Consider the following 144,179-nt stretch of genomic DNA (forward strand, 5'->3'; position numbering starts at 1 on the left):
CACTTCTGTCTGTCAATTATACTTGATTTACAAGGTGTCTAAGGGACAGCGAATGTGAAGCAGCAATGTGTGAGTGGGTGATTGCACTAGAGAGAGAGGAGATGGCAGGATATATCATTCATTAACATGGCAGCATGTCCTTCAATTATCCCTTGTCGAATTGGAGTGAGCCATTTCAGTGATTACTCCTGTGAGGAATGACCTTTCCCAGGTATACAGTGAGAGTCTGCATGTGACTTCTATGAAAAGGTACAAACTGTAGAAGGCTTTTGCTAAAGTATTGTGCTATATACAGGTGGGACTCATCGCTCACCATGCCAGCTTGTCAGAAGTCTGTTTACACAGATGGTTTGTATTCACTCAGAGCCCTTTATGAATGCTGTAAAGCTAGCAGAATACGAGGCAGTGTCTGCATAGAGTAAAGAATAGAGTGAATGACAGTTTTTGTGTTCAGGGTTACATGACACGGGGTCTCATAAAAAGTAAAAAGGGGACAGACATGAACCACTTCCAGGAGACAGACTGGGGCACAAAGGTTGTCTAAAGTTCCCAAAGGTTGCGTTATGAGCCCTGATACAACTGAACTGATAATATTGTGCTAATGGATCCGGGAGAGGGCTCTGAAAATAAATAAATAAAAGAAGGTAATTACGTTGTTACAAATGGGGGTCGTCACTGTTTAGGAGTGAGGTCTTTTATCTGGAGTTAAAACAGGCTTAAGTAATGAGAGGTGATGAAGTTTGGTGCCAGTCGAGCCGCGTATCCGCGATGAGTTTTCTTCTCCTGATAAAACACAGAAATGTTTTCTCTTGGCGTGAAAGTGTTAGCCTGTTCACACAGCTGGGGCAGATCACGGTGCAGAAATATGTGGCGGCCGAGTCGCCCACATGCCACAACACATCTACTATATTAAAAAAGTAGACATACACAAACCAGACTAAAATACATTTACTTTCAGATAGCTTTCTCTGGGATCATATGGTAGTGATCAATGTTTGGTTGCCTACCCAGAAATATATTGTTCTCATTCATCATTTCAGTTGGAATATTATCACTCTACTTATTACTCCCTGGAAGCAGTGATTTACCATATGCAACATTTTTGATGTACGCCATAAATTTCCCTCTACTTCTTCGCTACTACTAAAAATGAGGACAAATAAGTTACATCTCCTCCTTTTCCAGAAATAAAAATGAAATGCAATAGTGTAGAAACCCAATATCGCATTTATTCTACAATAAAAGCAGTAGAAATAGCTTCACAATGAGAAAGAAGTAAAGCATCCCTGTTCTTACTCAGCGATACACATACAGTATGTGAGGGGGAAGCAGGTACAAATAATGTGGAGTATGTTGTGTCCTGATTTTGTTAAATTAATAATCATACATATATATTTTAAAGCGTGATATTTATCATGACTAACTTAACAAAATTAGGTGTAAATGTGATGTTATTGCTGGAAATAAAATACTCATGTGTTATGTTCTTCAAATAATAGATGGTTGAGTAATTTATTAATTCCCAACCCTAAAATTAATCCGCTGAGTCATAGACATTGCATTATGAATTACGGTTCTGTTTAAGAATTTAAAAAGGCACTCATGATGATAGCATAGACACTGGAGCAGCCCCAATAACTACTCTGCAAATAATCAAAGCAGTCCGATATATGAAATTAAATACGTTTTAATGAAAGACATAGGTACATTTAGTCGTAGGTATTTGTACCCATTTGTCTATCTGTCTGTCTCTCTGCCTCTCCATATTTAACATGCATATTCTTGGAAGTGAATGTGATCCGTATTAAATGTGACTCCTCTGCCGGAGCAGTAATGCGAGCGCCGGCGGTTAGTTTTATATGTTTCACAAGCGTGTAAATATTTAATAGAAGAGCGGGACGGAGTGCTGTGTCACTGTTCCTGCTCTGTCAGCCGTACAGAGAGGAATACTGGGAGAATTTCCTCATGACAGGAGAAATGTATGGAGCAGCCAGAAGATTCATACACTGTACAAGTCCTATTCCGTCGCACTCAGACTCTCGTGTGACACAGACATGGATATACAAGCTGTTTATGGTTGCAGACGATGTTAGTTGGTATAGATTTTGATACCCCACCTGATATGTATGAAACATGACTTGCAGGATTCCAAACTTGGGATGTGTGTTTGGTCTGTTTGGTGTGTTGTTACTGCATACTGTATGCTTACAGAGGCCGGTCTGTCTCATAACATTTTCCATTCACAGTTTTGAAGTCTTGCACACATTCCATTTTTAATGTGCAGCTTGAATTCTTATCCTTTGATGAACTGAAGAAAACTGAGACGTTGATTTTAATTAAATACATCATGTCAACCAATGTCACGTAACTGGATTAGGTTAGTTGGAAGCAACTATAATAAGTAGAACCTAGTCTTTTTTATTTAAACTTAATATTATTGCTTTCAATTAACCTAATACAGTTATGTCAAAGTTGTCAGAGTTGTTAAATTGTAAAATATATGTTTGTTTCCTTAATTTTACAGAAAACTATTACAATCTTTATTATGAAATGCAAGAAAACAAGTTGCAATGAGAGTTTGAGGCTGACAGAAATCTAGAAGACCACTTAATCTTTAGAGTAAAAATGCTTGGTTTGTCCAGCCACACTCATGAAATAAACAAGGTGTTGACCCAATGCTTTTAGGCGGTGTTTACACGAGAACGAAACGGGTTGTATCTGATACTTTTCTCTCTTTCGTATAGCCCGTTCGTTCACACGAGGCCATAACGGAACCGCGGAAACGGACCCCGCAAACGATAACGGGTCCCAAGGTGGATAGATCTGCAAACGGAACGCTCTGGGGGGCCAAACGGCTCCGTGTGTACGTCCTATACGATCATTTTCCTGATAACGATGAAGCCATAGCCCCGCCTCTCCCCACCTCTGCTGCTCACTGCTGTAGCATGGTCAGTAGCTACTGCTACTGACCATGCTACAGATGTTAGTGCAAAATCTACAGCTCCTCTACCACAACCATCAGCAACAAGTGGACATGGAGAACTACATGAACTACTAAAACTTGCTAAATTCACCGCGGGGCATAAACAGAGGGGCAACCATGCTCGGGGGTCTTCTTCGCTGCTTTTGGTGTATTTTGTGGCAGAAGTACAGCGCCACTTACAGGCCCGGCATTTGTACTACAGCGTCTCCAGCGCTTACGAGCGGTCTCGTGCGGGAGTACAGCGCCACTTACAGGCCCGGCATATGTACTACAGCGTTTCCAGTGGACTCGTGTGAACGGACGCGTTAAATGAGCCGAATGCATGTGAACGGAAGACTTTTTGATAACGAATTCGGTCCGTTTGCGTTTGCACTCCCGTGTAAATGGGGTCTTAGTCTCATCATCTCCACCTTAGCAAACCCTTAACACGCAATTAGGTTACACTTTAATTTCAGCGACTCGGCAGAGAAGCTAATTCTTTTTGAGGGATCTCAGAAGCTGTATTCTCTTTAACTGTGTGTGTAGATGGGTGCAGGGGTAAGGAAACCACATTTCTGAAAGGCCTATAAGCTCCTGATTTTGGCCATATAAAGGGAATAATGAGCTTCATCACTGTTGTGCCAGCCCAACCTCAAATGTAAAGCCTCCCCCAACAAGGCTCCATTCAAAAATGGTGTGTTTTGCATTTACATATACATACCATTTAAAGAAATCCTTCAGGTCATGGATTAGTCCACGCCCCCCTCACTTCACCATTTCTATTGGTCCTTTCCGCATCAGTGGGGCCTCATGATGAGCTTCCTTTAGACTCAAAATAGTTGAGAAGTCTTTCATCTCCGGGTTGGAAGTCGCTTAGAAATCATTTGAAACATCCGACTTGATTTGCAGCTGCTCTGAATTAAAAAGCCTGTTAGTTTAAATGTAGTCTCCACTGAAAAAACTGAAATGTTGACTTTAATTGAATGTATTATATCAACAGGTTTCAGATAACTATGAGGTTAATTAAAATCAATAATTTTAAGTTCAAATACAAATATTAGTTTCAACTTGATATTATTGCTTTCAACTAACCTAATGGTAATGTGAAATTCTTTGATAATGTGATAATACATTTATTTCAAGTCAACGTTAGAGTTCTTTCAGAGTATATCACTATCATTGACTTCAGGAGAGGAGACAGCTCAGGAGTGTTGTTGCTCAACAAGTGCACAGCAGCTGATGTCATACAAAACAACTCCTCCGTCCTCCTCCCCCACACCAACGTCAGCGGCAGAAGATCACATTTTATGAATCAGTGTTGCGTTTCAGTCCGATTTCCTCGCTTCCTGTAAGCGGTTCCTGATCCGCCGTCACCGTATGAGTGGAGCGGACACATCTGTGTGAGGCAGAGCTCCACAGGAGACTTCCGTCACCAGAAGATGGATGGAAATGTATCAGCGATGAATAAATACGCCCAACTACTTCCCCCTTCATCCCTCCCTTATTGCAACACATGTTACAGCTCCGTAGTGTTCTCTCCCATGGTGCAATGTGGTTCCACTTGTGTTTATTTATCCTCTCGTTCCCGTACTTGTACTTGAGTGGATGCGGAAACTGGATGTGCACGCATGGAGCTGCGTGGAAAGGCACTTGCTAAAAGAGATTACCCAAGCTCCGTCATGCACACGATGGGGTTGCGTGACCCCATTGTAAACCCGGGGTTTGACCTATGACCTTTTGAGAAGCGATGAAATGGAGGGAAACCTCCCATTTCCCTCCGCCGGGGTTTTTCGAAGTGGAAGCATTGTTAATGAGCTCTAGAATGGATTTTTAATGAAACCACCACTTGGTTTGAAGAGTTATACTAGGCTAAAAGAGCATGCAAGAGCAGAAACAGGTGTCAGCACTTGACTGGACACATGATGAAATAGGGAGAAGATTTCATGTTTTTTGTGACTTTACTTATAGGTCGAAGTATGTCATGTACCTGCCAGACCTTGTTCCCATCAAGCTCCAGCTGTCCTTTCTGTTTAAATTATCTCTTTGTCTCTATGTTAGAAATATTAGAAACCCTGAAAAGACACTTTCACATGCAATTTGAGAGTTACCTTCAGGCCTCATATAGTGTGATATATAGCTCATTGTACAGCCCTTTATTAGGCAGACAGGATTACAGAGTTACAATACTGATGGACAACACAGATGTGTTTTCCTTTTCTTTCTTTTTCTTCCTTCCTTTCCCATGCCTTCACATTCAGGTAAATGTTTAATTGTGACGTAACGCATGGGCAACTGGTGATATATTAGGTGATTTTCCTTTTTTACAACCAAATGTGTGTGATGAAAAGTCCAGAGTTGCACAGTTATCTCCTTAACTCATGTGCCTCATCTTATCCTCCCTTTTGCAGTAAACGTTGTCAGTAAAACTCCCCAATGTGCGGACGTTTTACAGTTTCACTTTCCTTATTTCTGATCTGTTGCTGCCTCTTTTATGGAGTCATATGATCAGCCCCATTGAAAGTATACATACTGAAAAAACTGAAAAGTTGACTTTAATTGAATGTATTATGTCAACAAATTTCACATATCTTCATTAGGTTAGTTGAAAGCAATAATATTAAGTTGAACCTACTAGTCTTTATTTATACTTAATAGTATTGCTTTCAGCTAACCTCATACAGTTATGTGAAATCTGTTGACATAATACATTCAATTAAAGTACATTTGTCAGTTTTTGTGTGCAAATAAAACACAATCAAGCCTTGTTGCCTTTCCATTTGTCTGGCCTTGGATAGCAGTTCACCTCCTCTCAAACGGAAATGCAGCTTTGTAATATCACACACTCCTTGCTACTGTTCTTCCTCTGTCCCTCCGCCCTTAGTTCCTGACTATCTCCCACCTTTTCCTCATCCTGAACATGTCATGCGCTGAGTAAGGGCTTTGTGTGTGACCTCCTGTAACATGGAGCAGGGATTTGGTGTGGAATAGGAAGAGGAATCCTCTGGGGCAAAGGAAAAGTGATGGCAGTTAATACCTTGAACTTCATAAGTCATTCATCGAAGCAGCAATTATTTATTCCATGCTAGCAGTGGCAATGGCCTCTGGGACATTGGGTCAGTTAGGATGTGAGCGGGCAGACTTGTAGGCGTGTGCTTGAGAACGGGAGAGGTCGAAGGGCAGTGTGTGTACAGGGTGGGACATTTCCGATGTTCTCTGTAAAACAGACATCTGGGGTCACGTTACCGTAATCATTTTCTTTGCACAAAACATTAACGGCGCTTCCCATTCCACCGGATGAAGATACACCAGCGTATCAGTGACAGCACATTGACACCCGCCACACACACACGGACCTGTTTGACGCCCTATCCGCTGTGTCCTCATAAGCACGGTGTCTCGTGTCCTCTTCTATTTTTACCGGCAGGCGCTGAAAGCCTCTGGAAGCTCCTTGTCAATGGGCATCTCATTCCACCGCCAACAGCGTGTCACCATTTATTAAGTCGTCATTACTCAGGGCCACTCCGGCTGTGGTGCCGTTAGGGGGGGGGGGTTGTTGCGTGGTCGCAAATAGATCGGCGAGGATAGGTCGGACTGTTGCTGCACTCCCTAAAGGGCAAGCCATAAAGGCGTGTTGCTGCACATCTCACCCCCCCCCCCGGTGAAGATCGATGCAAGTAGCCGGGCTGCCATTAGTTGGGCTAATGCAGACAAATGGGAGAAAGGTGGCTGATCGGGGCAGAGGAGAGAGGCTGGGGTCGATGGAGCGATGCTAAGAGCGAGAAGAGAGTACTTTTCATGTGTCTGTCCACACGTCTTTTTGTTTTGGGTAAACAGGTAAAAAGGCTGTTTAGACTAAAGGGGCGCTGAGAGACGAGGACGTGGGCGCCATGGTTGTGCAAGTGAATGCACAATGGAGGATGCATGTAGGCACACGGATCCATTCAGAACAACAGATAAAGAGTGACTTGTCGAGTTCCTGGGTATTAAAACGTGGGTGTTACTTTAAGAGACGTATTCAGTTTCTTTAGGTTGTAAGAACAACATACACAAGTCATTTCCCTACGAACATCATGACGTGGCAAGAAAAGACTCACAAAGCAAAAAAAACACTCTACTTAGACCAGGGGACTCCAACACGTCGATCGCGAGCTACCGGTAGCTCGCAAGCCCTCAATAAGTAGCTCGCCAAGCAAATCCAAAATGTAAAAAATACTCACAAAAAAAATAGGAAATGTAATTAAAAGAATCTACCCTATGCATAAACGAAATCTCAATCATAGCGAACTCTATCTACTTACTACAACTCTATATCTATCTAACACCCCTCCTCCCCCCACCCCCCACAATGAATATCGACCAATCACGTTCTTGCTTGATTTGCAGGACCAGCGTTACAGTCGGGAAGAAAAGCAATGTGGAGCGGCAGTTCACCGCTTCATGAGGAGTGTGACCGTGATTTTCCTTCTGGCAGAATCTACAACACATCAGCCCCATTGAACAGCCTAGTCATGCCAGCCTATACAGCACATGAGGGCCAGAGTTTTACTGTGTGTGTGATGCAACTTGCATATATATTTATTGCACTTGACGCACACATACGCATGGCGTAATTTCCACTGGGGACAGGGGGGACATGTCCCCCCCACTTTTCGAAATCCCGTTTGTGTCCCCCCACTTTAAAATATGTTTATTATTTTTTAACGCAAGCCTTCATCGCCACGGAGGAGCACACAGCCTCTGTGAGCGAGCGAGACAGAGAGAGAGAGCGAGAGAGAGCACACCTTTATCTATTTAATATAGTTGTAACAAATAAAGTAAGAAATCATTCCAATGTGTACTATAGGACAGTAAAAAAAAAAAAGTTTAAAAGGGGAGTGATTAGTAAAATATGCATAAATACAAAGAAAGAAGCTAACTAGGTAACATAAGATAAGAATAAACAAGTTTAAATGATTTGTTATTTGTGATCATATTCTAAAGATGTTTGGATTATTGAAAAGTATACAGCTCCCTTTCATCTGAGTGTTGAGAGCTGTATCCAGAAATTCATGTTGTGCTCAAAGTGCTCCAGATTGATGCTTTTCACTTCAACATTTAAACAAAAATCTTCCCGGGGGTGCATTCCCCCGGACCCCCCTAGAGGAGGTGAGGACCCCCCTAGAGGAGGTGAGGTCCACCCCCAAATAAAGCAGGTTCAAATAATTAAATTGAATACATGTTCTTTTAGTAAACACTGAAAACGGGTCCCACAGACCCAAACAGCACACAAAGGTTAAAGGTAAGCATATCATAATGTTAGCATGTGACTTAGACAATCTTATAAGTTCTAAACAATTCAACTTTTGAGCCAGACTTTCACTTTACTTAGAGTTTAACCTGAAATACAATGCACCCTGTTAAATCAGCTAATTCATTTAGTTTAATTATTCGACAAATCATGTCTTTAGTTAAGGAGAGCCCTAAATATAAATATCATTTTTCATTTACTCATTTACATTTACATAACTGGATGCCCACAAGTACGGTCAGTATAAACAGGTCAATCAACTGTGATGGATATGAAAAAGGACAGTTTGGATGATTATGTTAACGTTTGCCTTTATTTTCTCTTAGCAACGTTCGCTAATACTTTTTAGCAACAATAGAGTGTTTCCAGATCTCAGCACTTCTCTTTTTTACCTAAAGGAGCAATGGTCTAAAAACAAGATTGGAGTTCTTTAGAGGAAACAATCGGCGCTTCTTTCAAACTTTTCCAGAAATGATTTAGTACACAAACAACCCAATACATAATTACTTGCTGCTATTTTATAGAAAACACAAACATACACAAAACCCTGACCTTTTTACAATGCAGCAACAATAATTACTTTCCCCAAAGCACAGTAGGAGTCTTTAAAGGGTACTCTTATTTCACAAACACACTCACTGTGCTAATTCAGCCCAATTCTCAGGTTGTTTTCCTTAAGGGTCTTTAGGTGTGTGAGTTGACACATCAGCACTCCTGTTTATCAAAGCTTTTATCACCTCTCCGCTGATATGTCACCCTCTGAGAGGAAGCAGGAGGTGCCCACACACACACACACACACACACACACACACACACACACACACACACACACACACACACACACACACACACACACACACACACACACACACACACACACACACACACACACACACACACCTGCGGGGGCTAGTGGGGGTTAAGAAGAGGGGTGGGAGGGGGGGTTGTTGTTGACCTGCCCTGCTGATGTGAATGACTTAACCAGATACAGGATCTGTCCCAGACTACACAGGTTAACTACCAGCATGTGTTCCCCTCAACCGCCAGATTTCATCCGGATAAGTCCAGCACACACACTCAAAGGCTAAACTCTCTGTGGGAAAATTGTGATCTGTAATTGATGTACAGTACTCCTCGTAACTCTGTGAAAAAATATGTAAATTCGGAACTCAAAAGCCTTTTCTAACTTTTCCTTATAATCTACTTTTTTGAAGCGGGGCTTAGAGTGTACATGATACGGCTTTTATAGAAATTAGACCCTCTTGTTTTGTCTTGATTTATTCCTCCTAACTTTTCCCAGGACTGTGACTGCTTTTCTTCATCCATGTCACCCAGGCCCATTATTACTAACCCCCACACTCACTTCAAACCCAAGGTTCAAGCCGGAGGGGAAATAAGTTCATAAATAAGATCTGCAATACATTTAAAATGTAAAGAGATAAGGTGGAGGATCATTCACAGGCCTTTCTTATATTTAGTGATCTAACTACTCTTTGTGAAATCTGTTTACTTACAAAAAATACGTTACTTGTAAATATCATACAAAAAATCACAGAGTGTGCTTTTACCCTTAAATAGTGTTTTTTCCAATAAGATGTCAGTTTGGTTTCTTTGACAAAATCCAACAAATCAGTCCCAACATTTAATCCAACATGAATGTCTTAATTACAATTTTAAACAAATCTACAGTTTCATGATAATTGGCCAAACAAGGAAGACTGAGTGTGTGTTTTTTATTTTGTCAATTAATTGTTTGCAACGTCGAGAGAGCACTTTCAATCTGAACAATGTACACTCTCTGCTGTTCTTACTATACAAAATGTAAACTAGAACTCCTGTAACTGTAATAGATGTATTCAGTTTCTATTGGTTGTACAACAACAACAACAACAACATACTCAACAAGTAATTTCCTGAGATCTGGAGCATCATGACATGGTGAAAAAAGTCTGACAAAGCAAAATAAATCTTACAATTAGATAATAATAATAATAAACCACTTTATTTTGAGTTGATTCTGAAATACCTGCAAGACCTTTCAAATGTTAAGAGATAAGATGACAAATATTGTTTCCAACGTCAAGAGTGCGTTTTCAATCTGAACTAACACTTCATGCCGTTCTTACCATACTAAATGTTAACCAGAAAATGTAACTTTATTGAGATAAAATACAGGATTTGGACAAAAAAAATACATTCACATCTCGTTAAGTTCTAATTCTGCTTAATACAAATATGATTTATTAGGAGCCATCACTTCAGTATGTCAATCTTTGTCAGACGTTAGCCTTAGGACATACAGGTGACCTGCAAATCATCTGACAGCAGCAATAAAACCCAGCCTTGGTTTGAGGTTTTCCAAAGAAAGGCTTGGCTGTGAGATATTAAAGGAAATGGAAAATTGATGACTAACTAAATAGGAAATCATTGCGGAAGCGAGGACACTATAAAACCCTCAGTATCCAGCACACTTCCTCTCCACCGTACTGGTTGCATCGGCGCTCTCCAGTCCTCCTGCCCCCCCCCTCTCTCTCTCTCTCACCAGCACTCCCCTTCTCTCTCCCTCAGCTGCTCTCCCTCCCCTCTCTTCTTGTGGATGGTGTGGCTCTCGCTCTCGTCCTCTCTCTCCCTCGCAGTCTGGTGGAGCCGCACACAAGGATTAGAGGGTTGCTGTGAGTGTCTGCTCAGAGAGAAGAAGCCAGAAGACAGAGAGAGAGATAACATAAGAAATACTCCAGAAAAAAGGATAGCCTGACTGTTGTGGATCTGCTTTACCTTTCATCTCCAGCTGAAGCCTTCACCTGGGGAGGGGGGGAACAGATAGGGACTATTAAGCCTGGACCTCCACACAGGGAGCCATGTGAGCGGCACCCCTCCACCCACTTCACACCACAGAACAGTCCCCCCTACAGTCTGCTCTCTGAGCTGGGGAGCACCACCAGGATTTTTTCCCCTTTTCCCTGGAAGCTCCACTTTCTGTTCTCGCTTGGAGGGACTCTCCAGGCTTCGGCGTACCCCAGAGGGAGACACTCATCTCTGGGCACTGGTCGGGGGTGTGAGTGCCCCCTGGTCTGGAGGCCAGCCAGCAGTGCTCCAGCATCATGGATTACCTGTTTGGGATTGTAGTGCTGCTGTGTGGGGCGGTGCAGCCTGGAAGAGGTGGAGAGCCCAAGCACAACGTACCCAGGCTAAGGCTGTCATACAAGGGTAAGCCCATTCTCTGCTCCCCCCCCCCCCCACCCCCCCCCCCCCCCCCCCCCGTCTCCAGGATACATGGTTGCTGGTGCTTTTAACGTAGCTTGTTTAGTCTGATTCCCTCGCCCCTGGCTGCTCTTTCAAGATTTCCTTTTCATGCATTCTTTCTCATGTTGAGTATTCCTTTTTTTCTATTTCTGTGAGTCTATTTCTGTGTCTCTTTCATTCACTCTTGGTCAGAACACTGAAAAACTGAAACGTTGCCTTTAATTAAATGTGTTATGTCAACAGATTTCACATAGCTGTATTAGGTTAGTTGAAAGCAAATTTAAATACAAAATATGTAGGTTCAACTTAATAGTATTGCTTTCAACTAATCTAATACAGCCATGAGTAATTTGGGGACATTATACATGTAAATAAAGTCAACGGTTCAGTTTTTTGAGTGCGCACAGCATCTAACTTACCCTTCTCTCTCCCATTTACTCACTCCTTCCTTCCCTGCCTGTCCCTCAGAGTCCACTATTCTTCTTACGAACAGTCAGATTGGTTCCATATGCTGAGGAAGGCCTGGAGTCAAATGTATATATTGGCCCCTGTACCAATGTTCCCCTTGTGCTGTCCCCTTTCTGCTAGCACTGTACAGCCCTGTTAAGTGCTCCGAACAGGCAATGGAGCCTCCGTTTTAATGGCTTCTGTCCCAAAAACTTCGGTCATGACACAGAGCCTTTCTTTAAGGGGCCGTGCAGGTTTCCACACTTTTCATTACTCAATCCTAAATTGATCCAACAGTTGTAGAGTTTGGTTTGAATGGAAAACTATACAGGCGTGTTGATTTTACGTGTGCATTAAATAATGTGCTGCAGAATATATTGGGGGAGAATAAGAGGGAGTTTTTTTATAACGTGCACGTGTAAGCTTTTGACGTATACAGCAAACATGTTATTCCCTCTGCTTGTGTGTTATTTTGAGGGGAGACTGCGGAGCGCCGGTTCTTCCTCTCCTCCTCCTCCTCCCTCTCTCTCTCTCCCTCTCTGTCTGGTCTCCTCTCTCACACCCTACACTAAATCAGGCTCTTTGTAATAGCAGACTTTTCATCTCAGCTAGAAATAACTGGCAACATTTTTGACATATTTTGGGAAGGTCTTTTTGTGCATTTTAATTTCAGTGAGGGAGGCTATCGTGGTTCTTTGTCCCAAAACATGACCGAAAGTATATGGCTGCGAGTGTGGTCTCTCCATTCTTTATTTTAGTCCAGTTTCTCTCGTAAAACAAGCCCTCTGAAAACGTACGAACGTGCTGATTTGCCGTTGTTTAGCGGCATCCCGTTGTGCGTTTGACTGTCACCCAAAGCCTCGGTCACTCAGATCATTTCAATCTTGGGAAAACATTCAGTCATAAATGTGATGTTTGTCACTCTAATTCATTTTCTATCTTCAGCCCAGACGTTTGCTACAGTATAACTTGTGTTTAGAGGCCTGCTATATGACATGCTTTATTCTTTAGATAGAGCGCACGTTGTAATTTTGGTAGAGTATATTTTCCTTCATCACCCTTTAAACTTCCAAGCGTGTGTGCCGATGCTCGGTGTTGCATGTGACTTTTGTATTTCAGCATTTAATGAGCTTCTTCAGCATGTTGTTGGCACAGCATTTTAAAAGGGTGATGACATGCAATCACCACATGGACTCTGGAAAGAATCATCGTTGAACTTACCTGCTACAAGTCATACATCCCCTGGGCTCCATTATGTCAGTTCACACGGAGCCTCTAGGCATGATGGGAAAATGTCATCTCTTCTACACAGCCATCTGCTTTCAAAGAATGTGAATATAGTTCCCCTCAGCCCCTTTTTTGTGATCCTCCTTGGTGTTCGGTCTGACAAGCGAACATGTTGCTGACAACAATACTAGACAAGAGATATGTCATCGAGCATCAAAGTCTGCATTGCCTCACTGTACGAGTGATGGATGAGCGTCCTGAAACCAAGAAGGCAGGTCTGCAGGGAACGAGTCATGACAGATGCACTTTAGTGGATGTACGATTATTTTGTACTAAAAGTACATCAAAGCCCTGGTGTGTGTGTGTGTGTGTGTGTGTGTGTGTGTGTGTGTGTGTGTGTGTGTGTGTGTGTGTGTGTGTGTGTGTGTGTGTGTGTGTGTGTGTGGGTGTGTGTGTGTGTGTGTGTGTGTGTGTGTGTGTGTGTGTGTGTGTGTGTGTGTGTGTGTGTGTGTGTGTTCATGCAACATCTTGGTGCGAGGACTCGACACCCTCTCTTGTGATGCCCTCCCTTTTTTAGACTGTAAGTGGTGAGTTTGCGTGTGTTTTAGCGAGGCAGAAAAATGTGTCGGGTCTGTCATGTGCCCTTATAATTAGACACCTGGTTCTGTGCGTGTGCCCGTGCACATGAGCTGACAAATCGGTGTTTTATTGTGCCGTAAAATCGCTGTTTCTGTAATTATTTGTGATTTCAAACTGCTATTGGTTTCCACCATTGTGTATATGCATTATCATTGGGGTGTAAAGGCATCGGCGTCTTTGTGAGGTTCCGCTCGGCAGTGTCTCGGGCCCACAGGTGTTTGATGGCTCTCTCGATGCCTGTCAGGGGGGACCATTCTCCGTTAACACCCACTGTGCAGCGGGCGGTGGGAGTGAGCGAGAGGGATGGGGGTGACGGTGGGAGGAGAGATTTGCTTTTAATGAAGGATAAGCTGGCAGACATACAGCAGACGACGCAGGAGGAAGGGAGGCTGGTTGTTAAGTGAAGTGTCACTCATCCCCTCTCCCTCCACCAAGCCCGCATAGTAATTAAGTCAAATAAACGACAAGGAGGAATCCTCCTGGGAAGGACAGTCAAACGAGCGCCGAGCAAAAGAGTGTGCCGGGACGATCACACGAGCGGAAGAGAGACTCAGGCCCCGGAGTGGGACAGTCGCAAGAACAAGGAGGGTCTGTGATTTTGGGCAGTCAAATAAACACAGAGCATGCGAGCAGAGTCCCGTGAAATTATTCTCAAACGAGCGCTGATGACACGCCTCCAGGGACCGATAGTCGTCTGCTGGAAAGGACACACGAACGACTGCAGTGTGAGCACTTTGAGACGTAGAACGACTGAGAAATGCAGGCAGGTAGATAAAATTACCTCTCCTGGGACGGCTGGCGCAGCAAGTGCAGAGTAAATGATTTCCCGGTGGGGTCAGTTAGCCATCTCTCTCAGCTAAAAGGATCTGGCTTCACGGGGACAGAAGTATGATCACAAGAGTTAATGATTTTCTCTTCTCCTTGAGATCAGAATAGCTTTTTTACTTCCCCTGCCTTGACCTAGGAACATAAGGAGAAGGAGACATTAGTTGAAACTCAAGTCCAAGTTAAAACTAATCTTAGTGTTGTAATATTTTAAGGCAACAAATGGCAGCCCAATTCCTTTGAAAAAAGTGAGTCATCATAACCTGGAAGAGGTGGGGAAATCGCAACTATCAAAATATTTGAATTATTTAAGAATAAAAGCACTTTATTGTTGCACATGTAATATAAACAATGCTGCTGCTGCACTACTGCAATACAGCAACCTCATACGTTAAAAGGATGAAACAATGACACACTCCCTTGGATCAATGCATAGCTGCACACAATCACATTCCTGAACACAATCTATCTCCCACCCCCTCCCACGCTGTAGAAAGGCCATCAGGAGGAACACTGACCCCTAAAGGTCAAGCGATGCACATACAGCACCCAGATACACACAGTATGAGGGGAGATCCATGAAACTGCAAAACTCCACAAGAGCTCAAACAATAAGTCAATTCATTGAATAGTGAATCGACAGAAAATAAATGGCAACAATTTAGAATATATAAATGGATTGGTTTAGTCACTTTTAGAGCAACAATTACAAATATTTTCTAAAACGATGCTCTCATAGAATTGTAAAGTTAATAATAATAATTTTTTTTTTTTTTATAAATCGACATTTTGATTGCCATTTAACCTTTTTTGAACCTTTTAATAAACAAAACGATTAATAGAGTAATCATGCTGATTCATTGAAAGTGAAAATAAACATATATTGCGGCTCTAAACTTGACCCGATGGTGATCCGTAAAAAGGAGCCAGCGGGCGGCACTTTAACACTTAAAAGGCCTCGTCAAACAACCTGATAATTACCCTCGGCGTGGGTAATTATGGAGCCTACTGCCTGACCTCGTAGTGCCATGCCCCACGCTGGCTGCATGGGAGGAACTGAGGAGGAAAGACGGAGCGAGACGGAGAAAGAGACAGGGAATCTGGAATTGGCTTACAACCCTTCAAAATAGACACTTGGTGTGGAACCGCACTCAACGCAGTCTGGACTCAGCCCCATAATAAGCCTGTGTCCGTGTGTGTTTGGTGTGTGGGCGTGCCTGCCTATAAAAAATATGAACTGTTTGTGGGTGTTTGTATGGTTGATCAGTGTGTCTATTCCTTCTTTGATATGTGAATGAGATTCTCTCTCTTGCTCTCTTTGTTGTATCTGTCCATTCTGCGGGCTGGGGCTCACAGAGCGGATGTAGATAATTATAAGGTGTTCTCCCAACGCGCCAACTTTGGAGATGTCTGCCTCCCTTTTCTCTTTATTTCTCATCGTTCTTCTCTTCCTACCCCCTCCTCCCTCCCCTCGCTTCTCAAAGAACCACAACACCGCAGACCCTAAGTACAATCTTCTAGTAGGCTGTGTGTTTTTTTTATTTTGTGTATGCTGGTCTCCTCTTCCTGTCTCTTTGATTGCAGCTTGGTTGATACATATATTTGGCTATCCTTCATTTCAACTCTATTTGGACACACACACACACACACACACACCCACACACACACACACACACACACACACACACACACACACACACACACACACACACACACACACTGAACTACCCTCATGGCTGCTCCCACACGGCCACATTCCGATACTATAAACCAATGTTTTGCTGTGGCTTGCTTTTTCAATCATGCCCCTATGTTACATCCAAATATATGACATTTCCTTGCACTGACTCACATACCTGACCACAAGTTGAAAGATGGCATAATTGAGTCACAGAGAGAATGTGTGTCGACACTCATTGCCCCACAGATAATTGTGCAATGACACCAATGCACTTGCAAAACAAAAAGCCCCTTAATGTCTGTCAATTGTTTTTGTTGCCATTTTACACTAGCATAAACTGATAAAACTGCAAAGGTTGACTTTAATTAAATGTATTATGTCAACAAAAAATAACATAGCTGTATTAGGTTGGTTGAAAGCAATAATGTTAAGTTAAACCTAATTTTTTATTTCAACTTAATATTATTGGTTTCAACTTACCTAATACAGTTATGTGAAATATGTTGACTTAATACATTTAATTAAAGTCAACATTTGAGTTTTTACGTGTACTATTGCAGTGAGTGTGGTGTTGTTTTGATACCATATCTAGCTTGTCTTATTATAGGTATTTTAGACGAATACATGAAAGCGGCACGAGTGATTTGTTTCATTACCCCATGCTGCAACACACTCTGGAGTAATTGCTGAGTTTTATGACCTTTCCGATTGCATGTGTTTGCTTTCCAAGTTGGTGTGTGCGTTGGAATGTCAAGCACGGCCCCAGTGTTCCTTAAATGTTCCCTAATTACAGTGCTTTTTAATTAAAACCGAAATCCTTACTTAAAACAATCCTGATGTGTGCTCATAAAAGCCACAACAGGAGTTAATGTCATCGCCGTGCGCGTTCGCGAAGAGATTAATGAGCGTACACAGCAAGCAATTGTGCGTGTTCAGTGTACATTTCCGTCTGTGTGTACATAAGCAGTGTATGGACACGCATGCGGGAAAAATACCCTGCGTCTTTGCATCTGTGTTTGGGATGAAGGCTTGGGTTACAGCGTGTTGCAGATTGCTGAACTGCGGGTATGAATGGGTCCCGCCACCTGCTAAGTTTTGTCAGTCATATGGAGAAAGGGTGAACCATTCAATCTCAACAGGGTCGAGTTACAAATGAGGGGGACATCTCTGCAGAAAGACTGGGGGACTGATGGACAACAGACGGACACGCAGAGGAAGAATGGGGAGTGGCGGTGGAAACAAAAATGTTTAAAAAAAGTAGAGTGTGTGATGAAGTTTTGTACACGATTGATACTTCTTTCACTGATACGTTGACTTTAATGTGAATGGTCACAACATTTCACATAATTAGGAAATCAATGACATTAAGTTTAAATACAAGATACTAGGTTCAACCTAATATTATTGCTTTCTACTAACCTAATACACTTATGTGAAATTAGAGTCAACGGTTCAGTTTTTTCAGTGCCCTGATTTATAGACTTATAGCCACTGTTAGCGATATAATCATCCCTCCAAATTTGCAGTTATATATCTTTTCCCTTGGATGTATTTCTGTCATAAATACCAGAATTTGGATGAGACATAATTACGACGTTGGGAAGATTACAATCATAAATCTTGACTTTATAATTTTCAAGATTGAGGATTTTGTGGATTATCATTTCCCACTGCTATTGCGTTACGTTAAAAGCACACGCTGCATACTTTTATTTCCCAAAACCTCATTTTGTTGCACCTTTTATTAATAGAGAGCAGAGCAGAAATGTGCCTGTGGATTGTATCTGTGTCTGTGTCGCATCAACGTGTTTGCTGTCACAGTTTGCCTCGGACACATCGGGATCTGTAGCCCTGCCTCATTAATTTCTAATAAAATGTCAGGGCTGACATTGGGCTACACGGTACAGCTGACAGGCTGCACTAACAGGCAGTGGCTCCAGACATGACCACGCTAACCACAGCCTGGTTCCTCTCAAAGTCCATCCATCAAACTGACTCACACTAGCACCGTCTCCCTCTCGCTGCACAGATTTGCAGAGGAGTGATAATGTGATTGGCCGCGTGGATACACATGGCACATTTGTCCATGTTAAAAAATGCCGACGATTGTATTTGCATTCAAAAGTTTATATTTGCAAGTGTGTCTGTGTGTGTGTGTGTTTTCCTTCAAAGTAATAGGAACCAGAGAGTCTGAGCAGCCTGGTTGTACAGCGAGCATTTAGTGGTGTGTGAGTGGGCTTTCTGCGGTGCACATGGCCAGGCCTCGAGCCGTCTGTGGCCACAGCGCTGGTTGGAAACCGCTCTCTGTGGTCCAGCCGTCCATTGACAGGAGGAGACACACACTAATGAAACGGATCCATATTCAACCGCTTTTGTCTTGTGTCCTTTTTTTTTTTTGTTCTAATCTGTGCTCATGTTTCTGCCTTACTTTGCTTCCATTACTCTGGTCTCTATTATGCTGCTCATGTCCACTCTCAGATTAGTGTGTGTTCAGTATCCGTCCTCACTCTCTCTCTCTCTTCCTCCCTCGATGTCGTGCGGTGACGAGGAGGTCTAGCTTTTTTGGTTGAGAAAGATGAATGATGCTGTATGGTGAAATTCAACACATACTTAGACTACTCATATAGATTCTTGTGGTTTGGGATGTGGTCGTATTTTCCGTGTTAGTCCCTATGATACATATCCTATGGTTGAACTTGATCTCAGTCATATTCACTAGACAGTGTGGTATTTAAATGTCCCATAAGATACACTACTTGACTTTGAATTATAGCTGTGCGTCATTTCGGTTGAAAATTTAAAAAAAATAAGTTTCTATTTCAACAGTGTTTTGCAGAGCTGAATTTCTAGAAAGCCAACCAATCGTTTCTGGAAAGTAGTACAGTATGGCTGCAACAGCAAAAATATATTCAGTGTGTTTTCTAATGAATAATTACTCCACACACACTTTCATGCGCACCTTTGTATTAAAACACATGTGGAAGCTCTTCTGAATGATAGAGTTCACGGCGCCGTGTGCGAGGTAGCACATTTCCTGTCACTCTGCTGAACCTGAATGAGAAATCCACCGACCCAGGTTGTGTTATACTCACCGTCACCATGGAAACCAACCCACACCTGCTTCCGTGCTTAGAAAGAGAGAGAAAGGGAGGGAGCGGGGAGGTGAACTTTTGAGGCATGTGCGGATATCCTTGAGCTTAGGATAATATTTGAACACTTTGTTAAGCAAAGCTCTCCGCACATTTCCATGAGGCCGCCGTCTCGTCTTTTTTCTCCCCGACACCTGTGTTTTGTGGCAGAGGCCATCGTGAGAGCGGGAAAACGCACACCGCACCACACACGGAGAAAAAAGAAAGCATTCAGAGGCAGAGTTGGGACAGACAGAAGGATTGACATGCCAAACCTAAACCACTGCAGATATTACAGAACTGTGTGTCTTAGCTTTTCTGAAGCCAGCCGTGTATTATGAAGAAAAACACGTGTAATTCTCAGTTCCTTTTGAGCTGCCATTTTCTTTTCGAACTGTCTTTCTTTTCCCTGCCTGTCAGCTTTTTAGTAAAATAGACTTACACACTCTGACAGACCACAGAAACACACCTTTTGGGTGTAAGTCAGGAACCTCTTGCCAAAAGCAGAAGAAAAAGAAAGCTTTGTCAACCAAATGAATAGTAAAAAAGTGAAATGTCCCACTTGTCGAAAACCCCCTCTCCTCTTGTTGTGCCGTACTGTATGCACAGGAGGAACACTTGAACAGTGCTGCATTAGTTTAATGGAATATTATCCATCTGTTGAATCGCAGTCAAGTGTTTTCCTCTGTCAGGCTTTTATACTTAATGTCACTCAAACACACTCGCTCAGCAGCGCACACGCACAGTCAGATAAACATAATTTAATACCCCGTCGCCTTTCTTTCACGCAGTTTCATTATTCCGCTATTGCGTGGCATGTGGGCGTGTAAAGCGTCTGCCTGTTCCGAGGATGGGGGAGTGAAGAGTACTCCACAGACAATTGCACTTGAATTTTAAATGTAGTCCTTTTTTTTCCCCGGGGCTTTTTAAGACAAGAGCCATGTTATTTTCCATAATGGAGTGTGACAGAGCGACAAATGATAATTAATTTGAATGAATTGCTTGTATTTGCCAGTTTGAAGTGGGGTTCTTGAATATATAGTGTTTGTGTTTGTGTTGTATGGAAGGCATTCAAGCCCCACCTAGATAGGACATACATATATATATATATATCTAGATTAATAACTTGTGATTAAACTTTCATCTTCCAACCATATTTTAACTAGGGTTGGGGGTACATTTGTACAGAATAGAATTTCAAATGTCTTTCTTTTGCAAAGTTGTCATTATACTGTACACATACTCATCATCTTAACTATTATTATTGCAATTTCTGGTAACAATTGCTTTTACAGTCAACTCACTTGATGGTATTATTTATTTTTTATTTTGATGTCATAGGTGAAATCAGCAGGATTGGCAGGAAGTTGTTAAATTGCATAATTTGCTGTTGAAAAAAAGCGAATAAATGTAATACTCAGCATATTGCAAAATGCTTGTTTGTTGATGTAAGAATCTTGAATTAGGTATGATGATAATACTGTATAGTTATTTTTGGATTAGATTCCCACTTTTAATATTAACATTAAACAACTAATTTGCCCAGACTTCAATTTCACCATATCTTTGCAGATGTGCCTCCATATTCACATCTGTGTGTGTGTGTGTGTGTGTGTGTGTGTGTGTGTGTGTGTGTGTGTGTGTGTGTGTGTGTGTGTGTGTGTGTGTGTGTGTGTGTGTGTGTGTGTGTGTGTGTGTGTGTGTGTGTGTGTGTGTGTGTGTGTGTGTGTGTGTGTGTGTGTGTGATTGTATGTCAGTGGCTGTTTGCACAGGCCTGAATGTGTGCTTTTCAATATGTATGAAACAGAATGTGTGAGTGAAAAAGAGCAGACAGAGGATGCATGTAACAGGAGAAAGTGCGATGAAAGTGGACTGAACAGAGTGTGTGTGTCGCCATGTGTGTGTGAAGTGAGTGGAATCCATATTCATGCACTAGTATATGTTTAAATGTGTATCCAGTGGTGAGTGTAAGCAGACTGTGTGTGGTGAGGGGGGGGCGCGTGTGGCATGTGTGTGTGTTAGACGGTGTGTTTTAATGTGTGTGTGTTGAAGGGTCCGGGGCCAGGGAGTGTGTTGGAGGTGGAAGCTGCTGAGTGTGCGCACTGTTCCACTAGTTCATGCTGCATAGGCAGAAAAAACGATTGGATTACAACTTAGTCTGGGAAGAATGTGTGTGTTCAGGGAGAATTGATGCGCTGTAAACATTTAGGTCAATATGATATATTATATATTGTATATGCATGTCAGTTGAGGGGGGTCTACTTGCATTTTAAAAGCCGAGCGCATACAGACATGTTGAACCTGCTCCTCCTCCCAGTGTGTGTTATTCTAGGGTTCTTGTCTTTGCTTGGTTACTGTATTTTGTATGAGCCGTGCTGCGCGCCCTGAATCTGCCCGTGCTCCATTTCCAAACGAGCGTGTCTGTGTTTAGGTTAGAGGTCCTTACGCCCAGTTCCTCCAATTCTCCAAACCGCAGCAGATCCCAGCTCAGATAAAGCCTCTCTGTGTGTGTTTGTGTGTGCAGGCTGAGGCCACCGTGTCTTTGTCGGGCATCGCCACGTGTTGAAATATGCGTGTGTGTTTTTCCTTCTTTGGCCCATCTGGGGGAAACCTTTCGTGACAGACCGGTTTGCCCTACATTGCCTCTTACTTTCAGAAGATACTGTCTGTCACGTAGATGGAAGTTAGGAGGAGATGTCCCGTCTTTTTTCATTCACTATTGAGCGTTTGGCCTTATGTCTCCATATCCTCATTCTTAACTTCCCTTTTCTGTTATCTTAATCTTCTGTAAGCCTTAAACTATTTTCCATTCAATTCCCATTTTTACACCTTGACTTTCTGCCACACACATTATTTTTCCCTTACTTAATGTTTGAAACATAATAGGACCTCCGTTGGCGTTCTGTGGACTGGAAATCACATTTGCTTACTTCTCTCCTTCAACTCATTTCCTGACCCTGCGATTTCAAATCTGATTGGTAAACTGAGAATAACAGGCTACTATCTGATTGGCTACCACCTGATAACAAAATGGCTTAGACTTCTTCTTATCTGCAGTATTTAATGTCTCGTCATCGTTATTTCAGGATTATAGGACGTTGATGTCCATAGAATGGCCACTGTAGAAAAATATACCTACAGTAAAACCCACACACATACGCTCAACCCATCTGCGGTTCACTACAAATTCTCACACACACACACACACATCCACAGACCTCCATTCATGCCCACCCACTCCATTTCCTCCAAACTGAAATCCAAATGACGCAGATGAGCTGCAACCGTCTTTATGAGGTGACGACCACTCCCTCTCATCCACCCCACTGCTACTTCACACACACACACACACACACACACACACACACACACACACACACACACACACACACACACACACACACACACACACACACACACACACACACACACACACACACACACACACACACACACACGGGGGGCGACACACCACTACCTCCATCTCCCCGACCATCAATCCCTTCTTTTATGTAGACACAGATGTCCGAGATCTTACACAGTGTGAGGGGGCGCAGATGGCTCCTATAGCAGCCCGTCAATCAGAGCGCTGCAGTGAGATCACAATGCTTCGACCGGACCGTGTGTGTGTGTGAATGTGTGTGTTTATGCTATATATACACTACAGTATTGTGTGTGTGTGTGTGTGTGTGTGTGTGTGTGTGTGTGCTGGTTTTATATATTGTGTGCCTGCGTGTGTCCGTGCTGTATGGTGACACTGATGATGATGGATGATAGTGTGATGGTGAGGCTGATGTATTGGAAGGCTGTACCTGGAGTGAAAATATGAAGCACATGGTGTGTATCAAATGGACCAAGTGGAGGCTGATGCTGAAGGGGTTCATTTTGTTTATTTATTTTGTCTGCATTTTAAGAAATTATTAAGGCATACATAACAAAATAAAAACTGAGATACATAAAAAGAACTACATGACAATCGAAAAATCAGGAAAAGAGAAGAAAGAAAGAGAAAAAAAACACACATTGATACCAATTTATAAGATATAGCGTTTTAATACTCATAATTGTCAGATTATGGACCTGGACATTATAAATGTTTTGTGTTTTATAATTTACCAATTTTTCCTCTCTTTCATCAAAGATATGTACTTGGCTTCTGATTCTCGTGGTTATTTTCTCCATTCCATAATTGTATAAATTGTGGTAATTTAAATACGTATTTTAATTGGGCTAACATTATTTCGATGAATCTTTCATTATTGGCTTATTTTTCTATTAATGAATAATTTGCTTAGTCTAGAAAATGTCGCAACATGTTAAAAAAAAAAGGGGATGTTATCAATGTCAGGACCCCACTCAGATATACATATATTAGATTTATAATCACATTACATTTGCAGTGCCATAAAACAGAGAAACAGCAGAATCTTTCATTTTAAAAAGTGAATTTCTGTTACTTTTACTTGTTAATTATTAAAGGTATTAACCAATCATCGAAATGGTTTTCTGTCATTTTAAAAACTAAAATCGACGATGCAGCTTGATTGTTCAATACAATCAAATAAAGAGGTAGATGGACATTCCGTATGTTTCATGTATTACTGATTAATATCCAAGTGGGAACTGATCTCTGGTGGTTATAAATTAACTTGACTGTCTGAGGTCTGGCTGGACATTGACCCACATGTAAAAAAGCTGGTTTCCATTTATCTTGGCTGCACATTGTTAGTCTCTACTTTACGACGTTGTACACTTGAAAGGAACTCCGCAGAAATCCATGTGCAGTGACAAACTCTTGAACGCTGATTTACATAATAACCCATTTACAGCTACATGCCACACATACTTACTTACAAACAGTGTCTCCCCTGGCCCTGACTCCATATGAATTATTCAACCAATCACACGGCTGAGCAGTCTGAACCGCGTCCCTGATTGGAGCATGCTGTGTTCACTTCAAATGTCTCACGCTATACCTGACTGACGTGTGTCTGTGTGTGCAAATGCGTGGGTGGAAAAGCAATTAAGGAAACATGAAAAAGTAACAGATTTCCTACAACAGGGCATCTTGATTGGCAGAATTATTTTTGTATTTTGGGCAAAGACAAGCACACTTTTCCAACACTCGACCATCTAATCATTTGTATTGCAAATATATTTTTGTGTGACTAATAAGTACTCAACATGGGTCATACTGATATTTGAAGTTTGAATAGTTACGCTATTATAGTCCACATTTTTGCTGCAGATGTATTTCCGTAGTCAACACTTATAATGTATTAACTTGCTGTAGTGAACTGTATAAAAGTGGAACTGATTTCATTTTCAAACCGTTCATTTATCAATATTTTCGTCTTCTGCTAGTTATTCCCAATTCATGATCGGCACTAACTCTTTCTCCTCTCTCTCTGCAGAGATGTTAGAGTCCAGTAACCTCGTCACCTTCAATGGCTTGGCCAACAGCTCGAGCTACGACGCTTTCCTATTGGACGAGGAGCGAGGGAGACTACTGGTTGGAGCAGAGGACCACATCTTCTCATTCGACCTCGTTAACATCAACAGAGACCACAAAATGGTAAAACTCCTTACACTTTAGGGTTATTTTATAGGTTTGTGTGAGAGTTCAACGCATGAGGTTCTTTTGGTCCAGTTAGCAAGGAGTTATTTGAGCTCTTTTTATTTTTTTCTCTCCTCTCTTCTCCCTCTGGAGTCCATTACACCACATTTCTCTCCCCTCCCTCTATCCCTCCCACTGTCTGTCTCGGTCCAGACAGGGCTGTCCATAATTCCATTACTCCACCTGGACTAGGTTAACAGTCTTTTTATCCGATTGGGGTTGCCATCATAGACACAGACTTGCCTGCAGGCTGCAGAGAGCTGAGCAGGGGAATGGAAGTGCTGAAAAATACAGAGTCAATGCAGAGACAGAGAGTGTTACTTCATTATTTTTGCCCTTGGCTCGGATGTGCATTTTTCCCCGCTCTTTTGTTCTGATCTTTGCATCATTATCAGATAAAGGCCAAAAAGAGGTGATTAAGCTAATCTAATGTAATTACCCTAAAATGTGCAGAGCTGCAGAGAACTCAGCTGATCCAGAGAGCAGATAAAGTCTAGGAATAGAATGAGGAATGTGTGTGTATTGTATAAAAATACAAATGCATGAACGTGCATGTGCATACATTGCCTTTGTCTATCCACATCTGAAGGGCCAACAAAAAGAACGTTTGCTCAATCGCATTCTTAGTATATAATTATTCCCTTCCACTTGTACACTCTGGCCATGTGTGTTTATAATTCATGTGAGGGCCACAGATAGATGTCTTCTAACAGCACAAGCCTTTATTTATTTCACAATAAGTCCTATCTTTTCCAAAACAATGACGCAAAAGCCTGTTAACTCAATGTTTTTTAGAAAAAGTACAACCACATGCTCAAGATTTGAAAAGTAGAAAGGAGTTTTAATACCATCATTTGAACCAGAACTCATATTTAGACATTATTAAATGTCTACATCAACACAGCAAGTTTGGAGGGTAATAATCCTACGTGTTCCTACACATGTATGTTATCCAATTTCACATAAACACAGAACATGTTTTGTTTACGAGTCACCTTAACCCCTTTCCATCTCTACTTTCATGCACCCTATCATTATACTGTTTAAAAAGCAATCCCCTTATGCATCATAATATGATGCATAAGTACACACAACACGTATGGTATGACCAGGAATGCAGAGGGAAATAAGGAAGTGAGTTAACTAGGAGCTGTCAATATACATCAGGCCAATTTCTCATTCCCCTGGAATTATCCAAATGTGGCCTTCCCCCTGATTCACTGCATTGACTCACTGCATTGACTCACTGCCTTCATGTTTCATGGACCAACATGTACATCTGTGCTCTGCACCTCCAGCCCAGTATGACTTTGTCTCTTCTTGTTTGCACAGATTGCGTGGCCTGCCACTCCCTCGAAGAGGGATGAATGCAAGTGGGCAGGAAAAGACCTTGGGGTAAGTCCACATTCATGATGGCATCATTGTTTGAACTCTTCTCTATAATTATTGCCATCATTGTTACACAAATTATACGTCTGTCCTGCATCCATTCTTCAATTTACTCTTAAACGCATTGTCGCAGAAATTCACTATAAGAGAAGTTTGGAGCATCAGAAATTAGCCAGTGCCCATTATCCATCTCTCCTCAGTACTCTCTATAGGCCGTCCCCCACTGGCACCTTTAACAAAACAAACTGTACGACAGATGTTCGGTCACAGTGAGGTGTACATAGTGTCCCTCTAGGACAATGACGCATTACCTCAGAGGTTATAAGCAGCCGGGACAAACACTTTAAAGTCGGGAGTATGTTTATGTTTGTGCCTCGGATTGTGCGCATGTGTGCATATTTATGTGGGAGTGTAATGTTTGACTTCCCGTTATCTGGCGCAGCACGTTAGCTCACATGTGCAGGAGTTTGCTGAACACATACTACAGTATATGCCACCAGCATTGTTTGCGTGCGTGATGGTGTTAGTGTGTGTTATCTCTGTGTTGCTGTTTGGATAGGCTCTCTGTGTGCTTGTATCTGATCTTAATTTCATGGCTGGATGAGTCCGGAGTGCAGCGGCTGCAGGGATTTTTGGATAATCCAGAATTACATACTCATTTCAAATCACAGAGGTTTTTCTCGGGTCCAACACGCCGCCAGCTTTGTGGGATTCTCGCCCAAACACACAGTCGCAACTACACAAGCAACGCTACACCTTCGCTCGCTCTGTGGAAAAAATACTTTTTTTTCTGGCAGCACAAAATCACACAAAGCACAATGATGAGGTATTTGCATGCTGTGAAAATGTTTACCCTTGAAAATGAGGCGGTGAGAGCAGAGAAGTAGTGCAGAATGGAGAGGCCTTGATTAGGACATTACTAAAGCATTCAGAGCTCCCCAAAGTGATGCATTTCTTCTAACCACAATTTATAGCCGCTTAACAAATGTAACAGCTGCCCCCCTCCAAAATGCCTGATGGCTGTATCATTCTCTCTGGCAGGATGAGTGTGTAACATGGCCCAGGTTGTTGCATTTGATTCAACTAATAAAGTGTTCACATCCTGGAGTGTGGATCACATATTTGTAGAAGTGCCTGATGTCATTTCCAAAATCATTTCCAGCTATTACACATATTAAAGGACAAACACAAATGCTTCCAATGCATTTACAATATTAACTTTGGGACCTAATCTCAAAATCCACTTAATTTATCCAAATAAATACAAACCACACACAAATGTGTCCACCCTTCTCTCCCATGGAAAATCAGCATCAATACACTGTCAAGAAAGAGTCATTGGTTTCATCCAATTATGACTAATTTATCCTCTGTGGGTATTGTGGTTTTCACATAATGACATGGTTTGTGATCAGGGAAACTATTTTTCACCTGGGGGGCAGGACAGAGCGGCATGTTTGAGTGACTTGCATAACTTACGTACGTCAGTGTTTATGCGCAACCTACCTACCACATAGCTAATGAGGCAAAGTTGCAGACAGCCATGTCAAATCCTCAACAGAGCTGACATTGGGTGAGGGGGGGGGGTATCATATGAGTTGGTGAAATGCATATAATAGGGTCGTGAGAAGGATGTGGGGGCACATGTGCTCCCTCTGTTCCACCGTAGAACTTGCAGAGGGTAAAGTCATTAAGTCACACAGTCGCAGAGACGTACACAGTTGAGGTCAGCCACAAGAAAAGTTTAGTCTTCCTCTGAGAACTTGGCAAAGGTCCTGTGGATAAATTGTGGAAATGTTGTGAGGGGTAGTGGGTTAATGATCTAAAGGTGTCGAATGCTCGAATAAACCCTAAAGTCAGTTGTAAACCACTAGCATGCTACAGTTTTGTATTACAACATGTTAATATTTAGACTTTACATTCAAATCAAATTTCATATTCAACAAACAGTTTTGAGACATAAAGACATTTTGGAAAATATGCTTATTTGAAAGTTGGACACTAAGATTAACACCACTCTCATGTCTTTAGGTTCAATTTGAGGCTGTACTGTTTCTGGCAACCTGTTAGCATAGCTCGCTATATAGACATGGGAAAAACTGCTAGCTTAGCTTTGACCAAATGTATAGCAGTCTGTCTATAGCTCCTATAACTTTCCTATAGGAATAGTGAAAAAAACTGATTGTGTTTTTACTGTGGGTTTTTGTGTGGGATTCTTTCTTGTGTTGTTTCCCTGTCATGTCATCCTATGCATGGGTAAGCTAACAGGCTGCTAGCTATGCAGTGACTATGAATTTGACTAAGCCAGTTACCAAGGAAGCGGTGCAGTGTGTGATTCAAGTTAATTTGGTGTTTGAAATCATTTTCATTCCAACCTGATCTCAGTGCAGCTTCAGATCCATTTATGTCTCATAAGAGAGACATCAGCGAAAATGAAATGTCGGTGAGATTTAGTAGCCTGAAGCATGCATGTGTTAAAAGGTCATTTATCTGTCTGCATGCGATGTGATGTGTGCTGCGTTTCCAAATCCCCGAGCCAATGTCTACTTATGTGTTAGGTGGACATTCAGCATGTATATAATAAGGAAAACCCCAGACTAATCTCCTAAACACATGTGCCCAAATCAACTCCTCGAGGCTGCTAATAACCTTCCTACATTAACCAATCCCGTTGATTAGCACTCTAATAAACAGTCTCACACCACTGGGACTATCAACATGTGCTGGAGAGCCAACCCAAACCCCCTAGGTAAATTCAAACATATGGATCATTAAAGATCTGAGCTACATTTTGCCTGATTTGAGATACAGGTGGGATTTCCTTGAAGGAGACTCAGTTTCTCATTTCAAATCCAACTGGAAATTCCCCGCTTTAAAGGGAGTTCCAACAGAGCTTTTCTCTTCTCTCCATTATTCTCTGCTTCCTATTACTCTCCATTTTCAAGTCAATCACGCCTTTCTCTATTAAAAGTGTCAACGCTATTTTCATAAAGGATCAAACTTAATTCAAACTTTATGACATGTAGGAGGCTTTTTGGAGGTTAATGCTTATAATCTCTTAGTTTCACATGCTTTGTGAGGCCATAAATATATAATACTGGTTACATTTCTACATAAACAGAGACTGGTCACATCATGTATTTAAAATTTCTTTGCCAGATGTATATTTCACTTCATGAAATTTGTGGTTTTGATCTGCCACGTCTCCTTTCTTTTCCAGAAGGAGTGTTCTAACTTCATCCGGGTCCTCCAGCCCTTCAACCAGACCCACCTGTACATCTGCGGTACAGGAGCCTTCCACCCCATCTGTTCTTTTCTGGAAATGGGCAAGAGGGCTGAGGTAATCCAATGGGTGCATTGATGTGGTTTCACCATATGCTATTGGTGTTTCAAATGTAATATCAATGCTTATGTCATTTAGTTCTCAATTGGGTGTTAGGGTTAATCTGTCGTGAAATGTGACAGAAAAGCTACAATAAACTACACTGAAATAACTGAAACGTTGATTTTAATTAAATATATTGTATCAACAGATTTCACATATCTGTTTTAGTTGAAAGCAATAATAGTAGGTTTAAATAAAGAATATTAGGTTCAACCTAATATTATTGCTTTTGACTAACTTAATACAGTTATGTGAAATGTTTTGACATAATACACTTCATTAGTCAACGTTTCAGTTTTTTCAGTGTAATGACAGAAAGTATTTTCCCTTAAAAGAATGTAAGCAAGCAACCACACTGGCTGGACACACAAACACACAAACAGACACACACCATTTTCTGTCAAGCACAGCAGTAGCCATTCCCTTCATTGATTATCTTCTCGTCAATGTTTTCTTTTATGTAGAAGTGGAAAGAAAAAGTGGTCACTACATGGTTCGACTTCAGCTGGTGGAAATGAAACAACCTCTCCCCTATAAAAGTTTAATCAGTCATCTTGATAAAGGCCTCCGGGTTAATCAATGTACCGGCATGGGTTCTGCAGCCCCACAATAGTGAGGTGAAAGACTGCCTGCACCATGCAGGTTTTGAGTATAGAAGACCCGGCGTGAGTTCACTTGAGTTTATAGAACTGTTGTCAGTTATTGATTTGTAGAAACATGAGATATTGGGTCTTTCTTTTGTGACTATTCAAAGACACTGCTGCATGATCCTACTTTATTCCTCATCATTCTTTGTGGTTGCACAACTGTGGTGTAAAATAACATATTATTGACCAAGCCTGGCAAAAACCCAATCCCAAACAGAGTGTTCTAAAATGAGATGTTGCTGTAATTTGAAACACAGGCTATAAATGTACTTTCTTAACCAGGGTCAATGCGACTTTCACTGGCCTCATTTTGAACTTTGACCCTTTCCTCCACAGGATAACCTCTTTCGACTGTCCTCGCATTTCGAGAATGGCCGCGGGAAAAGCCCCTATGACCCCAAAATGCTGTCAGCCTCGCTTTTGATCGGTGAGTTGGGTTTCAGCCTAGATTAGTTCCAGGAAGTACATGTTCACATCAGACCCTTTATTCATAACTGCATTTTCTTCACTGGCAGATGGAGAGCTGTACTCTGGCACATCTGCAGATTTCATGGGAAGGGACTTCGCTATTTTCCGTACTCTTGGAGATCAACATCCAATCAGAACAGAGCAGCATGATTCAAGATGGCTGAATGGTAAAAATGTTTTTTATTAGCAAGTGAAATGGTCACAAATAACTAAGTTATACTCCCGAGTCCCGAGAAAACCTGTTTTTTGTGCAACTTAATTTGATCAAGTTGCACAAAAAACAGGGTCTACTCAAATATGTTGCATTTCCTGGGTTTTAAGAGGCTATTTCTATCTATAAGCTTACAGATGAAGCTTATACTGGTCAGACAAAAAGATGGATAAAACACATTTTGGAAACTCACATACTCATATAGTAAAATTGGACACATTGCTGTCCAAATAAACCTCAATGTTTTGATACATGGTTGAAGTAAACCCTTGTCATTGGTCAGTTTTGGATAAAGAAGTCCATTGAGCCTTTCAATGGACATTGGAGCATTAAATGATCACGTCTCCAGCCATTCCCATTCTTGTGCAGAAATCTGATATCAGAGCCCATTCACAGAGTCACTGGATGTGCCTGTGCTGGTAAGATTAGCGCGGCAGTGAGGGTCATTGACCGTTCAGTCTATCTTTCGGCACCGCAGAGGACTTAGGGAGCCACAAAAGGTCAGTTTGAACTTTCCCCTCAAGCTGTGCCATCCTTTTTTTCCGCCTCTTTCCCACAGAACTAATCCGCTCTCAGCTGTTTTCCTGTAGTGGAGTCGAATTCCACTCCGTTCCCTTCAACCCTCACCCCCCCACCCCCCTCCCCCACCACCATCGAAAAAATCACAAACACCGTTCTTTCCAGTGCTGATTGCGGTGACATATTCATAAAGAGCGATTTAAAAAGGAGAAGCCGTTGTTGGAGCGTTAATCCCCATCGATCTTTCACCGTGTTCAAACAAATACTCGGGGGATTGTATCCATTCGACTCGGCAAAACTCCTTCCCCACAAAGGGGGGATTGTAATTGCATGGATTACCGGGTTGGGGATATTCTATTAAGCCTTTATCAACATGGTTACATGGTACTCAAATGTAACTAGAAATAAAATTGGGAATTAATCCTCAACAGCAGCTATATCTGGAAAGGATTCAGGGTTAAATGGTAGCTTTGGCTTTGTTAGTCTTTATTCAGGCAATTTATTTACACATCTCATTCAACATTCAGGTTGGATTGAAGCGCGACTGAATACAGTGGCCTTTTGTTGGGAATTAAATGTAATAAATGTTATGACCTCAATGGTTCAGCCTGTTTTTGTATGCGAGGGCACGTAAGATTGGATTTATGAATGTGTAGATTTAATAGCACATATTCACAAAACAGCAATGAGGTTTGTGTGGTGGTACGCATGATTCATACAGAGGTCTCGCAGCCGCACGGCGCTTATAAATCTGCTTCCCACTTTGGCCACACTGGTCTTTTTCACAGTTACTTTATATCCTAAACGGCCATGCAGGCGAAACATGGCACTGCTTGTTTCTTAACAGCTAACCCCCCCGAGCTTTCAGACACAGGCTCGTTTTACGCGTGACGACGCCTCAGTGACTGCGGCCACTTTCTCCCCGTCCCTCTGTCAGAAGATGTCCCGGCCCTAAGGCCTCGGCTGGCCACTTTAGCTTTGATTTCCTCTCGTGCTTAAAGTCGAGATACATTTATTCAAGTGTTACCGGGGACAATCAGAGCCATGTGTGTTTTGGAGGATGTGGCCCAGAGAAAGGGGTTATGTGGGATTTGGGCTTGGAGCACTCACTTGGGGTAAAGTCAGATACTGTAACACCAGGGTGTAAAGTGAATGGCTGTTATTACTGAGCCGTGACTGGAGAATATCACGGGGGATTTGGTTTCGGAGGTGTAAAATAGGGGTGAAGGGATTGTCATCGGGGCGGAGGTTGGATCGTAAAACATTAGTTTGTGTACGTTTTTGTATGCTTCAAAGTGTGAATGAACACATGTATGCACTTTTGACTGCCTGCAGTGTTGTTTCTGGGCTTTATTCATTTCCCCTTTTCCCCTCCAGACCCCAGGTTTGTAGGTGTTCACTTGATCCCAGAGAGTGACAACCCTGAAGACGACAAGGTCTTCCTGTTTTTCAAAGAGAACGCCATGGACGGAGAGCACACGGGCAAAGCTACCATGGCCAGGATAGGACAACTGTGTAAGGTAACAACACACACATACAAAACCCTAATCACAGTTGAATCCGAAACAATGGAAATATATTTTAACATAACTGCATGGTTGAAGAGAAAATCACTACATGTGTGTATCAGATTTAGCAAAAATGTATTTAGTTCTTTGTATTTGTGCCCTACAGAATGACATGGGGGGCCACAGGAGTCTTGTTAACAAGTGGACCACTTTCCTTAAAGCCCGGCTAATGTGTTCAGTGCCGGGGGTCAACGGCATCGATACACACTTTGATGAGCTACGTAAGTGTGTATTCTTTATTTTTTGAAAGTAAGCTTGACACACTCTCTTTTAAATGCTGCTAATAAACATCACCTTCACTCATTCTTGCTTTGTATTTTCAGAGGACGTGTTTCTAATGAGCTCCAAGGACCCGAAGAATCCGGTTATCTACGCCGTATTCACCACATCCAGGTACAGATCTTTTGTTGTCTGACTTCAAAATGTGCGTGCAAAGACTCACATTCTCAAACAGCTTGAAAGACGCTCGTAGTATCATATTTGTTTTGTTGATTAGTTGCTAGGAGATCACAAGGAGCTGATACAAATTCAACGGGCAACCGTTCTTGACAGGTTATTTCCAGGGTATTCGGAAAGTACACAAGCTTCATATTTCCTTTCAGGGATTATTCCTTTTCAAATATTTTATTCCGTCCTTTTATCTGTAATTTCCTAACCATCCAAATGACATGGCAGGATGCGAGCGGCCAGGCGTGCCTGCGTCAAATTCCCAGACAGCGCTCCCCGTCTCGTAATCCACTTACAGGTGTCTTATGGTAGCTTGCCCCTCACATGGTTCCCCTCCCCACATCTCAGAATGGATATTACTTTAAGCCGATTCCCCCTGTTCCTCCCTACCTGTCCCCCTGTTTCACTGAAACCTTGGCAGAGGCTTGTAGGGAAATCAGATTATAGAGCAGGAGGGAGCGAGAGAAACATGATATTCACTCAGCAGGAACGCACGTCTCTCGCCCCAGCATTCAATGGGGTTTTTCTCCAAGGCCGGGTGGGGCTCTATTGAAGCATACGGAGAGGTAAAGGCATGGGGCGACGCAGATAAGTGAGTTGAAATGGCACAGATGGCAGCACTTATCATGATGATGATGAATTTGCATTTGGGAAGGAGGAGGGGGGGGGGGATTTTGTGTCCGGTAGTGTCTCCAAACTGCTTTGAAAAGAGGACAAACACTTCACCATCAATCACTGCTAATGATAAGACGCATACCGACGGGCGCCTTGCATCACCAGCCCCGTATGGCTTCTCAGAAATGTATTCGAGGCAAAAGGTCTCTGGTGGGTGCACACCTTCTCACCCAAATGTGTGCCTGTACTCACACACACACACACACACACACATACACGCTTTAAAATTCAATTATAGGGCATTGAGGAATTAGAGTGGTTTGATTGGTTTTCTAAGTGGCCGCTTTTCAGAGATGAATAGGGCAGAGATTCCGAGGGACCGGCTTTTAATATCACTGCTTAATGAGGCACAAAGAAGCTGCCACTGACAGATTTGTGTGTGTGTGTGTGTGTGTGTGTGTGTGTGTGTGTGTGTGTGTGTGTGTGTGTGTGTGTGTGTGTGTGTGTGTGTGTGTGTGTGTGTGTGTGTGTGTGTGTGTGTGTGTGTGTGTGTGTGTGTGTGTGTGTGTGTGTGTGTGTGTGCGTGTGCATTCTTGTGGGGTTAACTGAATTTCCTCTGTCTCAAACTGTGGGTATCTGCACAAACACATGTTCGCTCTTCTTCTAAAAGCATGGGTATTGGAGTGGTTTTTATTTTGCCCCTGGACTTAATTGAATTTCGCTGTAATTAACATTTTCAAATGCTAATCCATTCATCTTCCGTGCTTTGGTGAGTACTGTGGGCTGCGTGTATGCCAGCCACATCCCTAATTAGTCTGATACAACTTCCCATTGCAGTCAGAAAGACAAAGGACGTCCCGAATCTTATTGAAGAATTTGGTTTCTCGCTCATGCAAGAGACTGGCTGTCCAAATTCAAATCTGCCATCTGTAAAAAGTGACAAAAAGCTGATTAATGAACTTAATTTTTCCACATGTAACCTACAAGCAAAAAATGACAAGTCTTTAAAAATGTGAAACCAATCTGGTTACATGTGGTCAGAGGTTAATGGACTTCATGGTGCGCAAAAAAACAGCTCCAGGAATATTCAAATGACTCTTTTACGAAATATCTCTTGGAATATTCCAGTAAAACGCCCAACACTTTGATGAATCACGGCTCAGATTGCTGTCTTCTGGATGACCCGGGACATTGTTTCAATTGAAATCAAATGTCGTCCTTTTTGCGTGAATGATTGACATTGCCTGCTTTGGACCTTGTCTGGCAAGTGAAAGTAAAATCCGACCATCTGGCTGAAGCGAGAGCTAAATATCGGAGAGGATTTCAAGTATGCTGTGAACCAGGTCTCCTGCTTTGTTGGTGGTGTGCCCACATTCCTGTCTGTTCTCAAGAGGCTAGAAGCAATCAGGGAGAAGTTCCAGTCTGTCGTTCGTATACTTAGGTAATGACAACCCTGCTCTGCTCTGTCTTTGTGCGATGAAGGGTCATTTTGTTGTCTTTCTTCAGTATTTCACAAGCTCCTAATCCCTGTCTTGTGACCGATCATTTATGTCTCTGTCATCTTTCACCGCCCTCTCCCTCTCTTCATCCTTGAACTCTTTTTTTTGGTCTCATCCCTTCTACGTTTCTCTCCCTTTCTCCACAGTAACATCTTTAAGGGCTCAGCAGTGTGCATGTACAACATGGCCGACATCAGGAGGGTTTTCCTAGGATCCTACGCACACAGAGATGGACCCAACTACCAGTGGGTGCCTTTCCAAGGGAGGGTGCCTTACCCCCGCCCTGGCACTGTGAGTCTCCACATTAACAATAGTCCTCAAATAAAGTGATTTCTTCAGTGCCATCATTTAAACTAACCTTCTGGTCATACCCTCAGTGCCCCAGCAAGACATTTGGAGGGTTCGACTCCACCAAGGACCTCCCTGATGATGTCATCACCTTCGCCAGGGGACACCCGGCCATGTACAACCCGGTGCACCCGATAGGCGGGCGTCCCATCATGGTGCGGACAGACGTGGACTACCAGTTCTCCCAGCTGGTGGTGGACAGAGTGGAGGCCGAGGACGGACAGTACGACGTCATGTTCATCGGGACAGGTACACAATTTCACAGTTTGTCCTATGATGTCCGCTTTCATTTGCATTTTTCACAACGTGCTCAAAGTGATCTACTCTAGTAGTTCTATTATTTTCATACTACACTATTTGATTTAAGTTGTGAAGGGGTTCAGCTCCACTTATAGATATTGTATTGCTATTTTCAATAAATGGCAGTATACTGTAATTCAACTTGGAGCACACTGAGAGAGACTTGTTATTCAATGTAATAATGGTTTACTGATACGCCTGTTAATATGTAAATAAAAGTGTATTGGCACTTTTTTCTCCCACTTCAAGCAGTGATTTTACCGCTGTTCATGTGAAGGCCGGTTTAAATGTCGATTTTTGACAAATGATTATAATAATATGAATGGTATATCTTTTTCAGACATGGGCACAGTGCTGAAGGTGGTGACAATCCCCAGAGAGAGCTGGCACGACCTGGAAGAGGTGGTTCTGGAGGAGATGACTGTCTTTAGGGTAAGACCATAAATATGAAGTGTTAACAGCAGTTTATGACGCTGATGCCTTACAGTATAGAAACACACACCGTGTCCATAGATGTGGTACTAAAGCAGCTGTGCTATGTTTGTTTTGAGCAGGAGCCGACTCCCATTACTGCCATGGAGCTGTCGACCAAGCAGGTAAAGACTTTTTTCCAGCACATAATAATTTATCCAGAAGCTGTTGACAGGGCTAGAAGTGAGAGCTTCTGGGCCTTTAGGCAAACACTGAGATATGAGAATAAATGTGCCTACTGAGGGCCAAACCCTCAACCTACTTCCTTTTACAAACCTTTTCCAACTGAGCCTCACAGGAATACTTCATTTTTACATCGTCGCTCTGTCTTTCTCTCCCACAGCAACAGCTGTACCTCGGCTCTGGCCTGGGTGTATCACAGATGTCTTTACACCGTTGCGAGGTGTATGGGAAAGCTTGTGCCGAGTGCTGCCTGGCCAGAGACCCTTACTGCGCCTGGGACGGCAGCGAGTGCTCCAGATACTTTCCGACCGCCAAGAGGTAGGAGCACGCACGCACATCTTTGACCTCTATTTATCCTCCGAGGGGTTTGCTGAGCCTGCATGCTTTTCAGCCACATCCTGCCTTTGTAATAATTCCGTCATGCACCTGGGAGTTATCAGTGCACCTGCAGTCCGCTGTTGTAAATGGCTTTAAATGCGTTGCTCAAGGGCATATCAGTATACAACCTTGTTTCTGTAGACCGCGACCGACACCGGCCTATTTGCAAGTGATGTGATTCAAAAAAAAAAAAAGTACACAGTAAGTGCCAAAACATCTAAACATGGAAGTAATCTGCAGTCGGAATAATACACGGGCACAAAATACAGTGATTAAATACTCAGTGTGCATTCCAAGAGGTACAATCCAACATCCTGGGTTGTAACTTCTGCCAGTAACAGTTGTTCTGAGCTGTGATCCCTCGCCCTACAGCCGAGATGTACACACACACACACACACACTGACGAATATACATCCACCCAAGCTGACACACACACACTAAATTATAGCCAACAGGAGCTGTCTGACCGCTTCACCCTGAAGCCAGGAGGTATGAACACACACACCCTCAAATTACCCTTTGCCGTAGCCAGTGGGATTAGGCTGACCACCACAGCCCTCACACACACACACACACACACACACACACACACACACACACACACACACACACACACACACACACACACACACACACACACACACACACACACACACACACACACACACACACACACACACACACACACACACACACACACACACACACACACACACACACACACACACACACACACACACACACACACACGCACCACTGCACCACTGCATCTCATTCATCCAGAACTTCTCACACCAGCAGAAGTAGGCCAGTGGGTATACTCCAGCTTGGCAGGGTTACAGAAGAGGTGGCACACCCCGTGGTTAAGGCCAGGATCGGCTCCTCTCCTCCACGCTGCAAATATTTTCCCTCGCAGAATGAGAACCAGACGAAAAAGACAGGATTGTTATCTGGGACACAGAAGGATGTTAGTGGGCATATTTGATGAATTCAAACACGTGCTGACCGTTCTGCATCTGTTTCTTTGTCACATCTTCCTCTGCTTTATTTTCTTCTTTCAATCCCTTCCCCTCACCTTTGGCTTACCCCACCTCACCTCACTTTGATTTTTACAGGGCCTGTCAGAGATTTTAAACATGACCATGACAATTAGGAACAGGAACATTCGCAGTTACTCTGCAAAGCCAGGCTATGAAAACTCCTCGCTGTCAGGTAGTAAAAAAAAGCCGAATGACACGGTGGACTTTAATATCGAGGGGACAGAGAGTGGGTCTGCTTTTACGAGGCTTTTCAAGGGCGAAACAATGTGTTATGTGTTTCATAATAACGGCTCATCGGAACGCAATGAGGCACGCTGTTTCATTGCTCGGCAGGTTTATGTTTCGTAAAATTCTGCCAGGCTTTACTTTTTTCCACTCGTGTGATTTAACAGTGGGGTAAAGGTTCAACGAATACCCAGTCTCCAGTGAAGCTGAAAAAGTATTGTGTAACATTGCCCCCTAGTGGTTGAAATTAAACAGTACAGAGAACAGAACATGCATTTCTGGTCTATTCTGTTGAACATGTGTTGCTTAAATTACCAGTACACCCTCTACAGCAGGGGGGCCCAACTCATTTAGTTCAGGGCCACATACAGCCAGATTTCATCTCAAGTGGGCCTGACCAGTAAAATCCTAGCATAATAACAAATAAATAACAACAAATGTTCACATTTAATGAACTATCTTTTTACAAACTATTATGAACAACCTGACATATCTAGAAAAAAATAAGTGCAATTATTGCAATTTATTGCCCCACGTTATCATTTACACATGTGCATTACAACTTACAGATCACAGTGTATCTACAAAGGCAGACAAATGTTGTCACCGGTATCTGGAACTAAACAATATAGTTTTATATAATTTTACTTCATGATCAAAACAACTTTTCAATATCTAAAAATTATTTTACAGTCATTTCTACATCTGTGTAGTAATCCTGACCACCACCACAAAGTGGAAACCATTAAGGAAGAGGATTAAGTTATCCCCCCGCCTTGTAAATGTAGAAAATGTATACATACAAAATGCAGTTAATGTCATTTTTACACTTTGCAAAGTCACCCCATCTGTTTGACACCCCTGCTCTACAGCCATTAACTTTCTCTGTGGTTTCCCCCAGGCGAACCAGACGACAGGACATCAGAAACGGAGACCCTCTCTCGCAGTGCTCGGATCTCCAGCATCATGGTAATGACTCCACACGAACACATATAGTACGCTCTCTCCTCTTCTTGCTACACACGTTCCCCTAACCTGTGTGTGTTTGTTTGAGCAGAAGACACAGCCGGCTTAGGCGGCATGGAGGACAGGAGTGTGTACGGTGTGGAGAACAGCAGCATGTTCCTGGAGTGCAGCCCCAAGTCTCAGAGAGCGCTCATCTACTGGCAGCTGCAGAAGCCCAACGACGAGCGCAAGCACGAGGTGTGTTCACGTTATCGCTGATTCAAATGCAGCTGGATGATTGCAAAAGTCACACATTTGAACTCTAACTTAATTGAATTAGTGGGATAATTCAATTGCTGCAAACAAAACATCATCTCTCTGCAAAAATCAGTTCCCTGTGTTATCTTGTAAGGATCTCTGAACTCTTTGACCTTTAAACTTAGTGATCTAGAAAAGGTGATAACCTAGGGGTGTGGATGTTTAGATTTACTTTTGACCCCATGCTTTATCCATTTAATTTGGCCTGAGTTTCTGCTGTGGCTGTTTTTGTTTAACGGGGCATTCGTTCCGTGGGTTATTGGGTGCAGGGTTGAATTTAAATCCAGGAAGTCCAGTTTGAGTAATAGATCCATGATTATTTTAGGCTTATCAGACACAGACCACAGTTTAATAGGTTATTATTTCATTAGAAAAACACTTTACTTCCATGGCTTTGGCCAGTGGTGTCAAGTAACTAAGTAGATGTACTCAAGTACTGAAGTTACGTACAATTTTGTACTTCTACCCCACTACATTTCAGAGGTGAATTGTGTACTTTCACTCCACTACATGTATGTAATACCTTTAGTTACTTCACAGATGTGGATTAATGATGTGAAATATAATCAAGTGTTAAATCAGACTTTAGTTCCACCTGGAGTAAATTCACAAGCTACCCTGCAGTATACAAAGTCATTCAAACTAGCTGCACCTTTACCAGCTTTGATAACACTTTCATGATCAATCATTATAAAACATATCATATATATTATTCTGAAATGGACCAATCTGCAGAATGAATACTACTTGGTACTTTAAGTAGATTTAGATTATATTTTGAATGCAAATTTGACTAAATTAAGTACAAGATCTGAGTACTTCTTTCACCTCTGGCTTCAGCAATCATTTGATCTTTTATCAAAATCAAAGAAAAATGTATGACCCCTGTTTACTCACACTCAGATCAAGGACTTTTGTGCTTTGCTGTTGTCTGTTTGTTCTAATTTCTCCCTATTAATTCATTCCTCTGGCTTATTCTCTCTTTTTCCAGATCAAGCTCGATGACCGGGTTCTCCATACAGACCAGGGTTTGCTCATACGCAGCCTGACCCAGTCGGACTCAGGTATCTACCACTGCCAGGCTGTGGAACACGGCTTCATCCAGCCCCTGCTGCGCCTCAACCTCCAGGTCATCCCCGCTCAGAAACTGGGTGACATCCTGCCCGGGCTTTCCAGCGCGGGAGACGGGGGAGGTCACTCTCCCAAGCACAGGCTGTGGTATCGAGATTTCCTGTCTCTCTTGGACCACCCAGACCTCAACAGCGTGGAGGAGTTTTGTGATCGAGTCTGGAAGAAAGAGCGCAAACAGAAGAGGGTGAAGACGCCAAACGGCAACACTAAGGGTAAAACCGACAGCACAGGCGCCTCTAACCCGGCGGCACGGCCTAAAGCTTTGGCGCCAAATGCCCAGAAGCAGCAAGCCAGTCCCCCACAGAGGGGGCCATGGCCTAAGGGTGATGATCCAACTGTCGACGTGCCAACACAAGGTCAGCCTACCCAGAAAACTCAACCAAATCTGGGTACGTTGATTGGCCAGGCACCAAAGAACAATTCGAGGACGCAAAATGGACAGAAGGGGACCCCGGCTTCGGGGGGGTCTCGGGCGGGCAGCCATCAAACGGCCAAGTGGAGAAGGATGCAGGAAAATAAGAAGGGACGCAACAGGAGGACCCACGAGCTTCAAAGACCCCCACGTAGCGTCTGAGGGGAAAAAAGCACAGAGATGCACACATGCAACCAGATCTACACACACAAGCACAAACCCATGCATCCACACATAACACACACACACACACACATTCTATAGATTGTGTGTCCAATGTATGATTCAGTGACCTCGCCATGACAGCAAAACCAATAAGAAAACAGCAGCTCACACTCTTAGAAAAGTAGAAATACAAGAGCTGCCATCATGTTACAACAACACACTCCAATTTAAAGACACAAATGAAATGGACAAAGACTAACAGAGGACTGAAAACTGGAATGCATACTGTAAATGTGTGAAGATATGGCTGGTTGCCTGGGATACTGCCTGGCAGACACTTCAACCTCCTGTACATAAGCTACTAAAATAAGACTGGGACAAAAATGTTTAGTGAGGTGTTTGTTCATACGCAGAGGGACTTACTATGCTGAGAGGACAGTTGTGGAGACATTTATAGATACACAGACTTTTATGGAAGCAGAAATGATCCACTGTCCTCACTGCCAGAGCATGTGACCTGCAAGATGAGTGTTCATGGAATGGATTAAAAACTCTTATTTTGGAAAACTGTTTGAGGAGAAAGAGCCTTCCATCTTTGGAGTGAAGACATGCAACAGCACCCTTAAAGGAGAAAAGGGAAAGGGTTGCACCAGTGGTCCCTTATGTTGTTTAAAAACCAATAGAAGCATTAATACAAGCAAAAACTGCAAAGTCATGCTGCGGTGTAGAGAAAGTGCTTCATCATTTCTCCACCGAGGCTGGGAAAGCATTGTGCATGTTGTCGTCAATCAATGTTTTAATAAGCTAGTTATTTTATGGAATTCTAGAGGCTTTTTTTTTTTTTTACACCCTCCCTAAAAAGTTTTTCTTTTATATTGTCTTTCCTTTCCAGACCAGTGATTCTATTTTGGGGGCAAACAGTTACAAGCAACATAGTAGTCTCATTGTGCATTATCCCTACTGCTCTCCAGGATTCGGTGTAAGTTATGATGTTGTTGCTTTTTCTGGGATTTAAAGAATCTGGGCACGGATTCCAGTTGTAGGCTATGCTAAAAACCCAGTCTGAAATAGACTGCCAGTTGTTTTGTGTACATATATACAACAAACTTAACTCTGTGTATATACAGTACATATACAGTACAAGAACACCACTTGATTATTATTTATTGCTCATTGTTTTGTGAAAGGGGTTGCATTTATTTTTGATATTATGGTATTTTTGGCTCATCAATATATTGGGAGAAACAATGGCAGAGGGAACTAAGGAAGCTTTGATGGACCAACTGGCTGAAATTGTGTCAAGGAATCCCTTTTTGGGGATAAAAGGGTTGATATGAGTACAGGGGTTTGTGTCATTACTACATATTTGACAGAGATCCGACCAATGATAAGCACAATTTTGTCTCTTTTGACTTTCATAGCAGATTATTTCATTTTATTTTATTTTATCCTAAATCCATTCAACATGTCTTTGTTCATCCGGTATCCATTATGTGTAAGATAATTCCCCAAACTGAAAAACTTTAGCTGTGAATCTCTGTAAGAAATAGTGGAGAAAAATGTTAAACCTAGTCTGAAGGAGAAGACACGTTATACTGCATGTGAATGCTACCTACAGTAAGTGCATCTTTTTTATCGTCTCTTTACGTGTTTTGTGTGAGAGGTAAAGTTCCCTTAAAGCAAGGTGTGAATTACTTTTGTCCTTTTGCCAAAACAGTGATAAAACAACCTACAATACTCTGGCCAAAGCTGGTGAAGATCCAAACTCCTTTAACTAGAACTCAACTATGGTACCTCCTGTCTCCCCTGTCCCCTATGACAGGAGTAATGTGTCAATGCAATAAATTAGTCAAGATAGTGTCCTCTACTAAAAGTCCAAAGTTGGTTGTGTCCCTGATTCAGGTCCCTCCCTCAGAGTTAGAAAAGTGAGAGAGCTGAAGTTACCGCTGCTGTAACAAAGGTTCTTTCTGGCATGCATTCAGTTGTCTAAATAAACATCTCCGTTACAAAAGAAAAGTCTCTTTGTTCTCATTTCAGTTAAAAACGTTCTGCACATAGTGTCCTCAGCTGCACTACATTGTATCCAAGGTAACACAAAGGACTCAAATTAAATAAAAAGACTACAGACATGCTAGGCCCTGTGAGGCTAAAAGTGGAGCTAACTGCTAACATGAGAATGCTAACATGCCCAGAATGACGATGCATGTCCACTATCTTAGTGTTAGCATGCTAATATGTGCTAATTAGTACTAAACACAAAGTAAGCTAATAGGAATGTCAATCGTTTTGCAGACAATGTTTGTTTGTTATAAACCAATGTTGCCTCACCGTAAAGGGATATTCCATTTTTGAAAACTTTGAACTACTGATGCCATAGACAGAAACATGGCTGAAATTCAGGACCAATTTATTGTTTTAAAAAGTTTAGAAAGAACATTAGGGTGAGCTTGTTAGCTACCATGATGCTAGCTCACTGTGATTAGTTACTAGGACACTTGATGGAACTGAGACATAATTAACCTCATTTGTTTCACCTGGGCTTTTCCTACTGTGAGGTCAAATGACTGCTGTGAAAACAAGTCTTCAATATAAGAAGAAAAATAAGTCTTCAATATAAGAAGAAGAAAAATAAGTCTTCAATATTCTTAACCCTTGTGTTATGTTCACATTTCGCACCTTTTGGTAATGTTCGGGTGAAATTGACCCGGGACATATTTCAGGGTTTAAAAAAAATACAGAATTAAATTCAACATGCACAATTCCTTATATATATTGTCTATCATTCCCCAACAATATAAATGAAATATACGTTTAGTTTTTGAAAATAGTCTTTGCTAGATCAAATTTAACAATGGAAGTGTCCATCGTTTTTTGTGATAAAAATGTAATTTATGTTAAAAAAAAATACACTGTAATAAAAACTAGGTTTACATTTTGCTCATGCTTTTCTAGGACAAATGTAAATGAAACATTTTTTCATTAATGTTTATTATTTTTAATCTGTCATATAATAATCAAAGCCCTGAAGGAAATAAAGCAATTTAACAGCAATTGAAACACAAGAACCACACATCCAAAAGTATTTGGCTGTGAAATATACAGAGCTGATGAAACATCCATATAAATGACATAGAACAGATATAAACACAAAGCAAATAAAAACAATTAACAGTCACTATTCATAAAATACAGTATATCCGAAAAAGATATTGATGAAGTGACGCTGCAGAACATCATGTGAGTCAATGGGCAAGTCCGTTTAGGAAACACATGATGTACAGAACTTCTTCGTGTGTATAGCACAGATGTACTTGTTGCAGTTGCTGCATGTAGTCTGTGTCTTGGAGTCCTTTGAGGGTCCACAGACCTCACAGCGCTTCCTTTTGCCGGCACAGGGTGCAATCTAGAACAGTAAAATATGTATTAGTTCAGAAATTGTTTTCACCACATCTCCTAACACTGGAAAAAACGCACACACACACACACACACACACACACACACACACACACACACACACACACACACACACACACACACACACACACACACACACACTACTTACTTCAGGCACTGCAGGTTGTGGTTGTGTTGGCCGTGCAGGTGTAGCAGCAGGAGTTGCCACCATCTTCCTCAATATAGCAACAGAGGCTGGGTTCCTGGGCATGTGTTGTCTTCGCTGCATGTGAGGTGTCACCAGTGCCTTGCCAAGCTCCTCCAGAAAAATGCGTCTTCTTTGGAGCTTCTTTTGGTTCCATTCTGGGTTTATTGCCATCCAAAGTGCAAAGGCATTGTAAGCAGAGACATCCAGCATGTTGTAGAATATCACAAGTGGCCACCTCAAGGTCCTTCTTTGGCAGCTGTAGCAGGACAGCAGCTTGTCCAAGTTATCTACTCCTCCTTTGGTGGCATTGTAATCAAGTATTATATCTGGCTTACGGTCCTCACGGCCACTGATCTTTGCATCTCTGTGTAACGTGCTCATGAGAATGACATTTCTGCCCTTTTTTTGTATGTAGGATACCAGGGCAGTGTTGTCTGTGAACACAAAGTCGGAGGAATGAACTGGCCTTTTCTTCACCGTTAGAAGATGAGGGGGAAGCTCTGTCTTGTTTTTTCGTACTGTTCCAATCATTGTGACTTTTCTTCTGAGAAGTTCTTGTCCCAGGCTGTGCGATGTGAAAAAATTAGCGCAGGTGACATTGTGGCCACTGAGGCCCTGCACCATGTCAAGCACCACTCTTGCCCCCTGGTTTTTCTCAGGCACTCCTCCCTCTGGCTTCCCTGTACACATTTGCATATTCCATGCATAGGATGATACAGCATCGCAGGCAGCCCAGATTTTTATTCCATACCTTGCTGGCTTGGAGGGAATATACTGCCTGAAAGGGCAGCGGCCTCTAAACCCCACAAGCCGTTCATCCACAGTAACATTTGGCCCAGGGTTGTAGAGGGATGGAAGCCGCTGCACCCACTTGTCCCACACTGTGCGGATTGCTGCCAACTTGTCCCTCCGTTGTCTAGCAGGTCTGGTCTCCATGTCATCAAACCTGACGATCCTTGAAAGAATATGAAAAGTCTCAAGAGACATTGTTGCCCTGAAAATGGCTCTCCCTGTTTCAGCATCCCACAGACTCTCAGTGGACTCCCCTCTTGACCTATACACACCTGCAAGAATAAGGATGCCAAAGTATGCATGCACATGTGTAATATCCAACTCTTTCCATTCCTTCCCAAAAACCCGTCTCCCCTCAAGATTGGTCATGTCCAATATGATGTTTTGTATTGAGTCTGGCATCAAAAGCTCGAATGATGACTTGATGTCATGAACATGCGTCACTGCCATTCGTGTCGGCCCGGGTACCATCCTTATTATATTTGCAGACAAGCGAGTGGGCTCACTTATTGGGGATGAACACCATTCAATCCTGCCGTCCTTTGACATGTATGTCTTCACCTCTTCTCCTGGCTGTGGGGGTCTTCCAGCAGCTGGCTGTGGGGGTCTTCTTGCGGCTGGCTGTGGGGGTCCTTCAGCGGCTGGCTGTGGGGGTCTTCCAGCAGCTGGCTCTGAGTCAAGTTCATCTTCCAATTCGGTGTCAAATGCTGAGTTTACCTCCATATTATCCTCATCTTCAGAAATGTCTTCCTGTTCCACTTCACCGTGTTCCTCTAATGCATTCCACTCACTCTCATCCATTATTAGCTCCAAGGCTCTCTGAGCAGAATATCTTTTGGCCATTTTGCTGGTAGATAATTCTAGTTCTGCACTATACACTGTAATGTGAAGTTATGTCTCTGTTTAGTCCCTCCTCCGGTGTGTGTGTGTGTGTGTGTGTGTGTGTGTGTGTGTGTGTGTGTGTGTGTGTGTGTGTGTGTGTGTGTGTGTGTGTGTGTGTGTGTGTGTGTGTGTGTGTGTGTGTGTGTGTGTGTGTGTGTGTGTGTGTGTGTGTGTGTGTGTGTTTTTCTCTGTCTGTCTGTCCTGGTATTGTATCCGGGTCAGATTGACCTGAACCTCTTATGAAGGACATAAATGCGGGTGGGCATTTTTTCATAAGTGGAACAAAATAAAAACAATTCCACATGTCCTTCACAATAAATAAGCCCCGGCCATTGAGTTTCAGGTTGAACGAAAATATCCTGATATTTTTTTTTATTCATTGAAAATGGAAATCGGGTCAATTTGACCCGAACACCACACAAGGGAGCTAGTTAGTTAGTTGTTCTCTATATCGCTGCAATAATTATTTCATTAAAGGTCCCATTTCATGCTTTTCTGGTTATTACCCGTCCCCTTGTGTGTTATGTAGCTTTTTCTGCATGTAAACGGTCTGTAAAGTCACAAACCCTCAAAGTACACCCTGTAGCGAGTAAAACTCTAACACAGAAAATACCTGTCTATGCTGCCCCAGAACGCCTCGTTGGAGATTTTTCTTTTTCCAGTTTTCTCTTCTTGGCCATAGTGACGTAACGGCTCCGAGCTCCTCACACACACACACTCACTCAGCCTTATCTTTTCTCAGTCGCGGTACTCCGCGGATCTCCGCACACACACACACTCACAGCCTGGCTGTGTGTGTGCTCAGGCTGAGTTCCGCGGTGTCTCGTTGTCTCGCTGTCTCGCAGACCCCACGCAGCAACCAGGAAACGACACCAGTAATCTAGCTCACACTGTCCGCTCCTCGAGCCTCAAAGGGCGGAGCAGCGAGCCCCGCAACGTCCCGCCAACACGGCACCCAGACCCCACGCAGCATTCTCATCTGTTTGTCATTACTGGTGTCATTTTCTGGTTGCTAACAAACGCCATTGTAACACATAATCACTGATGTTCCGCTGTAACGGTGGTGGACTCATCAGAACAGAGTCGGCATGCTGACCAATCAGAGCACAGTGGGCTCATAGGGAGGGGGGGGGGGGGGGGCAGGAGCTCCAACAAGCCCTTTAGGACAGAGAGTGAATACACATACTATACAGAGATGCTGTATGAGAAACCAATGTGAGTTTGGAACATTGAACAATGTAAATCTATTCTAGTAGACCTCAACAATGGAATTATGATCAGTAGAAATGGCCATGTCATGGGACCTTTAAGGCAGAACTAGATGGATGACTCACAAGCGGGTAACATTATAATGTAGCTATCTGAACGGCTATAGTGGTAAGTGAGATTGTTGTTATATAACCTTTTACTGCTAGCAAAGAAAGCTCCTACACTTAATGAGAACAAATAACGAACAAAACGTTTGTGCACTCAGCTGATAATTAAGTAATTTAAATGTGTTCACATTCTAACTTTTTATGCAAAGCACAGGTGTTACCATAGGGTGTTACCAATAAAATGTTTGATGGCACTCTTCTATAAGTGTCCCAGTAAGCCATGAATGTGTGACAGTGAGCCAGCATGCACAAAATGAGGAAATCAACTAAATACAATTCATAATATAGTTTTAGTCTAGTGTGGCCAATATATCTTCCAGGCCTGAACTTGCACAGGGGAATGAATGTGGCCTGTAGATAATGTTAATTATCACGAACAACCACCAGAGGTCGCTGTTACCTTTCAGAGTCTTGTGCTGATTGTCTAAGTGGAGGCTATATCATCTTACGTTGTCGTATTTTTAGACAAATTCCTTTCTTACACTGAATCCAAAAATCAACCTTTCTCAGACACCATGCGTGCACGTGCACGTCAGCTGAAGCGATTAGATGCTGCAATCATGTCCACTTTCCTCAAGTTTCACACACAAGTGTTAGGAATGTGCTGCTACTGTTACCATGGAGACTGTCCTTGAATGTCATGTCATGTCTTAAAAATACACATTTCCAGCTGTACACAGGAGTAGTCTTGACCGTTCTGTTGGAAGCTTTTGGTTATGTGTCCTCTGCTTCAGGGGAGCGTCTTCCCTGTCTGATCTGCTTCCTCTTTCTGTCTCATGTCCTCTCCTCACACAGCCACACTTCTGCTCCGGAGAACATTTCGTTTTTTCTCAGCCAGGGAACATGTACATTCAGCCTTCTGGAGACATTATTAATGGCAGCAAATTGATCATTAATTTCTAAAATACATTTATTTTATGAGAATAAAGACAATAAAGTAATGAAAAACAAAAGAAAACAACTCTATAGCTTATTAGGTTTTCAATATATGATGTTAAAATATCATATAAAAACTAGTTAACTTATTCTCGTAACATTAGATTTTTTTCTCAAAATATTGAGCCTTAATTTTTAAACTCTCAGATTGTTTTGCTTCCCCAAATACTACCCTAAAGTACTGAATTATACATGTGCTATTTTTAGTATGATGTATTTGTGGAAGTGAATTCTCATGGTTGACAAAGAAGAAACGTCAACAAAGAAAATAGACTTTCATTTGAGGTTTGAGGGATGATGTTTTACCTAATCTCAAAATGAAATAAAAACAGAGCAATCATTTCACTTCAACACTTATCACATATTAAATAAATGAAAACACCAGTTCATAAATGACTTGGACTATACGCTTGATATCCTGATTGGAGGACAGAACGTGGTCTATACATGTCTATGTTCACAGTGTGCCTGTGTGTTTGTGCTGGGTGAGATACAAGACAGTGAGCCAAAAAAGGGAAATTGATATCCAACATAATCTTCATGTTGCAGTCAACTAAACATATGTATGTGTATCCAAAGCTCCTCACGACTCTTGAAAGTCGTTTCTGAAACTCTGACTCATTCCTTCTTGCCCAGGAGCTAACCCAAGGGATTGTGGGAACTCAAGTCTGTGGGCAAGCAGAGAGGAAGAGATTTAGGCCAACGGCAGGACAACATCAGAACTCACTGCTCGTCCTCCTCTCTACCACTACAGAATATTAAATACACAGAATAATTATTTCTTAACCCTTCTGGCATTATCGGGTCAAATCTGATATCCTCCTACTAGGCATTTGAACATATACATTTGCAGATCTGCACTTTCACTGAATTTTGAGTTGTTTAGTAACTTTCTTACGCCGATGGTGTAAAAATGACTGCCATGAATGGGTAACCCTAGATTATGTTCCTCCATCAGATAGTACACACCCACAAATTGACAAAATGTTCATTTTGGAATACATTTTCAGTGTCTATTCTTTATTCACTGCATGTATTCATGTAAACCAGTAGACTGAGACATTGTTAACAGCTTAAAAGGGTGTTTAATTTAATTTGGCGATGATTAATGTTTTTTGTGTTAATGCAAGAGCAGTTAAAATAGACACCAAAGTAAGAAGTGGAGAAACGAACACAACAGGAGGGTTAAGAGTTTCCTTTGACTCAGAGTTTGTATATTTTTTTTCAGTTTCTTATCATTCTACATCGTTTCTAACTTCATGTTTACTTTACAAGCTCAATTCTCTGAGCTGATGTTAGCACATCTGTTAGACTCTGAGCTGAGTAAACTGCTGTGCTAAGCGGTGACACAGTTGATATTCACATACGTGAGTGGAAGCTTACAGCTGCTTTGTAGGCGTGCTGTACTGTACTGCAAGGAAGTGTCATGTGCATTGCACTAATCTTCAAGTGATCCCATAATTAGGAGCCCAGCAGGCGAGTGGCAGGTGCAGCAGAAACCATGGCAACTGGGGAGGGATCTGATACAGAGAAGCTGTCCTTGATGATCGATGACATTTTCCATCGAGGCCGAACCCCACTGAGCCTTTCCGGTGATCTCAGGGTGCGACTCTCTGTGCTCACCTCCTCCTGCACACCTCCTCATGCTGTCCATATGAAATACTAATATATAGTGGTAAAGATAAGGTGATAAGGAAAATAATCGTTCAATGAAGCCCAAAGGAGGGTAATTCTTTTTTTATTTTAAGGGTAACACAAGATTTCACCCCTTCCCCACACTAATAAATTCCATAGAGTCCCTTAAAATAACATTATTGTTGGATTAACCAGTTTTCTGATATTTTCAATCATGATCCCGACTGAGATTATGATCGAGATGCAGTGATATAGTGGTCATGAGAATTACTGCCCTGTTTTCTTGGTAAACTTGGCCTTTAACACTTTATTATTATTATTTTTAGGCTAGCTATTTATCTTAGTCGTACGTCTGTGGCATAGGCTAGCACAGTGGTTCTCAAACTTTTTCTGTCAGGCCCCCCCTTTGGAGAAAAAAAAAAGTCGGGCCCCCCCAACACAAGTCAGGCTCAGTGGCGGCGACAGAGATTTATTTTGGGGGTGCTGTGGGGTAGCTTGACGTTTCATAGAGGGTGCTCAAACATTTAGGGTTTCCCATTAAGGTACCGGGCGCTACAGTGGAACTACAATACTCCCCACACGCACATACACAGTGGCGGCTCCAGAGCATTTTTGTTGGGTAATCTATGGTAGGGCTAACCCATACAGTGGTGGTGCTCAAGTCAGTATTTGCAATGTAATTACATACACGCTATATCGCCCCCCTTGACAGTGAAACGCCACGCGTGAGGTTTAGATTATTTCCCTGTCTCAATCAAAATGGAACTGTATGAAATAAAACGGCACATTTGTCTTGTAGTAAATAAAAAGGGATCACTGTGAACGTGACGTATGATAGTACACGTTGAAGATCCAAAGGGGATACTGAATGGCGGTTTCGATTGATCTCAATCAATAAGGCATGACGCAGATCCAACGTTGCGTTGCTCTGATTGGCTGTAGGTCTATTCAAATTGCATTCGGAGGCATTTTGATCTGACCGCGGGCGCTGATATTATAACGCCAGAGAATTTCCACACCTTTAGTGTATAAAACTCCCCCACTACTTAGACTATTCCTTGCACCCCTCTTATAGCATAAGCCCGAATGGTCTCAACCATATTGCATCAGTAACGTGCACTTGTTGTTACAGCAGGATCAGTTTGTGTGCTGTGGACACGACCCGTATATTTTCGCAATCCGTGTTCTCAACATTTAGCATTTCGCTTATTATTTAATTGAATTTGCATCACTTTTCATGGTGGGGCTAAGGTGGGGCTAAGCCATTTCTTGGTATGGCTGTAGCCTACCCCAGCCATACCCTGGCGCCGGCACTGCACATACACAGTGCACCCGCGACTGTTACAATGAAGGCTCTATAATCAGCTCACGGCATATAGGTGTAAGCAGGGGTAAAGTGCTATTTTGTGTGCTAAGTGGTGTGTGGACCTCCTCTAGGGGGGTCCGGGGGCAAGCTCCCCCAGGAAGATTTATTTTTAAATATTGAAGTTAAAAGCATCAATCTGGTGCACTTTGAGAGCAAAATGAAGAGATCTATGGATACCTCTCTCAACACCCATATGAAACAGAACTGTAAACAGATTTACTTTTTCTTTATGGATATTTTACAAATCACCCTTTTAAACTTTATTCCTGTTTTACTGTCATATAGTATTTCATACCTGTTTTTCATTTATTCTCTTATTTTTTTATAACTATAATGATCATATAAACGTGTGCCTCGGAAATAATTGATTACATTAATGGTGACCAAAACGTTTGAGACCCACTGAGATAACTTAGACTAAAGTTAACTATCTAAACACTGAGAGAGTCCTTTAGCTCACTGAGTCTCTCAGTCTGACAGGAGAGGACTCTCCTCCACTTTGTTGTTGAAAAAACTCCTTATATCCGTTAGCGTAGCTCGCTAGCACCAGAAGCTAACAACAACGATCTCCGGTACCGGTGCGCTCTCTCTCTCTCGCTCGCGCACGCACACAAAATGGCTCGTTCCACACACACACAGAGCCGAGCTTTAATGAAACACAGAGACCTGTACTGTATCATATTATTTTCGAATCAATAATTTTTCAAATTATGATTTTTTAATTTTTTTAATCTTTTTTTAATTTTTTTAATCTCGCGCCCCCCACTGTCATGCCTCTGCGCCCCCCACTTTGGGAACCACTGGGCTAGCAGAAGGAAAAACGATGCTAACATTTTCTCTAGAATGCTTCCTGTTATTAACACATATTTTATTGGGTTTGTTTTTATACTATCTCTTAGATAAGTTTGTCGTCTCTTTTTGGGTTGCTTTTTAGTTAAGGCATACTTTCCGAATGCATAAAATCTACTTTTTGAATGCAAGTCTTTGAGTGATTAAATGAGTATTCACCATCTGCATTTTTGTAGGAGCCGATATAAATGCACTCTCTGTGAAATGACTTTAGATTGGCCAAAGTCTGTCGTCATGGGTTTAGTTCTCTGAAGACTGAAAACAGAGCCAGGAGAAGATGCAAAAGTTGTCTCTCAAACCACTTGAATATCAAAATGCTGAAAGGTTATTGTGGAATGTGTTGCCCAAATATGCCCCAGAAGCCACCTACTCCAGCTTTAACTGAGCTACAATTCTACTTCCAATAATCATTATGTGGATGTATATTGATAGAAATCTGCTCAGACACTTTGATTTTCAAAGACCAATCAAATTACCAGGAGCTTGGTCTTTCTGCACAGATATTCCTTGGGTTTTCACTGTTTTTAGGGCCCTATGGGATTGCTGTTGTTAAGAAGCCATTATTTATGGCTGTGATCCCGCCTCCTCAACACCAGGCTACAAGGTTAAGAGTCATAAAAAAAGACCTTTTCACAGCTGTGAAGGAGATATAAACAGGCCACAGTGGATTGATGAGGTGATCAATGACCTATTCCTACCCTTCTCTGGAGAGAGTACATTCAGACTGGATTACCATCAAGGACTTGGTAAATCATCGAGGACTGCCAAAGCTTTCGAGTCCAAACTCCACCTTCTTATTATCTCTACCATCCAAGGAAATCTATTGTAATAAAGCTAAAGCAGGATTTGGAAAACACATCCAATCCTCAGAGAGACAGTTGGCTTTGGAGTTAGTTTATGTAACTCCTTTGTTGGCTTAACAATGTGATGTGTTTGTGTTTTTGTACCTACCGGCGCACATTTGAGGTTTGCCATCTGTGTGACCGATCTGTGTGTAGTGTGTAGTTACACCTCCCCCCCCCCGCTACAAAGAGGTGACGTCACTGTCTATGACGCACTACCTTGACAACAGGTGAATGCTGTTAATGATTCATGAGCTGCGGGGGTGTTTATGACTTGATATGCATTCAAAGCAACATTACTTTGACATTATCTCTCATTCCTTTATTTGTAAAATGAGTTTCTGCGTTCTCCTTAAGAACTACTCTCAGTCCGCTTCCACTTCTGATGAATCAGCCCGTTAGAGCCCGGAGCAGCATTAGTTAAGATGTCAGCTGCTGTCAGTTCACGTAGAAAAATGAAATGTGGAGTGAGAGTGGGTGATGAGAGGAGGAGGCAACACAAATCCATTATACTGGTGAGAACTGCTTTCTCAAATGCCACGTTCATTTAAAGAAAATATAAACAATTAAAGTGTTTTTTGGTAAAATGCCTCCTCTCTGATCAAACACAAATGAGGTTGAATATTAATATAGCATCAAATACCAGAACTAGAAAACAAATAATTTGATGAGCAACAGCATTTCATGTGGGATTATGTTCGTTGCTTTAAAATTAAAAGAAGTTATTTGATATTTTGGGAAATACACATGTTTTCAGATGAGAACATTGATATTGCTTATGTATTTGTGCTAAATAAAGACTAAGGAAATGTTTAGCTTACAGTCACTTAGCATGAAGACTTTTATAGGGGGTTGTGTGTAAGACTATTTAACTATTGAAGCGTCATGTCCATTCATGAAGGCTTCACTGAAAAAACTGAACTGTTGACTTGAATTAAATGTGAAATCTGTTGACATAATACATTTAATTATAGTCAGTGTTTCCGTTTTGTTGTTGTTGTTCCTATCACTTTAAAAAACCCTTTTAAGGTGAGTCCTTCTCCTGTGTTGTGACTTCTTTTCTGGCAGCAGCTTGTTTGGAATACACTGTTTTAATTAGCATCAGCAGCCTCCATTGAACAGAATGGAGAAAGTGACTGGTATACTCACAGGAATGAAAACTTCACAGGGAGAAGACATCAGAGAACTGTGACAGTATCACAGTGATCTCGGTGAGAGTGTCTACTAACTGTGTAGGAATGGCTAAAAATAAAAAAGAATCAGGGGTGTCATTGTGGGGACTTTGTAGATATTCTATTCAACTATGGATTTACTTCGCAATTGTTTTTACCTCACTGTCTCACACATTTTCTTGCTGCTGCTACAACAATCGATCACTGGACAGGTATCTCTGGATAACGGCTTCTAGACTGTGACCAGTAAATCCTATACTTTGAGCAGTTAGTGTCTTTCCAACGCCCTTCACCAACGCAACCTTCAAAACTAATATTTTGTCACAATGGAAAAATCTTAATCTCATCCTTAAAATATACAATTTTCAGACTTCCTGGCAGTGACCAACAGTTGAGGTGGAGATAAATACCATCATCCCTAAATGGCTTAATTTGAAATCCACCTCACTGATGGCGCGGAGATGAAGATGAGGACAGGTGATGTGCCAGACAAATAAAGCACGACATGATGTAGCTTTCATCACATTTTGGTGGCGTTTTACACACTTCATGTCATAAAATCTCAGCAAGCTATTCATTGGTTGGATACACATATTTGTTCAGCATTTGCTTTCTGGCACCCTTTGTATTAGTGCTGCGGTGTATTTGTAGGAAACAAAAGCGGCTTGTATAACTCCCGCATTGTGTCGACTCTCTGAGTCTGAATCAGTCTGCCTTTGTTCGTCTTCGGGGAGCGGGGAGTATTATTCACAGAGAATATAGCTGGAAGGAAACTGCCTCAACAGAAAGAAATACGGCCTATTTCTCAAATATAGCAGAGAAGTAATACAAAAGTTTCTTGTAATGATGCAGTAAAGTCATCCACGTCCCTTGTTTGTTTTAGTGGTCTCCACAGATGCTGGTGTATTGGATTCATACTGCAGCTTGGGGGGCTTATGGCAGCTGTAAGGGGGACATATTCTGAGGGTAACATTTAGTTTTGGCACGGGGAAGAATAATTGATTTTGGAGCCTTTTGCTGCTCGTTTGTTTTGTTGTTTCAGTTGATTGCCAGTGAGTTAACTGTAGCAGAGAGGCACAGCAGGACTCCACACTGTGTGTACAAGAAAACAGCTTACAGCGCAGAGCAGTGTGTGATTGGCCTATCTCTCAGAAGAAAAGAGGATTAGAGAGACCTCTTATGTCTGTGCATGAGTGTGTCATCAGACCCTGTGTTTGCACGAGTGTGTGTGTATGTGCTGAGAGCAGGTGCACGCCTACCTGTGCGCAAAATACCAGATAGTAAGATGGAGTAAGGACAGCAGGGGAGCCTCTGCGACTTTAAAGGTATTTTTAGTCCACAGTGTCTCGTTTGGTCTGGAGAAATTGCCGTCGGGGGGGGAGGGGCGGGGGGGGGGGGGGGGGGGGGGGGGACTGTTAGGTACTTGCCAGGCTGCTAATAGGAATTAGAAAGGCTCAGTGCTAATGTACCAGAAATTAAACATCACGTGCAAGAAGTCGTCACTGAGCTGCCTCACCTCACACACAACAACTGAAAGGAAACATACTCCTGCGCGATTACACGATAAAATAAAGGTATGTAACTTATTTTTGCTTGTCTTTTGGAGAAGTAACCATTTAGTTTTGGATAGAAGAGGTGATTATGGAGAGAAAGCTCTCTAGGGAAGGTTCTAGTAGCTTTGAGCTAACCTTACTACAGGGGAAAAGAGCTGTTGAGGTGCATGTATGTGTAACAGGTATCATAGGCCTATTGAGGTGTCTTTGGTGAGTTGTCTTATTGCATAAACCTGCAACATTTTTTGTTTAGTTGGATATTATTCGGTTTTGTACTGTTAGAAACTGCCTTTGTGTCTTCACCTAATGCCCCAACTGTGTATTCAAATTTAATGAACACAGTGCAGTGTGTGTTATCTGGTTACCAGACTCAGGTTACATTAGCCAGGCTGCTCAGCACAAATGCATTTCACACAAACTGATAATGCCATATTTAAATTCATTGGTAGGAGAACATGCTGCTGTAGTGTAAGTTCAGGGTTACTATTCCTATACTTCATTTCAGAAGGAAATATATTGTACTTCTTGAACAACATTTATACATTTAAAAAAAGAAATGAAGAGGCATTAATAAAGATTCACTACAATTCCACCTTTTTGGCTTGTGAGACCTTACATGCTATTACGTCAATAATATAATGTCACATAAAATAATTAGGGCTGTCAAGTTAACGCGTTAATAACGCGTTAACGCAAAAAAAAATTAACGCCACTAATTATTTTAACGCGATTAACGCATGTGTATTTTTTGTCCTCGGCCGCCGTAGTTTCAGAGCGCATCGAGTTTTAAAACACCATCTACAAGCTGATGCTGACAGCCGCGCTCCTGCCGCCCGCTTGTGGCAGACCACACTTCCACGCTCACTGGCAGGCCCGGACTGGCCATCGGGAGGACCGGGAGGGAGTGTGTATGTGTGGCGCAACTCGCGCGAGCGAGGCACACCTTACGTGTTGTTATTGTTAGCATCTGGTGCTAGCTAGCTGCGCTAACGGATATAAGGAGCTGTTTCAATGACATTTCGCCGACAACTGCGCCGAGCACTTGACTTTATGCAGGTAGCCAGACAGTGGGACATTGTACGAAAAGTCAGCACGGATAGTACGCGCAACATGATTGCAGCGTCCAGGCAGCACCCGTTCGAGCATTGAACTTGAGCGGCACATAGCTCCAACGATCCATCACAGTGTCTACACACACACACACACACACACACACACACACACACACACACACACACACACACACACACACACACACACACACACACACACACACACACACACACACACACACACACACACACACACAGTATTATTGTATGAGAGAGGTTCCAGGTTGAATTGAGGCGAATATTTGTAATGTTCAGAGGTTGTTGTGTTTAATATTCATGAGAATATTTGTGATTTATGATAATAAACAAACATATAAAGCATATTTGTCCACTCATATGTTGATAAGAGTATTAAAAACTTGAAAGATATCCCTCTAAGGTACATTTAGAACAGATAAAAAATGTGCGATTAATTTGCGATTAATCGCGATTAACTATGGACAATCATGCGATTAATCGCGATTAAATATTTTAATCGACTGACAGCCCTAAAAATAATACATCAATAACAGGCAGCAACAGTTCTTTCTCTTTTGATATGTTAAACACATTTAGCTGACAAGATTCCCTCATGTTGACTTTACAGAATGTGTAATGCCTCCTTATTTGGGATCTGAATAGTGCTATAGTGTGTGTGTGTGTGTGTGTGTGTGTGTGTGTGTGTGTGTGTGTGTGTGTGTGTGTGTGTGTATAAACTGCTGGGTTTGCACATGCCTCAGAGTGCTTGTCCCCAGGCCGCCTTTGTTAGATGGTGTGTGTTTACACCTGTGTGTGTGTGTGTGTGTGTGTGTGTGTGTGTGTGTCTGCCTGGGTGAGTGTGTTTGCTTTGCATGACTAGATGCTTCACTCACTGTGTTTATGTGAATGTGGGTGAGATACAGAGGGAAAGACAGCGAGGGGAAGAGAGAGAGAGAGAGAGAGGAGAGAGAGATGAGAGAGAGATGAGAGAGAGATGAGAGAGAGAGAGAGAGAGAGAGAGAGAGAGGAGAGAGAGATGAGAGAGAGAGAGAGAGAGAGAGAGAGGAGCGAGAGAGAGAGAGCGAGGGAGAGACTTAGAGGAGAGAGAGAGAGAGAGAGTAGAGACATGCATCATGTACGTGCTGCTTCCGCCTCACAGCGTAGAGACAATCTGGCCACGCTTCAGTGATCAGTGGGAAGAAGGGGAGGAGCTCTACACCATCATTTATCACTGGAGACAGAGAGCAAGACTCACCTCGGCCTACACATAGACTAGGGTGAGGAGGAGGAGGAGGAGGAGGAGGAGGAGGAAGATTGAAAGGACGAGGGAGACATATACACATATCTTTATATAGGAAAGGGAAGTATTATTCTAAATATGCAGGTAAAGAAATGAGAATTGGAGAAACTGGGAAGAACACAAAGCCTAAAAGGGAACAGTGAAGATGAGGATTGAACAATATGACCACAACACTTACTAAAGTCAACAACACGTGACCATTTCCCCTCGTCTTCAGTATTATATTATGATAATCGCTCTTAAAAAGATGACTGTAAATATGAAGATAATGTATAGCTAGACCACGGTTAGCTTAGCGTAGCATACATACTGAAAAAAAGAGGGAAAACGTTTAGCCTGGCTCTGTCCACAGATACGCCTGCATATATTTCTAAAGCTCACCGTTTAACATATTCTTTTTGAGTTTTTATGATGGTACATGACTCTAATCGACCCACAACCCACATTTGCAAGGACCTAATCATGGTATGTCATATCCACTTGCATCACATCTGACATTGTGTTTAAAGATGATTTGTTGTGACACATAATCCTTAACGCTTTTACTAAGAAGCTTTTCCATGTAGGAAGACATAAAGGATAGTAACACACAAATATTGGCCTTTGATCGGTTCATTTTAGGACAGACCCCCCCCCCCCCCCCTCCCCCTGTCCAGGTACTGAGGGCTCTGAGATGGTGTATAGAGGACAAATCTGCCTCAGAGCTCCGCAGACTACACAGCAAATGAGCACTCGTTGTCATAATGCAACACATCAGCTTGATGTACAGCGGAGGAGACGTATTTTAATATCAGGCGACTGGCTGTGCATATTCTCAATACAGTGGAGCTAAATATACTATAGGTCTGTTCTGCATCCATGTTCAGTGTATAGGTTGATGTAATGGAATTGCCCTTTATCATTTTGTTTGAGCGTGCTGATGCATTCTGTATTGTCTTTTCATCATGAGCTTTTAATATTAGACCGATTTGATCACATGCTGTGTTTGCTATGATAACACTAGCAATCTTCACAAGATGAGACCAGATTAACAATTCATTATGATGAATTTGCCTACGACCTGATGTTCCCACATGCTTCTGCCAGCCTTCACATTTGAGAATATAAAAGATCGAGATATAAATTAGACTTACAGCTGCCATCTAGAGAAAAGAGAACAAAGCAGATGAGATATTATTCATGTTCTGAGTCATCTGAAGACCTTCGCAGATGTTATATCTGTGTGTTTGAATATTTTATGGCAGCAATTTCCCCTAAAATGTGATGGTATTTTGAAGTTAATTGCTATAAATGTTTTGTTGATCTGTGGACTAAATGGCTAGTATTGGATAAAGATGTTTACTTATTTTACATAACCTGGGAAATAGATTATTCACCCTGGGATATAACACTACTGAGAGACTTTGTATTTTGAAATCTGGGGTGTGTGTTCATACAGTATGAACTTCCACAAGCCTTTCACTGGAGCCCCAGATATTTGACCTAAAAGCGACTACCCTCTTCTTTTAGTCGCTCTACTTTAAAACCACAATATAGGTCTTCAGAAAAGCATACATAATCTCACCTGTCCACCAGCTTGGATTCTTTAAACAATAAAGCCAGACACGTTGGGCTGAGTAAATCCCCTTTAAACATATTTCCCCCCGCTGATGTCTTCTGATCACCTGTCAGAGGCGGTTGGAGAGTCTGCGTAAAGAGAACCAGTGTTACATAGGAAACCACGGAAGAAGTAAAAGTTAGGTGTCAACATAAAAGCTTTACACAAATGTATTGGGGTTTACGATAAATGCAATGTTTAGATGGTGGATTAAAACTAGAAATGTTAAATTAAACTTTGACATATTCCATTCATCTGGTAGGCTACACCTATGGCTTAGTCTCTGTGGAGAGTCGTAGAATGTGTTTATGTATTAAGGTACAATGTTGAGGTTGTCGTTAATTAGCCTGCATGTTAAGCAATTATGTAGTCTAGATTATATTATTTTAAATGTAATGAGTACATTTTTTGGCAATTGCCTTGGATTTTATTTTGTAAAACCTACCGGAAACCACCGTGTGACTGTGAGCAGTAGTAAAACGGAGACCCCCTCACGGAATACTGTGGTAACTGTGGTGTACAGCTGCAGAGATGCGCGACACAGAAAAACAAGGAAAATGAGGGAAATGGAGGGAGATGACAGGAGAGGACGGTAACCACTGAACACACACCATCTGAGAATGTTTCCACACACCGAGGAGCACCGTCGTCGCTGCGCACTTCGGACATAAAAACGCGGACAGGGCTCGGATCGTACATTGATCCGAATACAGGGGACGGGAGGGGTCGATCATGGGGAACGAAGCGAGCCTGGAAGGAGGCGAAGGGCCTCTGTCGGGGCTGCCGGAGGGGCTGGCACCTGACGGGAAGGGAGGCTTCGTCCGGGTCCCCGAAGGGACTCCGGTCAACCTGGGCGACCTGAGCGAAGAGCAGAGGAGGCAGCTGGCCGCCGCGATGTCAAGGGCGCAGGGCAGGCAGCCCGGAGGCGCAGCACGAAGGCAGGGGGTTTTTACCAGCATTTTTCCGTGCTCTTAAAATATACACACTGCTACGAGAGAGAGGAACGAGTGGATGTGTTTTGGTTGTGTGAAGCATCATTTGGAAAGCGTCTTAAGGAAGCTCGTTCACGCCCATGTTGGAGCCTCCTAAGAAATAATTGTATTCTGAGAGCTCACCATAATGGCTTATTATCATCTGATGATATGCATGACAGAAAAAAAAGATGTCTAGCCTAATACAGCTCTAATATTAGCTGGGCAATAGATACGCTGCCGCTTTGGACATTGTGTATCAGCTGTTTGTACAAGATGCACAAGCCTCGTTCAAACTGCTCGACATCCGATTGTGTTCTTAGATTGAACGTGTTAAATTAGCCTGAATTGGTTTTAGTGTCCACGGTGTTTCTCTCTGTGTGAGATCACAGCGTAAGGGACACACCTCCAATATTTGTGCGAAATTTTCGAAATGCCTGCTGGGTATAAAATCTGTCGTGCCCAGAGTTTTTTTTTTCTTTTCTTTCTCATCTGAATGACGTGTGAACACCCAACTAAACAAACCCTCCACCTTTGTCGGATGTATCCACTCCCTAATATTAACTAGAGTTCTGAATCTCGCACATTGGATTTGAATCGGATGTATGGAGACTGTGATGGGCTGTGGAGAGCGGCCAATGAAAACAATGTGCTGCCAGATCCATGATACTTTAGATTTTGAATGATACTTACATGATATACAGTAATATTGAAATATTCCTCAATATCAGACAAAATGACATGATGACTTTTAATTGGCTCCGATTTGGGGTAGACTTGTATTTATATCTGAGCTAGAGACTGGGGGAGGGGTGCATCAATATTAATATGACTATTAATAGAACAGCAGTGTTAATGTCATCACCCATAGACATTCCTAATGCTGCTTTCTGATATTTCTTAATTTAAAAGTAGGATTTCATCTTGTGTTGTTGAGGCCTTTTCCTTTTGAGTCTTGTCGCTGTCCTTGGTGCTGAAAAACAGCCCGCAGGGGATTGAAGCCCAGGCATTGCAACAGCAATACTTACAATGTGTGCTGAGCTCCCACAATGCAAAGGCTTCTATTACTCAGTACCCACTGTAAAAAAATAAATAAAATTCAAATGCTGTATTCATTACTGCATTAAACTTTATTGCCTGGTAATGTAATTTAACTCACACAATGGCAGAAGCACTATAGGGACTTTCAAACTGCAGGTTAAAATAACACTAGGTCTGTATGTTGCATTCACACGTCATACAATAACACAACATTAGCCCATTAGTGCATTGATGCATTTCTCTAAGGATGCCGTTGACTTTCACATTCGTGCTGAGCAGTGTGTGTAGGTTGTATGCTGCCTCTCAGCCTGAGCTAACAAAGATGTCTCATCTTACCCCCGCGGAGGCGAGCATTTCCCTTTTTATCTCACTGATCTACACTCCATGTCATTCAGCAGTATTCACTTTCCTGTCAGCGTTACCCCAGGGCTGCTCGCTACACATTCTCTGCTCACTGATGTGTTGAAAGGGCCTGAGATTAACAAAGAGCTAGGTTGATGGACTTAGCTTAGCACAATGAAGCTACATTAGAGGGAGAGGGGTTAGCAAACATCCTGAGCAATTATGTGTGAGATGGAAAAAAAGCAAATGGAATGAAAAGACAACTGATACTCAAAGTTTGTAATATTTCAGACAGCATTAGTGTGTTGTGTATTATAAGGCTTATTATTCAGCAGAGACAGCTGATTAAGTTATAGTCTTCATGATTTTAATGTCAGATGATGGCCATCAAATACATGGAAATTCAAGGATAAGGTAGGGAAAAGGAGCTAGAGTTTATTTCAGAAACATCTGGTCTTAAACTCTCATTAATAGTTGGCTCTGTTTTAATTTAGGCTCTGGGTCAGCTGTGTGGGTTTATAAGATTTCCTCACAGTGCTAAAGGAAAAAACCTGACACCCACAACATAAAAACCCACAATAGAAATAAAATCACTGCTAACTAATCTGTGTTTTTCTCTTTTCCAGACCGTCAGAATCTGATACCCAGCGTTCCCAGCAGGTAGGGGCCTCCAGGGGCCCAACAGGTCTCAGTAAGAGTCGCACTGTAGACGCCTTCAACCAGGGTCCACCGGGAAAGCCCGCTCCGGGCCGCAGCCCCTCGTCCCTCAGCCTTTTCGAAAACAGATTCCGGCAGGAGCCAAAAGACCCAGAGAGCAAGTCCTCCGGCATGTTTGGCTCCAGCTTCCTGAGCGGGGCCAACCCCCTCAGTGCCATGACCTCCTCCGTCTCCTCCTCCATGTCCTCCATTGGCGACAACGTCAATATGCCCAAGTTTGGACTGTTTGGGGATGAGGCGGAGGGGGACGCAGCCGCAGCGCCTGAGTCCAAACAGGGAGGTAGGCCCCCTGGCAAGGGCCCTCAACAAGGGCCGGGGCAAAAGGGACCACAACAGGGAGGACCTCAGAAACAGGGTCAGGGTCCTCCTGGACAGGGGCCAAAGCCAGGGCAAGGACCCCCTGGCCAGGGACCAAAGCAAGGTCAGGGACCACCAGGCCAGGGACCAAAGCAAGGTCAGGGACCACCAGGCCAGGGACCAAAGCAAGGTCAGGGACCACCAGGCCAGGCACCAAAGCAAGGTCAGGGCCCACCAGGCCAGGGACCTAAACCTGGCCAAGGTCCACCTGGGCAGGGACCCCTTGGGCAGGGTCCCAAGCAAGGTCCAGGTCCTCAATCAAGCCAGGGTCCGCCTGGTCAAGGACCTAGGCAAGGCCAGGGACCACCCGGCCAGGGTCCTCCTGGCCAAGGACCCCCAGGACAGGGACAGAGACAAGGACAGGGACCACCAGGACAGGGGCCACAATCAGGCCAAGGTCCTCCTGGTCAAGGTCCTCCAGGGCAGGGACCAAGGCCAGGACAGGGACCACCAGGACAAGGGCCCAAATCAGGCCAGGGTCCTCCTGGTCAAGGTCCCCCTGGGCAGGGACCCAGACCAGGACAGGAACCACCAGGCCAAGGGCCCAAATCAGGCCAGGGTCCTCCTGGTCAAGGACCTCCTGGGCAGGCCCCAAGGCAAGTTCAGGGTCCGCCAGGCCAAGGACCCCCTGGGCAACAAGCCCCAAAACCAGGTCAAGGACCACCAGGTCAAGGCGCCAAACAGGGGGCCCCTCCTCAGCAAGGACCTGGAAAGCAAGGGCCCCCAGGTCCTGGGGCTCAACCTGGGGAGCCAGCTAAGAGCGGAGGGTCTCCTGGTCAGCAGGGGGCTGGAAAGTCTGGAGGGGGTCCCTGTCCTCTGTGTAAGACCACCCAGCTGAACGTGGGCTCTAAGGACCCCCCCCAACTACAACAACTGCACCGAGTGTAAGAACCAGGTCTGCAGCCTCTGCGGCTTCAGCCCCCCCGACTCAGCGGTAGGTGTCAGATTTCCAAATGATGATTATTCAATGATGAACAAAATTGCAGTATCTCACCATGTATACTGGAATTGATCTCATAATAGAGAAGACAGTCCATGTTATTGAGTCAGGGAGTGGGAAAGGTCTCGCATCATTTGTATATATCAAAGTGCCAAATCAAGTGTGCTATATAGCCATTACACTGCAAATATGTCATTCTTAAACATATATTACTCTAATATTCAGACTAAAATAAAGTGTTTATTTTCAAAAAGTGAATCTTGAAAGTTGAATCAACCTTGTCAAATTGAAAATCAAATGAATAAAATAATACGATTTCAAAAATAAGATCAAAAATAAGAATTCTTACTATATTATGAAACCCCACATTAGCCTGTTAGCAGCATGTTGCTGTTCTCTGAGCCTGGCGGGGGGAGTGCATCTCATGAGAGTGGCACATTTGAGAAACAGAGGGACCATATGGACCCGGGGAATGTTGACCAAGGTGACTCATGTCATGGCCACAGGAAGAGACTGTGCCAGGCAGTGAGGACACAGCGTCACACAGGGACTGTAAGCACTGGTGGGCCATGACTACAGCACAACAGAATGACCGGTTCCTTCTGCTTAAGCCTCTTCTGGGGGTTTGTTATTATGCAGATCGATCTGCGATCGGTCACTCATTGAGCAGATCCATTTCAGAAAGTAGATTTTCTTAAATGTTCAGTTAGAAAAAGACAGCTCTATGTATTTCTGTTTGCAGTTACAGTATCCTATACAGTTTACACTTCTGTTGGTTGAATTGACCTCATCTCTGTTTACACATTATTCAATAAGTATTACATCCAAACATACACACATTGTTTTGAGTAAGTGATCCAATTGTCAACATTGTCCCTTTTTAACACTGTGGTTTGCACACACTGAGATACTCCAAACATTGTGGTGTTGCCAGGCTTTTTTGGAACAGGTGTTCAGATATACTGTATGGGCAGAACATAGACAATGAAATGCATTTGTTTAAGCTGGTCCAACATTTACAGAACCCATGCTGAATAATAAGAACAAACATCATTGATACATGAATAGTATTTGTCTTTCTGCTATCAGTCTGTTCAAAACATTCCACTTGTTTACACACTTTTTATTTTTGCTGAAATAAAAGGATCATGTAAAAATCCCAGGGTTTTTCTGATTTAGTTATAAACAAACATTTATTATATAATTGTCTGGACTGATGAGTATTTATGTAACCGTTGGCAGATTTAAATTCTCTCATGTTGTAAATATGCAATTTGGCTAGGGAAGAAAGCATAACGCTAATTAGTGTCTTTATTTTAGACTAAACAAAAGGAAATGGTTATTTTAGGGGTTTAATTAGGTATGCCTGCATGTGTATATACTGTACTGTAATTAGTCATTACACATGCCGTTGATGTTTGTGCTCATAACAGTGTGCTAATGTGTTCCAGTCAAATCTAACCCATCCTTTGTTTCCTGCACAGGGTAAAGAGTGGTTATGTCTCAACTGCCAGATGCAGCGAGCGATGGGCGGTATGGACCCCCCCGGCATGACGAAGCCCAAACCAGGCTCGGCCCCGCCCTCGCCCCAGAGACAGGGGCCTGGCAAGCCTGGCAAGCTGCTGATAAAGCAGCAGAGTATCTCCGACCAAGGGTTAACACCTCCGACCACACCCAGGCAGAAATCCCCTACCTCTCCTGGGCCGCTTTCCCCGGGCTCCTCGTTGGGAGGGTCCCCAAAGATCGACCCAAAGACGGGCCGTCCCATTCAAACCAAGCCCAGTCCCCAGCAGTCTCCAGCTAAAGCCAAGCAGGAGTCCAGCTTCTTTGGGGGTTTTGGAGGTATCAGTCTGGGAGGCTTAACAGATACCAAACCTGCGGGTGCTTCGCAAGCTACCGAGTCTGTTACAGGGAAACTGTTTGGAGGGTTTGGCGGTTTGATGGATTCACCGAAGCCTCAAGCGCAGACTGCCCCAAAGCAGGAGGAGTCGGTGGCTGGGAAGTTGTTTGGAGGTTTTGGAGGGTTGACAGAATCAGCTAAACCTCCCGCTGCTGCTTCTCAGATGTTCAGTTTTGGTTCTTCACTCTTGAGTTCAGCCACCAATATCGTCTCTGGAGAGGAAGAGAAGAAGCCGGCAGTATGTCCGCCTGGGTCGCCACCAGACTCCGGACCAGGTTCCCCTATGGATTCTGAGCCTGGTTCACCACCTGACTCCCCCTTCTCTGCACCTGGGTCACCTCCTGATTCAGACTCTGCTCCTGACACTCCACCTGCTAAGTCCAAGAAACCCCTCAGAACCCTTTCTGTGGAGCAGGGGGAGAAGGGGCCAGCAGCTGAAGCAGCACCTGCCCCTGAACCAGCACCTGCACCTGACCCAACTACCAAGGAGAGCTGCCCTCTCTGTAAGACGGAGCTGAACGTCGGATCAGCACACGCCCCGAACTACAGCTTCTGCACCGAGTGCAAGAAGACAGTTTGCAACCTTTGTGGATTTAATCCTACTCCCCATTTAGGAGAGGTAAGAACATCATTTCTCTTAAGCTTCCTGTGCCTTCAGCACTCTGCACCTACCAGTAATTTATGCAATCTGTCGTGTATTAATAGAACGCAAACATCCTCTAGATGTTTCATTGAAATAGGTCACCGTAAAGATACCATCAGGAGGATGGGCTCTGTGTTTTCCCCACAAGCACATTGCAAAGTACACTGAAAGGAGGATAGCATGTTATTATTTCAACAAAGTACATACATTTACACCAAATTACCGTTGCACACATTTGACTTCAATACATGTGATCAGTTACGCTGCATTTTAACATGACAGTCTCTACTACCAAGCTTTCTCTAGAGGAGAGGTCAGCCTGAAGGATAAATGAAATAGTTTTGAGTGGACGTCTCATCATCAAAGAGCACTTCCAACAATTGACTCTTAAACTGAATACTAAGCATGAGTGTGTGTGTTTCTGTTACAATATCTGCTTTGTGTGTATTCTTATTTGACCGAATAGAAACAATTTCTTCCCATTGACTATGCTTTTATTGTGAAATGTGTTATAAGCTTTTTTGAATTGTGTAATGCTTGTATGTTTGCTTGCTAGTGTTTGTGTATGAGTGTGTTCTTTGTCTAATGATGACGTGGAAACCTAACACTTTAGGCCTTCTTATCTCCCGAAGTGTGAGGACTGGTTTTCCTGTGTTTCTGTGGTGTTTTGTCTCATATGGAAGTAACACGGTACTGTGAGATTCACTGAGCAGATGGCACTCTATGGTGTAGGATCAGTATATTATGTGAATAGAGGCCAAAGAGTGCTTTCGTATGAGTGGTTTTTCAGCAAAACAGATGTACATATGCTAGTCTAAATATTCCATATGAAGTACCTTAGTTATTGTCTGCTTTGTAATTTGATTATCTTTTCTGACATGATCATGTGATTTAGGGTACAGCTTTATCCTGTATTGAGATATTAAATCTCAACTTTGTCAGGTGGTGGTTTCAGTGTGTCTTTGGTAATCTGCTGTGTATTCCTGGCTCTATTAAGAACCATCTGTAACACAGAATATAACTATAGCAAAGCTTAAGACATGTTTCTTTTTTAAGTGTTATTGAGTAAGCATTAAAGGTGCTGGTCAGCTAATTATTTAGTTTGAATTCATTCTCTTTTTATTAGAGGCTAGCTTTACCCCCTCTTTTCCTGATGTTGTGCTAGGCTAAGCTAACATATCATGTAACTCAATTTCTGAAAATGTCTCACTATTTCTATGCCTGTTTGACAAAGACAATCTTGAATATCATTCCTGTTAATGTAAGTGTGACCTTCCATGCCACTTTTCTAATGTATAATCACCAAAATATAACATAGAAAGATAGAAGTTCTCCCCTGACTCATTGCTAAACTAGCACTCCAAAACAAGATGGCCGCCACAAAGACTACAGTTCTTTACGGTCTGTTTCTTTTTCTGCAACCTTAATTTGCACACGCTTGCTGGTTTAATGAGCAGCTGAACCCCACAATCACTTAATTGAGGCCAAGCATGAGGAAATATGTAATTATGCTGAAAGAGATGGGCATCCAAGCCACTGATGCTCTAATTGGATATAGATCCTTTCAACACCATGCTGTTTCAAAGCCAGAACTGCCAGCCAGTAAAGAATGATGGTGTTACAAATTGATACAGTACAAGAAGGATGAATCATATTTGACTCATCTAGGACTGAATACAGTAAGAATATAATGAGTATAAAACAGTGTTACCTTGTAAATACTGGCTGTAGGAGACACACACAACACCTTGGTTGAGTCATCGCACCCCCCCCCCCCCTACATACTGTGCCTCGCTTCTTTGTCATTGGCTGTCATAATGCCGGCTGTCAGTAGGGGTTCACTTGCTGACGCATGTGAGTGTGTGCACATGAGTGTGTGTCGGAACTGAGCAGTATGTTTTATAAGCAAGACTGTTGAGATTGTGGAGTCTGGGCAGGGCTGCTGTGAGCCTCCACACTGTAGGGGTTTAGCTTTTCTGAATGACTACAGTATGTGAGACTTTCACTTCATTTGGGATCCATGTCCTTCCATGGGTAGGGTTAGGTTTTCATGCATACCGTATGTGTCAACATGCGTGCGTGTGTGGGCGTAATCTCTGATGCTTAGAAGGATTTACAGTACAGCAGGAAGCCAGTCATTTCTATCGAGGCTTGATCCTTGACTCAAGTGTCTGTGCGTAATCCTCATCAATACGAGTCGTGAAAATAGGCTCCTTAGAAAAAAAGCAGTCACCTTCTTTCACTTTATTTTTTTGTTCTTTCTTCCATCACAGCCCTCCATCTTTCTTATGTTGAGTTTTCTGTCACCTGTTCTTTAATAATCTCTTTATAATTTCCTTCTGTTTTATGTATTTAATATTTTTAAGACCTAGAGGAGACACTCTGAATACCAGCAGTGTTGTTTGTGCTTATTCTCCTCTTAACTGCAGTGTTTCTGTCAGACTCTCCCTTAGTGGTGCTATCCCTTTGCCTTTTTCACAGTCGCTCCTTTTGATGTAGGGAAAGTCTGTAGCTGTGTGTCTAGCACTGCTCAGCGATGCTACTATAGCTCAGGCTCCATGTCATGTTGCCCTTATCAGTAATGAGTGTGCTCGTTGGAGAAGTCTTACGTAAAATGGGAGAGGCACCACTTTGCTATCAAGCACAAATGAAAGAAACTAAGCTAACAGTGTGGGTTGCAAGCTAGATACATCTTGTACCACCTTACACCAAATCATATCCCATCTTTCTGACCAAACTCTCTGGAATATGGAGAGTTACCGCTGTTTTTGCATGATTTCTTGGTGCATCCAATCATAGATACAGTGACTTAGTTAATAGTTTCGTTTTTCAGTCTGACATGTGCACAATGTTTTTACATAATTTTTAATTATGATTCATTTTGAGTTTACAGTCATGTTTTACTCACCAACAGATAATGCTTTGCTGTCATACAGTATAATATCAAATGGTCTCCTTGGCCTTAATTATTTAACACTGTATGGCTGAAGAAAATGTCCTGGTTTGCTAATTTGCTGTCTTGGCAAGAATGAAATGTGATAATTAAAACCTTTTTTATGTCTGTAAGCTAAATATGAAGAAACAGCCAGCAGCCGGTTAGCGTAGCTTAGCTTAAAATTTGTATTAACCTTTATTGTTTAATTCATTTATTTATTTTATGGTTTTTATGTTTGATTGTATTTATTCATTTTGTCTTATGTCTTTTCTCTTTTTTTTTTAACGCAGAGGGTTATCATTATTTATTTTTTATAATCATACCTATGTTACCTCCTTGTGTCCCTTTAATTATTATATTAGGTTTTTTATGCTGCATGTGTTCAAAAAGGTTTTACCATTTGACCTGAAGAGAATTTATTGCGCTTTAAGCCGCACCTGGGGTATGAAAAGTGCTATATAAATAAAGCTTTATATTCGTAATAATAATACATAGATAAAGGAATAGGTTAAAGGTAGGGTAGGTAAGAATTGAGAAACCAGCTCGAGTGCGCTAGAATTTGAAAGTACGCAGCCGAAAAAAATCTGCCCCTTCCTTCAGACTTCCTTACAGAGCCCCTCCTCCAACACACACGAACGTGCACATGACCAATGAGGGCACGAGATAAGTTTGTGCACGAGATGGAAGGCTGACAGGCAGGTAGGCCATCCAGTTATTTTAGCCGGGCCGGCTAACATAATTGGTCTAGCTTTTTACAGTACTACGGCTTCCACAGATGACATTTTTTTATGTATTTATTGTCAAAGCATTTAATGTATTCATTGCTATCGGGATGTTAAGAGCATTCCATGGAATATAACAAAAAGGGTTTCTGAAGTGAATTACATACCCCACCTTTAAGGCAAAACATGGTTATAGTAACGTGTGTCTCCAATGACTAGATCTCAGTTAATCCAATGTGTTCAATGTGTGTTGGTGCTTGCATGTTTTCGATGGTTAGGCCCATGACTTGCAGCTCACATCTCTGAGGCTTGTTACGCCCACTCACTACGTGGTGTTCCCTGTGTCTTCCTCCCTCATTGTTATTCTGTGGCCGTGTTGAAAGAATCACACTACCTTGCCACAGTCTGGATCCTCCTGAGTCTGTACTGGCAGATAAAGGCATACTTAGAATATAGAATAGAATCGGAGGGATGAAACCCCTCTTTAATGGTCACACATGCAGAGCACACAGCACACACAGTGACATTTGGCCTCTGCATTTAACCCATCCTAGTACCAGGAGTCTAGTACTAGGAGCAGTGGGCAGCTATTGTATTGCCCGGGGAGCAATGGGAGTGGGGGGGGGAAGGGGGGTGTCCGGTGCCTTGCTCAAGGGCACCACGGCAGGGCCCAGGAGGTGAACTGGGACCTCTCCAAGTAGCAGTCCACACTCTATATTTAGGTCTGTTCGGGGACTTGAACCGGCGACTCTACGGCTCACAGTCCAAGCCCCTACTGACTGTGCCACTGCCGGACAACTTCACAGTCATACATGCAATACACACATGTGTACACAAACAGCCTAATTCACACACACATGAAGTCAAGGCTCTAAAAAAGCTCAGCCTGGCATTGTTTGTTTTTCTCTTTACATAATCTGTCCCATCTTGCAAATGCAATCCAAATGTGATTGTTTTGTGATTCACGTGTTTAATCCAGGCTGGTCTGTATCTGACACCATACAGTCCAGTTGCCTCACAGCTTTGCCATCACTTGCCCAGGAGGCGGAAGTGTACAAAAATAGCCACAAAAGAGTCACAAAGGGGAGAACACAAGCAACTGTGGGGCAGCTCTCCCTCTCTCTCCCTCTATCTCCCTCTCTCTCCCTCTCTCTCCCTCTCTCCCTCCCTCTCCCTCTCTCTCCCTCTCCCTGCACTGAGAAAACTGAAACATTGACTTTAAATAAATGAATTATGGGTCGCCGTTTAGCTTAGTTGGTACATGGCAGCCCATGTACTGGGGCTTGGTCCCAGTGCGGGGGACCCTGGTTCGAATACCGCCTGTCGCCCCTCTGTCTCCCGCTTTCTATACTATACGGGCGGCTGTGGTGCAGTGGATTAGTGCGTTGGTGTTCGGATCAGGGGAGCACAGGTTCAAAGACACTTCACCCCAAATTGCTCATGTGGGGATTGCCCACAGTATTGAGCATGTAAGTCGCTTTGGATAAAAGCGTCTAACAAGTAACATGTAATGTAAACAAATGTAATGTCACTTAGATAAAGGCACTGTTTACCAACATCATCTTTAAAGGTCCCCTATTGTACTCTTTTTCCACAATATATTATAGGTCTCAGATATATACAAAACATGTCTCTGAAGTCTTTGGCTTGAAATACCAAACAGATCATGCATTGTAGCATCCCATAAACCCCTCTGTTTTCGCACTGTTTCAAAAGTGCTGATTCTGTGTCTGTAGCTTTAAATGCTGATGAGCTGCTGCTGGCCACGCCCCTCAGAGAGATGATTGGTTAAAAAAAGTTAACTGTTAATTTACAGTAGTGTGAATGCAGGGACATTAATAGGAATATACTGTTAACATCATATATCCTTGCTTTGGCTGAGTGATTGCACACACAGGGTGAATGAGTAGTCTTGTTTGCCCTATTTACCAGCTCCAGGACCCTGTTCAAGCTGTGACAAGTGGTTTACCATTGTTTTAGAAATTGCTGTAATTGAAATGAGCCGCCCTCAGGCTCTGCAAACAGCCTCTTCTCTTTCTTTTTACACGGCTCACCCCGACAGCTCCACTCCAGAATGAATTTAAATGACTCCTTTCTAATTTTCTGGTGCTTGCAAAGGGCCACATTTTAGCCATTGAGCCCTTAGTGCCAAAAAGGGGGGGGGGGGGGGGGGAGAAAGCCAAGACATCATGTGTGCCAGCACTGAGCCCTGCTTAGACAAAGAGGCAGGCAGAGACACTGACACTCGATAACACACACATGCTGGCAGCGCCCTCATCTAGTTAGCACAGGCTGTTGTATTTACATCCTGACTGCTTGCCCCCTGTAGCACAGCGTGACAGCAGAACTTCAGTTTAGAGTTTAAAAAGCAAGTTGGCACTTTGGATGGAGTGTCTGACTTTGACCTCTCCCTAAAAATTGATATTCAATAGGTGCGGCCAACAACAAAGCCAGGATTAGGAAATGGCTCTACCTCAAGAAATCATTTCCATGCATTAAAACCTGAGAGGAAAATAGATTAGGGTTTTTTTTCTCACACCTTTCATCCTTATTGGATAAAAAGGGAATGCAGCTGGAATGCACTTGTTGGATTGACGGATAGAAATGATCCTGGTCACAAACTGCCCTTTAAGGTCTCTAAATATACTCATGCATAAAACAAAACACTATACTAGAACAAAGTAAGGAAAAAGCACAGAAAACAGAAGAGAGAAGAGAGAATACTGTGACATAAATACAAGTCCGGCAGAGGAGTCAAGAGGATAAAGAGGGGCAGGGGGGGGTGGGGGGGTCACAAAGGATGTGGGTGCCGGGTAATGCCGCTCTAAGCAGTGCAGACCACGACATTGTGCTCCGTCGTGACTCACTCCTCCGAGCCACATTAAGAGCACCTATAGGCAGAAATGACTGTCAGTAACATGTGATGAAGCAGGAATTGGGACATCATACAGTAGTGTGAGAAGAAAAGCTGTTTTATGTGGCTGTGTAGGGTTGATTAAAGTCTGCGAGGCAGAGTTGCATGTAACTTGTATAATCATATGTTATATTTCATGTTAAAATGCCGTAAATGTCAATACATGAAATGCAAAATGTTCATATACAACATACAGTATATCATGTGGTCCTCTATATGGCGGTATGTAATGAATGTATACAGCCACATTAATTAACATTCTCTGATAATTGCAGTCATTACTGATGAACCCAAAACATTTGTATGGAAATCAAACACATCAGCAGGTTACTAAAGTTAATGCTAATGGTGTATGAGGCGACTTGTCATTATAATGTTTCATATGGACTGCCAAACCAGCTCTAAGCAGGTGGAACTAATGTGATTTAAGGAAGCATATATATTGTGATACCTAGACTCAATATGAAAATATCTATCTTGCTGTATGCCTCTTTGGATAAAGGTGCCCGTTATGTACGATATATGTTGGATAACTAGAAAACAATAATAGCCATTGACAGAACAAATAAAGGCTTCTTAATGTCTTAAAAGACAAAATGATACGTATCCTTGAAGCTGACACATGCAGACAGATTATGAGGTGGGTTGCAGATAAACACACACAGCTCCAGACAGGAAGTGCCCTGAAACGAGCGTCAATCTCCTTAATCCCTGGGCTCAGAGTAAATAAATGCTCTGTCTCACACCTCTTGATTTGTGTTAGAATCCCTAGACACATACAGTACACACTAACGCACAACTATTTCTCCCTTTTTCACTCACACTTTAATATCGATCCACAATGTAGAAACACAGTCTGACATTAGTTAAGAGAGAACATGTATTGTACTGTAAATCATCAGTGAGATTTGAGTTGGGTGAAAGATGGATTTGTTTCCAGAGAATGTTTGCTCAGATGGCTTTTTGTGGTTTCCTACAGCACTCTGCTTCACTCACATGCATCTAGGATCTGACCAGTACAACCACAGCCCACTAGTGCTGGTAACTAAGCTGCTGGAGGTTAAAAGTACTTTTCTCAGAGGCTTTTTGAAAGAACAATTTGATTTATTCAACTTCCCCCTCTCAGATTTGGCTGCTCATTTTGGGATTGAAGCCAGCATTATCCTGGTCCAGTGCCCAGTTTTTTCCAGCCTTAAGGCTATCACTGCCCACATAACATTTAGTTTCATGACTCAAACGAGTATTACAACACACACGAGCATGGTTCATGTGTAAAGGGCGCATACAGCACATTGAACCGTGAGATTGGAACATCTATAAGAGAGAGATATTTATTAGGACAGAGATCTGTTTTGGCTTGTGAAGGAGCTGATGCTGTGATGTTGCTTGTGCATTATCATTAAGAAGGCCACTCAGTAGGTGACTCGACCAATGTTGTAGGAAGGACACAATATTTTCAACAGCTTTATAATTAATACTGGTGCAGTGTCTGTCAGAAATGTCACTTCCTTGTGTCCTGAATAATACCCCCGCCAAGTTTGTTGAGAAAGCGTATAAATAGATGTGTGCTGTAACTCTCCAGCCTGTCTTTCTGTTGTCTAATCTGTTGTTGAATGTGAGTGACGTTAAGCAACCAGTTCCCAGCATGCCGTTCAGTGTTGTAATCGCTAATAGGGTTCCCTTCTTAAATCATTACACCGTGTGTACGTATTGCATATTGGCAAATATTTTTTGAACAATTAACTAGGATAGCTGGCCATAGAATACCATTCAAAACTGCATATTCCATGCTGGCTGGTATACTGCGCTGTGATTGGTCGTCTACACTGGGCACACCTGGTCGCAGGTCTCTTAGGGATACGTCACATTTGAATAACTTGTTTTAAAATGTGAGATGTTTCGAGACTAATTCACATTTACGATTTGGTCTTGCCTTGTCAGACTAGTACCAATGCATTTTGTTTTGGAATAGTCCATTTTCGGGGGGAAATATCCATATTTGCCTTTTGTTGAGAGTTAGAGGAGAAGGTTGATATTTTACCGTTCTTTAATATGAAGCTCCCTGAGTCTAAAGAATGGAAACAGGCAGAAACATCTAGTTTTTATTATTCTATATTAGTTTTATTTACAATGAAATGTAATGATTTAAGGTAACTCCTGGCATTCATCATGAACTGCAGCTTGTCCTGATTTCCTGGCAATTAATTGGCAGATTTCTAGGGTGATAATGTTAAGCTGGTTGGCAGGAGGTGGTGTTGAGTCACCTCCAATGACCACTAAGCTCCTTTGCTTGCTTCACCCTTTCCCTCACCACACCATGCTGCTTTTGTTTTAATCCTCTTTGCTTATCTGTTTGCTGTGTGCTTCTCCTTGTTCTTTTTCTTGCTCCTCCCTCCCCTCATCTCTCTGTCTCTTGCCTCTCACACACCATTACCACCCTTTTCTTTCATTCCCTCTACCTCCTTCCTTCTCCATCCTCTCATCATTCTTTATCCATCTGTCCCATCTTCCTCTAAATCCTCATCTTCTCCAACTGTCAGTGCCAGGCTCTGTCTAAATGTAGATGGGTAAACCCTGGTAGGATCCACAGTCTTAATCAAAGAGCCACACCGACCTTCCCAACACTCCAATTCCCAGTTGGGAACAATAACCGAACATAAGTATGGCTGCAGCCCATCTCGTCTCAATATCTGGTTTCTGTCTGCGGTTTTCAGTCTACTTTCTGTGTCCTTGGAGAAACTTTGAAGATAATGGAAAGTTGGAGATGAAACACTCACACTGAATCTGTCTTGACTTATTTACGTATAAGCTTGTATTTGTTTGAGAAACGGTGGGAAGAGGAAGAGCAAGTTGTCATTTCTCTCCGAAGTATTTCACGCCTTTCATCTGATATATGACAACAACGTCAAAACTCCTATCTGTGGCTGTTGGTATGTGTCAACTTCCATGCACATGTGGTGGCAGAAAGTAAGATAGTTATGTGAGCGAGTGACTCCCCGGCTTTTATGAAGCATCCAGGCTGCATCACAGCAGATTCTCACACAGACGCTCCACATTTCTTTGAAAACTTGCAGCAGGGAAGATTGTTATACAAAGATACACCTTCCCGTTATATTAATGATTACAAGGCAAAGCTGCAAGAGAAGAGTGTATCATCCCCGCTAATTTAGACCCTGCGGATTCTCTCTATAAATGACATTTGTGATGTATTTGTCCTGGTGAGAAGGCTTATCTGATGATAAAAGACCAACTAGGTCCTAACCAATGATTGTTGTCGTTATATAATAATCTATTCATTCATTTTGGCCACGCTAACAGCTAGGGCAGCTGATTGTAAACCTTTTTTTAGATGGACATTTCTCAACTACCTGACGGGTTGCAATTGAATTAAGCACACACATCCATTGTCTTCAGAAAAATATATTCACCTACAATGGTTTTATCGGCAAATCCTTCGCATTTCAAATGACGGACACTTTTTATTTGCCAGAAACTTAAACAGCAATGACCCAGAGAGCAGGCTGCGTGTTCTTAGGTATAAAACCATTTCCAAAATTGGGATCAATAAAGTATATCTCATCTGAAAGTGCCTTTTTGAGATATAAAACTTCTATGCAGACATCTGAAACAATTGGGTTTCTGGGTATTACATTTTCCTGAATTTGTTGAATTCCGATCAAAGTCATCTTGTTTAACTTGAACCCTCCTATTGTCTTTGTTTTCCCCCCCCTTACTTTGGTGTTCGCGGTCAAATTTGACCGGTCCTGTTTTAACTGCTATCACATTAACACAAAAACCATTAATCATCACCAAATGTCCTTTAACACCCTTTCAAACTGTAAATATTGTATCAGACTACTGGTATGCATGAAAAACTGCAGTGAATATACGAAGAAGAGACACTGAACATGTATTGTGCCAGGTGTGATCCATGTGGGGGGATTGGGCACATAAGGGGGGGGGGGACACATCTGGAGTATGTGTGTGTGGGGGGGGTGTTTGTGTGTGTGTTTTATCTGATCCGGATGGTTACTAATTCCTTTTCTTAATGGCGGGAACACCATGGGTGTTACAAAGTTGACTAAATCATCCAAAATTCAATGAAAGTGGTGATCAGCAATTGTATATGTTCAAATGTCTACTGTGAAGGATATCATAAAGCCTTAATGCAATCGAATGTAAAACAAAAAAGTTATGATTGATGAAAGTAGTAAATCGGTCAGATTTGACCCGAAGACAACAGGAGGGTTAAGTAAAGCCAGACTGACGTTTCAGGGTGACAGCTGTTAGACTTGTCAGTAGGAAATGCATTCAAGATGGCCACTTAGCAGTTCAAGAAACATATCTGCTTTAACAGAGAGGTTATTCCTAATGACTTAAAAGAGGGCAATTTAGTTGTGCACAGTAGCTATTACAAACACAGTGGCCAAGGTTTAAGTGTGCCTGTGGGGATGTGTTGATAACGTCGGTGATGACTGGCTCTGGAGAGGCTGACCGGCTGTCTGACTGAGTGGGTTCTGCTTCCCCTATCTGGCGGCCATCTCTTCAGCTCTGATTGTCTGCTCTCTCTGGTTTAACTGATAGAGCCATCAAGCTGGAGCATCTCAAGTCCTCCCAGCAGTGACAGATGTTGATAATGCATGCTTTATTACTCAAATACACACACACTCGCATCTGCGCTGTGCCCATCATCATGTCTGAGGATTAACTGGATTTATGTCAAGTTGGGACCGTAACTCACTAATGTCAGCAAACATGTATGTTTTCATTTCCTCTTTTGCTTATTTCATCTTGTGGGTGGCAATTGCAAGTATGAAATGTTTTCCCTGCTTTTTTATGTTGGGTGTGTGCCACAGATATCTGGTGTGTCATTCTCTCAAGACTGCACAAGGATTAAAACAGGGCGACTCATGCCTTATTTACCCTGACGCTGCTGCTGCGACATCCTCCCTCTTTCTTCTGTGCCTGCAGAGAGGTGGCTCGTCTGTGACAAGGCGTTACAGGCCGGCTGCGATCTTCTCTGAAGCCCGAAATGTTGCATAAACCCCACAATTGGAATTTCTTAAGGGGGGGGGGTCAGAGGCGTATGTTTGAGCACTTCAAAATGTGAAAGGAGCTGTTACCTGGTAGATACATGCAGGCTGGTTTATAACATGCTGACATTTTACCCTTCTTTTTTTTAATACTTTTTATTTATCGGTTTATTTCATTAAACAGATGCACTTTGTTCAGATTATAAACTCATATTTTTTCATACCGTATAAGCAAATCAAAACAGAACAAACTAAAAAAGAACAAGAATCTAGCTAAAATACAACATTAAATAAAAATAAAACAAAAATCTAAGCAGTAATATGTTATGTTAGATTAAAGGTGATAACAAAGCAACATTTCCCCCTTATAAGAGTTATTGTGTGTGTGTGTGTGTGTGTGTGTGTGTGTGTGTGTGTGTGTGTGTGTGTGTGTGTGTGTGTGTGTGTGTGTGTGTGTGTGTGTGTGTGTGCACATATAGCTGTGTCAGGCACATCAGAAAGTGTGTGTGTGTGTGTGTGTGTGTGTGTGTGTGTGTGTGTGTGTGTGTGTGTGTGTGCACATATAGCTGTGTCAGGCACATCAGAAAGTGTGTGTGTGTGTGTGGTACTCATAAAACATGTTCTGGCCTGGTGTTATGGCTATTTGTGTGTGTTTGTTTGCACTGTTTATAGCTCCAGTATTATTTTTCTCATATGCAAGCCCGTTGATTGTTTGTCAACACTTGTATTTCCACTTAAAGCACAGCAGTACTGGATATAAAACTCTAATAATAGCTGCAGCTCTTGATTCATAGCCCTCATCAGGGCCCTTTAGGTGTGGATGTGTACGCCGAGGGCCCTGTGTCTAAGTGAATACCTTGGGAATATGCAACAATTATCAGATTGCAAGGACAGGACAGATTTAGCAGAGCTCTAAGATGACGGATTAGGCATCTGTGCCAGCAATGTGTTTGTGTCTCAAAATGCAACGCTGTAAAGATTTAGGTGAGGACTATATCACAGTGGATTTTCAGGAGGAAATGATGGTATTAAAAAGAAAACAGCAGTGGGAAACTCCTTAAATTTGGCCAAGGATCTAAAATAAGAAGTTCAGGGGGCAGAGAGTCTTAGGAAAAACTGTCTCGGTTCAGTGAAGGAAGCCTTAACATAGCCTATACACACCATTAAAGTACACAATCAAAGAAAAACACATTCAAACACAGTTTCTCTGTCTGCTACATGACATGTCTGCCCAGGCCACCCAGCCCTTTCTGACATGCATTGGTAAACCCAGCCCCATTACCATGCATTATGCATCGGCCTGTCTCTTAAGTCCGATAAATGTAAAAGCTTCCCCTTAAAATAGCATGCCTTGCACTGGTGCCTCGTCACAGTGACGTTTTAACTACGTGGAAACATTTGGTTTCACATGCCTGTGAAAGTCAAGTCATTTTGTGTTATTCAGAACATCATATACATGGTTATGTTCTAATTGAATGTTCAAAATGATTGCAGCAAACATAATGAATTCCTAAATACTTACAATGTGTTCTCATCTTTGCCTTACAGAAAGAATGGCTCTGCCTCAACTGCCAGACACAGAGAGCCATGTCTGGCCAGCTGGGAGACGTGCCACCTCCAAACATGGCTTCCCCAAAGAAGCAAACACCTGCTCCTGCTCCCTCCTCCACCCCTGCCCCTGCTGCTGTAGATAGGAAACCTGTAGTAGAAGCAGCAGACCTAACCCCACCAGCTCCTGATACCAAGGTATTGCCTGAAAACATTCCCACACCTGATCTTGAAGCCCCTCTTTCCGTTAGCTCCCCTCCTCCTGATATAACCCAACAGGAAGCACCACAGTCAAAAGAACAACCACTAGCAGCTGAACCAGTGTCTGAGCTTGTAGTTCAGCCTGAACAACAAGGTCCCATTTCAGAGAGTGTAGCAGAGAGTGTCCCTGCAGTTGAGCAACAGCAGATTAGCTCTGATAATGCAGCAGAGGATCCTCCTAACTCAGAGACAAATGTGGATCAACAAGCACAGCGTTCACCTGTCAGTGAAATCCCAGCAGGTGAAATACAGAGTAGCTCTGAGAATGCGACAGAGGACTTTTCTCCTCCTGTGGAAAGTGAGGTGCAAAATGTACTGACTAATACAAGTTTAGATGAGACAACTGTCCCTGCTGAGGTAGAAACAGAGCCAAAACGTGAGATTGCCCCGAGTGAGGCTGCAGCTCCCCTGACAGATATTGAGAAAGTGGAGCCCACTCCGGAAATTCTTCCAGAAGTGACACCTAATTCAGTTGTGGCGAAACCTGCCTTGACTCCAGAAGCAGTCTCACAGGAAGGCCCTGTTCAGGTCGACCCAACGCCAGATTCTTCAGCTGCAAATGTAGAAGAGGAGAAAATAACAGATGTAGAACTTGATAAGCCAAGTGAAGAACCCCATATAGATGAAACTACGTCTACTCCACCAGATACAGTAGAATCAGCTTCTAATGTGGAGCAAACAGACATCACAAAACCTGAAGCCGACAGTATAGCACCTGAAGATATACAAATAGAAGCAGAACCTATAGAAGATAAGCAAGTACTGATAGAAAGTGCTCCTCCACCTGTGGTTGAGGTTGAGGAAAATGTAGCTCCTGCTGACAAAGTTGAGGTCCCTAAACCTGACGAGACACAGCAAGAATTGCCACCTAAATGTGTAGAAACGGATAGTCCTTCGCTGATGTCAGAAAACATTCACCCTGTCTTAGCTTCAGAGGAGAATAATGAGGCTAATAAAGTGGAAACTAAACCCATAGAAAAAGGGGAGGAGCCTTCCGCACTTGTCCCAGCAGATAAGTCACCTTCTGTTGCTCCAGTTGAAGGAGAAACCAAAGAGGAAACAAAAGAGGAGATTGTGGTTGTGGATAAAGTTAATATTGCAGAAGAAGAAACAGCTAAGCAAAAGATTCCTGATGAAGAATCAACAGTTCCGATTGAAACAGTTAATGATAATGCTGAAGAACAAAGTGTTGAGGAGAAAGCTGTAGAGAAAGAAGTTGTTGAGGAGATAGCTGTTGAGGTGACAGTAAATGAGACTAAACCATCTACTGACAAAGCCGTTGAAGATGACAGAGTTCCGGAGAATGCAGCGGCAGAGAAAGCTATTGAGGTCAAAGATGGCGAAGGGAAAGCTTTTGTAAATGAGGCTGTTGAACAGGAAACAGTTGAGAAAGCAAATGACCAGAAACCACTTGAGAAAGTTGATGAAGCTGAATCAAGTCCAGCACCTTCCTCTCCTGAAACAACACATGTTTGTTATGTAATAGAGACGAGAGAAACAGAAATAGCAAGAGAGCCAGCTCCAACCACTGCTGGAAATATCCAAACAGCTATAGATACAGTTTTGAAAGCTGGTGATACATCTGAGGAAGTTGTGGATGCATCTGTTCCCCCAACTCCTGGTGACAGGAAAGAGATAGAACATGTTGATGTCAAGGAATCATTGCAAAGTGTAGAGATGGTGTCATCCTCAGCTGTCATTAGTGAGACAGAAGTCAGAGATGTCGCCTGTGAGGAGAAACTTGTTCAGGATGAGGCAGAAGCTGGATCTCAAAATGCAAACAGTATTGCTGAAAATCAACATGAAGTAAAGAAAGAGACTTTGACTCTGACAGGGAGTGATAATGAATCACTTGAGAAAGTTGCAGCGCAAAAGGTGTCAATCAAAGAGGTGGAAGAACAACCTGATCAAACAGAGCATGAGTCACAACCTGTTGCCGGCAACATTCAGGAATCAGAGAAGGTATCAGAGACAAGCGCAGTGTGTGACAAAGATAGCAACGCAGAGTCTAACGTAGGAAAGAACGCAGAATCAAAGAAGGATGAAGCTTCAGAGACAGATTTAGAGAATGGAGGTGTATCTGTATCAGGAGCACCAGTCCCTGTAGCAGAACCTGACATCCCAATGTCTCTAGTGAGTGAGCATGACAATGAACCCAAGGAGGGGAACACTAACGTGGAGGAGAAAGAGGAGGCTGTAACCCAGTCTCTGGGAAAGCCCAGTGATGAAGATGCAGTCGCTGAGGTGACCATAGTATTTAGCACAAGTAGTGGTATCATTCATTATTATCTTTGTACATCATCTGTTTTATTTCTGCAGATTTGAACCCTTAGATGCATAAGTGGGTCTTTTTGGACCCGGTGAGGTGGTTTTCTTGAAGTATCTTTGTAATTACATTTTTTTATCATTTCATATTCCAGCTATTCCTCAAAAAACATGTTTTGGATATCATGCCATTCTAATTTTAAATTTAAATTTAATACATTTTAAGAAATTGTAGTTTTTGTATTACTACCCCAAGCTTCCATAAGTGGGTCTTTTTGGACCCGGTGAGGTGGTTTTCTTGAAGTATCTTTGTAATTAAAAAAATGTATCATTTCATATTCCAGCTATTCCTCAAAAAACATGTTTTGGATATCATGCCATTCACATTTTTTATTTACATTTTAAGAAATGGTAGTTTTTGTATTAGTACCCCAAGCTTCCATAAGTGGGTCAAAACTGACCCACATGCATTTTCTATGGAATCCTATGGGAAAACGTTTTTTTTCAAAATGTAAAAGAAATTTAAAAAAATGATAAATAGTGAAAAATTAAATATAAAATATTTCTAGTGTGAACCAAAATATAATACTAAATATTATACAACCAAAATGACAAAAATTGCATAAAAACACATATTATTCTAATACGGGTCCTTTTAGACCCACTTATGGAAGAGTGTAGGGTCCAGTCACTCGTGCATCTAAGGGTTAACACACCAATAGTCTCTATGAAAAAAATAATGGTGTCTTTTTTCAATCCAACAGGTAAAAACATTGGACACCTTGAAAGAGCCTGCAGGGAAGGATATGGTTGCAATGGATAGCAGTCCCACCAGCCCATCAGACCTAGCTAAGCTGGAAAGCTCAGTCCTTCCAATTCTTGAGGCAAAGGCAACCACGCAACCAAATGATGATGAGGAGAAACTAACAGACACTTTCAAGTCCAGACGTAAATTAGAAGTGCTTCCTCTCTCACCAGACTCCCCAAGCTCAGAAGATGACAGAGAACTTTCTGATAAGAAAGGCACCACAAAGAAAAAGCTTCTTGTGCCCATGGATGTCAGGGCAGATTCGCTGGATGATAGCAGTGAAAGCTTTGGGAAGGAGAGCCCAATGTCTGGGGATGATGAGGACTTTATTCGAAAACAGATCATCGAAATGAGTGAGAATGAAGATGCTTCCCCGTCTGATGAGGAAAACCTGATCCAGCGTAAGATCAGAGATCATGAGAAGAAACAAATGGAGAAGAAGACAACAGACGCAGTAGAGCGGAGTTCATCAGGAAAAAACAGAAGACTTACCAAGAAAAGCACTATAAGTCCAGATGATGAAGAAGATAAACAACTCCATGGCTCGTTCGATAAACCTGATATAGACAAAGAGGTGGGACAAGAACAAAAAGAGTCTCAGAGTGGTACTGGAGTTCGCCAGTTCCAAACGATGGAGCTGAATTCTACCAGCAGCCCAATACGTATACCTAACGATGGAGACCCTGAAATGGAAAGCCTTACAGACTCTCCTGATGATCCATCTAGAGGTGAAGGGTCGTCCAGTCTACATGCTTCCAGCTTCACTCCTGGGACATCCCCAACATCCATTTCATCACTGGATGAAGACAGTGACAGTAGTCCAAGCCATATCCGTCCTGGTGAGGGTAAACAACACAGGAAAGCCAAACACAGACAACCTGGTCAAGTGCTACCAACTATCGAAGACTCTTCTGAGGAAGAAGAGTTACGGGAAGAAGAGGAGCTACTCAGAGAGCAAGAAAAGCAGAAGGGCTCTGGGAAGAAATCTAAGAAAGACAAGGAAGAGATTCGTGCCCAGAGGAGGCGAGAGCGTCCAAAGACGCCACCAAGCAACCTTTCCCCCATTGAAGATGCCTCACCAACAGAAGAACTGAGGCAAGAGGCTGAGATGGAGGAAATCAGGCGATCATCTTGCTCAGATTTCTCCCCCAGTATTGAATCAGACTCTGAAGGATTTGAAATCCATCCTTCAAAGATTGCAGCAGTTCAGAAAACCTATCAACTGCCTCTATCAGTATCTCTTCTCTCCCCTTCAGATGATAAATCGAAGAACAAATCTCTCAAATCTGCTGATGAGGCTTACGAGGAAATAATGCTAAGGGCGAAGTCTCCAACACTTGAGAAAGGTGAGATTCAACCCGGAAAAGAGTCCATTTATGGAGGCATGCTTATAGAAGACTATGCTTATGATTCACTTATTGACAATTCAACAACTGACCTTAGGGAGCCAGAAAAGATGGTTGTTCCTTCTCAGCCCAAACCACTGAGATCACCAGATGAAGTTTATGAAGACATGATTAAAAAGAGGCAGGAATTCATGAAGCTGGAGCAAGAATATGAAAAAATTCAGCCTAAAAAGGAAAACACTAATCCAGAAATTGTGTTGCAACCTGCTGAGAATACATTCTCCAAAAGCAGCGAAGTAACCTTAGGCGCCGATGGGAAGCCATTGTTGGATGCTGAAACTGCCTATGAAGAGCTAATGAAAAAAGTGCTGACTCCTGGAACAAGTCCAACTCAGCAGGATCCAGAAGTGGAAGCCACGGCTTATAGAAAGGCACTCCATCCCATTCCAGACTTAAGGGTGACGCAATGCTCTTCCGGAGAATTGTCTTCTGATGACGAGAGTATGATAAAAAAGGAAAAAGGTACAACACCAGCTATGGAAACTGACCCTGTAACAGTGTCCGTGTGGCCCCAATCATCCACATCAGATCAACAACCTCAAACCACAATTGCTGAATCACAGGATGATGTTGTTGACTTATCCAGTGCACTCCCAAAAACATCAGCCCCTGTAATTGCCAGTGTTTCACCCCTGCCCACAGTCCCACAGTACACACCGAGTATTCCTAGCGTAGTCTCTACTGCCCCACCTCTACCCCCCAAGCCAAGTGTCCTGTGTAGGGCTAATTCTCAGGAAAAAGCAGAAGTACCTGTTCCACCACCACTGCCTCCTCCAACACCACCAAAACCTACAGTTTTTCCAAGGAAAGCCCCAGTTCCACTTCCACCTCAGGCTTCAGCAACTCCAATGAGGCCAGAGATAGGGGCAATGACTGCAGCCCAAGGACCTCCTACAAGACAAGCAGTGACACCAATGTACAAGCCTCATGTTCCTCCCCCTGTTGCCCCAAAGCCATCCATTCATTCACCAGGACATAGTGTCAAACCACCAATTGCACCAAAGCCTGGCTCCCAGCCTTCTTCACCTGCCCATGCCCCATATCCATCCAGACCCTCTGTACTTCCCACTGGTCATACTGAAATGACTGCTCTAAATCTGAGCCCTTCTTCTGAGAGTAAGCAGTTCCATCCCTCACCAAAGTCACCTTCTTCTCCAAGATACACCAGGAATCTACGTGACACATATGTAGTTATTACACTGCCATCTCAGCCTAGCTCTCCTGTAGAAGGTATTTCCACTATGGCTCCTTCTAGCCCTGGCCCAGCATCCCCTTCACACCAAGCTCAGCCCCAAAGTTATCACCAAGCACAGCCTCAACATCATTCAAATCCACCGCAGCATCAACAACCAACCCCTCCTCAAACAACCAGGGTGCCTCTGGCATATACTCGTGTCACAGAATCCATTGAAAGTCAAGAGATTTGTGGCCCAGAAAAACATGTATCTAGTTCTTGTCACATAATTGAGGCTATATCTGCCTCAGCACAGCCACCTGTGGTTATGCCTAACTTGATCTCTCAAGTAGTCACCACCGAAGTCCAAAGGACCACTGTCTCTGTTGTTCATGAAAGGACAACACCACCAGTACCAGCTCCAAGGGCAAATGGTGTCCCAATCTCAATGGAGAAACCTAAGCCCCAATTGCCAGCACAAAATGGACAGGCTGTCCAACCCTTTGAGGTGGTGGATCTTAGGACTGTTAAGGTTGATCAAGCTTCAGATATGAATGGTGTGGATCTATCTGCTGGCCCAGACTCAAGACGTCAGACCTTTCCAACTGAAATCAGTCGCCAAAACAGTGCAGTGCAGTCACCTGTAGTCAACCTTAGTGCTGAATCATCCACTGTTTCTATAGTGACTGATAGTATCACCATTGTGACCTGTGCTGCCACAATCCAGCAATGTGACAATGTAGACACCTCTCTCGTATCTTCAGGTCCTCTCGAGCTAACAAAAGTCAAAGCTTTTGAGCCTGTTTCTCAAATTATATATCGGCCAATTGATTATCAGTCCTCCACTAATGTTGGTACAGAGATTCCTATTAACCTATCAGTTGGATCAAGTACAGGTGGCGGAACTTTCCAGACCCCCCCTGTCACTATTGCACCCACTTATATAGCGAGTTCTGCTGCAAATGGATTAACTACGGGAACAACCACAGTGGCAGGAGCTGTTGACCTAAGCACAACTAAACCATTCAACACTATGGTATCAATGGATGCTGCTTCTGCAGAGATGGTCACAGCTGTAATCGCAGACGATGACGGCAAACCAGTGGATCTGACTGCAGGAAAAAAAGCAGTATGCTGTGATGTCATGTTCCAAATCCCATTTGCAGGAAGCTGCACTTCTCAACAACCCACCACACCTCTACCTGAAGATCGTTTTGGATATCGGGATGACCATTACCAGTATGACAGATCACCTTACAGCATGAGAGGTTTTGGTGGAATTAAACCTTCAATGTCCGAGACAAACTTAGCAGAAGCTGGTCTGTTCTTTTACAAAAGTAAGAACAGCTATAATTTCAGTGGTACAACAGAGGGTGCAGTAGATCTTACCTCGGCAAAGATTTCTGATGCAGGTCAGTGGAGTGACATTGCTGACCTGTCACTTAAATGTCAATTTGAACTACCTCAACTCATTTATGGCTAAAAGACATTATTTTGTTTGTTATGCTTTTCTTTTTGTCTTGCATGGATAATTCATCTTTTTTTTCCTTTTTATTTTTGTCCTTTCACCATATCTTTTTGTTGCATGTGCCTGCATGCTGTGATCTTGTTTGTACTTGTTGCACTTCCAAACATTGGATTTTTTTCCATTTTCCCCCCATTAATTGGATAAAGCATGGCTTGCTTCATCATTGAATACGTCTGCATTATTTGGACTCAACTGATATTTTTGACTTTTGACAGGTGAAGCTGTTGACTACTCCAAGAAAGGGGCTTATGCAGGAATGACAATTCCACCATATTCCCAGACCAGAGTCACAAGTGCTGTTGGTACACTCTTTGGTACAAGCAGTGTCTTGAGGTCATCCAATGGCGTGGTCTATTCCTCTGTTGCAGCACCAATCCCATCAACGTATGCCATTACCAACCAACCTGGGTCCATCTTTAGCACATCATACAACTCTCTGTCAGGTATGCATACCAGTGACACCATGCCCTCCCTGTCCAGCCTCCAGAACTTGCCACTTACAAGATCCCACAGTTTCCTGTCGACTATCTCCATTACTGCAACAGAAGAACAAGGAGATGCCCCACTTAATCTAGAGATCTCAAGAAGGGGTAGCATTGCTGGTGTCACCACATTACCAGCTTCCTTATCCCTTGACACTTACACTGATGCATCCCTAGAAGCAATAGCGGCTTCTCTGGAAGCTCTGTCTTCACCCATGGTTCCTGGGGATGGCCAGTATCAGGCAGAGCGTGATAGGCTAGAGATGGAGAAACTGAATCAACAGCGCCTGGCTGAGGAATTAGAGTGGGAGCGCCAGGAGATTCAGCGATTCCGAGAGCACGAACAGGTCTTGGTGCAGAAGGAACTGGAGGAGCTGCAGTCCATGAAGCAGCAGATCCTGAATCAACAAGAAGACGAAAGACAGGCCCACCTTATGATGCAGAAAGAAACATATGCCCAGCAACAGCAGCAGCTTGAGCAGATTCAAAGACTCCAAGAGCAACTGCGCATGCAGCTGGAAGAGCAAAAGCTTCGTCAGATGTACCCAGGTGGGGACATGCCCGGTCACGGTGTGCAGGAGGCAGTTGTTTTGGGACCTGATGGCACAGTGCTGTCTCGAAAGATCACGGATAGTGGGTGCCAGACAGATGACGAGGATGACACAGTTAGTAAAGCTTACACTGCAGGTAGAAAAAAGAAGAGTGCTAAAAAGAGTGTTGATAGTTGTGTGCAGACTGATGATGAAGATCAAGACGAATGGGAGGCTGAGACCAGAAACCGTCAAAGCCGGCCACGCACTGCCAGGGGTGATAGGGGTGGGCAGTCAGATATGTCTTTTAAAGCCCACACTGAGATTTCTATACAAACAGATTCTGAGGGGAACATTATAATGGACACCAGGATGGAGCTGTCTGACTCTGAAAGGACCTCACCTAAGAAACGACCTACCCCCTTAGAAATAGGCCAGTCTTCTAACCTCAAAGTTGATTCCTCCACACTAGCACCTTCGAAATCGGCCAACGTACTCTATTCCCCAATATCTCCCTGTATATCCCCTAGCAAATCCCTTGAGTTCGTGTCCTATGAGAAAAAACTGGGTGATACAAGCCCACAAAACCTAAAGGGGAGTCCAGATCCAGCAAGTCCCAGGGGACAAAAAGGCATGCAGAGATCCATGTCTGACCCTAAGCCTGTGAGCCCAACAGGAGAAGAAAGGGGAACCTCTGGGGATAGCTACACTGTGAGTATTGAACGTATAACTTCAATTAACATAAATATAAGACGAAACAAGTGCTGGCTAACAAAAAGACACATTTTAATTGTGTCTGAAGTATTCTTTTGGTTAATAAAATAACCTGGTAGCAGCTCCAATGAAGGCAGTGTTTGTCCTTTGCTTTGGTTTGTAATGCTTCTCATATTGCAACTTTGATTCACCTTTTCATTTAAATACATGTCATCTCCTAACAGTACCATATTTTTTCACACACACATCATCTTATAGTTATTAAGATATTATTTCTGTGAATAATTCAGTTTAAAATGACTCCTCAAGTTAAACTAAACATTAGTCATGGCCATTCTTCGTGACATAATTGCTCAGTGGTTATATCTATTTTGCCCCGTGGCGAGAGTTTGCATGTTCTTTTCATGTTTGCTTGAAGAAACTTGAACACCATACTGTATGACATTTTGTTCACCCCACAGCTGGCCTTAGAAGAGTTGATTCACCCAGATTGCTGCACTTTGACTCTCTAATAATAGAGTATTTTTCTAGCAGAGATAGCAGAAAACGCTCCATTAATTGATCCTAATGTTATACAATGCTGCTGGTTCCATCTTGCACATTGCGAAGTGTACTATATGTAAAAGCTTAAACTCTGAATGTGAAAGTAAAAAGAACAACTGAATAGGTTGCACATATTCACTCTTTTTCTATGGTGCTCCTGGCCCTCATAGGGTATGGAAGTCAGTGTTCTGCCTGGGCAATTCAATGTTGAGAATCTCATACATACATAAAAGGATGGGAAATGAGCTGAGCTTGCAGGAAAATGCTGAGCTGTCAGAGATCCACAGAGGCTTAGTGTGAATAAATTACTTATTTTTTTAAACCAAACATTGTATTTGAAATTTAGTGAGATTGTGGGTAACATTTATGGGCAGGAATACATATCTTACTGGAAGGCACAAAAGGTGCAAAAATGGGTGTATTTCAATAAACTTCCTTACACTTCACATTTTCTAGTCTATATCCTTATTTAGTGTCGTTAATTTATATTAACATTATACAGACATTAGAATGTATGCCCTTTTTTTCCTTTGAGACAACTGAGATAGTGAATAAATCTGTTAATAATCTGTTAATCTGTCAATAATGTTCATTTTACATGGCATTCCGTTCAGAGAAATTATTTTGTACATGTTAATGACTACATAACCTGCTGAATAATTTATTCTGGGGATTAGGAAATAAATTTTGATTCTGAAGTCCTAATACGTTTTTTGTTTACTTTTCATACAGGGGAAAAGCTCAGGTAGCACACCAACAGGCACTCAAAAGAAGGTGAAGAGGACGCTTCCCAATCCACCGTCAGAGGATGAGTCAACAACAACTGGTCAGACAGCATACACCACTGGTTCTGCCCGCCGAAGAATGTGCCGCAATTCCAACATGGCACGTGCCAAGATACTGCAAGATATTGACCGTGAGCTGAATCTAGTGGAGCGTGAGTCTTCAAAACTCAGGAAAAGACAAGCAGAGCTGGATGAGGAGGAGAAAGAGATTGATGCCAAGCTCAGGTATTTGGAGATGGGCATTAATCGTAGAAAAGATGTCCTACTGATGGAGAGAGAGAAGAGAGAAAGGGCCTACTTACAGAGTGTTGCTGAGGATAGAGACTACATGTCAGACAGTGAGGTTAGTAACATCCGAGAGACAAGAGGTGGGCTTGGAAGTGAAGATGTTGAGATTGAAAGTCATGGTCTTGAACGTCCCAGGACAGCTCCCCAGGCAGAATTGGATGAGTTTGTCCCACCTCAAACCAAGCATGAGTATGGAAAATACTCCCAGTACCAATACAATGAAACCCAATACCAGCAGTCTCTCTACCAGACTCCTCAGTCCTACCAATCTCACTCTCTGTACTCCTCTGTCCCCTCGCTCACCAGCGCCCAGCAGCAGAGTTACCACCAGATGCTTCTGTTGCAGCAGAAAGCCGCTAGACAAGCAGCCCTCCTCTCAGAGCTGGATGCAACTAAATATGAAGTCATTAGCCGCCAACCTGATCCCACATCATCAGCTTTCCTGGGGGTCAAGTATGACAAATATGGCAACCACCTTGACCTCAGAGCGTTGGATGTGGGAAATATGGCACGTAGCCCAATGTCAGCTGTCTCTGATTCCTATTACACCGACGTAGATCATCATACACCTAGGAGTTACATGTTGCTAGAAGATGCTGCAGAACTTGCTAAGGGCTCCACAGGTATGTCTTCATCTTACAGCCTGGCGGAGAGGGAGCTGGCCAAAGCAGAGAAGCTTCTGCGTAGGAGTGCTGCAGATCTGGGGTCTACTGACTATCTGGGATCCACCTCTAGACTCCATACTTATGGAAAGACCCCTGATGAAGAGGATACAATGGAGGAACCCTATGAACTGAAACTACTAAAGCAACAGCTCAAGCAAGAGTTTAGGAGGAGTACAGGTGGGACAGAAAACTTAGAACAACTGACAGGGCTGTCACAGCACTACTATGCCCCAAGCTCGAGCGCCTCTAGTTACTCCCAAAGAAACTATCCAAAGACAGACAAGTACAGCATCAGTCGACTTACTCTAGAGAAGCAAGCAGCTAAACAACTCCCGGCATCGATGTTGTACCAAAAACATAAGACTCCATTGATAGAACCTAAGATCTCCTCCAAGTATTCCTCTATTCCAGATAACAGAGGCTTGGAGACAGACTATAACTATCTTGGGTCTACCAGTGCATCAGCAAGAGCCAGCCGGCTCTCTCAAGATGAGATCACCTTTGGCCTTCGTAAGAATATTGCAGAGCAACAAAAATACCTGGGGTCCACCTTGGGTGCCAACTTGGCTGGGTCATTAAACCTGGGCCAGAGTTTAGGATTGGACTCTGCCTATCCCAGTGGTAGTCGCTCAAGACCCTCATCCAGGCCCACATCTTGCTATGGGTTGGACTTGTCTCTCAAAAGAGACCCTTCCAGCTCTTCACTGAGGCTCAAAGGGGACGGGGAATCATCTGGAGATGTACCAAGCTATCAAACCCCCTCTGGCCGCACCAAACCTACCAGCCTTCCCATTGTACAAAGTGGCCGTGGCCGATTACCCATCGTGGCCCAGAACTCAGAAGAAGAGAGTCCGTTGAGCCCTGTTGGGCAGCCAATGGGCATGGCCCGTGCCTCAGCGGGACCTCTGCCACCTATATCAGCAGATTCAAGGGACCAGTTTGGTTCCTGCCTGTCCTTGGAGGACTCCCAGCAGCAGCAACTTATCAGGGAAGAGCCAACCAGGGGTAGGGGTTATGTGCTGATGGATGACCTTCAAGGCACCATGTCAGATAGTGAAGGTAAAAAACAGACATGTCACTCTGTCACTCTTTTCCTACTGAATGTTTCATACTTTAGAGTGTCTGGTTGTGGTTTATTTTGCTTGCATGTATTGTGTATAACATCTAGCTGTGTCTTTATTGAAATGCTGCATGTGTCTAACCTTAATTTTGGTGAATGTATTATCTCTTTATTTGTGGGTCTCACTAATGTTGGTCTATCAGTTGAGATCTGGTGTGCACGCATGCCTTTGTTCATTTTGCTTTTTGTGGTTGAATGTAATCTTTATGCATGCACTGTGTTGCTTTCTGCATTTAAGATATTGTATAACATTTCCTGTATTAATTCACTGCATGACACTGTAAAGTGTAACTTCCTGTTACTGCTATATTGCGTGGGAGATTCCCATCCTTATATAGAAATGTCTCACTGGTGGCAGTCAGCGTTTTATTTAGAGCATGCGGTCATTTATAGCCCTTTTCAACTGTTAAAGAAGATTTTCATTGTATTAAAATCCTGCTTGTTAGACATTCAAGGCAGAGCAGGATAATCCTTTGAGACTGAAATCAGATTTAGAAAAAGAAAAATCCTCAAATTATACACGCGCCATTTGGTACAAAAGAGTTTCAATTGAATCAGGTATTATACATTTACACTTAAAAACGACACATATTGTAAAAGAATAGCCAATTGTACATTAACTATATTTTTGGATTTTCCAATAGTGTGAAATGTAATTTGATGGTGGATAATGTTGGTGTATTATCATCATATTTAATTGTATGAAAATAAATGTGGGTTGAATCATAGTATCAAGTTATAGGCAAGATCAATAACATTCTAAGAAAACAACAGGGTGAAGCAAAGCACTGTCGTATTTGTGGAAATGCATGATATTTGTTTCCAACACTTATCTGTGTGTAATAAATATAACAATTGAACTTGCATGTTTTGTTGTTGTTGCTTGTGTGACGATATATCAGTGATTTTGTGTTGCATGGAGTGTTGCATTCATTTCTTGTAACATTCACTATTTATTTGTCTCTACTTTCAATGAAAGCAAACAGTATTCTGACCCAGTTTTTTGCAGAATGTGCGAGTGTCTTCCAACAGGAAAGATTATTATTTAAAGCAAGAACTAAATAATTTCAGTAAATCTCAGTTTGCTTCTTTTTTGATAATAAAAGCCTCAAATCATCTATTCAATATTTAGCAATATATTGTTGATGCACACTTCCAGTGATGGCTAAAACCATTTTATTAGAAGTGTTTTTTTAAGTACCAATATGCAACAATGAGTTTCCATAGTTTCCAAACTAAGAGCAGTGTGTCATGAAAAGGAAGCAAAATGTGAAATGTTTTGTAAGTTCAGATTTTAATAAAGGTTACAATGTTTCTTTCTAGTTTAAACATTTAAATATCCCAGTTCGGATTTGTCTTGAATGCAGAATAACTTGTTAATAAATTCCAATGGATCCCAACATTATGCAATGTAAACCAATTTGCCTTGATTCCAGCCCTAAGTGATTCGCTGATGGCTCTGAACAGAGACGATGCAACCAATGGTAGAGTATTAGTTCAGTTCTATAGTCATTCATATCACATTAACCTGCACGTAAGGTCTAATGCACATCACCATTATTTTTACTGATAGGCCTATCGTTTAAAAAAATTACTTTCACGATTGGAGTTATGTAAAATATGTACATACCCAAGATTTACATTCATAGAAAAATAACTGCATTATAGGTGCTAATAATAATGCTCATAGTACAAACTACTACCATTTTTTGGTTGTGTTTTGTTTTTTACATTACCCTTAATGTTGTGTTGCTTGTCAGTCCTCTCTAGCAAGGAAGTACAATAATATTAAACTCCTTCTCTGGCCCTTGTTTTTCTCATATTTCTATCCCAACTGTAATTGATGTAGATTTATTTATAAATACAAATGTGCTTAAAGCATTGTAATAACCCTTATATGAACTGAAGAAGCCCATATAGTGGGATGAAGCAGCTCAAGTTCTAAGATCTGTTCTGAAGTAGTTCTTGTTTTTATCCCTAAAGCCTACCACCTTAGACGAGAGGAGAACGACTGGTTTGACAAACCTAGAGACGGCCGTTCAGAGAATGGCCAAGAGAAGAGACAGGTGAAACGAGAAAAACGCACACACCTTCTGTACACAATTTTACTGTAGTTAAATTCTTGCATGGCAATATCTACTGGTCTATTTGTTATGTAAAAATCACCTTGATGCAGAGCTACCATAATGTACTGTTTCCCGTTGACCTTGTACACAAATGACACTTCCCAATTGTGTGTGGACCACAGGGAAAAGGCCCGTACTACCCCTTCCCTCACCTCAGGGTCAAACTGCAGAGGGATCCCAAAGATCGCAGTGTCTCAGGTAAAGTATCACAATATTCCTTCAATAAAAGGAAAAGCAGTATGCAAAGAAAATGTATGGCTTCAATTGCAAGCTAATGCGTTATTGACTGTAATGCATGCATTCAATTTTATTGACCCCATTGCTTACTGACTGCATTTAATATGCACCGCTTACAGCATACACATTGTTTTACCTTTATTTAATTTGAAAGATTTAAATATAGATTCAAAATAAAATCATTCAAAAAGAACTAATACAGTGAAATGTACACATTAATATGTATCATGATCCCATTAGGGTTTACAGAGCATGACCGGTGTGCTTCATGCGTTCTATTTACTTGATATTCATGCCAGATCTCATGAAACTGACGAGTCACTTCCCCTGCCATTACGTTTCATCACACTATTCTTCCAGGCTCAAAGCAGGCAGACATTTCCTGGCTTCTCTTATGATTTGGCTCTTTTCCACACTCATCAGTCATTGCCATGCTCAAAATGGCGTATCCCTCACATTCAGGATTATCTTACACAATTAACAAATGGCCCACAAAGGCAGCATTTTGTTTATTTTGTGCTGTACTGAGTCATTTCTATTCTATCTCAGTTGTTTTGTTCTTGCTTCAAAAACCATGTTAAATATTTACTTTTGCTTCTGTGTATGTGAATGCATTTTATTTTACCTGTGGGGGTACATGATAGATCAATATGTGATTTGTGGATAACTCATAGAGAAATTGGCATTTATATTGTTTTCTTTTTATTGTTTTACAAAGGTTGAGATCATTTTCTACAGAAGCTGTAAAATGTATAGAAAATGTTTTAAAATGAGTAAAAGAAAGGTTGTAGCCTTATGCGTTATTGTTAAATCTGCGTAAATATCTACATAGCTAACAAACAACCAATAATACCTTCAGATAAACGTTATTCTGATTATTTATCATCCATGATTATAGGGGAAAATGTGGGCCATCTGGTTGTTAGTGTCCTTCTACTTTTACTAGTCAATGGTGACCATATCATTATATAGAGTGTATTAAAATCAATGACAAATGTATCTCAAATTGATAACATTAATATGTGATTTTAGTAACTTAACCACACCAATTCCCAACAATTTGAGTCAAAGCTTAACTGACAATACTGCTACTCTGCTAAGCTAATTAGCTTTCATCATGATTGGATTTAAAGGGGACCTATCATGCAAAATGCACTTTTTGATGTCTTTTATACATAAATATGTGTCCCCGGTGTGTCAGGGAACTCACGCAGCGTCAGAAAATAAAACCCTCTCTCTTTTCCTCCGTACCCAAATCTCTAAAAATGGGGCTACAACGGAGCAGATCCAGATATGCGTCCGATATGACGTAATATCGGAAATGTAGGCTGGCTTTACACCCACGGCCCTATCAGAAACGTTGCTATCAGAAACAATGCCCGACTGTTTTGGACGTAATACGGTCGGTGCATGTTTACATTAGCATCGCTAACACTCAGAGCTAACCTGTACTGGAGAGCATGTGTGTGAAGAAGCAGGAAATAAAAAGGAACTCACCTTGTGGTATAACCGGCAAGAGACAAAGCCTTTGAGCTCCATACTGTTTCAGAAATAATCCTTGATAATCCATGATATGGCGTTTCATCACCGCAGTATCTGCCGGTAGCATCTCCCGCATGAGCTCAGCCCTCTCCTTTTTTTTTTTTATCAATCTACCCCAAATCAGCACTTTTGAAACAGGAAGTGAAATGGAGGGATATGAGGCATGGCTAGAATGGATGATCTGTTTGGTATTTTGAGCAAAACACTTTATAGACATGTTTTTTATATATTTGTGTATATATCTGAGACCTATGCTATTGCCTAAAAATAGCATGATAGGTGACCTTTAACTTTAACCTCTTTTAGTTATGAGGAATAATTAACTCACCTACCAAGAAGTGTGTTTATCTAAGTGGGTATTTTCATTTCGGTTTGCAGGTAGCTTAAACAAAGGATTTAGCTAGGGGGATTTTGAAATGACAGTAGGCTATTTCGGCTTCATAGGGCAGTAGGCTACATTTGTGACCATATTTAATAATAATAATAATTCATTTATTTTATATAGGCGCCTTTCAAGGCTCTCAAGGTCGCCGTACAAACACACAAAAAACACACAAAAAACCATTTTCTCTGTTTCTGTAAGTTTTAGAGTCTGAATGGGTTTGTGGACAAAGAACAGGTTAATCATTTAACTTTATTTACACTAATATTGCACTCACAAGTTTTTGTTTTTTGTTCTATACAGGAAATGGTCTGGGTATCCGTGTGGTTGGAGGGAAAGAGGTCCCTGCAAGTAATGGAGACATTGGAGCCTATGTAGCTAAAGTCTTACCGGGTGGAGCTGCAGAACAAACAGGAAAGATTCTTGAAGGTAAACTCTTCTACCAACAGAAAACAAATTCATAATAATCAGAATGTTTAATCTGAGGATGCAATTTTAAATTTTTAAAGTGACATAAGTATATTTGATACCACACTCCTGTCGACTCATTACAGTTAGCAACTGGATGCTAGCCGTTTAGCTTATAGCCCAGCCTTTAAACCGAGAGAAGCTCGTTTGGTTCCGTTAAAATGTAAAAACGAAATCTTGCTAACTCGCCTCAAAAGCTCCCTGATAAATGTGATATATCATTTCTTGCCATTTCTTCTTATTCATTTTCGTTATTCATCATTCGTTTCATTCACAGTAGCTTGAAATTACAAAAATGTTTCACCAAGTAGCCATTGTGCACTAACTTCCACACCTTTTACTGACACCAGCTCAGGATAAATTGCTCTGTGGTATGTTAACAGGAACACATTTCATGAGCTGGTATTGATTTCACATGCGGGAGTCTGGGAACTATTAACCCTCTTTCCCTCCCAGTCCATCTGTCCGCTCACAGCCCCCTTTAATCTTTGTGTTGAGTCACATTGAGGGTGTCACTGACAATGGCTAAAGCTGTACCCCGCGCCTTTTAAAGCTGCCAAACTGGTGATCTATGGATGGTGAGATAGGGCTTGAGAGAAATACTGCCCTTTGTAGTGTGCTATCCATCTGTCTGCGCTCTGTGGATATGTGTGTGTGTTGAGCATGGATAATATTTTTTTTAAATGTCTATTCTTGTTTGTATTCCTTTCAGTTTCCCTTCCTTTCATAATTTTTTCTTCTGGGTTTTTCTCTCTCCCTGTGTTTATGAGGACATTTTAAGTAGGTTTCCCCAGAAAACTTTTTACTGAGCTGCAGCAATAGAGTGGTGCAGTGACGAGTCCTAAAACCCGGAAGTGAGTTAGCATTTTACCACCGGTTCCCTCGTCTCAGAGTCAATGGGATTTCTCCATAGGATTTTGGAAAATAGCTCGAAATAAGGTCTGTGGTTGACACAAATTTAAGAGACGGATCACGTTTTGTTCTACGACATTAAATACATTAGCAGTGAACCCACTGGTGATTTTTGAAAAGTTGACGTGTCTGAAAACGATGGTTGTTAACAAGTGGCTGAATACCACTACAGAAGTTGTCGAGGACGTTGTACGTCATTACTCCGAACAGTAAACACTCCCGCTAAGTTTGTTTGCCCCTGTTCTGCTTGAAAGCAAGTACCTGCCTCCTGCAAACTGTAAAAACGCTTCAACTTGTACAATTTTGAATCAGTGGGTGTTTCTCAATGTCGAGTAAAGCTGCTTCAGAGCCACTATTTCAAGCATACTACGTAATCGAGTGCCGCCGAAGTACTGTTCCAATCTCCAGCATACTTGGAAATCTACCGAGCCCGGCGTACTCCGTTTGGAGAAATATCGAGGCTGCACATGAGTAGACTCCGCGGTCTTAAAATCCCCACAATGCTTTGCGCACGGACCAATTTCCCCAAATCTGTGGCGGAAGATGTAAGGCGGGGCCTATCATATAACGCACACCTGCACACTTGCTAGCCTGTTCCACTCTTCGTTTTCCGAATGCCAGGAAGTATTCTTGACTCGCTTCTGAAGCAAGATGCTCGGCAGACATGTGCTACCAAGCAAGCGTACTCGCGATTGAGAAACACCCTGTATGTTTGAATATCAATCTTAAGTTGGCGTGACGTTCAAATCGTGCGACCCTGCTGTAGTTCGGTAATAGCATAACGTTAGCATTTTGCTTCTGGCGATTAGATTTATGATTAAAAAATTATAAAAGTACGGTAGACATGTGGATATTATCTGCCTGAACAAAACGGGTATCTATCTATCAAACAGGTTCGTTTTCCACAGACCTTATTTCGAGCTATTTTCAAAAATTCTATGGAGAAATCCCATTGCTTTTTTGTCGAGGGAACCCATGCGCAGCTTTCTTCCGGGTAAATACGTCATCCCTGCACCACTCTAAGTAGGCTACAGAGCAGCCACCGCTCCTCCGTGTAAAGACGCTATCGTAGCTAACTAGCTTCTGCTTCTGCATGAATGCTCTCACACACCAACTGCACACATACAACCATTTTGATTATCACCTGCAGATCACAACAGTGGACATATTAGGGGTCTTAGTAGATCACTAATGCAGCAAAGCCAGCAACTTTGTGAGGGACTAATTGTTCATGCTAATCATCTTCATGTTAGCATATTACCATTTTCCATTTAATTAGCACTAAACAGCTGAGGCTGACGGGAATTGATGTTGTTAATTTTGCAGGTGTTGCAAATGCAAGTGTTGACATGTAATTTCCCAAACATTTCATAGTTGTTACTTTGTCTACTACTATAGCTTTTACATACACTTTTAAGTATAGGCTACTGTATTTTGTTATTATTTGATACTGTTTTCTTTAACCGCTTACTATCAATAAGTTTATACCTCAAGGAAACTTCAGGGTCAGTTAAGGATGTGTATTGGCAATAATCTGACAATATGATTTATATATCAGTCCCTGTACTGTATCATCATAGCTCCCACCAATATTTGCAAGTAAACTATTTATAAAATTGACTTTTGAGTGATTTTGAGGATCAATACAATTTCACGTAACATAATATACAATAAATGTAATAATAGTTTCCTACACCAATAGGATCAGTGGTGTTTTAAATGTACCTTTTCTCTTGTCTCACTCTGTCTCAGACCTTTCCACTAGTCTCATGCATTAGCATTGTAAGAAGTCAGTGGTTGATGACTGTTGAATTCTCATTTCAAGATCTGCCATGTTGTTAGCTGCTTGGACAACTAAACAATCACAACAGCCGTAACCCTATCATCAACACTGAGCAGAAATGCTACTGAGGGAACACAGCGCCTCAGTATTGGGTGTTAATAAGGAGAAATGTTGTCAGATTTAACAGGCGCAGAGGCACAGTGTCATAGAGGGACACTAAGTGTAGGAATACATGCCTGTTTGTCTCATCACTGAAATTCCAGCTACCGTAACTCTAATCGGTGCAAACTGCAACACACATGCAAGCCATGGAGTGTGAACAACAACTGAATGCATGATACAAAGGTGAAACTACAGTCGTTTCCCTCTCACTCACACATGCAGCTCGAGATTATCGTCGCAAAAGAACCATCCTGATGAGCTGTTTCAAACCGTGTAAGTCCTGCCGGTGTGCAGGGTGTGCTTTGGAGGATGCAGTGGCTTTGCTGTGCTGTGTGGATTTATATGAGCTGTCATTGCTGCATTAAATATGAATAAATGGCCAGTGTTCTCCATAAGACATTTGTCTTAGCTGGACTAGATAAGAGAAACTAGAATCTGATTGGATTTTGGGTCCTTTCCAGGCCATCATGCATCATGTTTGAAATGTTGTCCTGCAATTTTTGCTAAATTAAAGTTTTATAGCTGAAATAACATAGAGCCATTTACAAGTTACTTTTATCCCAGTTCTGTGCCTGAGTGCTCCACTAGCAGCTGAGTCACACAGCTGCTGTTTGGGCTTTCAGCCTGAAGCATGATGTTGGAGTGATTCAATCAAAGCTTTTTGTGTTTTTCATTTAATCATTGAAGGGATGTCCGTCCATCATTTGGGTCTACAACAAAGTTATTGACTTTTGATTTAATCATTTAAAGAGCTCATCACTTCAAGGGTTTGATTTGGTTTGTGGTGAAATGTTTGCATATTTGACGAATACTGTATTATTGATTGTTTTCTTATGTGCAAATGTGTAATTGTGTATAGGAATGCAAGTCCTGGAGTGGAATGGTGTTCCTCTGACGGGGAAAACCTATGAAGAGGTTCAAGGGCTCGTCGGGCAGCCGTGCAATGAAGCAGAATTGTGTGTCAGACTGTGAGTATAAGTTCCCTCCTGTATGCTATGTTCAGTATACAGTACAACTCTTCAGTTATTCCTGTTTGTTTTTTCCTCATACTGTAATCATTACTCGATCTGTCATCTTCCTTATTCAGTCATTTCTCTTTTTACATTTCTGCCTGTACATCCCCTGATGCCCCCCTCTACTCTTCTCTCTTTTCATAGTAACTTGAGTTTTTATGACACATTATTTCCTGTCTTTCAGCGATCTCAACATGCTGTCCGATTCTGACGGTTCTGATCACCTGGATTTCCAGGAGCACAGCAAAGGTGAGCTACAGTATTTCTATAACTCCAACTTCAAAATCCCATCACTGCTTCTTACCTCTCTCCCTCACCACCATCCTTGTCTTCTCAGTATTTCCCAATTAACGTTTGTCTCTTGCAATTTTTAGACACTCTTGTCATATCGCTTTCATTTACCATTCTCTCTTTTCTCAAGTTCAGCCATGCATTACTTGTGGCCTATTTTCCCCTTCTGCAACACGCCCCATTACATTGTTCTCAGAACTTCCCCACTGTAAAATTGTGATATAAACTTGAATTTGGAGAAATACAATTATACTCTGTCTATAACATCTCACATCTGGCTAGCAGAGATCTCACAGCTCCATAGTTTCTTATTTGATTACTGGAATTATAACTGGACTTGTCTCCACACTGTACATTTTACATTTATATTTAATTTAATATGCTATTCCTTCCACTGACAGTCTAGCGATTTGTATCTTTCACTGTGAACCTGTATATTGTTTACCCCTTACTTCTGTTTTATCTCATATTTTGAGATGTTTCTATTTTATGTTTGTTTAATTTGTACTCTCTTTATCCCCACATTGTGTGCATTACCTTGTTTTAACATGCTGCTGTGACTAAAATGTAAATCTTCTCTCCCATTGATGCTCCTGTGTGTCTAGGTGACAGACCCCCCAGGTCTCCAGGTGTTGACCCTAAGCAGCTGGCGGCTGAGCTGCAGAAGGTGTCCCAGCAGCAGGCCCCCTCCTCCACCTCTTCCTCCGGCCTGCCCCCCACCACCTCCGCCACCTCCAGCCAGCCAGGGTCTCCCTCCGTCAGCAAGAAACGCCACAGCAGCAAGGCGAGTCCGGGGGGGGTCTGTTTGTCTAACAATAGATTGAGCTTCATAATGTTTTTGCTTACAGTATGGCCCTGAAGTGAAATATCAGTGGACTAATTACTTTCTGGCTCCTGCATAGTGTCCTGTTTTTTTTCCCGCTTTGAACATTACGTTTGGGGAACACATTTTGTGCATACCTAGTACCATTTTGTCTATCAATATAACATTGGGAGGGTTACTTTAAAAAGATGTATTCCGTTACTAGACAACCCTGTAAATATAATCAGTAACCTAATCTGAGTAACAAAATATAAAAGTAATGTATCCTGATTACTTTCCGTTACCTTCGGATTACCTCAATATCAAATGCAATGCAAATAATTAAAAGACAAAGAAATATCAATAAGATTTTACTTACAGTGTAAGTGTATTATATAAGACAACAGAACACCTCAGAAAGGAAGAAACCAAGATATTTAGGTTAAAAAATGTGTCCTCTTATAAGACAGGCCTACAGAATAGTATAGTTTGCAAATGCATTTTTGTTTAATAAATCAGGTATTCACCAACTTCATTTGAAAATAGATATTTAAAATAAAGAAATTAGTCTAAATGAAGACTAAAAAGAATAATCTAGCAGTATGTCTACCTATAATATATATTTTTTTACTTTGAAATATATTGTAACATTGTAATCTTGCTTGTTATCCCCTTTTTATTCAAATCTATCAAGGCAAGGCAAGGCAAGTTTATTTATATAGCACTTTTCTGTACGCGACAATTCAAAGTGCTTTACAAAACAAATTAAAATACTTTTTATGAATAAATATCAGAAATTTGATTACGCTTTTTTTTTTTTACTGCAAGGGAATACATTTACATTTTTTTGTATCCTGATTACGTCATCTTGTTACATGTAATCCGTTACTCCCCAAGCCTGAACATGCCATTAAGAAATAAAATGCAAGAAATCCCAGTGCATTTTAGATGCACAACATTTTAATTTTATAAGTTCAACTTTAGTTCAGCCTCAAGCTCTGCATAAGGCACAGCACAGTCAGTACATAATGTACAGTATGAACACCCACCAGTATCCACCTACAGATTTCTGCTCGAGGCTTTCTAAGTGTGTTGCTTTATTTCTTACAGACTGCAGAGGGAATGAAGACCCAGTCGCAGCCCGTCTCTGGAGAGATACAGGTCTGTGAAGCTCTGTCATGTTTAACTTTAAAGGATTATATTTGAGCAAAGTCGGTGATCACTTCCAGTTTTACTGTAAGCATTTTGGAAAACATTGAATTAACCCTCCTGTCGTGTTCGGGTCAAATCTGACCAATTTACTTTCATCAATCATAATTATTGTGTTTGACATTTGGTTGCTCAAGACCTTATGAATCCTCCATATTAGGATTTGAATTTGCTGATCACCACTTTCATTGAAGTGGTTTAGTCAACTGTGTATCACCTATAGTGTTCCCGGTCAAACATGCCTGCCATAGGAAATGAATGGTTAACCCTACAGTAGATGATGTTCATCCATCAAATAGTACACACCCACACATCGACAGCCATGTTGTTTTTTGGAATACATTTTCAGTGTTCTTTGTATATTCACTGCAGTTATAAGTATAAACCAGTAGTCTCAGACATTGTTTAGAGCTTAAAAGAGTGGTAAATAAAATATGGTGGTAATTAATGGTTTTTGTGTTAATGGAAGAGCAGTTAAAACAGACCGGTAAAAGACACCAAAGTTAGAGGGAGAAACAAACACAACAGGAGGGTAAAAGAAATGCAGTTTTATTCCATTGATTCTCGCACCGAATTCATTTCAATCCATTGTAATTCAATATGTTTCTATTTGCAGCTTCAAATCCACTACGACAAGCAGCTTGGCAACTTGATCGTTCATGTCCTGCAGGCCAGAAACCTCGCCGCGCAGGACAACAATGGCTACTCCGACCCGTTTGTTAAAGTGTATCTCCTTCCAGGGAGAGGGTGAGTCAAGGGTTTGGAACCTGCAGTCACACCTAAAGTAGTTCAGAACAGGAACATCAGTTTAGGATATGAACGAGAAAGATGTTTTCGCTTGTGTTAATCTAGAGAGAAATGTGTAAGATGTGACATAGTCTATTTCAGTCACTGTACCTGCTAAGATAAGCCCAGTGATATACAGGCTATAAAGGCAGCCAGTTTGTAAAGCTCAAACCTAATTTCCATTCATTTTAAAATCGATTTACAATTGATTTTGGCTTACCATGACATCTTTCAATGTACAGCACATGACCTTTCTTTGGTATCAATTCCAAAACACATAAACACTGCACATCATCACATGTGTTTTTATTATGTATCCAGGGATGTAATGTGATATGAACTCCTTATGATGGGACTCATCGGCCCTTGACACAAACATTATGTCAAATATATGAGGTGTGTTCTTGAGTTGACGTCGCCCATGTTAATACGAGTTCTACTGTAGATGTAAGTGCAGTCAAAATCAATAGCTCTCATATTTACTTGCAATACGATCCACACATCCCATAAGTCTAGGGCTCCTGTTCTCACTGTGATTGCGCTGTAATGTAATTGACTCTCCCACCTTCTCTGCTGTTCGAGCTCCCCGGAGAGAGGCTTTTTTCCTGGGATCGTTTCAGATAAAAGCAATAATGTTCAGCTGTGGGCTTTGCAGCCGCCACTCAGAAATTGCACTGTGGGTTTTAAACAGAGTAAGGGTTACTTTAAAGGGACTGGTAGAGTGATACGCACAAGCTGTACATACGCCCTTCTGAGAGTGGTTGTAGAAATACACACTTAGTCTCATGTGAGCCAACACTTGTGTATATGCTATATGTGTGCATACATGGACAAGATCACAGCTTTTAAGTTGCATCACAGATATCCTGGCAAAAATATGGAGCTGCTGCAATGAAACAGGTGGTTTTATAGAGGGAAATGGTTGTTTTGGCAAAAGTAATACACATTATCAGAGTCTATAAAGTTGGCATTATGGTTCTCCAGGCTGCGTGGGTCTCGTTCAAACACGTTTGCATGTGTATTTAATACCTGTATCACGCCAGCAAACCTCAATGAAGTCAGTTAACATAGAAGTAATCATGAAATGGAATCATAGTTCACCCCTGAACAGTGTAAACAAACCACTTTATCCAAGAAAGTACATTACAATGCAGTCTGAAAGAATAAATGTGTATCCCCTTTCACTTTTACCAGGAAAGTAGTAATGTCTCCATTGTGACCGAGGTTATTAGACATGATCTAAAGTCTTTGAAAAGTAAAATACTTGTCAGTAGGGCAGAGACATCATTTTTCACCATACACATTTTGGATTAATACTACTTTTAACTTGACACGGTAATGTTTAGTAAACTCACAAGACACTTTTGGCTAACAAAGTACGTAAACATAAAGTACATTTGATTTTGTTTTTACATGCTAACCAACCAATCAGAATCGGTTTTATTACCAAGTAGGTTTACACGAGGACTTTGCTTTGGTATGAGTGGTGCATACAAAGACACGGAAGGAAGAATACAGAGCAAAAAACAGTACTACTGTATAATAAAAGCTATTTTAGGATTATTAAAACTATACTTATGTGAGTACAGTAAAGTAAAATAAAATATAACAAATACTATTTTCAAAGTGGAGAGCAGTACAGATTTAAAAGGAGGTAGTGTAGAGCAGAAATGTGCAACATGTTGTTCAGGATTTACAATATTAAAAAGAACAAGATAGTGTTCTCAAGATTATTCAAATGCTTCCACTTTCCACAGTTTCATGAGCAGCAGATCTCCATTATGGTTGCCAATGGATGCGTCACATCACACAACTCATAACACGACAGCACACACTCAATCCCCCACTGCAGCACACCACAGACCCCCACTCTCGCCCCCTTTTCCAAACACAACTTCTAAATCACACACTTAACCTAAATCTACAGTCCCTCCCCACGTACACGCGGACACTCTCTGACCCCCCCCACCTCTGACTATTGTTTCTGTATGTTGTTCTCTATATTTAATGCATGCTGGACCCTCTCAGTCAGGTCATGGTTGTCCAGAACGCCAGGTATGTGACTTGACCATTTTGATACTTTTGGTTCTGTTTTGAAATTTGGTTGTCAGTTTGGTGAAGGTAACAACACATCCAAATTGTTTTCTAACTAATCTGAAGCTTTTGGATACAAATCAGTTCAACTAACTCCCTTAATTTGTGCATTTTCCCCAGTCCCCTATTCCCATGATACTCCACTCACCTTAAAGCAAGGAGTTGAACCCCTTAATATTAACATCTTCCCATTTCTTTAACATAACATAAATAAACGTATGATCCAAGCTAACTTCTGCGTGTTCCTGGTCTGTCTTTGTTCCCAACCATTGTAATTTGATATCCAAACATTGACCCCTTTAGTTTGTCCTTGTTTTGTGAATAAAACCATCAGTAATGTCCTACACCGTGCCATGACATCGTCCTGTACCCTTGATGCCCTGCCACATTCAATACACACTCCATTGTTTTCCTATGCAGTCCTTATTCATCCCATTATTTTCCAATATACATTAGATTGTCCTTGTCTTTACCAAACTAACTCTTACAGACTTACTAATATCCTACAATCTTATATTAAACCCTACACACTGCAAAAAAACATCCATTGAACAAGTCATTTATTTTACTCCGGTGGGTCTGATAAAATGTTTCTCCTCAAAACAGGTGAATAATTAGTCAGTAAAGTCAGATTATGCTTTTGTTTCATTCTTTGATAAAATGGTGTTACTAGTGGCACCAAACAAGAAAAAGATTCAAGCTCTCTCGACCATACTGGCATACAATTGCACTTGTTTTAGGACTTCTACATTTTATGAGACTAAATGACTTGCTTGACATCAAAATGGACTTTTTTGCAGCGCACCCTGACATCATACCTGCCTTTCATGCACGTAGGCTCATACATTGTTGTCGTCCGAACAATGTGCATCACCTTCATTCTCTCCCTTCTTCTGTCTACATTGTGCCCGGTGTATTGTGGTGGTTTCACTCTCCTGCAGGGCTCCGGCATGTTTCTGACCGAGTGTGTCTTGTTGTGATGTGTTCCCTCAGTGCTGAAAACAAGAGGAGGTCCAAACACGCAGGCAAGAGTCTCAACCCCGAGTGGAACCAGACTGTCATCTATAAAAACATCCACCTGGAGCAAGTATGGCATCATTCAGATATTTCTGTTAAGCATAGCTGCACCAGTCAATGTTCAGGAAGTCATGGTGCAGAATAAGTTGTAAAAACACAAAATGACACAGCATTTTTGTACTGACTTTATCTTAAACTCAATGTTTTTTTGAATTGCCACAAAGATTATTATGTGCAAGAATCAAAGATCAAATGCCAAACTCCCATTTGCTAAATATAACATCTCTGCATCACTCTATTGTGTAGTATGCTTTGTATACCTCAATATTCAGTGAAGGCACAACAAGAGACCTCACATTAGGCCAAGTTTTATATAAAAATGATAAAATTACATTATCTGTGCAGGCATGCTGACTAGCATTGTGGCCTTTGGTTTGAGTAGAGCAGATGGATATGCCATTGGGATTTAATTAACTCATGTTAGATCCCATTTTAGATTCATTGGACCCATATCAATCACAGTCAATTTTGGACTTCTGCTATCTGTTTTTTTTTAGCTGCTGAATGTCCAGTCCCACTTTAAGCCCAGATCATATGTTCTTTCTCCAAGGTCAATTTTGTCAGCCAGGAAAGCTTTTCATTAACTGTATATGTGTGTGTATCAGCTGAGGAAGAAGACGCTGGAAGTGAGCGTGTGGGACTACGACAAGTGCTCCTCTAATGACTTCTTAGGAGAGGTAAACCTGTTTTCACTCTATTTTCAGGTCATTTTTGCACCATGGTGTAGGCACATGTCCATTAACCTGCCGAGTTTGTTCCCAGGTTCTTATCGACCTGTCCAACACAGTCCAGCTGGACAACGTCCCGCAGTGGCACCCCCTGAAGGAGCAGAGCGAGGGGGACCACCACCGGCGCTCCCACTCGGGACAGAGCCGCCACTCCTCCTCTAAACCCTCCTCCCAGCACTCCTCCCCTAAAACCACCGTCTCCGAACAGGACAATCAGGATTCTCCCAAATCATCTGTCATCAAGAGCCGAAGCCACGGGATATTTCCAGATCCGGCCAAGGGTAGGACACGATGAAATTCCTTCAGCTGCTTGACCTTATCACCCCCTAACAACCGTCTGTACTCCTCTAGTACTGCTACCTCTCTCTACTTCTACTCTCTTCCTGTCACTTCTTCTCTCGTCTGTCCTCCCACTATCTCTCTATCTACTTTCTGTCCACCTGTTTCTCTCTTGCAGTCTTTTTTTCTACTTGCACCTTCCTATGCCCATTTATGCACACCCATCATAGCTTTAGCTTCATGCTTTTTTGCTTTCTCATGGTCTGTATTCTTGGTTGCCATGATGTCACCCAGCTCAGAGGCCTAGCCTTAGCTCCCCTCTACCTCTCCCCTAACACAGAGGGCAGCATGGCCGTGGAAGGTTTTGAATGCTCCCCTAATTGAGAGAAATAACCATCAAATTGAATGAGGCTGTTTGAAGAGCATAGACTTTAATATACAGTTACCATGCTGGGCTACCTTTTCCAGCTACTTATTCACCACAGGTGTGAATAAAAAGTAAACCTCTAACTTCTCGAAAGTAAAAGGTAGTTTCTTTTGGTAATTTGGTGAATCTGGTTGTTTTAGACACGCAGGTGCCAACTCTCGAGAAATCTCACAGTAGCCCTGGCACATCGAAGCCTTCCCCGTCCGAGGGCCAGAGCCAAAGGCACGGACACAGGGAACACTCTCGCTCGCACGGCGCTTCACACTCCGGCAAAAGTGCCACGCGGCACCACCATCAGGACAGCGGCACTGGAAGCGGTGGAGGCGCTGCCATAGCAACAGCCGCTGCCCCGCAGCAGCCACAGCAGCAGCCACAGCAGCAGCCGCCGCCGCCGCAACGCCTCCAACCAAGTAAACCAAGACGCAAATAAAGCCTACGCAGCATGGCCTCCTCGCACTCATCCACCTTCTGTTATTTTACTTTGTTCCTTCAGTTTCCTTTTCTGTTTTCACTTTCCCTCACCCTTAACACAAGTCTGGTCCTCTCCCACGTCGTACTCACAGTGTGTCCACCTCTCACCGCTTCTCTGCTGTGTGTACTCACAAGTGTGTGGAGCAAGCACCTCACCTGTACTGTAGCACATCTGACCTTCCTAAGTTTGACCCTTTTTAATTAACCCAAAGAGGCGTAATGGTTGCTAATCGAGGCCAATTCTACCTACTTAAAAAAGTAAACAGGCTATAGGCTAAATCCTTATTTATCTAATGCTCTTTTAAATATAAAAATAAATAGGTTTAAACATTTGTTTTTGTTTTGTTTTGAAGGGTGATTGAAATCTTTAATCTTGACATAGGATGAGCAGAAGTATGACAGTCATAACAAAAAATGAAATCTAAAGTAGATTAGCAGGACATGATCTAAAGGCAAATCTGACCGTTTTGTCGTGGCACAAAGACATCTCAAGCTCTCTCAAAAATACTGAAGAAATGATAGACTTTGTGGCAAAAGTTCAATTATTGGAGTAGAGTTTCCACTTCCAAGAGAGTTTATATCACCACTAAGCAGTGATATATTTTGGATGTATTGATCCAAGCAGTAAAACAGAAGAAAGTCCCAATCCCAGCCCCTTCCCAAACTATCATTAACCTCTTTTGGGAGTCTTTTGTTTGGTTTTGAGTTATTCCCTTTCTCTGAACAAACAACAACCAGCTCCTCCACTGAGATGGCTGTGCATGCAGTCCGCTAACCCCCCCCCCCCCCTTTCTGGTTTGAACAACTATGGGACTCACACTGCACCTCAGTAGATGCTGCACACCCCGCTTCCTAGTGACATGCAGGAGGGGCGAATGTGCACCGCACACTGTGGCTGCATGTGATGTGACAGTCAAGCTGGTTTCCATGGTGAAGATAAACCGCTCTCTGAATCTCCATCTCGCTCCTCCCTCCTTCCATCTTAAACGTCGACCCCATGACCTTTGTTTCCTGGCGTTGACCTCCCTGACACCTGACCTGCCGAAAAACAAACAGGCCAACGAGGCCGCCTCTCTCTGAGGCAGCAGAGGCACAGCGTAGCGGGCGTGCTCACCATTCAGACAGCGCAGTCCGATTGGCTGCCTGCCCTGCCGGCGGTCGTCTCGGCCAATGGGAGCAGAGCAGACGGCAGACACCTGACCCTCGGGAAAGCTGTGTCGGAAGAGAGGCCGCAGAGCATCGGAGGTGAGAGTTCCCCCCAGAGTCTCCTCGCAGGGGGAGAGTGAAACATGAGATGCTACTAACGCACACCTGCAGAAAGAGAGTTTAAAGAGCCAGGGCGTCACACTCACCAGAGATCCATGCAGCGAGACACGCTTTCTCCACGGCCACCAACACAGTTCACTAGTACCAGGAAATGAATGTCTGTCTGGTTCACTGTGCCACCCCCACGACCCCCCCAGTGCTTCATTCCTCTGGTATTAGTGAGCTCCAGCGATCAGTGACGACGTGTTGCGTGGCCTGACAGGAAAACGTGTCGCCATGGATTCTGTTCTGCACCACATCCACGCATCCCACATCATTCATACTCTATCACACTGCCTGGTCAAACATTTACTTCTTAAACATCTTGCAAATAAACAGGTTTTAAAAACAAATGTAGTACAATCTTAAACATCCTTTAAACTTTAATGATCTATATTTATTTTTCAGCTAAACTAATGCTAACATCGAGATTATTATTAAAAGTTCATGTGAAAAACTAACATGTCAGCAGGGTCTACGTGCCTCTTGTGTGGTCTATTTGTGCATAAACATATATATGTGATTTCTCTGGATGTATTTCTGTGTTTCATGTTAAAGCTTTAAATGTGTTGTCCATGTCTGAGAGAAAATATTACACACTTTGTTCATGTGCTTCTTGCTAGCCCACATTGTTTGTGTGCTATTCATTACAATCCAGTCTTCTTTACTGTAAGTGTAAACAAAGCTCCCTGTTTCAGATGATTTGAAGTATTAGGCTGATAATGATGGGTTTTTAGTTGCTACGGACATGAACTGATGCTTCTTGGACCTAGTTTTTACAATCTTGGATCCGACAGAGGTGCAGTTTGTGTCCCTTCTCTTTGTGGTGATGGTGTGGTCGTGTCTCTGCACAGCTCGGTCCAGCTACAGATCCGGAGACGCCCCTGTCACAGCCGCCTCTCTGGACAGCGGCCTGAGCGGCAGCGCCTACAGCCTGCTGGACGAAGAAGGAGAGACAAACGAGGTGGACAGTGCCATCTTCCAGGTGCCACGATTGTAAGTCACCTTACTCAACACTATTTTTTAAATAATTGTTTTATTTAAATCTTTATTGTCACATTATACATGGCATTAACATGCTGGTTACAAGAACATAACAATCATGTAACAAAAGGCCAGCAAGGCAGTACAAAATAAAAATAAAATAAAAGGCTAGGGATATGTCTTCATGTTATTATATTCTTGAAGATACATGTAACTATTAGCTATTGTTCCAGTCAAATGTCTTTGTTTTGAGTCTTGTATAGAGTCCATTTTACCCACTTTCTGTTGAGTTGCGTTTCTTGCAATTTATATGTCAGTTTTTCCATCAAAAAGATTTCTTCCACAATTCTTCCCCATTGGTTTTTGCTTGGTGGTGATTCCTTACCCCAATCCTAGTGATAGCTTTCCCTTAACAATTATTTTAAGCCTCACTTTTTTGGATGTGCTATTAATGTTTTTTGGATACATGCATTGTGTAGTTTTGTAAATTCCAGAACTTTGTTTCCTCTCTCTTTAGTGGAAAGATCTCCAATGGCACAGACGTGATGAAATCCTCACTTGGACTCGGTGACACTGAAGGTTAGACATTCCCTCTAACACTATTAAATGCACTTTAACATAATTGTGATATCCTCCAGAGACCCACCCATTCATTTTTGAAAGTTATTTCATGTTTACTGATTGTTTTTGATTGCAAGTATTTCAATGTATATTTGCATCATTCACATTATTCGTAGAGTTATTAACTCATTAATGTTCAGGTTATTTTCATTATCTATCCCTGGCTATTTCCTTTTCTTCTTCCTGCTTTTAAATATTGGTTCAAGTAAATTATGACTAATGCAAAAATGCAAATTTGACCTTAAAAATCTAGAAAGAGGTTTGTTATCTGACATTCACATTTCCAACCAGTGCGAGACCTAAGCTACAACGCACATGGACGAACACATGAACACATTTTGATTATCCGCATGACTTCTTTATCTCTTTATAATCTGCACTCTTTTTCTTGTCAATGGGACTCTCTCGTCTGGTAATAAACACACACACACAGAGTATACCCTTACACAGTTCTCATTTCCATTCAGTTTCCAAGGCAACCAGAAGCCAGGCACAGCTCTTCATAACTTCTCCCCATCGTTGTTAAACAAATAAATGAGATGTTTGAAGGCCTCGTTTGAGTTGACTCATCATGAGAGTTCTCTCAGCGTCCAGCAGAGGGCAGTCACACGCACCAGGTGCCTTATTTTACAGAGGGAGTGTGAGAATAGAGCAGTGATGGAAAATAACTAAGTACATTTACTTAAGTATTGCACTTAAGTACTTTTGTGACAGATTTGTACTTGAGTATTTCCATTTAATCAAACTTTATACCTCTACTCCATTACATTTCAGAGGCAAATATGAAAGTTTTACTCCACTACATTTATTTTGACGCTCAGATTTACTAGTTACTTTGTACATATAAAAACACATGATATGATGGTATAATGCAGAACTGTACTACTAATCCACACTGACAACTACAAACTATTATAATAACCTCTTACATGTTAGTGATAAAACCAGGATATTAAAAAAAAATACATAATATAATACTTTAAAAAGACCCCTTCTGCAGTACTTTTACTTCCGAAACTTGAAGTACATTCAGCTCATAATACTACTGTACTTTATAATATTTTGATATGGGCCATTCTGTATAATGAGTACTTTGTGTACTTTAAGTACATTTTGATGCTAACACTTTTGAACTTTTGCTGAAGTGACATCTTGAAATCGAGCCTTGAAATGTTAAGACCCTAGTATTTGTAATTTTACTCAAGTTAAGGTTCTGAGTACTTCTTTCAACACTGGATTAGAGGAGTGTGTGTTTCACTGCGCCCAGCTGATTCAATGTGTGTATTTTCAGGTAAGTCCCAGGTGATGGGGGAGATAAAGATCGCTCTGAAGAAGGAGGTAAAGACGGATGGTGAGCAGCTGGTCCTCGAGATTCTTCAATGTCGCAATATCACCTACAAATTCAAGTCTCCGGACCACCTGCCTGGTAAGAGCAAACACAACACACACACTTATTGTCATTTAGCTTGGATATGCACAAGATCTCAACATGCAGGACTGATTTCTCCATCTTTTATCTTCTTGTTTCCTATTCTGTCAATACTTCTATAAAGACTCTTCACAGCATTCAAAGAATATTATATGAGATACATATTATTTTCATAATTTGACAGCCGGGAGGCCCACACTGCCCACATTGTACAGTATAGAAAAAGACAGGCATCTGACATAGCACATACATCCATGCCAGTTTCTTTAGATGCAGATCCTTTGGTGTCATAATGGTGTCTTTCAGCCAGCATTTCCTTTACCAGATGGATACTTCAGTTAACACCCAGGATGGAAAATAAACGTTATTACTGTAACTACTGTATCTGTAGTTTAGAAAATCAGCAGCACCCTGAGTCAAAGCATGCATCGAGCATCTACTGTCATATCTGCAGATTAGACAGTACAATATATTTAGATTTCATGTGAACTGGACTTGGCGTTGACAACAATCCCTGACTTGTCTTCCCTCAGCGTAGCCGCCCACCTCTCCTCTTGTGATATTTACATCTTAATACCCAAGCTGCCTGCTACTTGTTTAATATGCATTGGTTAACAGATTGGATATGCAGAAAAGTCCATTGACAGTAGAAGAAAATGTGGAGCAGTGACTCATAGCATTAATTCTTTATTGTTGGCTGTGTGCAACTGTGAGTATTTTTAAAGCTGCTGTGTAGACTGTGTACTGTATGTGTTAAGTGGCCATGATTCTCCAATATTAATGACCAAAGCCCATTTTAAACTATGTGTGAAGCAAAAGAAAAAGCACAATTTGATGGATGGGATTATTTATTTACATAGACAAAAATGGCAGAAAGACATGAAATAAATACCTGTGCTGTAAATGTAGAAACATGATCATTTTAATAAGGAAACTTACAACTATAAAGCTTTTTCTAGGCTTCCCCTAGGCCAAAATCACATGGCTTACTATGTTGTGTGTGTATTTGTGTGTCCACAGATCTGTATGTGAAGCTCTACGTGGTGAACATCGCCACCCAGAAGAGGATCATCAAGAAGAAGACCAGAGTGTGTCGCCATGACCGGGAGCCATCTTTTAACGAAACCTTCCGCTTCTGTATGAACCCGGCCGGACACTCGCTACAGGTAATGCTAATCCAGTCCTTATTACAGGCACACACAAACACAGCAGGAAGAATATAAATCGTTTTAATAAGGTATACATGAACTGCTTAAGAAATGCTTATTATTTTAGTAGGGTTATTTGCTTTCATGCCGGGAGTTAAGTGTTTCTTAAGTGCATCACTACCCTATTCTCCAGGTAGGACTAAAGATATTTCATGTTTTCTTCCAGGTGAAATTTTTATTTCTATATTTACTCCGTTTACAAGATATACATGGTGTATTGGTAGGATAATATGTACCACCACTTATGGTTCAATGTATTGTATTAAAAAAATATCATCATGACAAAATATTTGACTGTTCTCAGAGATGGATAAAGGTAACTAAGAAAAATGATCTTTGCACATTTTTGTTTATTTTTTATGTTTCTTGTCCCCAACATTTGTTTGTTTTTTCTGCTCCTGTAACACTGTGCTTGGACCCCCCCCTGTGGCCCCCCTCTAAAAGACTAAATCTATTATCATGCAATTTGTGATAGTGTTGCAGCCAATACTGCACTGTAACCTGGGCCTAAGATAACAGGAATGTTGTTTTTTTCAGTAATGTAATTAAATAAATTGAAAATAAGTTGCTGAAACAAATTCTGTTACTAAAATACCAACAAATATTAAGAAATCAAATAAAAACAATGTTTGTCTGCATAAATAATGCATTTATTATCCCCAAACTGCATTTATGTTAATGGTAAAGTAAGTAACTCAAGTTGTAACTCAGTCATTAACACAAATTCTGTTATTAAAACAAAAACCAGTGATGGTATTTTATGTTTCTTTGTGCGCTATGACTTAATACTGAACTGAAAAAGTTTAAATCTTGAACTCTGTCTTTGTCTCCTTTGTCCAGCATTTAACATGCCCCTCTCATTCAATAACTATCCCCCAGTTAAATTGGTCTGACCCGCTTTTGCCCCTCTGGGCTTCCGTAGATACCTAGAACCAGGAGACTACTAGCTTAGCTTAGCATAAGGCTGGAAACATCTCGCAAAAAATGTATATTCCTTTAAACATTCACCAATCTCTTGTTAGACCTGGTTCCTTCACGTACTCAATCATTTGACATGTTGTTTGTTTGTTCTTTCAACACCAGCTGTTCCTGGTGTCCAATGGGGGCAAGTTTATGAAGAAGACCCTGATTGGGGAGGCCTACGTGTGGCTGGACAAAGCGGACCTACGCAAGCGAGTGGTGAGCTGGCACAAGCTCCTCGCCAGCACCGCCCAAATCCACTCATAGACAGAAACTCCACCTAAAAAACTCTCATGTGGGGACGCTTAGGTTCAACATCTGTCACACTGATCCACTCCGACTGGATGGGTAAAGGGTGGTTTGGGCTTGGGAATATTTTTGTTCAGGGCTCTGAGATTTGGAAGATGCTTTTGTTCGTAAGGGCACCTCTGATGATCGTTTCCGTCCTGCAGGAGGGTTGGGGGGAGTAGTGATGCGTTTACAGGAAACTAAGCTAAGTTTACAGGAAGTACAGTGTACAGTAGTGAAGCCAGGGCTGAGGAGAACACAGGTGCTGAGGTCAGAGGTCAAGCACGGAATCAACCAGGTATTACACTCTTTAATTCACTACACACACACACACACACACAATTATTCACGACAAGTTTGCACACTCATTCACGCAGAAGAGACATTTTAATTCTACAGGGAATGGACACACTTCTGATTTATTTATGTAGATGTTTTATCCATTCCTTCATTGCTTTATTATGAGAGTTTTATTGATTTACAAAGCATTTTGGGAATGAAATAGTGAAGACTCCGCTGCGGAGACCTCGTATTTATTTTTGTATTAGGATATTAGTGTAGAGTTCTATCATTTGTCTTCTTCTCAATTATTGAAAAAATAATCTATCCTGGGAAGGAAGCATAATATATTTTATAACACACTACCTAGCATTCCAGTCCAAGAGAAAAAATAAATCTCAGAAAGCATGAATTTATTATCTCCTTGTTCACTTTGCACCCCATCTTTTCTCTCCCTAAGTGTAAACACAGTTGTATCAAATGATGTATATTGTTTGATAATGATTAATATGGATATATAATTGGATACTATATATTGTGCGCATGAGTCTATCTATCTGGTATGCATTGCCACATGTTCTGCACAAAAAACAATCACCTCTAAGGTTCACTCTGTACATAGTGAAGTGTCATAGCTGGAAATGAATTATAACATATATAGATAGATATATAGATATCTTTATCAGAGACAATCGAGTCTTGATGATTGTGACATAGAGCTTTTATTTACCCATGATGCCCCTTAGAATGTGAGATGTTTACCATATGAGATTTCTTTCTTTTTCTTTGTGAGATCCAGGCACATTACGAGTCTTATATTCGCCCTGCTTTCATTCATAGGAGCAGTCAACCTAACAACGCACGCTTTTGTGGTATTTTGCACTTTTTTCTGCTTAGAATGTAAAACCGATGTCATCGTCCTGCTAAAAAATTGAGATGATTTACCTTACAAGGGCGGGAAGTAGAGAGGTAAAGTAAAGCGATGAAAATATCTGGAGATATTGTAGCGAACAAAAGACAAATGTGCCGGGAACCATCCACGAAAAAGCACTATTACCATTCTAAGATACGTCAATGCTATCGTTGTAGCATGTTGATGTTTTGTCCCAGTTTTTGTCATATACGTGTTGTCTTGTTATTGCCACTTCCACAAATTGTCAATGTTGTGTCTTTAAAAGTCCATTATGTCTTAGTAAATGTCCTACCATGTGCTATTTAGGGGGGAAAGAGGTAGGCTTCATTTCGCATTTTCAGTCCAAATTAGCAGTAAAAGTTGATATCTGAGTCATAACTATGCAACATCTTCTGAATAAAGGTGGTAACTGCATCATGACTCAGCAGATAGTTGAAAAAAGAGGAAGCATTTATCTTGATTTTTCTTTCGCACTCCTGTGTTTTCATGCCCTCCATGAAACGCTTAATCCTTTAATATCATTTCTATACAAATCTTTTATTTATTGACTGTGAGACTATTTTATATGTTGTATTATATTTGTTTACAGTTCATATCAGGTGTACATAAAAGACAAGTTGGGAAATTTGTTTTTATACACACCGTATCGTTGTTTACAAGGTTCAGAGGGCCTGGAACTCAGAGAACTAACTTTGTTGTCCTTGTGCACCAACACACATACGGACATTAACATGCACACATCCTGAATTTCACAGATAAGAAAAGATAACATACCCATTTAAACAATTCACTTTTTTTTATGTACTCCCCTTTTGAATAGTTAATTTTAAGCACTTGAATAACTGAAATGTTTTAAGGTCAGTGTGTGGTTTTCTTGTTTTCATACCTGTGTGTTTGTGTAAAGCATCTCCAGACCAGTCCATGCATGTCATAGGCCAAATTGCATATATCTTCTTTTAAGTGTTGTCTGTCTAAAAATATCAACTTTTAAAATCTCTCTAAAAAGATGAACACACTCACACAAACACACACACAAACACACGCACACACACACATGCTATCTCTCTATTTCCAACCTTGTAAATACAAAGCTTTTTTATACTGGGGTTTGGGGAGCAATAGGTCTTTTAGTAGACTGAAAAAAGGTGTGTAATCATAGAAGTAAAAGGAAGTTGTTTTTTTCTCTTGATCAATGTACAGCGGATAGACTGAAAAACAACGTTATGTCTGTTTATAGGGACAGATTTACCCGACCCTTAACACCAAACACTTAAGGTTTACCAGAGTCTAACTACACAGAAGTCTATCTTAACTCGAGCAGTTGCAGGAGAATTTAAATGTGCTCACACTGGATGTTGCATGTTTCGTTGGTGGTTCATACTATTTTTGTGTCCAGATATTATTAAAGAAAAAAAAAGAATGAGGTAGCGAAAGATATAGAACAAAACTGTCGTAGAGAAGGAAATTATGAAGAAAAACCTATTAAGATTATCGATGATGTATGCTGACTGTACAAAGATTATGCTTGTAAAACCCGTCTGGTTTTTCACTTGTAAGTAAACAGAAAAAAAATCTACTGTCATGGTTTTGTGATTGTATACAGGAGGTATTGATAAATTATGCAAATTGTGCTGTAAAAATGGCTGTTGCCCCATGTCTAAATATTAAATATCAGTACAAAGGAAATGCTGTTGGGAATTGCATTATTGACAATAACACAGTTCTTTTTTTAAATTTGTTTTATCTACTTTTCAAAGCTGGTTAATGCATTGTTGTATTGATGCACGATGTAACCACAGGATGGCACCAATGGCTTTCAATTTGAGTCCATGGCCGTGTCTCAATTCAGGGGCTGCACCCTTCGGAGTACGCAGCCTACGCGGTCCACGGAGGACCCAGCCCACGTAGACCATGTGCTACCTCGACGTCCTCGACATTGAGAAACACCCACGGCCCATGTGTCCTTACAGGGCCTTACACAGCTGCTGTAATCAACACAGGTGTTTCCACTCACTGGTTGATTGTGTGTTTGATTGACAGCTCTCCTCTCCTGTCCTATGGCATCTCTACATCCATTTTCAAGGTAAGAGGCGGTCTAATTTGCACCTGCTGTGTGTAAAGGGCCTTAATCCTCAATTATTTATAAATATGTCTGATTTATACACAAAGGAAGACAAAAAGATCTAAGAATTTTCCCCACATTTCTTAAAGATCAAACATGGTTGTATTTCTTGCCGCTTACACTGTTTAAGAGGTAGCGGCCGGTCCATAGGGGCGCTAGGGGCGCCGCCCCACCTCTTCCCATATTGAAAAAAAAAAAATAATAATAATAATTAAAATTAAAATTAAAAAAAATATATATGTTTAAAAAAATATATATGTTTTTATTTTTATTTTTAATGAACAAGGTAAATATTATATAATTGGTATCAGTAAAATGTATAATCTACAATAAAATCTCGTTTAAAATTGTGTTACGATGTCTAAAGTTACTGATAAGTCACATGTTTCCTGCCTGGCCTTGCCCATGCACCTTCTCTCGTCTGGGCGCTAAGAGAGGAGCCTTCAACCAGTGCAGCAGCAGCCACCAGCAGCTGACTGTTGCTATCTGTAACGTGTAAACTATGCCGCGAAAATATAATTTCAGCCAATCAGCGTCGTCAAAGATGACGGTCACCGGGCGCCAATGTCAGCGCCCAGTGCAGTCTGTGAGTAGTTTGGACAGTGACTCGTATCCGGTTGACGCAGTAGTTGATGAGGATGGCTTCGTGTGCAGGTGGAGTCTCCGGACCTCGGTCCCCGCCTAATTCTGTTCAAGAGCTAATCTCCAATCCTTTCGAAAGGAGAAGTTTGGCAGATAAATTGTTGCTTAAAGACCTTGCACCGGACCAACCCGATTTGAATATATCGCAGCAATCTCGTGAAAAAGACAAAATTTATACACGAGGCTTCACAAGTAGCTGGTACACAAGAAAGGCTTGGCTAGCTGGATGCAAACAGGTAAATGCTGTCTTTTGTTTCCCATGCTTGGATATCACTTTATATGTAGAGAGGAGGTTTCCCATGGTTGTTAGAAGTTTATTAATAAGTGGGCATTTATCACAGAAGTGATTGTTCTGTCTCCACGTTTGTTGCATTGTCTGTGATGTATTTTCCAACGGTTATAGCTCCTGTTCTGTCCCAGCAACACTACACGGTTTGCAGCTCCACCACATTTTTGGTTTATCTTCGGTGTCGCTTAAAATCTGCTTCCCATCGGACTAAAACCTCCACGTAATCTGAAGACAGACACTTGAAGTTATTTAAACCTTTTGCAAACTTTATGTTCTTTCTTGCTCTAGCCTTGCCAGTTACATTGTACATAACACATATATTATCATTATGCTAACTGGTTGTTCGTGTTAGACGATGTAGCTTTTTCATTTCTGAGTTATTGCTATATGTAAATAAGCCTGTTTGTAAATAATCCTCAGAGAAACAAAGAAAAAACACAATTTATGACATTTTGTGCTGTGGTTATTTTTTTTAAATTGCATTTATTCACAGTTCAGTTTGAAATGCTGTAGTGACTTGTATTGAACCACTTAAATATTTATAATTAATGCTGAAAAGATGCTATTAATTTTATATCTCACATGCAGTTCACTGTAAAGCTACTTGGTGAAGGTGTTGGTTCATAAAACATGAACAGTTTTAAGAAAGAAAAAAACAGACCAGTTCTGAGAACACAAATTCCTGGTAAAGTAGTAGATGTTCAGGTTGATAAATAATATTTTCCACACTGAAGATTATGGAGGTATTGATCAGTCTTCTCATATTTTTAAGCCTCGATTTCTCCTTTCCCCCCCCCTCTAACATCACCAGAAGTCATCATTTAAGGGGTCATTTCTCGAAAAAAAATTACGGGGGGGAAACCCCCCGGACCCCCCGGGTAGGTCACTTACGGTACGTCAAGAGCCCCACCAAAAAAAAAAACCACCGGCCGCCACTGGGTAAAGCCCATGTTACTAATAAACTTAACAAGTGGCCTGGTATGAGGCTTGATTGTGTTTAGTAAGCTAGCATCCATAATATAGATACAATGTTATTGAAACTAAATGGAATGCAGCCCAAATTGATTTTGATGGTAACATTTCTGCTTTGTTTGTACTAAGACATTGACTTATTAAATTGCTCCTGGTGGCCAATGACGTGTGAATGTCTTGATGAGCAGGTGGCCATACCTCTGTTTTTTTTAATTGTGAATGATGACTTGTGTTGTAAAGCGCTCTGAAGGGTTGCAAAGACAGGAAAAGGGCTATATAATTGCTGTTCATTCACATAGGCCGTTTGACAGGCTTCACTTCATTTTCTCTCATCATTTCGTCAGGGAGACGCGATTCAGCCGGTCTAATCACTTGTTGCACTGGCAAAATTTACGGTGTACATTTCTAAAACCTGGCTTACACTCTTTTTTCATCACTAAAACCACTGCTGTTGCATCTTTCTACTCTACATGATTTCACTTTGGCATTTATTTAATTTCCTGTTTGAGCTGTGTAAAAAGAAATGCACATTTTATTTGTTTTATTAGACTCAACTAATGGGTGGTCTCCCCTTTTCCTTGTTCTCTTCCATCCTTCTACTGGTCAGGACAACAGAAACACTATTCTTCAATGATTGTTTCTGAAGGTTTGAGAGAATATGCTTTCACTCACTCCGTACAAATAAAAGATGTCCTCTTTGTTGCTCTAGTACAGGGGTTCCCAACCTTTATTGTGCCAAGGACCGGCAGATACATTAAAAAAAAATCGCGGACCGGTTGTCAATTTTAACTGATTTTAATATTTACTCACCACCAGCAGGTAGCAACAGAGGCTAATTGTATGTAACAGCCTGAACAAATACTAGAACAATATGCATCCAAAACATATTAACAAAGTTTAAAAAAGAACCGGTGTTGTTTTTTGGTTTTTCGGAAAACCAAAAAACCGACGTTATTCAGTTTTTAAACCAAAACGGGAAAACAGATAAATCAACGTTTTGGTTTTGTTTGTATGATTTACGGATAATCCAGTGAATGCTGGGAAAACGAGGAGAAGGCGCATTATGAAGGAGATGTCCGGTCGCCTGTGTGCACTCCCGACAGCATTTAGCACTACATCGAGATTAAGATTAAACTAATTTATTTTGGGAACAGCCGCATATATGCCGGTGTCGGACAGACACAAACACACCGAACACACAGAGCTGAGCTGAGCAGAGCACATACACACACACATCATGCGCCTTGGTGACTGACTGGACATCTCCTTCATAAAACTAATAAAAGGGGGAGTAATCGGGCAGTTCGATGTGTGTAGATGTGTGTGTGGTTAACACGTAGCAGCCTGCAGTCACTCTTAAACTGTTCTGATTAAGTTAAACACAGCGAAGGCGGTGCGTAAAAAGGCACAGCTCTTTACCGAGTATACGTCCCGCTGCCTCCTGATGCTGCAGCCATTTCATGAAGAGAGGGGGGTTTCCTTCTATAAAACAGCTGCGGGCAGCTGATACCGTGAGAGTCCCGGACATTAATTCATAGATCAAGGCAGACTGGTTTACTCTCCTGTTTTGGAGAGACAGCAAGCGCATTTCGTGGCATCTGCAGGCAGTGGCAAGTACTTCCGGCATATGCCACAGATGCCACAACTTGCCACCGGCATATGCCACAGATGCCACAACTTGCCACAGATGCCACAACTTGCCACCGGCATATGCCACAGATGCCACAACTTGCCACAGATGCCACAACTTGCCACCGGCATATGCCACAGATGCCACAACTTGCCACAGATGCCACAACTTGCCACAGATGCCACAACTTGCCACCGGCATCTGCCACAGAGGCGGAAGTACTTGCCACAGATGCCTCGGCAAGTTGTGGCATCTGTGGCATATGCCGGAAGTACTTGCCACAGATGCCACAGATGCGACAGAGTAGTGGCCTCTGTGGCAGATGCCGGCAGTACTTGCAACTGCCTGCAAATGCCAAGGCACATGCCACGGCGAGTATAGTGGCAACACTCATTGTGTTCTAGTGGCAACACTCATTGTGTTCTAGAATGATAAATAAAATAACATTGTACCTTGACAATCAATGCATTCTAATAGCGGGTACATTTTACACGTTGGCGGTTTTAGGTAGGCTATACAGCGACCCCTGGCGGTTCTAGTGTTAAGTAAAAGTAGAAGTAGCATACCTAAATGTAGGAATACTCTGTTACAAGTAAAAGTCCTGCATTAAAATGTTACTCAAGTAAAAGTGCAAAAATTATTAGCATAAAAATATACTTAAAGTACATATTACATGTTTTCATTATAATTAGTGATCGTTAAAGTGTTATCAAAGCTGGTAAAGGTGCAGCTAGTTTTAATGACTTTGTATACTGTAGGGTAGCTTGTGAATTTACTCCAGGAGCAACTAAAGTCTGATTTAAGACTTGATTATATTTCTAATCATTAATCAGAATCTGTAGTAAGTAACTACAGGTTGCCTATTAAATAAATGTAGGGGAGTAAAAGTACACAATTTACCTCTGAATTGTAGTGGGGTAAGTACTAAGTAACATGCCATTTACATACTCAACTAAAGCACAAGTAGGCTATTTCTAAATCACAAGTACAGTACTTGAGTATATATACTTAGTTAGCCTATTTCCCACCTCTGGTCAACAATGATAGATCTTAATGTCAATAAATTGTCTTTATTCACTTATAATATATCTTGAGTATTATCATAAAATAGCACGTTTATTTATTTTAGCAAACATTTTACACGATAAATACGGGTTTAACAGTTAAACAGCAGCATTTGCCACGGAAGGCGAGTGGCAGCTACCGTAAACCTTCTGGCATCTTGTGGCAACTCCCGTTCAGCAGCGGCAGATGCCTCGGCAAGTTGTGGCATCTGTGGCAAGTTGTGGCATCTGTGGCATATGCCGGTGGCAAGTTGTGGCATCTGTGGCAGATGCCGGAAGTACTTGCCACTGCCTGCAGATGCCACGAAATGAGCCAGGCCCTACTGGAGTTTTGCCAATCCGGTGCTTAAACAAATAGCTCTACACCCCTGGCCGACATGTCCTTAAAATGAAGTCCGAGTTTGAAATATATCTCAAATAATGTATGCACCACCATTTCCCCACATAAACATAACAGTCTGCAATCAAACGGTTGTCTCCTGTGCATTCCTCTTCCTACTTGGCGCACCGGTAACATGCTCGTGCGCCCTAAGAGGCTGAGACCTTAGGCTGAGCCGCCGAATCCCTCGGAACATCATAAAAGCCATTTTCAACGGTTTTCTGGTGAAAGATTAACTAGCTACTGGATGAAATAATATGACTGGTGGCATAGGTGCAAAAATTAATTAAAAATATTATGATAAAATATTTTTATTAGGGCTGTCAGTCGATTAAAATATTTAATCGCGATTAATCGCATGATTGTCCATAGTTAATCGCGATTAATCGCAAATTAATCGCACATTTTGTATCTGTTCGAAATGTACCTTAGAGGGATATTTTTCAAGTTTTTAATACTCTTATCAACATATGAGTGGACAAATATGCTTTATATGTTTGTTTATTATCATTTGAACAATGACAAATATTCTCATGAATATTAAACACAACAACCTCTGAACATTACAAATATTCGCCTCAATTCAACCTGGAACCTCTCTCAGACAATAATACAATACAAAGTGTGTGTGTGTGTGTGTGTGTGTGTGTGTGTGTGTGTGTGTGTGTGTGTGTGTGTGTGTGTGTGTGTGTGTGTGTGTGTGTGTGTGTGTGTGTGTGTGTGTGTGTGTGTGTGTGTGTGTGTGTGTGTGTGTGTGTGTGTGTGTGTGTGTGTGTGTGTGTGTGTGTGTGTGTGTGTGTGTGTGTGGACACTGTGATGGAGTGTTAAAAAAATCTTGGAGGTGGGCGTATCTGAGGCTTGGGGATTTTTTTGCAATCTCAAAAATTGACAGGAACAAACAGAGGTGCAAGGAGGACATGAAAGAAGAAGATCAGACAAGGGCAACGGGTGAACACAAATGAGGCACAATCAGACACAGGAGGGCAAACACAGGGAGAACAGAATTTCAAAATAAACCCATAACTAAACACACAAAACTAAAATCATGACAGTTCTAGGCTTTTACATATACTGGTTCTATCCATGGCTCAAAACAATTTAGCATATTCTTGTTTTTCTCAATCTACTCTTTGAATATCCTGCCTGTATTCACCAGATCTTGCATTTGAATTGCTTAATCATGCCTGGCAGATTGATTAGATCTGTGATGGGCTGGCTGACCTGCTCATTCACACCTAAACAAGTAGCCTTTACAAAAGGAGGTGAGGACTTTGTGGTCCAAAGCCCCATAAGAGAGGAAGAGAAAGGCTACATCTTGACAGAAACTTGAGGAAAAACTAAGACCTGTATGGGACAATCAAGCATTTATTTCTTCCTTGAACACTGAAAACAGCTGTTCGACGACAATATTTTCTAAAGGAAGTCAAGTCCCGAGGCCTGTACTACGAAGCTGGATTTTCGCTTAGCCGGCTAACTTCAGGGAAATCTCGGGCTTTCCGGTCCTACGACGCTGGTTCTCTTTTTAGCAGGCTAGATTTCCATGGTAATTTATGCTGAGCGGCAAACCTGCTCCGGAGCAGGTTAGGTTGCAGGCTAAGAGATCAACTCAGTGAAAGCACCGCCTGCTGACCAATCAGAGCTCCGTGTGCGGAGTTTAAAGCTATCAAGTCATATTACAGGATAGAGGAAATACAGAAAAACTGCCGTTGCAGGAAAGACGGCCGGCCAAAATCAACTGACTGTGTGAACGTGAAAATTAATAGAATATCCCCTCCCATCTTCAGAGCAATCTGACTATTATAATATTAGCGTTAAGAAAGCTTACTTAAATATCTGCCACGACATAAGTAACCGGATCAGAGTAACATTAAGTACAGTCCGCGGCACTGTGAGTGCAGACGTCGATGTGTCCCATTATCATTCATATCATATCAGTGATATGATATGAATGAAATATATGATACATTATGATGTGATATGATATCACATCATAATGTATCATATATTTCCTTATCTGAGTCAGCTTCTTGAGCCGTATCTGGCCGTGCAACACTCACAGTGTCACATACTGTATGCAGAAGTATTATTTTAAGCAACACATTAAGTTGATGAAACACTCGAGTCAAATTCTCCTAATTAAAGTCAGATCCACTCGTGTCTTGGACGGGGCAGTGATTTCATAAACCTGTTAATGTACGCATTCAAACACTTTTTCTTTTACCAGCTGTATTCACCTTGCAGGTGCAGCTATGTGGCTTTTATCCTGGATAAAGTGTTTAAGTCATGGATGTTTAAAGTTTAACTTCTTCATATTTGACTAATATTAAAGTTCACTTTTCATTCAGGAAGTATGACGCTGCGCTGTCAGTACGCTTGTCCGTGTTTGAGATTGGTCGAATGCTCCAAATACCACCCCTTTCATGTGAACGCGCACCTAACTAGATAGGACACGGCTGGCTTGAGCGATCCACTTGATAACCAGCGTCGTAGTACAGTTTAGCCAGAGCGCGTATGTTTTGGATTGGGCCAACCGGCTAACTCAAACATATCCAGGTTAGGTTGAACCAGCTTCGTAGTACAGGCCTCCGGTGACAGCAGGATCATGTTGGAGGATCTTTTCCAGTCTAGCACTTCAGTCTTTTTGTCTGTGGCCATTGTGGGTCTGCTTGTCCTCCATCTTGTTTACTCAAGCTTCAGCTCCAAAAGCAGGAAGAGGGAGCCACCGGGGCCTAGACCATTTACCCTGCTTGCTTCAGGTAGATCTCAAGAGACTCGACCACTCTCTTGTTGATGTGAGAACTGTTTTGTTTGTCTTAAGCTATAAGGTATTTTCATTGCTTTAATATGAGACAAATAAAACTGTATTTTAACATTGTTAATTCAATTAGAATTCCTACAGAGGAGAGTCTGTAGACAGTCAGTCTCACTATTTATTGCTCCATCTTTTTAGCTGTCCAAAAAATATGGACCAGTGTTCACAGTCTACTTAGGAATGCAGAAGGTGGTGGTCCTGGCAGGATACAAGACAGTCAAACAGGCTCTGGTCAACCATGCTGAGGAGTTTGGAGAACGAGAAGTCACTCCAATATTCGATGATTTCAACAAAGGACACGGTAAAGAAATGTTTCTTTGCTTTGTTTTACTAGCCTGATTTTGTCCTTGTCTAAACATGTAAAAAAACTCTTCTATCAAGGCATACAGCTGGGGCTTGAGATCTCATGGCTGTCATAATTGTTACATTAAGTCCTAAAACAATGAATGTGTTTGGTATTCTGTTGTATTACAGATATACAACGCGTTTCCTTGGCTGGGACCTTGTATTAAAAACTGGAGGGATTTGATGAAACTGGTGGAGGTCAGCATCAAGGAAACAAAGAGCATGATAGCTGACCTGAAGGAGACTCTGAACCCTGACATGTGCCGATGCTTTGTGGATGCATTCCTGACCCGTAAACTGAGTCTTGAGGTAATATGTCTAACTCCAGTGAAACCACCCCGGTTGATGATACTGATCACTGATTAATTTGCCTGTGGCCCTGAGAGATCCTCACACTGCAAATGAAGGAAACACATGCAAAAAGACACAACAGGGTAAAGAGGTTAACCTATTGCAAGATATCCTCACTCTACCCTGCCATGCATTGGTAAACAGACCTATGTTTATATGACTTTTTACAGACCAGTCAAACCGCTCCTTAAGTCTTCAGCCTCCAAAACATTAATCTCCAAACCCTCCTGTTGTATTCGTTTTTTGTAACAGCAATAATATTCGTGGGTCAATTTGACCCAGTGCATGTTTAATTATCCAAAAATGGTCAGAAGCCCCAAAATCCAGATATTTTTTTGTACATAGTTTGTACCTTTTATTACTATCAATGAAATCAATATTTAGTGCAATTGTGTTATTCACCTCTCACAGATCATGGTTCCATTAGAATAAGTCACTTGTTTTTCACAAAACATATACATTCAAACACATTTTTCTATTTTCTTTTTTACATTGGAAAAACCTTGATATAAAATACATTAGTTTTGCATAACATAACATTTTTAAAATTACTTTTAAAATGTTCCAACTTGACCCATTCACTTAGAATCAAGCCAAATGAATCATAAGGATTTGTATTGAAAGTATTTTATATAACAGCAAGTGTGTGTGTGTGTGTGTGTGTGTGTGTGTGTGTGTGTGTGTGTGTGTGTGTGTGTGTGTGTGTGTGTGTGTGTGTGTGTGTGTGTGTGTGTGTGTGTGTGTGTGTGTGTGTGTGTGTGTGTGTGTGTGTGTGTGTGTGTGTGTGTGTGTGATAGATTTTCAAACTTTCCAACGGGTCAATTTGACCCTTAATGTAACAGGAGGGTTAAAGTCCTTCTGCTTTGTCTGCCAGGATTGGATCTGTGTCACAAACACCGTCCTCGTGGGCGGGGACCAGCCCATAATGCTCCTTTACCTAAAGCTCAGTCAACAACATTCCATATTATTTGTGCTTGCATGAGGAGCGTGAACACCACGGTGTTATCTGCAGGGCTAAGCACTGTCAACAGCAGAACAAATGTCTCTTTGGCACGATTTTGTTCTCATCTTTTTCTCTAATCCCACCACTTTGTTGGGGTTGGTGGCTCTCCTGCTCATCCTCTATCTTGTATCCAGTAGTTTAATCACCAAGGAAATAGGGAAGGGCCCCCCAGGACCGAGGCCTCTTCCCCTGCTTGGTAACCTGTTGCAGCTTGATCTCAAGAGACCCTACAAAACCCTCTATGAGGTGAGCTATCCTAAAGCAAATCCATTTTGATACAGTTGTTGTTGTTGGAGCTATATATCTCTTTATATTATGTAATACTTAAACATTTATGTTCTTGCTGTTTATAGTGTTTATTGTAAATGTAGCCTATTCCTAGTTATTGTCGTAAGTTAAAGTAGTTTCTCTGCTTTTATTTTGAAGGCATGTTTGGGCACTGGGTGATTAGAGCACCTGGTGTAATTGTATATATTGGAGACAGGTGGTGGTGGGAGCCAGAGCACTAGTAGGCAAACGGTTTTTTACCAGGGTTTTCCAGCCACAAGAAAGGAAAGCCATCGGAAAGGCTTAAGGAACAAACCATAGGAAACCTGTTGAATGATATTGGATCATAATAAAATGCACAAACGGATACTCTTGTCTAGACCTGGATCATTGCCCTCCGTAAGTTCCGCTAACTAGTGCCTCAGCGGCAGTGTTATTTTAAAGGGGACCTATCATGCAAAATGCACTTTTGTACGTCTTTTATACATGAATATGTGTTCCAGGGAATGCACGTCTCAGAAAACACAACCCTCTCTATTTTCCTCCATACCCAAATCTCTAAAAAAGGGGCTGCAACGGATCTGATAAAAACTGATCCACATTTGAACACTTTACTGACGTCAGGAAAGTGGCGCTACGGCTATTGGGCCAACTCTCCACCTATCAGGGGAATGTGGGGTTGGGCCACGGCCGGCCATTGCCGCTCAAAAGCGCTGGAGACGCTGTAGTACATATGCCAGGCCTGTAAGTGGCGCTGTAGTCTGCCACAAAAGCAACGAAGAAGACTTCCCATGCATGGTTACCATGGTTACCCTTCTGTTTATTCTCCGCTGTGGCTTTCTTTCTCCCTCCCCGAGGCAAGCGTTTGCTCCTTCTGCTGCTTTAATTCAATGCAATCCCTCCCCGTCGAGGCAAGCACTGTAATTCTCTCTGGTTAGTCCACCAGCAGATGACAAACACCCACCTCTCCGCCTCTTCCAAGGAACAAGGGGACCGTGCGGCAGAGTTTCAGTTTCAGTTTCTTTCGCCGGTCAAGATGTCCGTTAAAGTTTAAATCTTCCGGACAAAATTAGAAAAGTGCCGGTCAAAGGTCTTCTTTGTTATTTATTGAGCTTTAAAACAAATGAATAACGACTCTATATAATAATAGGCTATAATAAAACACGGAAGACGGAGATCTATTTTTCTCCCCCTCTTCTGACAGCCCAGCAGCTGTTCAGAGCGCGCTCCCCTCTCCTGCAGGGGGGCGTGGTCAGCTGCAGCTCACAGAATCAGCCCCGTGCAAAAACAGTGCTGGAGAACAGCAAATAGAGCGAAATGAGGCATGGCTCATGATCTGATCTGTTTGGTATTTTGAAAACAGAAACGTATAAATATACCTTATATAGGTATGGCCCTACAATATATCATTTAAATATAGCATGATAGGTCCACTTTAAGTTAATTATCAGTTTTATTTCTATATGATTTTGGCCGCTACAGTTGTTTTCACTTGCAGGTCATGCAAAAAAATGTTTACTTACGCCATCTCTAATTTTTTACATCTTTTAACAGCTTTCAAAGACATATGGGTCTGTGTTTACGGTATACTTTGGAACCAATAAAGTGGTGGTGCTGGCTGGATACAAGTCAGTAAAGGATGCTCTGGTCAGCAATGCAGAAGCGTTTGGAGAAAGAGAAATCTCCCCTATTTTTTATGACTTGAATGAAGGTCACGGTAGGATTTACCTTTACATAATCTTTAATATACAGTATCTTTCAAATAGAAAAAACATTGTAGTGATAATACCTACCATTTATTTGTTGTGAGTCAAATTACACTTGAATATTGTGTTGAATAATACAGACATGACTACTACAGATTATATTTAACATGCATGTCATGTTTAAAAGGAATCCTGTTTGCAAATGGAGAATCATGGAAAGAGCTGAGACGTTTTGCCCTCAGCACCCTGAGAGACTTTGGCATGGGCAAAAGAATAGCGGAGCAAAAAATCCTAGAGGAATGCCACCATCTGACCCAAATGTTTGAAGATCACAAAGGTATGGAGTAAAAAGCATTTTTTTATTCATCACCCATGTTTTACAGTTTTGTTGTAGCAAAGGCAAATCATGGTGAGGTTCATTTTAATATTAAAAGGCTGCCCTCTTTGTTTTCTTCTGAAATCCTAATAATATCAGTATTCTCAATGCCATTTTACAGGGAAACCATTTGATACAGCGCGCCCGTTGAATTATGCAACATCCAATATCATCTCCTCTATCGTGTATGGCAGCAGATTCGAATACAATGACCCCAGATTCAAGGAAATGGTCAGAAGAGCCAACCAGTCCATATGCATTGTTGGATCTGCACAAATCCAGGTAGGCCTCATACTGCTTCGGTTGAAAAATACATGATTTAGGGACAACATGAAAGCTTTTGTTGAATATTTTTGCAAATGGTCAACACCATAAGCTTTTAGCAGAAAGTCCAATAGAAGGTTTAGTACTGTCTTCAGGTCTTTTATACAGATTTGGGCTGGTTGGTGTAAGAAATGTGTGTGTTGTTGTATGTTTGGGTAAACATCCATTATCTCTTTACACAAGGTGCTGGTGGAGCATCATTCTAGTATCAGCTTAAATAGTTGCTTTAGGGTAACATTTAACTGACAAAACAATAAAAGAATGATTGAAACTAAAGTATGGAGATGGGAAATGTTTATTTTACTGTATCAAATTACTGATCAGGTGTGTCTTAACATTGAATACACTGTACAGTATATATGTTGGGTGTGCATTTTCTTCATTAATCTTTGTTTTCACAGCTCTACAACATGTTTCCCAGGCTGGTCAGTTGGATAAAGAACCGTCAGCAGATTTTACGAAATGTTGAGATGACCATAAGAGATGTCAAGGCTTTAGTCAAGAATCTGAAAGAGACTCTGGACCCTAGCGTCTGCAGAGGGCTTGTCGACTGTTTTCTGATTCGGAAGGAGAAAGAAGAAGTAAGACAACCTCACTGCATATGCATCAAACAAAGAGAACATTGTATTTTATAACAATATGTGGGTGCTCTTTCTCTCAGGACTCTTGTGTGAAGGACACTCACTACAACGAGAAGAATTTGATATTTACAATAACCAACCTGTTTGCTGCTGGTACCGACACCACAGCAACTACACTGAGATGGGGTTTGCTGCTTATGGCTAAATATCCGCATGTACAAGGTAAAAGAAAGATGAGGCTTGTAGGCGTGCATTTATATTTGCACCTGTGGATGCCCATCAAATAAATCAAGTTTAGATAGATTAAAATGTGGTTGTTTTTATATAAGTTCAAATATATATATATATTACGATAAACCATTATGCTGGAAACCACTTAAAGGGAAAGTAGCAGGCATTGAAATAAAGCTAAGTAAGTAACCTTCGGGAGATAACAAGAGTACAGTAGTTTTAGTCCTCCCTCTTAAGTGGTGGCCCCGGCTCCACGGGGACGAAAACGGGTTGAATCCGCATATTTCTCATGCGTATAGCCCTCTAAGCTCGACGACGCCGTAAGGGAAACGTAGAAACAGACCCCGCAAACGACAACGGGTCCAAAGGTGGATAGATCTGGGAACGGAGCACTCTGGGGGGTCCAACGGGGCCGTGGGGTCGCCTATACGGTCATCCGTTTCATAGCCCCGCCTCTCCCCGCCTCTCCCCACCTCTCCCCACCTCTTCCCACCTCTCCGCGTACCCCGCATCATTGCTGATGTGTTTCGTTAACAACAACAATAGCTATTTTAATTACCTCTCAAACTACCTAAACTAGTTATAAATATGTTTATTTTTACTGTCGAGTCATCATTACTGGATCAGCTGCTGCATGAGACAGACACTGATGCTGTGAGAAGAGAGGAAAAAGAGACAGGCTCTGTGTATTTTATTTTCATATATCATTATATCGTCGTTATTCATTTGTTTTAAAGCTCAATAAATAACAAAGAAGACCTTTGACCGGCACTTTTATAATTTTGTCCGGAAGATTTAAACTTTAACACACGTTGACTGGCGAAAAACTCTGCCCGGATCCCTTGGCCCCCACCGCGGAGAATAAACAGAAGTGCAGCCATGACAACCATTCTTCTTCGCTGCTTTTGTGGAGGAAGTTGCTGCTTTTGGTGGAGGAAGTTATAGCGCCACGTACAGGTTCGGCATATGTACTGCAGCTTTTCCAGTGTTTGGATGTAAACGGAGCCGTTGTAGGTACCATATGTGTTCGGCCTACCAGATGTGTTCGGGGTCCGTTACGCTTACCAATGACGTCACGCATTGGCTGTACGGTAACCCAAGAGGACATTTTACACGGTCAAATTCCGAATGTATTGAAACTCCAGACTCAACGTAAGAGCTTGAGCCTCTTCGGGGGGTGCTAACATTTAAACATACACTTCATTCTTTACTTTGTCCGTTATTATATGTAGAAGATATTACTTTTTTCTCCGTCATGTTGTTTCCATAGCAACAACTTCAAAATAAAAGCATCTAAATAGATTTGTGTTCTACACACCAAAATACGTTATTTGAACACCCCTCTCGATCGATTTACAAGAAAAATTAGTATGGCCCGCCCTAATACACCAACGCAGTTTTTAAAGATATACATTTTTCAACACAGAATCATTTGCCAAATTACACCATATCCAATCATTTTACGAGTCAGAAATGCTATCTGTTCATTGCAGTTATTGTTTATTGAATTAGATTACCATGAGCTCAACATAATTATGTAGAGTACAAGTCCACAGCCAAGAAAATGTTATTTGCATATCATTTTATTTATGAATATGGAATTATGGAATTCTAACACTGGAATTTGTTATTATTTACTATAACTTTATTATATTATTCGGGTACAGCCCTACTGTACCAAAATATCCGAATATTCGTTCGTTGGAGTACTATTCGGGTTTCAATTTCGTTATTCAGATATTCGTTTTTGTTTTTTTTCCCCGTTTTTTTTTCAAATTGAATTTATTGAAATCTCCAATATCAACGTAAGAGCTTGTGCCTCTTCGGGGGGTGCTAACACTTAACCATAAACGTTATCGTTTACTTTCTCCGTCTTTATATGTAGATATTACTTTTCTCCGTTAATCTCTGTCACGTTGTTTCCAAAGCAACAACAACTTCCTGTCAACTGCGCTAAACTCTCCTTCAAAATAAAAGCATGTCCATAAATAGGACATGCCAATTACACTTAACACATAGCCTATACAACTGCAATGAATGTAACAAACACAATGCGATATCCTTTTCAATTTCAAAGAACACAATTGGGTTACATTAACAAATAACTATAAAACAACAATACTGTAGAATAACAAAATGAATGCCGTGAATACACTGAAATACACGTGTTTTTTTTTTTTTTTTTTTTTTTTTTTTTTTTTTTTTTTTTTTTTTTTTTTTTTTATTGAACATTTTTTAAACATACAAAAGCTCGGTGAGGATATCATCAACTTATCAACATAAGTTCAAGACATTCATTCACAATAAGACAAAAAAACATAACTAATACATCCAGTAAGAGCCAGGGGGAAAGAAAAAAGCATAAAGGCACAAAAACATTTAAGAGGCATTAAGCTTACTTAAAATAATAACCATTTGGAAATGTCATTGCAAATCTTTATAGACAGGTTACAAGATTGTATTTTTCTAAGGGACAGAAAAAAGGACTTGAACTCATTTATGAAACAGGGAAAGGAGGGCTTGCCTCCTCTCCATTTACTACAATGTAAATGGTATTTACCCAAAATAATAATTATATTTACCAAATCAGAAATGGGAGAGTCCAAATTATCAATATAATATAAAATGTGATATATTTTGAAGGCCGGAATATTTGTTAATTTAAGTAACAACCAATCTCTCACATTCGACCAAAACAATTCAGAAAAGGGGCAAGAGAAAAATAAATGTTCCAACGATTCATCAGATAAATTACAAAAGGAACATGGTTCCACTTCAAATTTAAATCTTGAATTTAAAAAAGTAGAAACCGGGTAGATTTTATGAAGAATTTTAAAATGAGTTTCTTTTGCTTTAGGGGAAATAGGCCATTTTATAAAATCAGATAGAGCTTTTTCCATTACAGATAAAGTGTCTAAATCGGTCACTTGAGGAAATAAGCCTCTGTTAAAATTGTGAAAAATGTGGGATTTCAGGGAAGCATTAATAGATTTGTTATTCTTAAGAGTATCGCCAATAATTTCCAAATTAGGTAAAACTGATACAACATTTGAGTACAGTAAAGTATTATGAATCATTCCAATAAGTGGTACAGGAATTGCTTTACAGATTTTGTTATAATCTTTAGCAGTACACGTTATATTGTATTTCGTTGAAAAGGCCAAAACATCTAGCAGTTTACCATTGCAATCTAGTAAATCTCTAACAAACAAAATACCCCTCTCATGCCAATCACTCCTAACAAGGATTTTCTGTTTATGATAATCACTCTATTGTTCCATAACGTAGATCCATGAGGAGAAAAATTGTGGGTAAATATCATCTTCCAATAATGAAGTATCTGCTTATGAAAATTTGACAATTTGGTCGGAATCTTATTAACCTCAAAATCACATTTTAAAAGAAAATCAAACCCTCCTAGACGTTTAAATATGGCCTTTGGAATATGGAACCACATGGATTCTGGCTGGGACAAAAAGGCTTTCAACCATTTTATTTTAATTGTTCCAATCATCGATTCAAAGTCTAAAGCTTTAATTCCGCCTTTATCATATTCTTTAACAAGCTGTGACTTTTTAATGTAGTGAGTTTTATTTCTCCACAAGAATTGGAAAATAATTGAGTTGGCTTTTTTTATATTAGCCGAAGAGACAAAACATGAGTGGCATGGATAAATAAGTTTAGATATACCTTCTGCTTTAGTAAGAAGAACTCTGCCAAAAATAGTAAGATCTCTAGTTAACCAACGACTGAGAGATTTCTTCATATCTGTGATACGGTTACAAATATTAAGATCTTCTCTCCTGATATAATTTTTAGATAATGTTATTCCCAAATATTTCACTTCAGGTACCACTCTAATAGAGTCAATAGTGGAATCATCACATGAATGGATAGGGAGTAATTCACATTTTGAAAGATTAAGAGATAACCCTGATGCTTTTGAAAAAATTGAAATTGTGTTAAGAGTTTCCTTTACCATGGATTTATTCTTTAGGAAAATGGATGTGTCATCCGCAAATTGACTAATTTTGAACTCTTTGTCAAAGAGGGTAATGCCTAATATTTTGTGATTCTTTATAATAAGCGTTGTTAATACTTGGGTGGTCAGAATAAATAATTTGGGGGAAATAGGACAACCCTGTCGAATACCACGTAAAACCTTAAACCTAGGGCTCATTCCAGGGTTCAAAGATACAGAACTATAAATGTCCGAGTAGAGCATCCTAATTATGTTGCAGAAATGTTCACCAAAACCCAGAAATGTGAAATACACGTGTTGAAGCGGTTCGCTGCTGATTACTACGATTCCGTACAGCCAATCACAATGGGTGACGTCATTGGTAAGCGACGGACCCCGAACACATATGGTAGGGCGAACACATATGGTACTGACACCGTCTCGTGGAGCTTGACACAATCCGGTGTATATTGCGTGGGGACGGAAGGTTTTTTGCGGTTGCATTTGCGTTACTCCGATGCGTTTTGCCGTTTTCGTCCCCGTGGAGCCGGGGCTTAAGTCACTACCCTTTTGAAACCTTTTTTTTGCTTTTACCTTTTTTTCTATTTTTTACAGATTGTGTTTTTATGCAGGCTTTATTTTCAAGCTAATTTCAGGGAATACCAGTCTTACTTAAACTATATTACAGAAACATTTTCTTCTGTAGATTTCGAAGGCAGAGGAAATGTAACGCAAATTACATTCCCATCAGCCTCAGCTGCACTTTGCGTTTGATTATAAACCATTATGGTAAACATGGTAAACGATACATCTGATAGCATCGTCATTTTGAACAGGTTAGCATACTGACTTTAGCATTTTACCCCCAAAAGTACAGCTTCACAAAGCCATTGGCAGGGATGTGAACTCTTAGTCAAGATACAAATAACTTATTAATATACATATTTTTAACAGTTATTGATTTTGTGTGTTCAGACCAGGTCCAGGAGGAGATGAGCAGAGTGATAGGAAGCCGTCAGGCAGGGGTCGATGACCGGAAGAACCTGCCGTACACTGATGCTGTCATCCATGAGATACAGAGACTGGCCAACATTGTCCCCATGGCCATTCCTCATAAAACCAGCCGAGATGTCACCTTCCAAGGATACTTCATCAAAGAGGTCAGGTGTTAAGGTGTTTCAATACTTAGCCACAACAAAATATGCCAGAGATTCTCATTCTCTTCATACTTGTTATGATACACCTTGCCCTCTGCTTTTTCCTACAGGGGACTACTGTGCTTCCTCTTCTTACTTCTGTCCTGTATGATGAGAGTGAATGGGAAACACCACACACTTTCAACCCTTCCCACTTCCTGGATAAGGAGGGTAAATTTTTCAGGAGGGACGCCTTCATGCCATTTTCTGCAGGTACCAACTTTGTATTTAAATATATTACCATTCTAAAGATGCGATCCAGTTTAACTACATGCAAATCAATTTTTCTCTCAAAGGTCGCAGGGTGTGTCTGGGGGAGAGTCTGGCCAAGATGGAGCTGTTCCTCTTCTTCACCTTCCTCCTCCAGCGCTTTCGTTACACTCCTCCACCTGGAGTTACAGAGGATGAACTGGATCTCACTCCAGCTGTGGGCTTCACCCTCAGTCCGTCACCTCATGAGCTGTGTGCCGTTAGACGCCAATGAGTAATGGAGCTAGGGCACTGCATTATAACTGCTTGTAAAAATGATTTGTGTTTAACTCTTATTAATCAGCTAGCATTTGTCCTATTCTCATGAAGTTGTCTGAAATTGTATTTTAGAAATAATGTTATATTACTATAACATTTTTAGAACTGCCTCTTCATACAGCTGATACCTCATGTTTATCTTCAATGTACAATCAATTGCATTTATTTACCAATCTTATATTTTTGTCACCATTTTTTACCTTGAAAATAAATACTTAATAATTCAAAGAAAATTCTGGATTCAAGCGTTGTGCTTCTGCTTGCTAACTTGCTAAAAAGTACACACAGGTCCTTGATCATTCATTGCTGCCCATTGTAGGCCTACTTCTCTAGAAATAAAAGGACTATTTTGTTTGCATACAGTAAGCACAGTGTAGGTCGATTTAAATAGGTTTCTTTTGTGCCATTGAGATGGTGGTGAAGAACTTAAGATAGCTCTCAGCCTAAAAGCATTCAAGAACTTTGAGTGAATTGAGAAATGCTGTTTGTTTGTAACAAATGCTTAACTAGCCAAATAGTCCCACCAAATAAACACTAAGATTTTTGTGACCAGCTTTTGTTTATTTCAGTTTTTTATCTTCATATTTGTTTTTCCTTTTTGCCGTGGGGGGACAAAAATCCTCCTTGGGTTTCTTGAAATGCGCTATATAAATCCAAATTATTTTTATTATTATTTAGGCTTCTTCTAAAGTTATAAGTCATTGAACTCATAAAATGCTCACTTTGTGTTAACAAACCTTAACTGTGTTTTACTTTCCACACGCATATGTGCAGCTTTGTGTTTTTTATTTAAGTTGTGAAATGTGGTTCCAGGTTCTTGTCAAGGTTGGGGAAAATCAGGACCCAAATGCAGGATGAGTAGAAGCGGGTTTTAAACAAAAAGCGAGCTTTATTTAACAAAAAAGCTGTTGACCATGAAACAAGAATAAATCCAAAAACTGGTAGCATCTAGACAAAAACTGACAGGAACAAACAGAGGTGCAAGGAGGACATGAAAGAAGAAGATCAGACAAGGGCAACGGGTGAACACAAATGAGGCACAATCAGACACAGGAGGGCAAACACAGGGAGAACAGAATTTCAAAATAAACCCATAACTAAACACACAAAACTAAAATCATGACAGTTCTAGGCTTTTACATATACTGGTTCTATCCATGGCTCAAAACAATTTAGCATATTCTTGTTTTTCTCAATCTACTCTTTGAATATCCTGCCTGTATTCACCAGATCTTGCATTTGAATTGCTTAATCATGCCTGGCAGATTGATTAGATCTGTGATGGGCTGGCTGACCTGCTCATTCACACCTAAACAAGTAGCCTTTACAAAAGGAGGTGAGGACTTTGTGGTCCAAAGCCCCATAAGAGAGGAAGAGAAAGGCTACATCTTGACAGAAACTTGAGGAAAAACTAAGACCTGTATGGGACAATCAAGCATTTATTTCTTCCTTGAACACTGAAAACAGCTGTTCGACGACAATATTTTCTAAAGGAAGTCAAGTCCCGGTGACAGCAGGATCATGTTGGAGGATCTTTTCCAGTCTAGCACTTCAGTCTTTTTGTCTGTGGCCATTGTGGGTCTGCTTGTCCTCCATCTTGTTTACTCAAGCTTCAGCTCCAAAAGCAGGAAGAGGGAGCCACCGGGGCCTAGACCATTTACCCTGCTTGCTTCAGGTAGATCTCAAGAGACTCGACCACTCTCTTGTTGATGTGAGAACTGTTTTGTTTGTCTTAAGCTATAAGGTATTTTCATTGCTTTAATATGAGACAAATAAAACTGTATTTTAACATTGTTAATTCAATTAGAATTCCTACAGAGGAGAGTCTGTAGACAGTCAGTCTCACTATTTATTGCTCCATCTTTTTAGCTGTCCAAAAAATATGGACCAGTGTTCACAGTCTACTTAGGAATGCAGAAGGTGGTGGTCCTGGCAGGATACAAGACAGTCGAACAGGCTCTGGTCAACCATGCTGAGGAGTTTGGAGAACGAGAAGTCACTCCAATATTCGATGATTTCAACAAAGGACACGGTAAAGAAATGTTTCTTTGCTTTGTTTTACTAGCCTGATTTTGTCCTTGTAAAAAAACTCTTCTATCAAGGCATACAGCTGGGGCTTGAGATCTCATGGCTGTCATAATTGTTACATTAAGTCCTAAAACAATGAATGTGTTTGGTATTCTGCTGTATTACAGATATACAACGCGTTTCCTTGGCTGGGACCTTGTATTAAAAACTGGAGGGATTTGATGAAACTGGTGGAGGACAGCATCAAGGAAACAAAGAGCATGATAGCTGACCTGAAGGAGACTCTGAACCCTGACATGTGCCGATGCTTTTTGGATGCATTCCAGACCCGTAAACTGAGTCTTGAGGTAATATGTCTAACTCCAGTGAAACCACCCCGGTTGATGATACTGATCACTGATTAATTTGCCTGTGGCCCTGAGAGATCCTCACACTGCAAATGAAGGAAACACATGCAAAAAGACACAACAGGGTAAAGAGGTTAACCTATTGCAAGATATCCTCACTCTACCCTGCCATGCATTGGTAAACAGACCTATGTTTATATGACTTTTTACAGACCAGTCAAACCGCTCCTTAAGTCTTCAGCCTCCAAAACATTAATCTCCAAACCCTCCTGTTATATTCGTTTTTTGTAACAGCAATAATATTCGTGGGTCAATTTGACCCACTGCATGTTTAATTATCCAAAAATGGTCAGAAGCCCCAAAATCCAGATATTTTTTTGTACATAGTTTGTACCTTTTATTACTATCAATGAAATCAATATTTAGTGCAATTGTGTTATTCACCTCTCACAGATCATGGTTCCATTAGAATAAGTCACTCGTTTTTCACAAAACATACATTCAAACACATTTTTCTATTTTCTTTTTTACATTGGAAAAACCTTGATATAAAATACATTAGTTTTGCATAACATAACATTTTTAAAATTACTTTTAAAATGTTCCAACTTGTTTTCCAATTGGTTGATGTTGATACATAGAGACGAGATACCTCTTCTGTTCAGGGTCAAATTGACCCGTTCACTTAGAATCAAGCCAAATGAGTCATAAGGATTTGTATTGAAAGTATTTTATATAACAGCAATTAAGAATGTGTGTGTGTGTGTGTGTGTGTGTGTGTGTGTGTGTGTGTGTGTGTGTGTGTGTGTGTGTGTGTGTGTGTGTGTGTGTGTGTGTGTGTGTGTGTGTGTGTGTGTGTGTGTGTGTGTGTGGTGTATTTCGTAGATTTTCAAACTTTCAAACGGGTCAATGTGACCCTGAATGTAACAGGAGGGTTAAAGTCCTTCTGCTTTGACTGCCAGGATGTGTCCAGTGTAAACACAGTCAAACATAGATGCCACCTAACTAATGTGAGCCAAACGGACGTGTGTGTGTGCGCAGTACTGTATCCTCCCACCAGCGGCAGAGCCTATATCAACGGCTACGACATCTGCCAGGACATGGCTCTGATCCGCCGCAGCCTCGGACTCTGTCCCCAGCATGACGTCCTGTTTGATAACCTCACCGTCAGTGAGCACCTGCTCTTCACAATCATGTACTAGTACACACTTAACCTGGCAGTGGCTCAGTCGGTAGGGGCTTGGACTGTGAGCCGTAAGGTTGTCGGTTCAAGTCCACGAACATACCTAAATATGGAGTATGGACTGCTACTTGGAGAGGTACCAGTTCACCTCCTGGGCCCTGCCGTGGTGCCCTTGAGCAAGGCACCGGACAACCCCCTTCCCCCCCACTCCCATTGCTACCCGGGCGCTGTGCAGAGAACACATTTCACTGTGTGTGCTGTGTGCTCTGCATTTGTGACCATTACAGAGGGTTTCATCCTCCAATGCTATCTTCTATCTATTATACAAAAAGAAAACTGCAAATACACATTAGTTTATTGTTATCCTGCTCGTTCATTGTTGGTAGAGAAACTTATTGTGCTGTGTTCTCTTTATGTCTTTAGGTACACCTGTACAAACGTATACATTAGCTCATCCATAAAAGCAACTTTCACAAAGTTTACAATTGCTTGTTTTTGTTTTCTAGAGGTCAACTTTATTTTATAATTGGTGTTTTAATCTTCTCAATATCCAGCTGAAAGGCTTCTCCAGAGACAAGATTCCAGACGAGGTAGACCGCACCATCCGTATCCTGAACCTCGAAGATAAGCGCCACGCTCGCTCAAAGACCCTCTCCGGTGGCATGAAGAGAAAGCTCTCCATTGGTATTGCCCTCATTGGAGACTCCAAGGTGAAGAATGTCATGAACATTATTCACATTCCTTCCTATTTATCCAATCCTTCCTTCATATTGAACATGTCTCATCCCTTTATTTTCAATCTTATCTATCTTCAGGTGGTCATGTTGGATGAGCCCACATCAGGTATGGATCCGTCAGCTCGACGTGCCACCTGGGACCTCTTGCAGGGGGAGAAGAGGGGTCGCACCATCCTGCTCACCACACACTTCATGGACGAGGCTGACCTGCTCGGCGACCGCATCGCCATCATGGCAGGAGGAGAGCTGCAGTGCTGCGGGTCACCACTATTCCTTAAGAACAAATATGGTAAGAGTTGAGTGGAAATACTGTTGCAGCAGGAAGTCACTGGCAGTAAGTAACCCAATGGATTTTGGATTGTTAAAATACATCCATCCTTTTTTATTTAAATGTTATTATTTCTGTTTCAGCAACTTATATAATCATGCTTACAATAGTGTTTGTTTTTCTCCTTTTTTTTTGCTCTTTTATTTACAGTTTATAGATTATTAAACCAAAAATAAAATATCACCTTCACTTTAAGCATTAATTGTGATAGTTATGGTAAGATGCAAATGAGAATAAAAAGTAATAATTGTAACACAAAAATGGGAAAGGAATAGAGTTCACTAAAGGGAATTGTGTGTGTGTGTGTGTGTGTGTGTGTGTGTGTGTGTGTGTGTGTGTGTGTGTGTGTGTGTGTGTGTGTGTGTGTGTGTGTGTGTGTGTGTGTGTGTGTGTGTGTGTGTGTGTATATTTTTCGTAGATTTTCAAACTTTCAAACGGGTCAATGTGACCCTGAATGTAACAGGAGGGTTAAAGTCCTTCTGCTTTGACTGCCAGGATTGGATCTGTGTCACAAACACCGTCCTCGTGGGCGGGGACCAGCCCATAATGCTCCTTTACCTAAAGCTCAGTCAACAACATTCCATATTATTTGTGCTTGCATGAGGAGCGTGAACACCACGGTGTTATCTGCAGGGCTAAGCACTGTCAACAGCAGAACAAATGTCTCTTTGGCACG

The 144,179-nt window shown here is 41.6% G+C and overlaps 5 protein-coding genes across 8 annotated transcripts; 4 read left to right on the forward strand and 1 right to left on the reverse strand.

The window, feature by feature from the left end:
* Window positions 1–10,457: 10,457 nt before the first annotated feature.
* sema3aa (sema domain, immunoglobulin domain (Ig), short basic domain, secreted, (semaphorin) 3Aa) lies at window positions 10,458–43,737 on the forward strand. 2 transcript variants are annotated; one of them, XM_034133471.1, is made up of 17 exons: window positions 10,458–11,456; window positions 24,854–25,014; window positions 26,389–26,451; window positions 29,669–29,785; window positions 30,814–30,904; window positions 30,993–31,112; window positions 33,053–33,195; window positions 33,350–33,464; window positions 33,567–33,636; window positions 35,951–36,095; window positions 36,182–36,401; window positions 36,793–36,884; window positions 37,007–37,048; window positions 37,267–37,424; window positions 39,652–39,719; window positions 39,808–39,953; window positions 41,005–43,737. In XM_034133471.1, exons 1-17 carry the CDS (start codon window positions 11,351–11,353, stop codon window positions 41,716–41,718), a joined length of 2,571 nt encoding a protein of 856 aa, XP_033989362.1. In that variant the 5' UTR covers window positions 10,458–11,350; the 3' UTR covers window positions 41,719–43,737. The 2 variants fall into 2 exon arrangements, with proteins under 2 accessions (XP_033989362.1, XP_033989361.1); XM_034133470.1 differs by having other exon boundaries at window positions 11,351–11,456; window positions 29,666–29,785.
* Window positions 43,738–44,980: 1,243 nt separating this feature from the next.
* LOC117484850 (piggyBac transposable element-derived protein 4-like) lies at window positions 44,981–46,958 on the reverse strand. Its single transcript, XM_034133287.1, has 2 exons — window positions 45,285–46,958; window positions 44,981–45,124 (listed from the first exon to the last, which is right to left on the reverse strand). Exons 1-2 carry the CDS (start codon window positions 46,956–46,958, stop codon window positions 44,981–44,983), a joined length of 1,818 nt encoding a protein of 605 aa, XP_033989178.1.
* A 14,293-nt stretch (window positions 46,959–61,251) lies between these two features.
* On the forward strand, window positions 61,252–119,787 carry LOC117484958 (protein piccolo-like). Its single transcript, XM_034133472.1, is given in 28 exon segments — window positions 61,252–61,631; window positions 63,674–64,218; window positions 64,675–64,976; window positions 64,978–65,055; window positions 66,546–67,580; window positions 80,757–80,954; window positions 84,047–88,082; window positions 88,414–89,921; window positions 91,200–93,264; window positions 94,762–94,809; window positions 95,309–95,391; window positions 95,574–95,649; window positions 97,916–98,041; window positions 101,797–101,905; window positions 102,135–102,199; window positions 102,847–103,025; window positions 104,154–104,204; window positions 104,869–104,999; window positions 107,067–107,093; window positions 108,126–108,219; window positions 108,815–108,886; window positions 108,972–109,218; window positions 109,784–110,053; window positions 112,274–112,415; window positions 112,921–112,982; window positions 114,316–114,450; window positions 115,474–115,619; window positions 116,745–119,787. Coding segments are annotated over 28 exon segments (12,180 nt in total). The 5' UTR covers window positions 61,252–61,425; the 3' UTR covers window positions 116,889–119,787.
* Window positions 119,788–127,796: 8,009 nt separating this feature from the next.
* LOC117485027 (cytochrome P450 2K1-like) lies at window positions 127,797–139,434 on the forward strand. 3 transcript variants are annotated; one of them, XM_034133613.1, is made up of 11 exons: window positions 127,797–127,904; window positions 128,113–128,115; window positions 129,868–129,956; window positions 131,532–131,694; window positions 131,871–132,020; window positions 132,181–132,341; window positions 132,785–132,964; window positions 133,045–133,186; window positions 138,132–138,316; window positions 138,424–138,565; window positions 138,649–139,434. In XM_034133613.1, exons 1-11 carry the CDS (start codon window positions 127,802–127,804, stop codon window positions 138,834–138,836), a joined length of 1,506 nt encoding a protein of 501 aa, XP_033989504.1. In that variant the 5' UTR covers window positions 127,797–127,801; the 3' UTR covers window positions 138,837–139,434. The 3 variants fall into 3 exon arrangements, with proteins under 3 accessions (XP_033989504.1, XP_033989502.1, XP_033989503.1); XM_034133611.1 differs by lacking the exons at window positions 127,797–127,904; window positions 128,113–128,115 and having other exon boundaries at window positions 129,592–129,956; XM_034133612.1 differs by lacking the exons at window positions 127,797–127,904; window positions 128,113–128,115; window positions 129,868–129,956 and adding an exon at window positions 130,295–130,376.
* Window positions 139,435–140,791: 1,357 nt separating this feature from the next.
* On the forward strand, window positions 140,792–143,475 carry LOC117484851 (ATP-binding cassette sub-family A member 3-like). The gene is made up of 5 exons (XM_034133288.1): window positions 140,792–140,912; window positions 142,297–142,425; window positions 142,862–142,869; window positions 142,993–143,148; window positions 143,254–143,475. Exons 1-5 carry the CDS (start codon window positions 140,792–140,794, stop codon window positions 143,473–143,475), a joined length of 636 nt encoding a protein of 211 aa, XP_033989179.1.
* Window positions 143,476–144,179: the final 704 nt, after the last annotated feature.

Source organism: Trematomus bernacchii, unplaced genomic scaffold, assembly GCF_902827165.1.
Source record: "Trematomus bernacchii unplaced genomic scaffold, fTreBer1.1, whole genome shotgun sequence".
NCBI classification, from domain to species: domain Eukaryota; kingdom Metazoa; phylum Chordata; class Actinopteri; order Perciformes; family Nototheniidae; genus Trematomus; species Trematomus bernacchii.

Excerpts from the sequence above, each read along its gene's own strand:
- sema3aa (XM_034133470.1), top strand. The coding sequence starts at position 11,351 with ATGGATTACCTGTTTGGGATTGTAGTGCTGCTGTGTGGGGCGGTGCAG. Across the intron at positions 11,457-24,853 it reads GCTAAGGCTGTCATACAAGG|AGATGTTAGAGTCCAGTAAC; the intron begins GTAAGCCCATTC and ends CTCTCTCTGCAG. Across the intron at positions 29,786-30,813 it reads AAATGGGCAAGAGGGCTGAG|GATAACCTCTTTCGACTGTC; the intron begins GTAATCCAATGG and ends TTTCCTCCACAG.
- LOC117484850 (XM_034133287.1), bottom strand. The coding sequence starts at position 46,958 with ATGGCCAAAAGATATTCTGCTCAGAGAGCCTTGGAGCTAATAATGGAT. Across the intron at positions 45,125-45,284 it reads CACAACCTGCAGTGCCTGAA|ATTGCACCCTGTGCCGGCAA; the intron begins GTAAGTAGTGTG and ends TTACTGTTCTAG.
- LOC117485027 (XM_034133611.1), top strand. The coding sequence starts at position 129,747 with ATGTCTCTTTGGCACGATTTTGTTCTCATCTTTTTCTCTAATCCCACC. Across the intron at positions 131,695-131,870 it reads TGACTTGAATGAAGGTCACG|GAATCCTGTTTGCAAATGGA; the intron begins GTAGGATTTACC and ends CATGTTTAAAAG. Across the intron at positions 138,566-138,648 it reads CTTCATGCCATTTTCTGCAG|GTCGCAGGGTGTGTCTGGGG; the intron begins GTACCAACTTTG and ends TTTCTCTCAAAG.
- LOC117484851 (XM_034133288.1), top strand. The coding sequence starts at position 140,792 with ATGCAGAAGGTGGTGGTCCTGGCAGGATACAAGACAGTCGAACAGGCT. Across the intron at positions 140,913-142,296 it reads TGATTTCAACAAAGGACACG|TACTGTATCCTCCCACCAGC; the intron begins GTAAAGAAATGT and ends GTGTGTGCGCAG. Across the intron at positions 143,149-143,253 it reads CCCTCATTGGAGACTCCAAG|GTGGTCATGTTGGATGAGCC; the intron begins GTGAAGAATGTC and ends ATCTATCTTCAG.